The sequence below is a fragment of the Podarcis muralis genome, chromosome 14 (assembly GCF_964188315.1).
Source record: "Podarcis muralis chromosome 14, rPodMur119.hap1.1, whole genome shotgun sequence".
Taxonomy (NCBI): domain Eukaryota; kingdom Metazoa; phylum Chordata; class Lepidosauria; order Squamata; family Lacertidae; genus Podarcis; species Podarcis muralis.
This window is the reverse complement of record NC_135668.1, coordinates 8,495,742-8,639,920: the sequence shown is the minus strand read 5'-3', so window position 1 is coordinate 8,639,920 and position 144,179 is coordinate 8,495,742. Positions and strand designations below refer to the sequence as shown.

Below are 144,179 nucleotides of genomic sequence, written 5' to 3'. Positions count from 1 at the left end.
CGGCTAACAACACTAAAACAATGCAACATTATAAAAACATTATAAAAATTAATTAAAATACAAATTGATGGCAACCATAAACTAAAGTTTTGTAAAGATTGCCAAAGGAGGGAGTCAGGCTGCGCCCTGACCAAAGGCCTGGTGGAACAGCTCTGTCTTGCAGGCCCTGTGGAAAGATGTCAAGTCCTGCAGGGCCCTTGTCTCTTGCGACAGAGCATTCCACCAGGTTGGAGCCGCAACCGAAAAAGCTCTGGCTCTAGTTGAGGCCAGCCTAACCTCTCTGTGGCCTGGGACCTTCAAGATGTTTTTATTTGAATTTTATTTGATACTTGGCAAGATGGACAAATAACCTGACCTTATGTAAGTCAGCTATTTATGTTCAATTCTGTGAATGACTAATGGGGGGAACCATGGCTAAATGGGAGCTTCTGGAGTTAACAATGCATTATTAACACAACCAAAAGACCAGTTGTTGTGATGCATAAATAGAAAAGGGTATGTCTATGCCTAGGAGTACTCAATATTTCTGCAGTTTTTCTCCCTCTCACTCCAGGTAGAACTTTGTGAGTATTCACCCACCTTCTAGGATCCTTCGCAGCCATTTCCATGGAAACTGAATATTGCAGAAAAGGTACCTATTGTTGGAAAAAACCTTTCAAAACTTCTTCCTTCCCCTCGGACTGAGTCAATACATTTGGGTATTACCTGCGCTTGCAGGATCTGAAAGTTTAAGCATATTGGACAACGGATAGTAGCTTGGCTGGTGCAGAGGAAGGAAGAGATTTATGCTACTCAGTGTTCAGGACTATGCCTAGTTGATATGCTGGGGCACAACTTTAAAACATATAAGGTAATATTGGTATTATAGTTGCTCTAAGCATCTGCGATGATAAATGCCTAGTGTCATTTGTTTTGATGTGCCAGGGCATGTCAAAATATGGAGCTTGATAACAGCAGCAGTGCCTCTGAGCATGTGCTAAGTGTTCAGACTTACAGGAATGTAAGGAGAATTCTGCAGGGTTGTACCAATATTAAGAGGGGAATTTAGTTAAGTCCTCATGTTTAAACAAACTGACTAATGTGCATTTCCTGTACAAGGAATGGAGCATAATTATCCTTCACATTTCACTGAATTTTGAAGTGCATATTTTGGCTTTAAATGGTACAAAATGCACATTTTGGGTGATATACCTCTGATTCAGGACTCCACACAATCCTGTTGCTGCAACTTAGGCTTCAACACAAGGCAAACCACCCAGTTAAGTAAGGGAATCCATCCAACAAGCATTTTTTGGAGTTCTGGACCAGGAAAAGAAAATTAAGTGGGAAAAGCAAGGCAGGAATCAGCACCCTCAGAATGGGTGAATATGTCAATAAGTTTGCAGCTTGTGTTTATAAAAAGTCCTCTGAAAAATTAATCAGAATTTTAGTGCAGATTTTTCCAGAGGTACATATTTTTGTCTTCCACCTGAGACCCTGGAGAATTTTTGCTAGTCAGTACCAACCATACTCCCCTTCATGGATCACTGCCTTGTTGTGGCGAAAGGGCTTGAAGAAGCTATGAGCTGTGCCATGCAGGGCCACCCAAGACGGACAGGTCATAGCCAAGAGTGTAGACTCAATGTGATCCACCTGGAGAAGGAACTGGCAAACCACTCCAGTATTTTGCCAAGAAAACGCCATGGACATAAAAAAAGGAGAAGCTTTGAGAAGAAAATGAGAGTTTCCAAGGCATGTTCTGGTTCATGGGGTCACAGAGAGTTGAACACGACTAAGACGACTAAACAACAAACAACCATACTGGTACACAGGGATATTTCGCTGCTTTATTGCACCAGGAACCTGTAGACACAAATTTGCATATGATCAATTAAAATTTGTAATTTAATTGTCACCAAAAGGCCAGCTAGTTTCAACTGATATGCATCCCACTCCTGGTCACTCTTTCTCCACTGACAGATGCTGCCATCCCTGTCCTGTTGTGCATGGTGCTTTGAGTCTCCTACGAATCCTACCCCAAATCCTAGACTGGGTGTTTATTTGACAAGCATCCAGTTTGGAGAAATTATATAGACACATCCTCCCTTGTTTATTTATTACTTGTTGTATTAAACGTAGTGCTAAGTTAAAGCCCCTTTGTGGTTCTGCTGGCAAAACATTTTGTTCCAGCGGCGCATTGTTGTGCAAGAGAATGCATAAGCAAGTTGCTAGTAACTTTATTGCCCAATAGACTGCAAATCTACTGCGCAGCTAAATTCCACTGGTGCAACTGCTGTGTTGCATTCCTCAGTTGCACATTAAAACTCACCCATCTGCTAGCGCAAGAGCCCTTGCACTAGCAGACAGGCAACAACAGTCATTTGTTCTAGGTGACGCACATGCTTCTCCCTTTCTATATCTTATCCTCACAACAACCCTGTGAGGTAGTTTGGCTGAGAGAGAGTGACTGACCTGGTGTCACCCGGTGCAATTCATGATGGATTTGACCCTAGGTTTCCCCGGTCCCAGTCAGACCATTCCAACACTCTAACCACTAAGCCACCCTGGTTCCAGCTAGCCATCATGCAGCGTCCTTGAAAAAAAGTGTGCAGAGGAAGAATGCAAGGAGCTACAAAGCAAGGGCGATCCCCAGGTAGAGAACAGATGAAGGCTATTGCAAGGTTTGAACAAAATGTAAATGAAACAGGGAAAGCTGAGCTGATGATTCCCCCACCAGCTCTGTTTCACAAGGCAGCTTGCCACTTTGCAGAACTTAAAAAAAAAAAAAAATCTAATTAGCACACAGTCTCCTTGAGCTGGGTCAGCGGGATGGGTTTCTCAATCTGATTGATATTCTCTCCACAAAGGTCATGGCAAGGATGAGGTCAGAGCAGCCTCTGTCAAAGGCACCTTATTCCTCAGCTGCTGCTGCTGCTGCTTTCCTTCTGCACTTCGCAACGCTGCTCAGCTGAGAAACACAAGCAGGGCATGCCAAACTTCTGAAAACCCAGGAGGGAGAGAGGGAATCGAAGCTTGCCTTCTTGATGGGTAAATCGTTGTGTTTTGGTTACTCTCCATTTCTCCTTTCCCCCAATCTTAATTTCAAGCTCTGCACAGTTCCACAACAGCTTGCAAATCCTTTTTTTTCTTCTTCTAAAAAGTCCTCTCAGTATTTTGGTGCTTTTTTCTCCCAATACAGTGGTACCTCGGGTTACATACACTTCAGGTTACATACGCTTCAGGTTACAGACTCTGCTAATCCAGAAATAGTACCTCGGGTTAAGAACTTTGCTTCAGGATGAGAACAGAAATCGTGTGATGGCGGCAGCTGGAGGCCCCATTAGCTAAAGTGGTGCTTCAGGTTAAGAACGGACCTCCGGAATGAATTAAGTACTTAACCCGAGGTACCACTGTATGCACATTTTTGTATGGAATTTTGACCAACGTATGCATTGCTGCAAGCGTTTTCCCCTTATCATATGTTATTTTGACTAATATGCACATTTTACCTGAATTTTTGCAGGCGTTATTGGGTAGGGAAACTGCACTGAAAATTCAGAGAACTGTGGATTTTCAAAGAATGCCTGCGTCTCAAGTTGTCGAACATTTCAGGAAGCCTGAATTTGGTAGAGTCACCTTTGAGTGCAAACTGAGTTGAGTTTCTCCCCTCATTCCTAGTTCAGAGCAGCCAAAAACATTTTGTTCCCAAGATGAAGGACAATATGGAACCTCCTCCATCCACCTACCGAATCCATGCAGAAAAGCTGACCAAACCAGCAGCTGAATTTTGGGGCAGTTCAACACCTTTTGTTCTCTTTTTGAATGGGATTCAACCACAAGCCCCCAAATTCAGGTAGTTGATTGGGAGCTCTAAGTCTGCTTCTCCAAAAGATCGGACATTTTTCGCATTAAGGAAAGTGACTGAAAATTGCATTGGGAAGTGTGTGTGTTGGCACATAACCTTTGTAAACTCCCTCTCATTGCATAAGCAGACAGGCGCTATTCCTGCTGCCTTTCCGGTCCCTGATGTTCCTCTTACAACAAGTCCTCTAAAATCTTTATCCCAGTTGAGGCCTGTCTTGGATTTCCAGTGATTTCATATATTTGCTGCTGTTGTTTCAAACTGTTTATTTATATTTGTAGGGTTTAAAAAATGATTTTATATATGCAATGGTGTTCCGCCAGGCCTTTGGTCAGGGTTCAGCCTGACTCATTTTCTCTTTCTATAAGAACAAGCATGAAGGAGGTTCCCAGCCCGCTCATAGGTCCTTATAATATCAGTGGAAACAGTTGATCTTGGTCAGCATTAACCACTTCCATTTTTAACCTGAAGATTGCCACTTCTCCAGTTTTAATTTTAATTTTAATTGTTGGAATTAATTGTGGGATGTATCCTAATTGATCGCTTGTATTATGCATATTGTCTTATTTATATGATGTTAGCCCTGTGGGTTAAACCACAGAGCCTAGGACTTGCCGATCAGAAGGTCGGCGGTTTGAATCCCTGCGACGGGGTGAGCTCCCATTGCTTGGTCCCTGCTCCTGCCAACATAGCAGTTTGAAAGCACGTCAAGTGTAAGTAAATAAATAGGTTCCGCTCCGGCGGGAAGGTAAACGCCGTTTCCTTGTGCTGCTCTGGTTCACCAGAAGTGCCTTAGTCATGCTGGCCACATGACCCGGAAGCTGTACGCCGGCTCCCTCGGCTAGTAAAGCGAGATGAGCGCCGCAACCCCAGAGTCGGTCACGACTGGACCTAATGGTCAGGGGTCCCTTTACCTTGCATATCCACTCTGAGCCTGGCTTTGGCCGGGGAGGGCGGGATACAAATAAAATTTATTTTTATTTTTATTTTTATTTTTATTATTTAATATTGTAAATGGCTTTGGGATGCTTTGTGAGAAGCATTTCACAAATGGATTAAAGAAAAAAGAGGAAGAAGAATTAAGCAGTGAGCACATCACCTACCTGGCCTCCACTGGTGCAAAAGGGGTATTGGACAGGATGCCAGGAACCCACCTGACTAATTTGTGTTTATTTCTCCCTCCCTGGTTACCAGCCTGGGTACTGGGCTGAGCAGCTCTTGCTAAGCCCACCTACCCTCTCTTTCAAGCACATCCGCTGTTTGCCCAGCTAAAACACACTGTGCTCCCTGCTCGGCGCCTGCTCTTCTCACACAGGGGTGATTAATAGAGTTTCTCTGGTAAAACAAAAGGCCATTAAGACCTTTTAATATTTGCTTTCCTTACTCCCTGCCTACTTCATTTCATAGCTCATCGCAAGTTCTGTGTGTTTTCTTCCCTCCGTGAGGAATTAATAAGTGAGGAAAAGCTATATTGATTTTGGAGGCAGGCGCTGTTTCCCAGAGTTTGGATGAGAGTCGCGAAGCAGTGGGGGCAGCAGCCCCCTTGCCCACCCCATTTATTCATCTCACATGAGCTTGTCTTGTGGCAATGTCAGCTCTTGGCTGACGGCATCGCACTGCAAGGAGGAAAGATCCTTGCCGGCCTCCAATGAATGACAAGGGGAAGCAGCAGATCAGTGCTTCTTAGTGCTGCCCCCAACTGGGGATAGTTTGTCGTGACATCATCCATGCTAGGAAGGCATATTCTGCGACTCCTCCTACTTCCATTTGCTTCCGGGGTAGGGTTGCCATACATCCAGAATTTCCCAGCCATAGCTGGAATACTGCAGTCGGAAGCAGTGCCCGGGAGGAAATCCCCCCCCCCCCAATGTCCTGGAAAATCCAGAATGATAATAATAATAATTTTTTATTTATATCCCACCCTCCCCAGCCGAAGCCGGGCTCAGAGCGGCTAACAATAAAAGTAACACAGCATTCTAAAATCAATTTATTCTAAAATCAATTCAAAATCAAATTAATGGAACCATTGGACTAGAGTTCTATGAAGATTACCAAAGGAGAGAGTCAGACTGTGCCCTGGCCAAAGGCCTGGTGGAACAGCTCTGTCTTGCAGGCCCTGCGGAAAGATGTCAAGTCCCACAGGGCCCTAGTCTTTTGTGACAGAGCATTCCACCAGATCGGGGCCACAGCCGAAAAAGCCCTGGCTCTGATTGAGGCCAACCTAACTTCCCTGTGGCCCGGGACCTCCAAGATGTTTTTGTTTGAAGACTATAAGGTCCTCCATGGGACATACCAGGAGATGTGGTCCCATAGGTATGAGGGTCCTAGGCCGTATAGGGATTTAAAGGTTAAAACCAGCACCTTAAACCAGATCCTGTACTCCACCGGGAGCCAGTACAGCTGGTATAGCACCGGGTGAATGTGATCCCGCAGCGAGGACCCCGTAAGGAGCCTCGCCGCGGCATTCTACACCTGCTGGAGTTTCTGGGTCAGTCTCAAGGGCAGCCCCACGTAGAGTGAGTTACAATAATCAAGTCAGGAGGTGACTGTCATGTGGATCACAGCGGCTAGGTCAGGTCCATGGCAACCCATGTCAGCAGTGTCATTTTTTATTATTTCCCTTTAAAATAGCTCTTCTTCTTTTTTTGCTCAACTTTGCCAAAGAAAGCTCAACAACTTTTGTGAGCAGGTTTTCACGTTTTGAAATATGGCAACCCTCTTCCTGGGCCACATCCACACTATATCTTTAAAACACATGGATTTCTCCCAAAGAATCCCAGGAACTGTATTTTATTAAGGGTGCTGGGAATTGCAGCTCTTTGATGGGTAAGCTACAGTTCTCAGCATGCTTTTTGGTAAGGGGGAAGTCTTGTGCTTCAAAGGTATGTTGTGGACCAACAACGGAAGGGAAGGATATGTTTGCTGATTGGTGAGCAGACTCTCTTTAAAAGCAGAATAAAACATCTACTGAATAAATATAAAATCCGCACATTAGTCCAGAAGTTGTAGATCAGGTCTGTTCATACTGGAATTTGCAAAGAATGAATTAATATATTCTCAGCAGGTCTCAGAACAGCTGCTGGAATTCACTGCAACCCCAAGCTAGAAGCTGATAGCAGCTTACTGCATTCCTCTGTCCCCGCATCTTTCATAGATAATCTTCAGGGAGAGGGAACTTGACAAACTCTTGAAAAAGTGACTGGCACAGAAATCAAAGTACCAAAAGGAAACAAATTTGTTCAGCAAATAATTGTGCTTAATTAGAAATTATATCTTTTCCCGCTGACAGGTGGCAAGAGAATGCCTTGAAGATTACACAGGGATGCGTTGAAGACCATGGAAGAAAAAATGTGAGCAGTGAAACAGGTAGCACACCAGCGGCGCCCATAGATGCTGCTAAGTTCATGCATTCATACACTTGCTTTCTGCTTTTGGGAATCAAGAGGACTGCTTCTGTGTGCTTTCGTATACTGCCCTCTAGTGACTGGAGGTCTAGTAGTGCAGACCCAGCTCTTCAAACTGATGGATCAAGAGTACTCAAAACTCAGTTGTGTTCCATCCTAAGCTGATGAAATAATGTCATCACTCACACTGGGACTTCCTCCCTGTGGAACTGATCTTGTGTCCTCCCCCCACCCCAGCATCCTTCCAGTTAAAAACAAACTTTTTTTAAAACAAATGTTTCTGATGTTATATTAGGTAAAGGTAAAGTCCAGTCGTGAACGACTCTGGGGTTGCGGCACTCATCTCTCTTTACAGGCCAAGTGAGCTGGTGTTTGTGTGCTCTGCAGACAGTTTTTTGGGGTCATAGGGCCAGCATGACTAAGCTGCTTCTGGCAAACCAGAGCAGCGTACGGAAATGCTGTTTACCTTCCTGCTGGAGTGGTACCTATTTATCGACTTGCACTTTGACATGCTTTTGAACTGCTAGGTTGGCAGGAGCTGGGACTGAGCGACGGGAACTCACCCCATCGCAGGGATTCGAACCACCGACCTTTCGATCAACAAGGCCAAGGCTCAGTGGTTTAGACCACAGCGCCACCCGCGTCCCAGAGAAAGTTAGTTGCACACAAATTAGTTGCACTCAGGCTATCAACAGCTACTAGTTGGTATGGCTTTTATGCATCCTCTGTCAAACCACAGTGCCACCCATGTCCCGATGTTATATTAGGTATTGGGTATTTAGACTAGAAGGACACGGGGTGGCGCTGTGGGTAAAAGCCTTAGTTTCTAGGGCTTGCCGATCGAAAGGTCGGCGGTTCGAATCCCTGCGGCGGGGTGCGCTCCCATTGTTCGGTCCCAGCGCCTGCCAACCTAGCAGTTCGAAAGCACTCCCGGGTGCAAGTAGATAAATAGGGACCGCTTACTAGAGGGAAGGTAAACGGTGTTTCCGTGTGTGGCTCTGGCTCGCCAGAGCAGCGATGTCACGCTGGCCACGTGACCCGGAAGTGTCTCCGGACAGCGCTGGCCCCCGGCCTCTTGAGTGAGATGGGCGCACAACCCTAGAGTCTGTCAAGACTGGCCCGTATGGGCAGGGGTACCCTTACCCTTATTTAGACTAGAAAGGCCATAGCTCATTGACAGAGCATCTGCTTTGCATGCTGAGGGTCCCAGGTTCAGAGGGTCCCCTGACATCCTTAGATAGGACTGGGACAGATCCCAGACTGAAATCCTTGAGAGCCAGGCTGTGTACACAACTCTGAGCTATTTGGACCAGTGGCCTGGCTCAGGATGAGGCATTTGGCTGGCTATTGTGCAAACAAGAGAGTGAAGGAGATGGGTCTTTCATTCTTAAGGCAGCTTCCTATGTTCTTAGATAAACCAATCCATTGAAGCACCATTTTTCTTTTCAATAACAATGTTGCATTTTATGAACTTGCAAACCATCCTGGGATCACTTGAGAGGAAGGGCAAGGGAAAACTGGAATTAATTAATTTATAACATTTCATTCTTTTAAAAATCCAGATTTTGGTGTAGAAAACCCAAAAAGGAGACAGAGAAACACACAGAGAGAGAGAATAGGAAGAAACAAAGGAGAGGGGCATATATCTGGGCAGCAAAGGATTCCCAAGTACTGGAATAATTCTGGCTACCTAGTCATTCCTGGTTCATGGCTTTCTCCGACTCTGAGTTCTGACTTCTCCTTTGGATGCAGAAGATCCCAATTCATTCATTCTCCAGGCAGGGTGGGGAATGTCCCCTGGAGAGTCGCTGCCGGTTAGTGTAGACCAGTATTTCCCAAATTTGGGTGTCCAGTTGTTTTTGGACTACAAATCACATCATCCCTAGCTAGCAAGTCAGGAGTGATGGGAATTGTAGTCCAGAAACAGCTGGACACCAAGTTTGGGAGACCCTGGTGTAGACAATACTGAGCTACAGGGATCAATGATCTGACCTGGCATAAGGCAGATCTCTCCGTTCCTATGTCCAGGTTCCTATGATCCTTGCCTAGGGAACTCAAGCCTTCCCTGCTTCCATGGGAGGAGAGAAGATGAGAAGGCTGAGCCAGGATCTTGTTTGAGGACACACAACAAACTTGTCTGTGATTATATTTTGTGCATCTCTCCACTGCTTTGTACCTGTTACTGCAGCTTTTCAGACAAACTGTGCTAATTTGGCTGGCAAAACACTGTCTGTCTTGCTTGGGAACTGAATGTCACAACTTTGCCAGCCTGTTCTGAATTTTGAAATCCCACAGAGATTAGTGTTGCAAGAGCGAGACGTCAGATGAGTCTACAAACGTACAAAATATATGACAACTAAATGTGGAAAAACCTGCTTTTTCCCTCCCTCCCTCCCTCTCTCTTTGAGGGGGGTGGGGAAGCTACAGGGAAAACACATGTTTTGACATTGCTCTTTTAAATGGTTTATTCCAAAGTGCTGTCAATCCTTTCCCCCCAAATAGTGCATGTAGTAACCAGGCTCCTTTTGGCACACAATCCTTATTTAATAATTAAAATATGTCCACACTACCTTTCCTATACAAGAACACAGCAATGCATATGGGAGCGGGAAGCAAAAGTACAATGCAATTACAGTTCAGAATAAAAATGGCAGCTGCCAGGCCAACAGAGAATAAGCTAAAAGGAAACCAGATAATATTAGTGGCCAGCAATGACTTCCACAAATTGATGGCTTTTCAGCAAGCACTGAAATAGCACCAATGAAGACCCTTGCCATAATCAGGGGCAGAGATGGTTCCACAGAAAAGGTACCACTCCTGTAAAAGCCCTCCCTTTTGTTGCCTCTAAACAAAACTCTGTAGGTTGTAGTGTAACAATCTTGGTGACCACCAAGCAGGTGTTCCTTAGGGTTAGACCCAAGTTGTTTAGGGCAGGATGGGGAACCTGTGGCCCTCCAGGTATTGTTGAATTAGAGCTCCCATCAGCCCCAGCCAGCCAGGCCAATGCTTATGGGCGGTGGAAGTTGTAGTCCATCAATAATAATACATTGGTACCGCCATGGTTTTCCCAGTAGTGATGTATGGAAGTGAGAGCTGGACCATAAAGAAGGCTGATCGCTGAAGAATTGATGCTTTTGAATTATGGTGCTGGAGGAGACTCTTGAGAGTCCCATGGACTGCAAGAAGATCAAACGCATCCATTCTTAAGGAAATCAGCCCTGAGTGCTCACTGGAAGGACAGATCGTGAAGCTGAGGCTCCAGTACTTTGGCCACCTCATGAGAAGAGAAGACTCCCTGGAGAAGACCCTGATGCTGGGAAAGATGGAGGGCACAAGGAGAAGGGGGCGACAGAGGACGAGATGGTTGGATAGTGTTTTCGAGGTTACCAGCATGAGTTTGACCAAACTGCGGGAGGTAGTGGAGGACAGAGGTGCCTGGTGTGCTCTGGTCCATGGGGTCACGAAGAGTCGGACACGACTAAACGACTAAACAACAACAACAACCGCGGGTTACATATGTTTCAGGTTACATACGCTTCAGGTTACAGACTCCGCTAACCCAGAAATAGTACCTTGGGTGGGTTAAGAACTTTTCAGGATGAGAACAGAAATCGTGCTCTGGTGGCGCGGCAGCAGCAGGAGATCCCATCAGATAAAGTGGTGCTTCAGGTTAAGAATGGACCTCCGGAACGAATTAAGTACTTAACCCGAGGTACCACTGTAATATTATAATAATTTATTATTTATACCCTGCCCATCTGGCTGGGTTTCCCCATTGGCTAGGTCACAGTTTCTGCACCCCTGGTTTTGGGCTTTGGAGATCAACACTGAAACCTTGCAGTAAAAGGTAAAAGGTAAAGGACTCCTGGATGGTTAAGTCTAATCAAAGGTGACTATGAGGTTGTGGCTCTCATCTCACTTTCAGGCCAAGGGAGCTGGCGTATGTCCACAGTCAGCTTTCCAGATCACGTGGACAGAATGACTAAACCGCTTCTGGCGCAATGGAACACTGTGACAGAAACCAGAGTGCACGAAAACACCATTTACCTTCCCGCCACGGCGGTTCCTATTTGTCTACTTGCACTGGCATGCTTTTGAACTGCTAGGTTGGCAGGAGTTGGGACAGAGCAATGGGAGTTCACCCCGTTGTGGGGATTTGAACCGCTGACCTTCTGATCAGCAAGCCCAAGAGGCTCAGTAGTTTAGACCCGCATCTGAAACCTTGCACCTTGCACTCTAGCATATTGGCAGCCAGTGCAGCTCCTTGAAGAGCAGTGCTACATGTGCACTGCTCTGGCTACATTGTCAGCTGGATCCTATGCACAGCTGGATCCCATGCACACATCACCACCAGGGAGCTTAGTTGTGTCATACTCCACACAGGGCAGGGTTGAGCAGGCAGCAGAACAATGACTTAGTGCATGTGGCTATTTGCAACTGATCTCATTCTACCTACGGGTGACCTGAGGGTCTCAAATTTCAGTGGCGCCCTGTGTGACACCAAAATCCCCCCACCTTTCACCTTCCAGTCTACATCATAGTTGTGGCGCCCCCTGCAGTGCCCCCAAGGCTCCGCGACTGGACCAGTCACAGTCTCCTAAATGTGCCTCTGGTTTTGCAGTTTCCTAGTTCTAAGTCCTCCAGAATCATCATATATTAATGTATCACTACAGAATAAGGACAGTAGCATAGGGTTTGGAAAGTGCCATTTGCTACTGTGTGTGTGTGTGTGTGTGTGTGTGTGTGTATCCCTGATGAAACACAGAGTTGCAGGGGGGAGGTCAAGCTCAGGACATTTAGTAAAGCATTGTCTTAAACTACAGCCAAGCTATATCTTGTTCAATTTGTCATTGCCACCACCTAGCTATGGCTGGATCAGACTATTTCCATTCCATGCCAGTTTCACATGCAATCAATCACAAGTCCGTTTCATCCCCTTTTCACATAGATTTTGAAGAGAGAGGAAAACACACACACACACACACATCACATTTAATTGTATGCACTTTTCTCTTTAAAGTTTTCCTATATCAGGGGTGGGAAACCTTTGGCCCTAGAGTTGTTGCTAAACTACAACTTCCATAAGTCCCAGGAAGCATGGTCAATGGCCAAAGATGATGGGAGTTGTAGTCCAGGAACATTTATTTTGCTACCTTTACCTAAATGTTGCATTTTGGTATGCTTTTCAGTGCATTTTTCTCCCGAATATGAATTTTTGTAACAGCTGTTTTCTTTAAAATATGCCTACCTGTGCTCATATTCTGACAGAAACTGCATTACAAAATCCAAATAGATGCACCATCCAATTTATAGCTGTATTGCAACCTGCATTTAAGCCCAGGGCTGGCAAATTTGCTTTTACATCACTATCACCATCGTCTTTCAGTATCTAACATCCCACGCCCTAGAACGTTGATCAGCAGTAAGAAGAGGTGATCCAAATTAGCATTTGAGAGCTTTGCCCAAAGCTTTTTCCATGTTAATTAAGTCAAAGGCATCCTTCAAATAACAAAGGTCATAAGTAAGTAGCCCTTTCTTGCTTGAGCATGTTTGTTAATTAGGGGAGCCAAAATTGCTGTCCTTAGTTTAGTAAGTTTTCAACTTTATATTAACAAGCATAGCATGACCATCAACTGGCTGAGTCTCATCAGCTAATGGCAGATTGGGCTCAAAATTTATATCCAGTTATATACTATATTTCTCTGTGTGTATGTGAACAATCCAAGTCTCCTGGAAACTCTGTCACATTTGACAAGCAACCATGCAAATGACCACTTAAAACTACGGTGCCCAGTCTTGAATCCTGCAAAATAAAATTAAGAAACCATCACTCTGTGCTCTCTCTGCTTCATGCTCTGAACCGCTGTGCAACAAATGTGTTTTCCCTTTCATTATAATGCAGGTCTAAAAATACCTATAACATTTTCACCTTTTGGCCAAAGTGGATGAAACTGACAAGCACAGGAGCTCCACCGGAGTGGATTAAGCCTGTCAAATTTCAGGTGAGTAGATCCAGCATCCTATGGCTAGCCAGAAGCTTCTGGAAAAAAACACAAGCAGAACAAAAACTTGCTCCCTAGCAACAGGCATTCTGTGGCATATCGCCTCTGAGCATGGCAGTTTTGTAGCCACTCAGGCTAATAACCTTATTGTCATTATGTATTCATTACTGGTGGGTACACTGTTACCTGCATGGTTTCTAAGATACCAGGGTATGCAGCCTGGTTCTAGGAGTATTTATGAAGGCGAAGCTAGAGGAAAACTGGAGCTGAACCACACCTTCTGGGGCTGCATCCAGCAAGATACAACAATGGGCTATGGAGCACCATGATCTCTTTTCCCAGCTTCCTGCTTCAGCAGATGACATCATAGGGTAGAACCCCAACACCACAGGATCCAGGAGAGTAGGAAGTCTCAACTTGAGGAGAATAACAAGAATGAAGATAACACTGAAAAAGTCTGCAGGGAAATGAAAATCCTGGCAGTTCTTTCATTCCTCTGAGGCTAGTGCGCCATCACCACAATCTGAAGTGCATTTATTGATTTCATAATGCTTTTAAGAAGCTCATTATTATAGAGCACTGGAGCCATTGATTCTAGTCCAGGGCAGCTCAGGAGGGATGGAAAAGTCAAAGTTCCTGACTGCTTAGCAAATTCCATTTGGGATGCCCTCTCGTTGCTCAAAGAAGATCTGAGTGGTGACCGTATCTATAAAACGTAGCTCTGGCTACCACTCAGGAAGGCTACAAGGATTCGTGGCATGCCTCTTAACAGCAGCTGCAGGAAAAGGGCAACAATGAGAGAAGACTATTAACTGCAAGCCCAGCTTGTGGCCTCTCTGGAGGCATCAGGCTGGGCACCGTGGGAAATGCCATGCTAGACCAGACGGACTTCCCATCTGATCCAGCAGGGCTTCTATTACAGTGGTACCTCGGGTTAAGTACTTAATTCGTTCTGGAGGTCCGTTCTAAACCTGAAACTGTTCTTAACCTGAAGCACCACTTTAGCTAATGGGGACTCCTGCTGCTGCCGCGCCACCGGAGCACGATTTCTGTTCTCATCCTGAAGCAAAGTTCTTAACCTGAAGCACTATTTCTGGGTTAGCGGAGGCTGTAACCTGAAGCGTATGTAACCTGAAGCGTATGTAACCCGAGGTACCACTGTATTAGCATTCAATGTAACTTTTCAGCAATACTGGAATATTTGGAGGGGGAGAGAGAAGGTTTTCTACACCCCCAGTTTTTAAGACAAACCACCACCTTCCCTTAGAGCCACAAAATATAGTACAAGACACCATGTAGTGATTCGCTGGTGGCTATTGTTTATTTTGACCCCATTCTTCAAGAAAAGTTGGGGAGGAACCATATTTCCCCCTCCTTTGATTTGTTCTATATAATCACTCTGAGGTCATCCGGTTTGTTTTGCAGCTGAGCAGAGATTTGAAGTTGAGTAGCCCTTCAGTGTGACACCACACTAGTGTAACACCACACTAGTCAGTGCACCACATGGGCTCTTGAGTGCATTTGTGATGCTATAGTGCAGCTGTGGCCCTTTATATTTTCCAGACTCCCATAAACTCCCAACTCCAGATGCCATAGAGGAGGACTAGTGAGGGATGTGGTTTGAGAAGAAGAAGCATGAACTATGGAGAACCCTACAAGCCAGATAGAGAGCCCAGGAGGACCATATTCAGCTCGCTAGTCTTCAACATGCATGGTCTTAAAGGATGATCTCAGCAATTCCCTCTGGATACGCCATCTTCCCCTGGTCATGGTTCACTGGAGGAGTCCTCCTCTGATAAGGAAGTCTCATCCATTTGCAGCTGCAAGAGCTGCCAGATCCTGATACACTGATGCAACCCCTGTTTCCTTAGGTTGCAATCCAGTTGTGGGTCCACATAGAGACCTTGAAGACCAGTAATGTTTGCTACATTTTCATTCCCTTCCTGTTCCTGAAGACCAAAAGTACTGAGTCCATGACAGGCATACGTAGCTACTTTATTTCATGCCAGAACAATGGTCCATCTAGCCCAATTAGAGCAGATAGAACAGCAAAAGCAAGCCCATATTCTCTCCATCACAAATCATTAGAATATCAAAGGCTGCTCAAGTACTAACACAATCCCTGCCTATATATCATCATTAGTTGAGTTTAACGGCTTCCATGACTAGTGGAACAAAAAAAAAAAAGTTCAAAAAGATATTTAAACATCTGGGTCAAGACAGTGCTAAAACAATATACAATTGACTGGGAAGAACAAAGTTGGCACCAATTGCTACAAATGCAAGTACAGAAATACTTGCTAGTGATCTGCAAGGCGACATAACCTCCAATATGTCACTGATGAAAAGAGAGACACATTGTGGATGCTTGAAACGCCCCATCTTCTCACATCTTCCAGCAGTAAGAATGACAAAGGCTCTTTGACTGCTGTATCCATTTAACTAAAAGCCCTTCCTGACTTGGGTTCTGAAACAAGAGGTGCTAGTAAACTGACTCTAAGAGTTGTTGCAATATTACTTAAAACTAACGTTTTTTTCTGAGCTGGGCTCAGAAAAACCAGCCTATATAGCATGTCTTTCCCTAGCGTTTTAGCTGTCCCTCAGTTCACTAGAGCTCACCGGCAGCAAAACATAGCTGCCCTTGCAAAGTGGCGGGGGGCTGGCTTGCACCCTTGGAATCATTCCAAATCAATCAGCAGTCCTCCATCCTGCTTGCAAAAGGAAGAAAAACGAAAAGCCCCCCGCCCTCTGTGGTTTTCTATTCTTCGAGCGAGACATGCGTGGCCTTTGTTAAATTTTGCAAACTTGGCCCCCCCCCCAAAAATGTGGGGGAGGCACCGCCCTGCCTGCCCCCCCCCCCCACTATGCCACTGGGCAGACACATTCCAGCTACCGAAGAAGGTTGCCACCTGCAGTTCAGTGACTCACCACATGGGGCAGCCACACAGAGAGCTTTTGACAGCTGCTCGCATTTACTTCTACAGTGGTACCTCGGGTTACAGATGCTTCAGGTTGCATGCGCTTCAGTTTACAGACTCCGCTAACCCAAAAATAGTACCTTGGATTAAGAACTTTGCTTCAGGATGAGAACAGAAATCGCATGATGGAGGTGTGGTGGCAGCAGGAGGCCCCATTAGCTAAAGTGGTACCTCAGGTTAAGAACAGTTTCAGGTTAAGAACGGACCTCCAGAATGAATTAAGTACTTAACCCAAGGTACCGCTATACAACGTTTGAGAACCATTTCTTACATTTATGTGACAAGAACAGAGTGCTCTCAATAGCTGCTGGCCAACTCTTCTTATGTTGAGCTGACTTGTGCCTTAAAGCCCATAATTAGAAAATCTCTTTCTAAAATGTGGGCGAAATATAAGAAACTGTTGGAACCTAAAAACCCCTGGTGGACCTCTCCGATAGAAGCCACGGCTGTAAAAGGGGGAAATGCAAAAGGTGAATGGGCAACGTATAGAGTGGTAATAGAAGAGGAAAACAATAAATTAAACCTGAAGAAATTTGATGAAATTACAGTGTACATGACAGGTTGGCTACAATAAATAAATGAGAGATTGAGTATTGACAAACGAAAAGGATTTGAAAAATAAATATCAAGATTAGAAAAAGAATTAATTCAAACTAAAAGAATTAACATCTCCAAGATGTACAACCTCCTCCTCGATTGGGAGGTTAAAGAGGAGGAGGTGAGGAGTGCAATGATACGTTGGGCCCAAGACCTTGGTCACAATAGCCATATGAATCAGTGGGAGAAATTATGGAGGGAGGATATTGCACTGTAACTCTCATCAGCACCAGTCAGCATGGCCAATAGACATGGATGATGGGAGATGAAGTCCAATGATATCTGGAGGGCAGCAGGGTCTCCATCCCTAGTTAGTGAGAGAAGATTTAATTTATTAAATTCATTTTTAATTTTTGATTGTAGGGGGGGGAAACAACCCTCAAAAAATAACATGATAACACTGAGAAAAATGCACAACGCTAATTTATAACATACAATGGTTAAAACCGGTTTAAATCACCTTAACTTTCTAAGCAACTGGGTAAAAAAAAAGGTAAAGGACCCCTGGCAGTTAAGTCCAGTCGCGAACGACTCTGGGGTTACGGTGCTCATCTTACTTTATAGGTCGAGGGAGCCGACGTTTGTCTGCAGACAGTTTTTCCGGGTCATGTGGCCAGCATGACTAAGCCGCTTCTGGTGAAACCAGAGCAGCACACGGAAACGCCGTTTACCTTCCCGCCAGAGTGGTACCTATTTATCTACTTGCACTTTGACGTGCTTTGAAACGTCTAGGTTGGCAGGAGCAGGGACTGAACAACAGGAGCTCACCCCGTCGCGGGGATTCGAACCTCCGACCTTCTGATCGGCAAGTCCTAGGCTCTGTGGTTTAGACCACAGCACCACCTGCGTCCCTTATATTTAAAGTAAGAACAGCTAAAAACATGCGGGGAATGCAACCATTAAAAAACCAATTAAAAATCTATTAATGGTTCCTGCTATAAAAAGTTCTCCATCTTTTGATGTGTTGCAAGATTCCCTTGGTTTTGCTGCAATAGGCAAACATAGCTGCCACTCTGGAACGGAACATGAACGACCCCCTTCTTGCTCTAGTCCCAGGTTGAGAGAACATGAATGAATTGAGGAGAGCGTTCAGACTGTATTAGTCAGTGCTTTCCCCCCCCTAGAAAAATAGGTGCCGGCAGTTCTCCAACCTTTCTTCGGTCATGGTCTCCTGGTAGCTGAGGCCCTCTCTGTGGTTGTGGAAGTGAAATTCATCAGAGCTTGGACAACTGAAAACCCTCCAGCTGAAAGGACAGAGATGGGTGTGTGTGTGAGAGAGAGAAATAAAGATACAGTCATGCCTCAGGTTGAAGAAGCTTCGAGTTGAACGCATTCGAGTTGCGCTCCTCAGCAACCCGGAAGTAACGGAGCGCTCAAAGTGACGTCATGTGCATGCGCAGAAGTGGCAAAAAGCGATGCACACATGCGCAGACGCACTATCACTAGTTACGTTTACTTCTAGATATGAACGGGGCTCTGGAACAGATCCCGTTCGTATCTAGAGGTACCACTGTAGAGTCATTTGACAATTTAGAAGTGGCAGAGAGAGGGAGGCATGCGCAGCACATTGCATTAGGACGTACACACAGGGATTTTCTTTTTTTAGGTGAACATTTATTGACTTCTCAGTCATAAAGGACATTGTTTTTTATTCCTCAAACAAACTAAAGAAACGAAAACTTAACTTTAAAAAACCTACACAACTAAATGTTACTTAAAAAAACAAAAAACCTCACTGATGTATACTCAGAGTCCTGCAGTGATTTCATGCTCTTTATTGCAGCTTGTAAAACAGTGAATGGATTTCCCTCCAAACCTCAGGCTTTTATATACATTATTTACACAATGAGTCCCGTCTGATTGGCTGATTCTGCTTCCCTCCTGGAGCCTGATTGGGCTGCTACTGCAGGCCAATCAGTTGTTGCATTCTAGGATCCTACTTGCCTATTGTTCTAGGATCCAAGCTTAGCGCACAACACTCACCCTCTTACTCTCAGAGATCTCTGTCCACAAAAGGTGGCAAGGATGGAGCCATGAGACAGAGACAGATGCAGGCAGAATAAACAGGCTGGAAAGGATCTGGAATCGACCTGAAGCTTCATCCTGCATTTACAGTGGTACCTCTGGTTGCGAACGGGATCATTTCCAGTGGCCCGTTCGCAACATGAAAAGCCCGCAACCTGAAGCGCCATATCTGCGCAGGTGCGTGGCGTGATTTGGCGCTTGTGTGCATGCGCAAAGCACGATTTAGCGCTTGTGTGCATGCACGAGCGGCAAAACCTGGAAGTAACCCTTTCCAATACTTCCGGGTCGCCGCGAATGCAACCTGAAAGTACGTAACATGAAGCAACCATAACATGAGGTATGACTGTATCTCTCTTTGCTTCCCTTTGTCGCTCCCCCACCATTGCTTCCCTGTGGGGTTGTGGCAACTGAGGGAGCTGGGCTGCCCCTCTACTCTCTCCCCCTTGCCACAATGCCTGTGTTGTTGTTGTTGTTGTTGTTGTTGTTAAAAAGAAACCACTGGGGTGTGCCTGGGCACACCCAGCGCACCCTGTATGTGCATAATAGTAAAGACTGGAAGCACTAAACAGAAAGGAGCAAAAATAACATATCATTGGAAACTCTTTGTTCCTGAGAGAGCAAAATATCCAATGAATCATATTCTAAGAAAAATCATAAATAAACAGAGAGGGAAGATGGGGGGGGGGGGCGAGAGAGAGAGGAGAGAGTATTTGATGAAAAGCCATAAAATGCACCTCTCATAACAATTCAGGGTGATTAATCCATCAGTGGTTCCTAGTCACCAGTTCTGAAGCTGCAGCCTACACTACGGAATAATCAAGCCTACCCTTCAACACGAAGCATCTCAGCGGCTTCTCTGTTAGGAGTTGCAAATGGAATGAGCAGCAATATCAGATTGCCTGCCTGGTTTTCACACAACTCTTTGGGTCCGTACCTGGCTGTCATGATACCCTCTTACACAGGTGTAAATCGGGGGGGGGGGTCACACAGCACCCTCTTAGCACTCACAGCTGTAGGCTGCAATGTTCTATCTGCTTTATTTACCAGTTCTATGCTAGTCTATCCTGCTCTCTCTCTCTCTCTCTCTCTCTCTCTCTCTCTCTCTTTCTCTCTCTCTCTTCCAAGAAGATGTTCATTCCTTAATTTAAAGATATGCAGGCAGACCATAATTATCTTATAATAAAGCAAAGCCTCACTGGTGAACTGTGTTCGGCAAATACCGTATGTGTTACCCTGTGCACTGAGTAGTGCCTTAGCGTTCATGCGCACATGTTTATGGAGTTTTGTGCTAGACTCAAATCTCCTTCATGTGTTCCTTTCATGAAGGGGCAAAGGACCTAGAAAGGGGCGTCAAGGCCACACCTCTGGGCCTGAACCTGACAGTGTGGAGGGCAGGCTTTTTAACAGCATGACACTCATTCTCTGCTTAAATACAGTCAAACCTCAGTTGTCGAACGTACAGTGGTACCTTGGGTTAAGAACTTAATTCGTTCTGGTGATCCGTTCTTAACCTGAAACTGTTCTTAACCTGAGGTACCACTTTAGCTAATGGGGCTTCCCGCTGCCGCCCTATGATTTCTGTTCTTATCCTGAAGCAAAGTTCTTAACCTGAGGTACTATTTCCGGGTTAGTGGAGTCTGTAACCTGAAGCATCTGTAACCTGAAGTGTCTTTAACCTGAGGTACCACTGTAATCCATTCTGGAAGCCCGTTTGGCTTCTAAAATGCTCGACAACCAAGCTTCCTGCACCCAAGCGGAAGCCGCGTCGGATGTTCAGCTTCCGAAAAACATTAGAAAATCGGAACACTTACTACCGGATTTTTGGCATTTGGGAGCCGAAACATTCCAAAATGGAGGTGTTTCGGAACCGAGGTTTGACTGTACAAGAGGCCTATCAATATTGGCATTCCATGAGCTTTTGAGGATGCACTTGTTTACAAAGGCCTTCTCTTGATCTCGCCACCTAAATCCACAGTTTGAATTGCTGTGTTGTTTTAACAGGACTGTTTTATTTTGCGTTTTAGTTATGGGTCTTTATATTTAAATGTTTGAATTTTCAACACTTTGCCAACTTCTCGGAGGACCATTTTGCCATGAAGTGGCGTATAAAATTAAATGATGCTGAGTGCTCCTCACAGTCTCACCCCTGCTGGCTAGGTATGTTGGAGAATTCCGATGAAAAGAGGAATGGGAATGGGAATAGCAGGGGTTTCCTTATTCGTCCCATGTCTGGAATGGAAATCAATCCACTGAATATCATTGGTATTTTCTGTTGTTACTGCTTTCAGTCCACAAACGATAGGCAATTGATTACACAAACACACATACCTCATTTGCATTGTGTTTCCTTTACATTGGGATGTATGGGGTGGAATAATGTGATTTATGGAACCTACATTATGTAAATTGTATAGGTTACATTATGTAATTATGCAATTATGCTAATTGCACAAGTTATGTAATTTTGCCACAGTGGGCCACAAGTTGAACGTTTTTTTGGGCAGGAAACATCTTTCAGCAGAATGGTAACAGTGTTGCATGGGACAAATACAGGGTAGAATGCAAAAACACGGCCTTCTTATTACGTACATCTCTACTGCCGGCATGGATGTCTGTGTGCATTTTTGAGGGAGTCTCAGATTGTGTGAATGTAACATTATGCCTAGAGGATATTAAAGGCTAAAGACTCCAAATGGGATCCCTTTGATGTTCAAATGCGCCAGGTAGATGCTTTGTGAATGATGATGGGGTAGGATGAGTGGAGAAGAACATAACAGATCAACTCAATCAGCAAAGCTCATGAGTGGAATTAAAAATTGCAGCATTTCTACCCTGAAGTGGTTGGCTTGTTTCTGAGCCGGTACAGATCACAGGTGGTAGTATCATTAAGTGTTGGTCAGAAAAGGGCATTAGTTGTGTCTGAAGCTGAAGCCTGGATAGCATACAAATAAGTGCTTAATCCCATCTTCCATGCCTGGAATTATATAAAAGGAAGAGAGGGCGAGGAGCAGGGAGCAAGGAGCTAGGGGCTTGTCATGGACTTGGCTTCAAGCTCAGAGTCAGAGGAGGCTGAGCTGGCCTTCTGAGTACCAGCCATGGGGGGATCTGGACAGAACGTAGGGTCTATACCAAATATATTTTACCATGATTGAATGAGAAAAATATTCCAAAGTGAGTCTCCTTCCCAAAATCATATTCACTGGAAAAGCTCACTTTCCTTTTCGAAACTGTCTTATGATGAGGACACCCCAGGTACTTCTTGCAGGATTCTGTCTGGTCCAAGTTTTCATGATTCCAAGAGTGAATAAAAGGATGGCTGCATGTGGTATCATTTCATGGGAGCCCTAGAACCTCTAGAACCTGCCCCCTTACCTCTGTCCAGTCTGGAGTCCCTTCCTTCCTGCTTGTTTCCTCCTTGTGACAGATTTTTATAATGTTTCTCCGCCTTGCCCCATGTTTCAAAACAATAGGAAGGAGTATTCCATTAGATGAAAATAACATGGGGTGTGTTTACTTTTTTCTTGTTGTATGGACTTTGGGGAAATAATTTTTTCTCCATTTGTCTGAGAACAAATTGGTAGCCTTCTGCACTGTGTGTTGGGGGGTAGGGGCACGACAAAATCATAAAGGAGTTGCTTTCATTTGCTTTCCCCTAAACATCCAAAAGGAGGCAAATACTGTCTCCTCCATCTCGGGAACCTTTGTGCAGAGTTGATTGACGATATCTTCGGAGGCATTTGTGGGCATGTTGCTGACCCCTGATCTAGTCCACCCCCTGCAATGCAGGAATATGCAGCTGTCCCATGAAGGGATCGAACCTGCAACCTTGGTCTTATCAGTACCATGCTTGAAGCAACTAAGTTATATATTCAGCACCCCCCCCTCGATTCGCTTGCACAGAGCTTGCATGGTGATTAGACTATGTCCACAAAGACTATGTCCATTCGTTACTGAGCACTTTTTTTGATCTGTTTGGAGGACAGTTATATGACAACTGAGAATTCATCCTGAATTTGTTCTGATTTTCATATGGGGTGTTTTGATATCTTCTGATTGTTCATTTTTATTTTTTCTTTATTGAATTTATATACCTCCCTATACCTGCAGGTCCCCAGGTCGGTTCACAGAATAAAATCAGAATATAAAACCACAAAACACACAATCAAAACAAAAACAACCCAACCCATCTCACACTTTTCAATGAATTTCCCCATCACTCTCCAAGCTGCAAAAAAATGATATATATATTTTTAAAGTGGATTTCTTTCACTGGGGAAAGAGAGCATTTTAATCCACTTTAATTGTGCAAGTCTGCTCTTTTGACGTGTGTTTCCATCCCTCCTGGAAAATAGCGACAGTCTGGAGACACCCGCAAACCCCCCCCCACTCACCCCCCCACACACAGTTGATCACTTTTGAAGATGGCCCTAGAAATAGTTAAAAGCCAAACAGACGGAAATGTTCTGCTTGCAGCCTGGATTTTTCCAATGCTCTGGCCCTTTAAATCCCCCTGTTCTGCCAAGGCTCCACCCCGTTTTCTGACACAGCACAAGCCAAGCATCTTTAAGCTGAGCAATAGCCGTCAAGCTGGCAGGCTGTAAGGATGCTGGGGAGACCAGGACAGTTCTCCACAGATTACTAGGGACATGGACATGGACCAGGCAGCTACGCACGCACATCCTTGCCGAGCAGCCAGCACAAGACGCTCAAGCACTCTCCAGGAGATCTGACTTGCAAGAGGAAAGAAGAAGCCAACCTCTCTCTCTCTCTCTCTCTCTCTCTCTCTCTCTCTCTCTGCCCACTTGCATGGCTCTCCCTTCAGATGAAGCACTGGGCATCATAAGTCGGACACTAGCATCCCACTGCTGTCAGTCAAGGCAGAACTGGAGAGCTCTGAAGCTTTAAGGAAGAAGAGTGTGCTTCTCTTCTCCTCCCCCCCCCATCCCTTTCTGCCACCGTCTTCCTAGCTTCAGGAAAGGACTCCTTCGCCAGGATGTGAGCAGCATCTGATCTCAGCTACTTATGGGTCCAAAGGCAGCACAGAAGTGGTCTCCTGGATTGCACTGCCCTGCTGAATAGCTCCAAGGGTGGCCGGCCGGCCGGCTGCTGGCAAGAAGCTGACCTAGCAACACCCTATGCCCTAAAAACAGGGGATGAGGTAGGGGAAAGGACACTGACTTCCTCTTCCTCCTCTTCTTCTTCTTCCTCCTCCTGCACCTCTTCCCCAAGACATCTTCAACTGGAGGAGCCATGTCACCTGTGGACTGGAGACCAGGGCCCTTGGACCGGTGGAGACATTCCCTTCTGCTATGCAGATGGAAAGCCTGCACAGACAGAGCTTCTGAACTGAACTGATTAATCTCCCCAGCTGGTTGGCTAGCTGGCCACGGGGAGGGAGCGGGGGCTTTTTCTCTCTATTCATGCGGGGAGTGGGTACAGTTTCCTATTCTTCCTCCCCCCCTCCTTCTCTCTCTCTCTCTCTCCTCCATACTTGAAGGAAACCAGAAGGGCAATAACCACAACGCATCCATGTGCAACTGAAGGGTTAATCTGAGAGACGTGGAAGTGTGTGTGCATGTGTGTCGATACCCTGGATTTGATTTTCTTTTTTTAAAAAAACTGGATATACCTCACCACTCATGTCCAGGCTTAGCCAGCTTTGGGGAAAGGGAAGAGGACCCAAGAATCTGCTTGTGACATCCAAAGCCATGGAAGGAAGAGAGAGGAGGGGTCCGTTTGGAGCAAGAGGGTTCGACAGGCTTTGGAAGCAGCCGCCTTGCTAGTAAGTTGGCTTTTTAAGTCATCATAGTGGGTTAAAAAGCAGCTGTCCTTTTCCTTTCGCAGAGGATTTTTGAAAATATTATTTTTATGACCCAGTCGAGCCCATGCAGGCACTGCTGTCTGAGGGCCTAGAAGGAGATAACCTTTAGGGGAGAAAATATTTTGGGGGGTGGGAGGAATGCTAAAGTTTATATCTGATGGCCAGCAGAAAGGGATGTGCAAGGAATGTGTGAAAATCAGTGTGCGTGCACACACACATACACGAACTATTTATGTTTGAAGTCTTCTCTTGGTGTGGGGGGAGGAGGAATGTGATACCAACATTTTGTGGTCTTGGGGTGCTCCTTGCCCATATGACTAATCTGTCAGGACAAAGCTTGACCTGCTTGGAAGGTGCTGGAGTTTGTGGGGCAAGACAAAGGAGTGGTCCCAGAGCATGGGTGATCCTTCTCAAGGGATCTCTGCTAATTAGATCGCTACCTGGTGCTTCTCCATGATGAAAAGAGGGTGATGGTCTTCAGGGCTCCCATGGATTCTGGTGTTAGCACAGCAAAGCCCTGGTCCAAGCTGGTTATTAAGTGATTTAGAAGATTCCTGGCATTTTCCAGATAAGCATCCTGACTACGCTGATTTTTCCCCTCTCTCTGTCTCTCTCTTTTATCCCTCCATGCAGGAAGTGGTGTGGAATTCTTTGTGCTTCCAGCGTCTCACGGGTGCCCACTTTCTATGCTTAAAACCACGTTTGTCATTTTAAGGAGCTTCCTGAGATTCGTAGCAAAGAGACCTCCCAAGCTTGGCTGAGGCTGGAAGTCCTGCATAGCCCCTCTAAGCCCACCAGCAATAGAGATGGCAGCGGTGCCAAAGATCTCCCGTCCCATGGGGGACCCCTCTGCGGAAGAAGTGTGGGGAAACCCTGAGGCCAAGCAGTGAGGTCCTGCCTCCAGGATCTCCAGAGGATTCTCCAAAGGGACAGTGGTGAACTAACTGGAAGTGATGCTTTCCTTGATGGGACAGCAAACGTGGCACAGACTGGCGTGGTATATTGGCTTCTTTCTGCACTTTATCTAGACCCAGGCACTTCAGAGCTTGCAGAGTGGAGTGCAAATAATAAAGCCTTAACCCCTTGGGTTGGCTGTCCATGGCAATCCCATACGACCAGCCTTGAAGTCAGATGGTCATACCAGATCTTCTATACTCAACTGGGACAGATGGGGGCTTGTCCGATTCATTCTTTGTTTGATCGCCCCGCAACTGCCCTAGCTTTATTGCCCCGATCCTGCTAGGGTGGGGAGATCGCAAAGGTGGCAGGAGGTGAGCGTGTGGCTGGGGCTTTCTGGGGCAGGGTGGGTGGGCGTTAAGATGTGGAGATCTCCCCAGCCAAGAGGGGCTCCGTGGAGGCACAGTCTGGCTGGGCAAAAGCAGGATGCACCACGCAGCTCTGCCCCAGCTTCCCGGCACCCTGTGAAGGATGAACTCCCGGGGCTTGCAGGATAGGCAGCCCACTGACAACGCTACCGACAGCAGTAACACCAGCGAGAGGGAGCGCATCAGGGGGCGCATGAAAATGGTGATCGGGCAGCTTGAAGGCATCCTGCAAGAACTCAAGGAGGTGGCCAAGGAGCTCCGTGAAGTAAGTGTGGTTGCCAAATGCAAATGGGAGTGTGTGGAGTATATCTGGAATCGTGGGGAGGAGAGGAAGGAAATGAACTGCAAGGGCCTGGTCAGGCTGCTGTAAACTAGTTGAACACAGACTAGGTGCGGAGCTAGAGAGAGAAAACGTACGTGAATTTTCAGAAGGAGCAGAGAGTTAGTGTATAGGTGAGCCTGCGGGAGAATTCCATGCCTAGCTCTGTTTTTCATCCCTGTTTTCCAAGCCCAGCTCAAGTTCTCTGACATTATATTGGTGTGTCTCACTTTAAAGGTCCCGGTTGTTTCTGTGCATGTCTTTATGCTAGTGGAAACAGTGCACCATAGATGGTGGTGGCAATTTCAATGTTGTGTAAAGATTCCGTGGGTGCCTATTTTGCTCTCAGTCATGCTGCAGCATGGGTTATGTAGTCTTTAAATGGTTGCAAAAAGGTAGGCTGCTGCTGTGTGTTTGTCCCCACGCCCCCGAACAAGCTGAGGCTGGTGCATTTCTCTCTGGGTTGAATTTGATGCCATGGGACATTGTGAGCTTACGGGAGATGCTGGAGCTTAAAAGTGCTAAAGTAAGCGCAAGAATGCAACTGCTTTGTCAGCAGGCAGGCATTGTAAGAATGCATAATACTAATTGATTAAGTGAGTAAACAATACCTAGTAGAGCCTTTGGAAGTAGGACAAGTTGGGCCATAATAATTTTCAGAGTGGGGTTTTCAGAGTTAGGGCAAAATTGCCGTAACAGCTGCAATTTATGACGTGTATGTGCCTTTGGTGATGATCCTCTTATGGAATGAAACAGAGTAATAAGGTCATGCCACATTCTTAGAAATTGTTTTCTGCGCTGCCCAATGCACCCTCGGGCATTATGTACCCTGTTGTGTAACATAACGGTATCTCAATGGGCCTTTGTTATAGTTAACAGCTTGAGCCCAAATTGTAAGGAACAGCTGCGGTTATGTCTGAAAAAAGCACCTTCTGGAGACCCACTTCAGACAGGAGATGGGGCAGCGTAGCTACCCAGACAAAAGTGGCATTTAATGCAGGGTAGGGTACCCGCAGCCCTCCAGATGTGACTGGACTCTTGCTTCTATCTGCCTCAGCCAGCATGGCCAAACAATGGGGACGATGCTAGATCCCTCCAGGGATGGTGCTATATAGCTCAGAAACATCTGGAGGGCCCTAGTTCCCTGCCCCTGATTTGGCGGAAAGGCAGGATATAAAGGACTCCTCCTTATGACCTGTTTACGGGGCATTCATCCTGCTTTGCTTGCAGAAAGCTTACGTGGAGGTTAGACTACGCCTGGTCTTGATGGAACATTTGTTCTGATTTGTTTGCGGGGGAGTTATAGCACAATGAGCATTCATCCTGATTTTGGAAGCATTTTAGGGTTTTATTCGGAGGGAGGGTTATACATCTTCTCATTAATCCCACCCCACACTTTTCCAAACTGCAGCATGCTTACTTAAAAGGGAAAAGAAGAAGCTTCGCTGCCGTAGGGTAAGAAAGTACTTTAATTGTACATTTCTGGTATGCTGTGGAATCCCTCCCACAAATTTAGCGGATAAATAAAAATTGCCAGCAGGGCCAGTTTCAGGTTTGGGGGAACCCTCAAACCATACTTGCTTGTTTTGGGGGGTGTTTTTGTTTTTAATAAAGTGCTTTTAGATCATTGATAAAAGGTACAATGGAGATGTTTTTAATGTGGGCTAACCTTGTCACCATTACGTTCTTTCCTCTCCCTCTGGGCCCAATTCACGTCAGTGCCAGTGGTGGCTGGTGCCCGTTGGAACTGATAAGGCGGGAGGGAGGGAGCCCAACAGTAGGTGGAGCCAGAGAGCCAATGACGGGCAGAAAAGACTCGTTCTCGTTTTGCCTCCACCCCAGTTCCTTCCTGCTGAGTTCCATAAGAGCAGCACTGAGACTAAGGAGGAACAAGCAGCACCCCTTGGACTGGCTGTAAGAAATCAGGCAAGGAGGGCTGGCTAGACACAGACTGCCACTGATGGGGCAGCACTCCCTTCGCCCTAACAGGTTAGCCTCCACTAGGGACTGGACTAGGATGTTACTATTCCTTCTTCTTGCATCTCTCCAATGGGGCAGGTGAGAGGATGGTGACAGCAAAGGGGAATAGGAGCCAGAAGGCTCTACGAATGGGCAGTGGAGCTCCTATCAAGATGTGGGGCTTAGAAGGTTCCCATACATGCTGACCCCTAATGCCTGCCCCCTGGAAATCATTCAGCTGAATAAGAAATAGCGTTTGCTCCCACAAATGGTTTGCTTGCTGACTGTCCATTGCAACAGGAAGGGCTTAAGAGTTTAATTTGGGTTTCAATTTGGGCTGTGGTCAGGTTTGTAGAACTCAGACCCATTTACAGAACCAGGGCACAAGCTTGGAAGTCACATTGTAGAGGGTCTCTGAGGTTGTACAGAGTACCTTTCCCCTTCATCACTTTTGTAACCACATCCAATATCCACACAGCAAGAATGAAAGAAAAAAGTATGGTTCACAGTCAGTTCTGATCGTTTTGTTTGAGAACATAACTTGAGATGGAGTTTTGCAAGGTGTTCATTGCCGAAGAGCTGGCCGCTTGGTGGCCTTTGGGACTGTATTTTGCCAATTGTGCTGGATCTTTTGGTTCTCTTGGTTTCTCAATTTTTCCAAACTTCAGTTCTCTAGATTTGCAGCAGTCTACCTTTTGGTTTTAATCCTTGTGAAACTTCATCAGCATTTTAGTGTGAATTTCTGCTAATCGACACATTTTAATATGCAGTTTTGACTAAAGTAATTTGGCAACAATTTCCCCTCATTGCCAGCATTTTTGTATGATCTATTCATTTTCACACACACTTTCCCCCAAAATATGCATCTTTGTAAGCATTATTTGGTTGGAGGAACGCATTGCAAAATTCTGATAAGTGCAAAATTCAAATGAGAGCTGTGTTTCAGTTCACAGATTGCTTTGGGAACTGCAAATTTGATAAATTCAAATCTACATGCACAGTGAATCAAATTTTTCCTCCATCCCTACTTGAGAATATTATCTCCTCTATAGGTATCTAAAGGTTAGATCCATCATTCATCCTCTGCATTTTGTTATCTAAAAATCACTTTCTTCCTTGTAGGAGAAGCCATAAAAATGGTGTAATCACAGATGAGTCCAATACATACATATGTGATTTCCATGCATGATAAACTTCTTAAAGCTTTCCCCCCTTTTTCTTCCTGCATGGAAACTGCCTTCTACTAGATCAGATTATTTGTCCATTCAGCCTAGTATTATCTTCTCCAGGTTTCTGAGATCTCAGTAAGAAATTCCTCTCATTGCCTGCTACCTGACCCTTTTAACCCAAGGGCCTGTGGACCTCCAGGTGTTGTAGGACTGCAACTTCCATCATACCTGATGATGGGTCGTACCGGCAGGGGCAGGTGAAGGTTCAGAAACAGCAACATCTAGAGGGACCCACAGGCTTCCTGTTTTAACCAGCTGATCTGGGACTAGGTGCATGGAAAAGATATGCTTCCCTGATGAACTACAGTCCCCACACTCACGTGCTTCCTCTGCAGGGAAGATGTTGAAAGGAAAACGACACACAGTTTGGAGAGGATGGCTTTGAAAAATGTATTGAATCAAACGCTTTGCAACGATTGCATCAAGTGGTATGACTCCAAGCACATTATGGTCTTTCATATTCCCTCTCCGCTCCCAACTCCTTCCTTTCCCCATCGTTTCACTGCATAGCTCTCCTTTACTGAATTGTGACCCAAGTTCAACAGCATCCAGTTCTAGCATCTGCCTCCAGATCTGGCTATACTGTGTGATGCATTTCTTCCTTGGAAACATGATCTATACATACAATGCCCAATCACTGGAACCTGGATCCATTCATCATTCATTCATTCATTCATTCATTAAATTTATATACCACCCTATACAGAGAGATCTCAGGGTGGTTCTCAGAACAAGATCAACATAAAAACACCACAATATCTATAATCAAAATAAAAACAACAGCCCAATAACAACCCCCTAAAGGTGTTGGGGATTCTTCACTACCAACCTCCCCCACCCCCAAAACACAAAGTTGAGACCTTGAAGTTCCTTCTTGTAAATCTCTGTGTAGCGTCATATCAATCCGATTTTGGATTACTTCCTTCCAAAACAAAGTAATTACTCAGCATGGTGACATAATATTAGACAAATTAGCCTCTGCCCTCCTACGTCTTCCAGAACTATTCCGCCAAGTTAACCATTTTTCCTCGAATCCGTTAGGAGCCTGATTTACTCATAAGGCCAGCTTCTGTTGGACAGCATTGACACATGACACAACAGTCCTAAACCAAGACCAGTGACTGCTCAGGACCTTCAGCCCAATACAAGAGTTGGCTGCTGGGACAATCAATATTCTCCCCACCACCACCACTCTTCGCACATCTGTCTTTTCTTTTGCAATGCCTACACACACACACACACACACACGCAAGTTGCAAAGTGTTATCATTCATCAAGATTCATCTGCCTTCTTAGGATCTCTAGAAATTATGGTTCCAAGTGGGAACACGAACACTGAGGCCGCAGGCTGTGCGCAAGGGGGTCATTTCAGACATTGCAGCTGCTGTTTCAATAACAGTATCTCCTAGGACCATTATGCTTGGTGCTAGTATAAAGGTAAAGGGACCCCTGAACATTAGATCCAGTCGCGGACGACTCTGGGGTTGCGGCTCTCATCTCACTTTACTGGCCGAGGGAGCCGGCGTGCAGCTTCCGGGTCATGTGGCCAGCATGACTAAGCCGCTTCTGGCATACTAGAGCAGCGCAGGGAAACGCCGTTTACCTTCCCACCCGTACCTATTTATCTACTTGCACTTGGATGTGCTTTCGAACTGCTAGGTTGGCAGGAGCAGGGACCGAGCAGCGGGAGCTCACCCCGTCTCAGGGATTCGAACCACCGACCTTCTGATCGGCAAGCCCTAGGCTCTGTGGTTTAACCCACAGCACCACCCACATCCCTTATAGTCCTAGTATACCTTCAGCTGAAAGAATCCTTGCCCTCTTGGCATTTAAGGCTGCAAGGCTGACCCCACCTGCCTGGAAGTAAGCCACCCTGATTTCAGTATAGCCTCTGAGTTGCCATGATTAGGATTGGGCACTTAACCAGGGGAGGAGAGGTCTTTTGTGAATGCACCTTTTGTGAAGGCACCTTATCTCCTTGCCCTTATTGTTATATTGCTTGCATGTTTAGCAAGGGCAGGTGAACAGGCAGTGACAGCAAGGAGGAGCAGGAAGCTCCAGGGAGAGGCTAGTGAGCCCCCTGCAAGGGTTAGAGCCTTCATAGGTGCTGCCTTCATAGGTGCTGCCTTTATATTAGCACTAAGGCTAAAACACTGAGCCTTGGGCTTGCCGATCGGAAGGTCGGAGGTTTGAATCCCCCCTACCCTTTACCTAGATAACTCATACCATTCAACTTTTTCATTTCAAAAACTGGGACTCATGTTTTCTGGGATGCACTCCTGGGCAAGTCACATGACCCGTGCCAGGATCTCACCCTGAAAAAGTTCTTTTCTGGGGCATGATCTCGCACAGCACCCCAAAGCTCTGGGGGGGGGGGGCAAGAGCTTGTGAGATTGTAGTATCCAAAATGGCCACTGTTCTTCTGTGAAAACAATAGGATGTCCTATTTTCCCGGGACACTTTGTGAGTAAGGCTAACTATGTTGATTGGCAAGGACTCTCCAGGGTTTCAAAGAGAAGTATTTTCCAGCTGTATCTTGGAGATACAAGGGGTTGGCGTGGGACTTTCTGCATGCAAAGTTTATGCCATCGAGCTATCAACCTCCCCACAAACCCTATTTTTCACCAAGGCTCAGAGCATCACAGGGCTTGCTCACTAATCACAGAAGCCTTAAAATAAAAAAAATTAAAACCCTATTGCAGGTGTTTCCTTTGTGATGTGATTAGCATCCAGGTCTTGGATGAAGCAAAAGGTAAGGTCTGAAAGTGATTTGATGCAGTGCAACCAACATTTGGAGTCCAAGAACTCCGAGAAAAACTCTAAAAATACTCATAATTGGCATGCCATTTCCCAATCGAACTGAAGGAAGCTTTGCTTGTCGCTTCGGGAAAGACACTGTCCATGTGTGTGTCAAAACTCAAGAGAAGAGATGCAGCCCTCTATATTTACCACTCATATCTCTGTCAGCAAAATGAAGTGTGCCTACTTCCCTCGTTGCTCCCAGAAGCCAGATTTGTGGCAGGTTTGCCTGATGTGAAATAAGCTCAGTTCAGCAGCCTGGATTTATCCCAGGCGATGGTGCCTGAATTGCCAGGTTGTTTGAAGTGTAATAAACTCCAGATGGACTTTCTGCAGCAATAGGTAAGAGCAAGGGAAGGAGCTGTCTGTCCTAAGGGATTAGCTGGCTGCCGACAAACCCTTCAGCTCTGAGATCAGGAGGGCCTGGGAGGGATCGGGGGCTGCTGCGGACCACTGCGCCTGATGAGGCAAGCAGGCAGCTAAGCGATGGCAGGCCCAAGGCGGGCACTGGAGACAAGGCCAAGGGGCCTTTCACCTTGCATAGTGGGCTTTTAAAAACAAAAATGAAGCAAAACCCAAATACAGTGTTGTTGTTGTTGTTTAGTCGTTTAGTCATGTCCGACTCTTCGTGACCCCATGGACCAGAGCACGCCAGGCACCGCTGTCCTCCACTACTTCCCGCAGTTTGGTCAAACTCATGCTGGTAACCTCGAAAACACTATCCAACCATCTCATCCTCTGTCACCCCCTTCTCCTTGTGCCCTCCATCTTTCCCAGCATCAGTGTCTTCTCCAGGGAGTCTTCTCTTCTCATGAGGTGGCCAAAGTATTGGAGCCTCAACTTCGGGATCTGTCCTTCCAGTGAGCACTCAGGGCTGATTTCCTTAAGAATGGATAGGTTTGATCTTCTTGCAGTCCATGGGACTCTCAAGAGTCTTCTCCAGCACCATAATTCAAAAGCATCAATTCTTCAGCGGTCAGCCTTCTTTATGGTCCAGCAATACAGTGGTACCTTGGGTTAATTCGTTCCGGAGGTCTGTTCTTAACCTGAAGTGCCACTTTAGCTAATGAGGCCTCCTGCTGCCACTGCACCGCCGGAGCACAATTTCTGTTCTCATCCTGAAGCAAAGTTCTTAACCCGAGGTAATATTTCTGGGTTAGCAGAGTCTGTAACCTGAAGCATATGTAACCTGAAGTGTATGTAACACGAAGTACCACTGTACAGCGCTGGTACCGTGCATCCAAGTGCATTGTCACAAGTGGATAGCTCAGGTGGTGAGAGCAGGGGTCAGCAACCTTTTTAAGCTGTGGGCCTGTCCACTGTCCCTCAGACCTTGTGGGGGGCTGGACTATATTTTGAAGGAAAAAAATGAACAAATTCCTATGCTCCAGAAATAACCCAGAGATGCATTTTAAATAAAAGGACACATTCTACTCATGCTGATTCCCAGACCATCCACGGGCCAGATTGAGAAGGCGATTGGGCCGGATCCGGCCCACGGGCCTTAGGTTGCCTACCCCTGGGTTAGAGAGTGGTGCCAATTATGCCAAGGCTGCAGGTTCGATCCCCGTATTGGACATTACAGGGGGTTGGACTAGATAAGGGTCGGCAACCTAAGGCCCATGGGCCGGTAGCAGCCCATGAGGCTTGTCCAACTGGCCCATGGTGACCCCTGCCATCTCTGCCCCGCCACCTGCTCTTACCGGCATGGTGCGGGGGCTGACTTTCGGGTTGATGGCGCCTGTGCGCATGTGCTCCATGCGGTGCACTGATTCTGAGGGGCAGGCAGAGGTCAGGACCACCCTGGGCAGGAAGAAAGGGGGAGTGGAGCACAAGGAGTCTTGATTTTTTATTTTTTTATTTGAAAAAATGCTTTGTGTGTCTGCATCTAATAGTAAGGTAAAGGTAAAGGTACCCCTGCCCGTACGGGCCAGTCTTGACAGACTCTAGGGTTGTGCGCCCATCTCACTTAAGAGGCCGGGGGCCAGCGCTGTCCGGAGACACTTCCGGGTCACGTGGCCAGCGTGACAAAGCTGCATCTGACGAGCCAGCGCAGCACACGGAAACGCCGTTTACCTTCCCGCCGGTAAGCGGTCCCTATTTATCTACTTGCACTTTGACGTGCTTTCGAACTGCTAGGTTGGCAGGCGCTGGGACCGAGCAACGGGAGCACACCCCGCCGCGGGGATTCGAACCGCCGACCTGACGATCAGCAAGTCCTAGGCACTGAGGTTTTACCCACAGCACCACCCGCGTCCCTGCATCTAATAGTACCCCCTTTAAAAAAAAAAAGTTGTGTTTTTTCTTTTCTTTTTGTAAATCTACCAAAGAATGACATACAATGAAATCAGGATTAAGGGCTTTTCTCAGGACGGCGGAGCATGTTTGTGCGCTGTGTCCTGTTGGTGACACTCATCCTTCTTGTGATAGAAAATGCTCTATGGGAGGCACACCCAAAGATGGGGGTGCAAGGAGTGGGGAGAAATGTCACTATGTTAGTATGAGTCACTATGTCACTATGAGAAATGTCACTATGTTAGTCTGAGAAATGTTGGGGGGCATGTGTTACTGAAATCCTTTCTCTGCCAACTGTATGTTAAAATGATATTTAAGGTTTAGGGTTGTTGTTGTGGGGGGGATAAACATTTTAATTGAGATTTCGATCACAATAATGCATCCAGTTATAGAGTGGCTGGGAGTCCTAGTACAGTCGTACTTTGGTTTTTGAACAGCTTAGTTCTCGAACGTTTTGGCTCCTGAACGCTACAAACCCTGACTGTTCCAGTTTGCGAACTATTTTTGGAAGCCGAATATCTGATGGGGCTTTTGCTGCTTCCTGCAGCCAATCAAAAGCGGCACTTTGGTTTCTGAATGTTGTTGTTGTTGCTATCATTATTATTATCATTATTAATTCTTTCTACCCTACCCATCTGGCTGGGTTTCCCCAGCCACTCTGGGCGGCTTTCAACAGAACATTAAAAACAGAATAAAACTTCAAACATTAAAAACTTCCCTAAACAGGGCTGCCTTCAGATATCTTCTAAAAGTCAGAAAGTTGCTTATTGCCTTGACATCTGCTGGGAGGGCGTTCCACAGGGTGGGCGCCACTACCGAGAAGGCCCTCTGCCTGGTTCCCTGTAACCTCACTTCTCACAGTGAGGGAACTGCCAGAAGGCCCTCGGTGCTGGACCTCAGCATCCGGGCTGAACGATGGGGGTGAGGATGCTCCTTCAGGTATACTGGGCCAAGGCTGTTTAGGGCTTTAAAGGTTAGCACCAACACTTTGAATTGTGCTCGGAACCGTACTGGTAGCCAATGTACGTCATTTGGGACCGGTGTAATATGGTCTCAGCGGCCACTCCCAGTCACCACTCTGGCAGCTGCATTCTGGATTAGTTGCAGACATTTTGAAAGCCCAACGGACTTCCGGAATGGATTCTGTTTGACTTCCAAGGTATGACTGTATATCAAGCAATGTTTCCTTTCGCAGCCTGGCATGCATCTTCTAAGACGAGCAATAGCACCTCCTCTTCCCTGCAGGAGGAAAGAGAATGTCTTTTATGGTGCCTGATGGTGCTTTCAGAGATCCAGGCATGCATTTTCTAAAAGAGACATCTCTCCTCCTCTCTCCAACAGGAGGAGGGAAGAGAATGCCTCTTGCAGTGTGTTATGTAGTGTAGTTTCACCCTGGGCCAACAGGGGGATACTGTATATAGTTTTCACTCAGGTCTGTAGATAGTTTTCACTCAGGTCCGCGGCAGTTATTTTAGGCGGGAACTCTGGGCTGTTGTGGTTACAATGTGACAGCCGGCTGCCTATAAATACAGGCCGGCTGAGCTGTTCACTGTCAGTTCTATTCCAGCTTACCATAATAAAGAGCTACTTGAAGAGATCGCTGTGCCGGCTGCTATGTCAACCCACGACTTAACTCAGTGTCTACTATTATTTAGGCATGAATCTTCTAAAAACAAAGTATGTTAAAACACACAGAGACACACACAATAATTTTATCCCATGAGTAAGTGTAAATTTTATGAATTAGTTAAAATTCTTATGATTAACTGTTTAATAACTGACAACCCTCAAATGTATCAAGGATATTCTCTGCTGGCAGTTCTACATGTAGCTTTTTCTAGTTGGGACTGAAAATACACTTAAAGAGTTGGGATTTGTCCTTTATTGCCATTTGTCTCACAGGCACTTAGCTGGATTATCCCGAAAGGCTGATGGGATCAACCAGAGGCCATTTAAGGCTTCGTCTCTTAAGGCCTGCTTCTTGGCAAGATCAGAGACATCCAAAGTTGTTTCAGAAGTTGCTAATTCTGGGTGTAAAAAGAGGTGCCTTTAAAACAGGACTTGACACACTCTTTCTTCCAGCAGAGCAAGTCCAACTTCTCCTCTGCCTTCACAATTTTTTCTGTGGATGGTAGCAGAAAATTAAGTGCCAATTTCATTCATTTGCCTTGAGCCTCTTGGGCTTGCCAATCAGAAGGTCAGCGGTTTGAATTCCCACAGCAGGGTGAGCTCCTGTTGTTCAGTCCAAGCTCCTGCCCACCTAGCAGTTTGAAAGCACATCAAAGTGCAAGTAGATAAATAGGTACTACTCCGGCGGGAAGGTAAACGGCGTTTCCATGCGCTGCTCTGGTTCATCAGAAGCGGCTTAGTCATGCTGGCCACATGACCCAGAAGCTGTCTGCAGACAAACACTGGCTCCCTCGGCCAGTAAAGCAAGATGAGAGCCGCAACCCCAGAGTCGTCCGTGACTAGACCTAATGGTCAGGGGTACCTTTACCTTTACTAGCCTTCATGTTGTCTGACTTTTTTATTTTTGAAAGCACAATATGAATGCCTATTCATTTAAACCGTATCTGTCACATTATTTTTACTGTTGCCATTTTATTTTATTATTAAAAGGAGCACTCATTTTTAAAAGCTACAAAACCATTTTCAGGGTGGAGGGGAAATGGTGCACTTATATTCTGCTGAGAAGTCGCAAACCAGTTTCCCTTGAACTTGATCACATATGGGGAATTGCATAACTGTATACAACATAGTAAGTGCAGGTCTACAGTGGTTCAGAGGAGAATCACATGGGACTATGAGTTGCACTGTGTTCATTAGGACTCACCAATTAATATGAGTGAGCCTCAGAGACTCAAACAAGGTACATCTGTATTTGATCTGGTTGCTATACTGAACTAGTCACATTTGTGTACCAGAGCAATAAATCTCGTGGTTGTGCATGTATATTTTTGCATAGTCCTTGATTGCTTAGCAGTTGGAGCACCCCAACTATACTGAATTGTGTTGTGATGGTGAACACTGATTGGCTTAGCTAATGTGATATCATGGAATGTTGCTCCAGAGCATTCCAATCAGCGAGGGAACAAATTTAGACAGAATGTTTGCATACCAGCTTTTGCAAAGGAAGGGCAAGTTGTCAGTTTGGGTGGGATTAAAACCACACAAAGTTCTTAAGGATGGGAGTAACTGTGTGTGCCAACTTGAGAAGAGGAAAGAGGATAAAGGAAGTAGTGAAATGAAGGGTCAGAGAGCTCAGAAACAAACAAAAAGTTAGGTGTACAGCTAGCCTGTGGCCTTTGAGATATTGCTGAACTTCAATTCTGATCAGCCCCAGACAGAGCCCCCCCAGCACTTGCCCCCTGAGCCTGTTACCACACTTTGCCCAGCCTGACTTCCAGGTGAGTCAGTATTGGATCACAGTATGAGAAACTGGCCAGTTAGGCTTTCCCTTTCAAAGAGGGAGTCAAGTGTCTATTGTGAACATTCTTTACTTTAGCATTTGATTAGCTTCTTGGCTATATATCAGAGACTGAAGCCCTTGAAAGCTTGTTATTATATCAGGATGACTAATTATATTCAATGAACTTTGCATCTGATAGACTGGGCAGAATGAAAATTCACAAGCAAAGATAATAGAACCTATGCTGTGTATGTTTACGTATCTTATCACGCAAGGATTTCTGCAGTGCCTGATCTGTTGATGGGACCATTTATTGGATGGGACCAAGGCTTGAGGCCTTTTTCAGAGCTGATATTTAAATCAGCCTTTGCAATGTACATGGAATGAAAAGATGGTCCTTGTCTAGGATTGAAAATATTTGCCTGCCCGGCTTTCACAATACTCCTAGGTCATGTGTCTCAGAGTGAAGGGCAGGTGGACCACTGAGAATCCCTGTGAAAAGTTTCAGAGATTTCCCAGACTGGGAAGAGCAATTCCTTAAAACTCTTTGTGGAATGACTGGCCACGTTCCAGGATTACTAATTATCCCGTTCTGCTGAGGCTCGAGGTTAACTGGGGCATTGGAATAAAAAACCAGAGCCTCTTCAGTCAGGTCAAAACTGGTCAAGAAACCTGGACAACTCCCAGCGGGTCCTGTTAGGTAAGCAATGTGAGATGATGTCTCAGCTGAGGTCCAGAATTATCTCAAGTCCTCACCCTTACGCACAGTGGCAGTTGTCACACTCAGTCCAAAGAGTCATATGTGATCCTTAAAGTAGCCAATTATGCATGGCTGTGGAGCTGGAGAGTCTGCATGGCTGTCCCATCATCTGAGGATGATGGGACAGTCACATCCTTGGGCCATTATTGTGTAGAAAGGGATGTCGGGAGCTCGCATTGAGCAGGGTGACTCTCATCTGAATCAAAGTCACCCAAGTCCTTCTTGGTACAATGCTAGGACTCAGCTGCAGAGCCTGCAGGCCCAGTTGGCTCTGCCCCTTGAGGAGCGCCTACAGCCGAGGCCACCTGTCATTGGCTGAGTTAACTCTTCACAGACTTGGTGGAGTGTCAGGCCTGATGAGCACAGCAACTCATATCCAGTAGGTCTGGCGCCATGAATCAGTTGCTGAATCTGGAAGCCCCTGTCTCCCCACATCTGCCTAAGTCCCCTGGTCTGCAAGGTCCCGTCCCCCCCAGCAATCAGAGACTGTGCCTGCATGCAGCCTGCCACTGCTCCACCCTTTTCAGCTCTCTTCTAGTTCTGGGAAAGAAGTGGGGAATTGGAGCTTGTTACAGTACAAGGGGGAGACACTTGTAACTCTTCACCAGCCTGATTTAGCTCTGCCTCTAGACCTCCCTCTTCCCACTCATCTGCTTCAGGATCTGCCTCTGATTCTAGACTTCTCTCTGCCATCGACTCTCCCAGCTCACTAAGTCCTGTTGCCTCTTCTCAGTCTTCTTCTTTTGACCACTCATTGTTGTCCCACCACCACACCCCGGGCTCTGAGCCTTCTTCCCTTGGGGGTTCCCTAGCTGGTTCCTCTCACCGTTCCTCTGTGTCCAACCAGTCCATGACACATAGCACTACTTTAGATGCAACCCTGAGGATTTCCCCCCTTGGATACAAATGGGAGACATTCCCCCCTTTTCTTCTTCTGCACTTCTTGTTGTCTCTTTTCCTTGTTGCTGCCTTTACTTTGTTAAACAGTTCTCAGGGTACTGGTTCACAAGGGAGTGGAAGGTGTGTGTCAGTGACGGAGAAATTATTGCGGTCTCTGTGCTGCCTACAAATCTCCTTGGGAGAAGGCTGAAGTCTGTGAGTGAAACGTGTAGTCAGAGACCTGGAAATCAGCAGTGATATTTATGACCTGAGAAGCTGCTCTCTGCTCGTTGTTCCTGTGAGACTTGACCAATGTCCATAAATTACCTCTGGGGCCTGCTGATAGGTTAGTGGTTGGCTTCCCAAGTGCAAATCAACGCCTGGGAGATAGATTTCTTTCTGGCTAAAGCAGGTGGTAGACTCAATATTAGGGATGTTGGAGAATTCATATGAAAACAGAATAGGACGCAAAGATTGCTGAAGCTTGTCTGTTCATCTGTGGTCAGGAATCAGTCAAGTGAATATACAGTACTTTAATTGTGCAAACCTATTTTTCCGGTATTGATTTATTTATTCCAAGCTCAAGGTGGTGTACATGGTTCTCCCCAACTCATTTAATCCTCACAGTAACCTATTTTTCTGGTGCTTCTTTGTATGTTTGTTTATTGCAAGGTCAAGGTTGTGTACGTGGTTCTCTCACTACTCATTTAATTCCCACAAAAACCCTGAAAGGTAGGTTAGGCTGAGAGGCAGTGACTTGCTCAGGTGAGCTTCATGGCTGAGTGGGGATTTGAATCCTGGTCTCTCAAGTCCTAGTCCACAACTAGCCCAAATGGTTGGGTCCAGTAGCCCATAACACCGGTCTTGAAAGACCTACACTGGCTCTCAGTACGTTTCCGAGCACAATTCAAAGTGTTTGTGCTGACCTTTAAAGCCCTAAACAGCCTCGGCCCTGTATACATGAAAGAGCATCTCCACCCCCATCGTTCAGCCCAGACACTGAGGTCCAGCTCTGACAGCCTTCTGGTGGTTCCCTCACTACAAGAAGCCATGTTACAGGGAACCAGGCAGAAGGCCTTCTCAGTAGTGGCACCTGCCCTGTGGAACACCCTCCCACCAGATGTCCCTACCAGACTTTTAGAAGACATCTGAAGGCAGCCCTGTTTAAGGAATCTTTTAATGTTTAATAGACTATTGTATTTTAATATTGTGTTGGAAGCCATCCAGAGTGGCTGGGGAAACCCAACCAGATGGGTGGGGTATAAATAATAAATTATTATTATTATTATTATTATTATTATTATTATTATTATTATTATTATTGGTGCAGGAAGCCACGGAGGCTGTCTGCCATGCTCCTGGCAGCTGTTCATTGTTCATGGTGCAGTGTTTTGGTTTGAAAGATTAAAAGGACAGGCTTCTTTTTAAAAAACAACAACACACACACCTCAAATGAGTGCACCGATCTCAGACATTTGGTAACCAGTTCCCCCAGCTTCCCTTGCTTCAACTGAAGCCCGGGAAACGAAGTCATGAGGCTAACTTCTCCCACGGGGATCTCTCAGATCAGGAAGTGTAGGCAGTCAGGGAAACTGCAGATTGCCACAAAATGATTAATGGATTTGGGATGGGTTGGGACACCATCATTTTGCCATCCTGCAGCAGTAAGGTATACTCAACTCTGCACCCACCAAAAAGTGTTAATTCTGCCATGGAAGCCTCTCTTTCCAATAGTTGGGAGACAGACTCTCTGCAGTCAAAGGCCTCTCAAGGAGGAGATTCAGGAATAGAGGGACTATCGCACTCTCCCAAACTCACATGGTTAGCTCAGTCTTTTCTCATGCATGCTGGGACTTCGTTGGTCCCTTATCTCTGTTCCTCTCCTTCAAATCCCCTCCAGTTTGTGGCTCACTTTGAACTATGCCATTCTGCTTCAGGCTGAAACTCCGGGACTCCTCATTAATATTATTAGTACTTTACTACGATTGATTAGTTGCTCATCTCGCTTGCCACTTGTACCGGTTCCTTGCCATCCCATATACCTGGACACAACCTTTCTGAGATTTATTTTTTTTTACAAGGGCTTTTGTTACTAGGATAGAGGTCTGTCTCTAAAGCGTAACAGCTTCCAAACAACTTTTATAACATGCTCATATAACTTTATGGCAATTTAGATCATGTATATTGTGTTGCATAAAAACCTGCACAACAACACAGCTGGTGGGTGCAACATATTGGCACCGAGGCAGGTCTAAATATCACATCGCACTGGTCTGATGTACTGCTATGCTCGTAAGGGTGGAATTACATCAGGGGTGGGGAGCCTCAGGCCTGGGGATCAAATGTGGCCCTCTGGACCTCTGTATCTGGCCCTCAGAAAAATCCTCAGGCCACGTCCTTCACTGGTCTTGCTCTGTACCAGGCAACCCCAACCTTTGGCCCTCCAGATGTTTTGGACTACAATTCCCATCATCCCTGACCACTGATTCTGTTAGCTAGGGATCATGGGAGTTGTAGGCCAAAACATCTGGAGGGCCGCAGGTTAGGGATGCCTGCTCTGTACCCACCTCAAGGGCTTTGGTCTGATGCAGAAGGGCTCTTCGAATCTTTTGAGGACATCTTTATTAATACCACCTCACTCTAATACTTGGTTACCCCTCAAAAAAGTACATCATACATACAATGACATCCCAGCTAGGGATGGACAAGCTGGTCTGTTTTATACATGCACTAAAAATTTTTTTTGAAGTGCTTTATCTAAAAAATGCACACTTTAAAATTAATTTTGATCTTATTCATTCTTTTGAGCTGTGAAACTGAGTTGCAAATTTTAGAGAAATGCTCACGCTGAAGCTTAATCGCTTTTGCACATCTGGATGAATCTGCACATTTATCTAGCGAGGTACAAATTGTGTCAGCTTCATGTTGGAATTTGCAATTCCTCAACCATCCGTATTCCTGGCACACAGTTTAATATATGTGGCGTATAATTTGATTTGCTGCAACTAAGGAATGTCTTTCTCTTTTGACAAACATATTCCTCCATGGTATTCAAACACTTAAGGCAGTCACTGATAACAGTTTGTGATGAGTGGATCACAACAGAATTCACTGAAAATGGGGAGCAATTTTTCCCCCACTTCCCAATATTATTCAGCAGCTATTTGTCATCGTTGTCATCATCATTTTTCTCTCACAGTCACCCATCAAAGATTTTTGACTTTTAAAAAAAGGATTGCATTATCCCCTGTATAAACGCAGGATGTGCAGGTGTGCTTCAAGCTGGGATGAGAAACTTAAGGCTCTCCCAGATGTTATTTGGCCAGTCAGCTTGACCAGTCATCAGGGATGGGAACAGTTGCCTCGTTCAATAACACTGTGCATATATAAACTACGGAATTTGCAATAATAATAATAATAATAATAATAATAATAATAATAATAATATATTACTTATACCCCGACCATCTGGCCGGGTCTCCCCAACCACTTTGGGTGGCTTCCAACAGGATATTAAAAACACAATAAAACATTAAACATTAAAAACTTCCCTAAACAGGGCTGCCTTCAGATGTCTTCTGAAAGTCACATAGTTGTTTCTTTCCTTGACATCTGATGGGAGGGCGTTCCACAGGGAGGGTGCCACTTCCAAGAAGGCTCTCTGCCTAGTTCCCTGTAGATTCACTTCTTACAATAAGGGAACCACCAGAAGGCCCTCGGAGCTGGACCTCAGTGTCCTGGCTGAACGATGGGTTTGGAGATGCTCCTTCAGGTATACTGGGCTGAGGCCATTTAGGGCTTTAAAGGTCAGCACCAACACTTTGAATTGTGCTCAGAAATGTACTGGGAGCCAATGTAGGTCTTTCAAGACCGGTGTTATATGGTCTCGGCGGCCACTCCCAGTCACCAGTCTAGCTGCCGCATTCTGGATTAATTGCAGTTTTCAGGTCACCTTCAAAGGTAGCCCCATGTAGAGTGCATTGCAGTAGTCCAAGCAGGAGATAACTAGAGCATGCACCACTCTGGCAAGACAGACTGTGGGCAGGTAGGGTCTCAGCCTGTGTAGCAGATGGAGCTGGTAGACAGCTGCCCTGGACACAGAACTGACCAGCGCCTCCATGGACAGCTGTGAGTCCAAAATGACTCCCAGGCTGCGCACCTACAAAATACAGTGTTGTCTGTGAACTTAAATGGCTTTAGAACCCAGGAAGCTGCCTTAAACTGAGTCAGGTTCACTGATCCATCTAACTCAGTACTATCTACACTGACTGGCAGGGCATATCAGGCTTTAAGACAGAGTTCCCTCCAAGCCCTACCTTGAGATGCCAGGGAATGAACCTGGGAAGTTCTGCATGTGATCAATGGACCACAGAGAATGAGATGCTTCGTGGGGTATAAGGCTATCCGTGGCTATGGAAGTATGGCTCAGAGTACCAGAGAGTGTAATTACTCTCATGTCCTCCTTGCAGGCTTTCCGCAGGTACCAAGTTGGCCACTGTGAGGGCAGAATGTTGGATTAGATGAGACTTTGGTCTGATCCAGCAGGGCTCTTTTTATGTTGACGTTCTTCACATCTGGAAGGGTGCAGGTTCTCCAGCCGTGGTTTTGAGATTCTCACATTATGTTGAGAATATGAAGGGAAGCAATGAGGCGCAGAAAATAGCCAGGGCATGGGGAAGAACAGAGGGGGAGGAATGGAGCAGAACCGGTAAGAGATTAAGTCAAATGAGAGGTCATGTGGAAAAGGTCACGGGAAAGCGATCTCTCCTGATTCCGTTTAACCTTCTCTGCTTCTGTAATCCTCTTGTGTTTCACTTCTTGAAACTGCTGCCTCAAAAGCGTTTTCGATGAATACTGAGATGAAAAACCAAGCACTTCCCAGGGCACAAAGGGAATTTCATATCCAGGGTCTCCAAGCATGTCAAGGAAGAACACAAGCACTTTCTTGGGATGGTCACATGGTGCTTGGTCACATGCTCAGCATACAAAGGTTCGGTCCCTAACATTTCCATGTAGAGCTGGGGGAAAACTGCTGTCTGAAATTCTAGAAAGTGATGGCCGTAGAGACAATACTGAGATAGACAGACCAACCAGAATAAGGCAATTCCATGTGGTCCAGCTCCAGGACCTTCTGGCAGTTCCCTTATTGTGAGAAGTGAGGTTACAGGGAACCAGGCAGAGGGCCTTCTCAGTAGTGGCACCCACCCTGTGGAACGCCCCCCCCCCATCAGATGTCAAGGAAATAAACAACTACAGTGGTACCTCAGGTTAAGAACTTAATTTGTCCTGGAGGTCCGTTCTTAACCTGAAACTGTTCTTAACCTGAGGTACCACTTTAGCTAATGGGGCCTCCCACTGCCACCGCGCTGCCGCCGCACGATTTCTGTTCTCATCCTGAAAGTTCTTAACCCGAGGTACTATTTCTGGGTTAGCAGAGTCTGTAACCTGAAGCATCTGTAAGCTGAGGTACCACTGTGCCTGACTTTTAGAAAACATTTGAAGGCAGCCCTGTTTAGGGAAGTTTTTAATGTCTGAGGTATTTATCATGTTTTTAATATTCTATTGGGAACTGCCCAGAGTGGCTGGGGAAACCCAGCCAGATGGGCGAGGTATAAATAAATTATTATTATTATTATTATTATTATTATTATTATTATTATTATTATTATTGTTATTATATCTCATTAGGAGCACCTACAGCTCAGTGGTAAAACAAGGTTCCATGTTCAATCCCTGTCACCTCTAGAACAGGAATAGAGAAACCTTTTCAGCCATAGGCCACATTCTTTCTTAGGTGACCGTCTTGGCAAGCAGGTGTCTTCAGAAGCAACAGGGGACACAGGACCAAATGTTTATTTTTACCTTTGAACCATAAGCTAGGTGTGGGGAAACCTTTGGCCCTCCAGATGTCACTGAACCACCTTTCCCATCAGCCCCGGTGTGGACAGCCAATGGCAAGGGATGGTCAGCGTTGTTTGGCAACATCTGGAAGGCCAAAGGTTTCCCCACACCTGCTCTGAACAAACACACACACTTCTGCATCTGCCATCTAGGCAAGCAAGAGGCGTTGTGACCATTCAAGAACATAGTCCAGTCAGGCAAAGCACTTAAGGAGGGTGTAGAGCAGGTCTAGTGAGAGGTGTGGGCTGGAGAGAGCTCCTGGCCTGATCAGAGTCCAACATGCTCTGACTTCTGTTGATCCACCCTTGAGTAGTCTGTTCCACACTGGCTTCCATAGCAGCAAACCTATCTGTCCAGGTAGACAGGGGTGAAGAGAAAGCAGCAAACTGAAGCAGGAGACACAAAATAATAATAATTGTTATGTACTGGAGTTCTCACCCTGGGCCAGCAGGGAGATACTGTAGATAGTTCAGGTCCACATATGCAAATAAGGGATCGAAACTGACGTTCAGTGATTGGATAGTTACAGAAAGTTGTTACAATTACGTTGTTCTGGGGCTCTATATAAGCAGGCTGACTGAAGCCTTCAGTTCAGTTCTGTTCTGGCCTGTGAATAAACAAGAGCTGTTGAAGAATCACTGTGTCGTCTGATATGTTCACCCACAACTTAACACTAATAATAATAAAATACATTTTATTTATACTCCGCCCTCCCCAGCCAAGACCAGGCTCAGGGCGGCTAACAACCAATAATAAAAACAAGTTGATTAAAATACAAATTAAAAAACAAGATTGAAATACATTAAAACATTAGGATGCAGCCTCTTCACAGGAGGAGAAAGGGGGGGAAAAGAGGGGGAGGGAATCAAATTGATTCCAAGCCAAAGGCCAGGCGGAATAACTCTGTCTTACAGGCCCGGCAGAAAGAAATCAAATCCCGCAGGGCCCTGGTCTCATGAGACAGAGCGTTCCACCAGGCCGGAGCCAGTGCTGAAAAGGCCCTGGCTCTGGTTGAGGCTAATCTAACTTCCTTAGGGCCCGGGACCTCTAGGGTGTTGCTGTTTATGGACCTTAAGGTCCTCCGTGGGGCATATCGGGAGAGGCAGTCCCGTAGGTACAAGGGTCCTAGGCCGTGATGCTGGGTGCTCGCCCCCTGCCCTCCACCCCCGCTGTCTCCCCCTAAGCAATGAATTCCTGGTAAGCCAGGAATGGGATTTCTGTCTGCATCCTTCCTTTCCCTGGATTCGATGCTTTCATTCTCTTGATCCAAGGACTGTTTCCCGCTGATGCATTCCCCCCCCCCCCCCGAGTCCCGTTGCCCTAGGGACTTGGGGATTGTCTACTGACACAGCGAGCCGGGCTCTGTTCCAAATGGCACATTTCCCTCGCTAAATCCATAGAGGCTGCTCTCTGGAAACCCTGGCCAAGCTGCTCATGCGATCCTGGGGGCTTGCTTAGATTAAAAGGAAATCTTCATTGAAATGGAATTGTGTATGTGTGTGTACACACACACACACACACACACTGAAACTGAAGGCCTGGAGGTTTCCAGCAAATGGCAGTGACATAAGAAAAGAGCTTGGGAAGCTGAGCAAATTGACTAAAATGCATGCTAGAGCTTAGCAATTATTATTATTATTTTGTACAGCATTTGCCCCGTTTCTCCATCAGCACGGTTTGGGTCCTCTGATGAGAAACTGGAGCCTTCTGGCTTGCTGCCCTCTGCTGATGGCCATCAGAACTACTCAGCTGTGCTCCCAAACCCCTCACGGTACAGGCGTACATTCACTTCATCTCCCTTCTTTATTCCTTCTGTGACACACACTGAGGATGCCTATCTCTTTAAAACGAGGAGGTCCTGGTCGCCTCTTCCAGCTGTTGCCATGGTGATCAGAGTGACCATGGCATGCAGCCTAAAGCAAATATCAAATCTTTTGAACTGTATGATTTATATTCCCTGGATTCCTCAAATGTGTTAAATACAGCGTCTTAATTGACTCTCTCCTCAGAAGTCAAGTCAAATTAATTAAAAATACGCAAAGTTTCCCGATCCGGCAATGTTTCTTTGGGTTGTTTTTTTAAGAAGAGGAAAGGAAAGGAAAGAAATGAAAAGAAAAAAGAAAAGAAAAGAACTCAGTTTATCTTTAGATGTCCGACTATCATAAATAATTGTACTTCTTGACTAAATCTTCCCCATTCCTCAGCACACAGGCCTATTTTGAGCAGTGCTCTGCCAGAGATCTTGTTTTTGTTTTGCTGGGTGTCCTAATTTACAATGGACAGATCTCTATTGAAGGAGTTACCGGCACTGAAGGGCTGTCCAGGCCAAGTCCATTTTGAAGAAGAAATTTGGCCTTGGGTCATTCACCCACTCTCCGCCTAACCTACCTCACATGGCTGTTGTGAAGATACAGGAGGAGGTATAAAATGGCTGCTGAATGGACTTTATCTCCACTATGCTGCTTGCATCATAATGCTTGTATCTTTGTAACTTGGTGCTTGCACCCTTTAACTAGAATGAAGCAACTTTGTTCTGGGGAACCGGGTTCGCGTCTCTGCTCCTCCACATGCAGCTGCTGGGTGACCTTGGGCCAGTCACACTTCTCTGAAGTCTCTCAGCCCCACTCACCTCACAGAGTGTTTGTTGTGGGGGAGGAAGGGAAAGGAGAATGTTAGCCGCTTTGAGACTCCTTAAAGGGAGTGAAAGGCGGGATATCAAATCCAAACTCTTCTTCTTCTTCTCTAAAGGGTTGTGTTTCTCTGCAAACCAGCAACCCCTGTGCCAGCAAATTAGTACAGTCCCACGGCTTCAGCCACTCTTAATCTGGCTCGATGGTTGCATGCGTTAGATCTCTAAATTCCAGTAAAAATAAAAATAAAATAAAATCTGCTCCCACTTTCCAATGTTCTGCTCTGGAAATAAACACGCCTAGTCAAATAAATATGCCTAAACATGCCAGTCAAAGAAAATATAAAACCCACATTTAGCAATGAGTTTGATTGGGCATTCTGGCACAGTAATTCTCTCAGACATGAACGCACAGAAACGTTATTGACAAATATAGCAGATTCCCACCCACCACCCACCCCGCTTTCCACAGCAAATAAGAAAATGTGTCCAGTGCATTGCACAACAGCAAGAGACAGGGCATGTGGGCAAGTAGCACATGTTTTATTCTTCATTGCTCCAGCAGCTCCACCTTCAGCAACTCAAAGCTGAATACTTGCTAGCTGCAGACTCCAAACACAAAATAAAAACAACCCATGAGAGCAAGTCTGAGAGCTAAACACAGATGAGATGGGGGGAAATTTGTACAGTGCAAACTACTCAGATTCTTAAATATTTAGGCTGCCCTCCTAACTGAGGTAACCTTCCCAGTCAACGGGACTTCCTTCTGAGCAGACATGGGCTGGATCCAGACACATCAAAGAAGCGATTCAGTTAAAGCATTGCAAACTCATATTGGGAAATCCGGTAGGGAAAGATGGGGCTCCACAGCGCCATCTGGTGTCACGGTGTTATATCGCATATACAACGCGTATAAAACACGTTTTCCTTTACCAATCTAACGGAGTCAGATTGCCCTGCAAATTGCTGTGAAAATGGCATTTTTATAAATGGGGGTGATGAGAAAGAGACTTTTTGTGTGTGCGTTAACCATAGAGATAGGTGTTCAAACACATGGAGAGATTGAACTATCAGAACCTGATTACATAGAACAATCAATCTCTTTATTATGGCCAATGATCAATATTCGGGAAACTAGCCCACACAGGTGGAACAGGAGCAAAGCAACAGATAATAATAATAATAATAATAATAATAATAATAATAATAATTTATTTCTACCCCAGCCTCTCCAGCCAGAGCCGGGCTCTGGGCAGCCAACATCATAAAACTAACACAGTATACATAAGAACATAAAAACAGGCAATCAATTAATTAAAATACATCTTAAAATTTGTTCAGAGCAAATTAAATCTGGACAGATGGCAGTCCATGGGTAAAATTGAGAGTGGTTAATATTCTCCAGGGCCAGCTGTTACCACTGGTCTGATAAAGGACCTGTGACTGGGCTAGGAGGCCTCTTTAATGCTTGTTCTTATATAGAAAGAATAGAATCAGACTGAACCCCGACCAAAGGCCAGGCGGAACAGCTCCATCTTGCAGGCCCTGCAGAAAGATGTCAAATCCCACAGGGCCCTGGTCTCTTGTAAGAGAGCGTTCCACCAGGTCGGGGCCACGTCCGAAAAGGCCCTGGCTCTGGTCAAGGCCAGTCTAATCTCCCTGGGGCCTGGGATCTTCAGGGTGTTATTATTTGCAGACCTTAAGGTCCTCCACGGGGCATACCAGGAGAGGCAGTCCTGTAGGTACAATAATGCAAGGAGAGACATCATCACCCCATGTCTTCCCCCCCCTTCCCCTTCTTGGCAAAGCAGGAGACACCACCAACACACAGGCAGCTGGGAAGAAGGAGATGAGGTGTGCAGGAACTCACCACCCCATTGCTTTTCAGTCTCCTCCTTTGGAAACCCCTTCTGTCCATAGCAAAGATGCAAGCTGCCACCAACAAACAGGCAAGTTGCTGTGGAAGAGTTTAAGCCAGGGAGGAAGCCAACTTTGTCCTTGTTTTTCTTCTCCCTCTCCGTTCAAAAGCCTTTCTGAGCAGCAATATATACCTGCAGCCACCACCCCATTGCCACCTTTGGCCCCCAAACACCCTCAACCCCTCTCTCAACGCAAGGTAGGCAGGCCTTCCCTTCATGCAACCACCTTCTGCACAAATCCTCAAAGTTCCCTTTAAAGAAGATTGTTTCACAGCCAATCAGAGTAGCCAGGAGGGGGCCTTCTGACTTCTGGAAATGCCTGTGGAATCTGCATATATCATGTGGACTTGGATGGACTTCAGATTTTGATGCAGACTTCTTTTTCTAGGGGAGGGTGCGGGTGAGCGGGTGCAAATTTTTCATTTTCATTTTCAACTTCTGTATTTCTGTTGCTTTGTAATATACTAATCAAGTGAAATATAAACAATAATAAAAAAGAATATCCCCAAAGGCAGTTCTGCAGCCTTGGCTTGAAGACCTCCAGCCAGAAAGAGCCCACCATCCCCTTTTATCAAAGCCACTTCTTATAACGTTCAGCCAAAATATATCTTCCTATTAAGCAAGCCCTTTATTAGATTTTGTCCTGCCCTCTCAGGCAACAGCAGGGAACAAGTCCTTGCCTTTAACAAGTTCTTGATAAAGTGGCACCTTAAAGACCAACTAAGTTAGTTCTTGGTATGAGCTTTCGTGTGCATGCACACTTCTTCAGATACCTGAAGAAGTGTGCATGCACACGAAAGCTCATACCAAGAACTAACTTAGTTGGTCTTTAAGGTGCTACTGGAAGGAATTTTTTTTGTTTTGACTATGGCAGACCAACACGGCTACCCATCTGTAACTTGATAAAGTGGGTTGCCAGCTTTGGGGGGAATGTCACAGAGGCTGTGTAGACACCATACATTTAAAGCAGTCCTACAAAGAATCCTGCGCACCCTAGTTTATTAAGCATGTTTGGAACTGTGATGGGTAAATTACAGAGCTTTGGATTCTAGGTGTGTGTGCTTTAAATATACAGTGTACCATATGTGGACTTTAGCCTCCTCCTTAAGGTCTCTGGTGGAAGAACTCTAAACATAAAGAGGAGCAGCTGGAAGGAAGCAGGGGGTTATTGTCTGCTTGGCTTAATGAGAGCCTTTAAATAATAACAATAACAATAACAATAACAATATTTTATTTATACCCGGCCCTCCCCGGCCAGAACCGGGCTCAGGGCGGCTAACACCAGTAAAATTACAATTTTTAAAAAAACAAAACCAATTTAAAATACAGGTTAAAATATAATTTAAAATTTAAAATGCAGCCTCATTTTAATAGTAGCCCATAGATCAAAACCATAAGGGGAGGGAAACATAGGGGTCAGACTGAGTCCAAACCAAAGGCCAGGCGGAACAGCTCTGTCTTGCAGGCCCTGCGTAAAGATGTCAAGTCCCGCAGGGCCCTGGTCTCTTGTGACAGAGCGTTCCACCAAGATGGGGCCAGTACTGAAAAGGCCCTGGCCCTAGTTGAGACCAATCTAACCTCCTTGCGGCTCAGGACCTCCAAGGTGCTGTCATTTGTGGACCTTAAGGTCCTCCACAGGGCATACCAGGAGAGGCGGTCCCGTAGGCATGAGGGTCCTTGGCCATATAGGGCTTTAAAGGTCAAAACCAGCACCTTAAATCTGACCCTGTACTCCACCACGAGCCAGTGCAGTTGGTAAAGCACTGGATGAATGTGATTCCGTGGCAAGGACTGCGGCAAGCTCTTTGCTCCCCCAATCAGGCTTCACCTCTGGCTTTCTCCTGATAGGCCAGGTACCATGATGGATTCCCAATGGGTTCCACCCTGATTACGGCAGGCTCCGCCCCAGTCACCACCTTTGACCTCCCCAATCTCACGGCCTAAGGCACCCCCAACCTCAGCCCTCCAGATGTTTTGGGACTACAATTCCCATCATCCCTGACCACTGGTCCTGTTAGCTAGGGATGATGGGAGTTATAGTCCCAAAACATCTGGAGGGCCGAGGTTGGGGATGCCTGGCCTAAGGCTTAGGTGACTCTGCACCCCTAAATTGCCATAATGTTGCTTAAGCCATCTCCACCTTTTATTTTGGATTCGCTGACCTTGAAGGATTTGCATTTCCTCCTTGATTAGAAATGTTTGGTTGATTAGAACTGAATGCAGGATTTTGCTTATTCACCTTGAAAATGCCTCCCCTTTTTTGGTCACAGCTCCTTTGTCAGCTTGTCTTTTTCCTCTCCGCAGAGCTTTTGCTTGTTATTCCTGACTCGACTGTAACCATCTCTCTCCTCTCCTGCCTTTGCGTCTGTGTATATAATTATGCTCCAGAGAACTCCTGGAGCAAGCTTTATTACAAGAACTGTGGATCTGTATATAGGGCTTAGTAATCTCGAACAATGAAATCCCACCACCCTCTCTAAATTACTATCCCCGGAGCCTGGGGAGTGGGGGGGGGGGGACAGAGACTAGAGAATTAACCCATTTCCCAACCTGTTTAAATGTCTTGTGTCCTAATCTGCGGATGTCCCTGTTTCCACCAGCTGTTGTTCCTGTAGGCCAGTGAGAGGGAACACCAGGTGCAGGGACCTCTAGGCCTCCCTTTCCAACCCACAGATCTCTCCCCAGGTATCAGGGGAGCATTAAAGTACCAGGCAGAGATTTCTGCCTTTTAAAACTCCACCCCCTTTGCTTCTTGCTTAAACAGTTTCACTCGGCAGCACTAATCCTGCTCTGGGGCCATCACTCCCCACTATGCTTCAATAGTGGATGGAATACCAATACAGTGGTACGCATTGTTGTTGTTGTTTAGTCGTTTAGTTGTGTCCGACTCTTCGTGACCCCCATGGACCAGAGCACGCCAGGCACTCCTGTCTTCCACTGCCTCCTGCAGTTTGGTCAAACTCATGTTAGCAGCTTTGAGAACACTGTCCTACCATCTCGTCCTCTGTTGTCCCCTTCTACTTGTGCCCTCCATCTTTCCCAACATCAGGGTCTTTTCCAGGGAGTCTTCTCTTCTCATGAGGTGGCCAAAATATTAGCGTCTCAACTTCAGGATCTGTCCTTCCAGTGACCACTCAGGACTGATTTCCTTCAGAATGAATAGGTTTGATCTTCTCGCAGTCCATGGGACTCTCAAGAGCCTCCTCCAGCGCCATAATTCAAAAGCATCAATTCTCTGGCGATCAGCCTTCTTTATGGTCCAGCTCTCACTTCCACACATCACTACTGGGAAAACCATAGCTTTGCTTCCCCCCAAAGAATTTTGGGAACTGCTGTTTGTTAAGGGTGCTAGGAATTGTATCTCTGCAAGTGGTAAAATACAGTTGCCAGAATTCTTTGGGGTAGGGGAGCCCATGCCATTCAAATGTATGGTGTGGACGCAGCCATAGACATCAGGTTTTTTTTATTAAAAAAATAGTAACTCTTAGGGAGCAGCAGGTTGAGAAAAGATTTGCCCCAAATGTAATGGGATGGAGACTTCTTGCTGTAAGGGCTGTCAACCAGAATTTCCCTATTTCCACTTGTGAAAATGTTGAAGGGCTGAATCTATTTACGAGGGACCGTCCCTGCGTTCTATTTCCTGCCCCTGATAAATTGCTGTCCTTATTCTGTCCCCTATTTTTTGCTTCTTGGAAATACCGTGTGACAATTCTTTTAGCATGCCGCTACATTTGCCTGTTCTTCAGGTTTCTGCCCCCAACCCCAGGTCTATATAAATATAGGCTCAGTGCCATGCATTCTGCCTGGGTGAGACATTAATGTAATGAATGGCATAGCAGCCTCCATCCAAAGGCCAGAGGGTATTTTGCATCACAGTAACTACCAACACCGCAATGTAAATATATAACTTAATATCCATAAAATGCAAAAATAAAAAACGTTCAGCTATATAAATACAATTCATAGTAATAAGCAATACATAATAGTACGCAATAGTAGATAAAACATAAAAGCAATACATTATAAGCAGCAGTGTCAAATTATCAACCCAGCAATAAACTCCACGACTCAACCCCTGAAAAGGAGCACAAGTTTCATCCTGTGGAGAATCTTTGGCTTGCCTGTAATTTCTATAAAGATGACTGAAAAAGATTGGTAACTCTCATTCTCTCAGAATTTCCAGGCAGGACTTCTGAATCATATCTGGCCTCTCTTTTGCTGGATTAACAAGAAAGGACCCCTCTCCCCATTTAAAACTATGCTTGTCCAGTTGCTATTCTCACGCATTGCCATTTTTATTCTGATTTTGTTATTTATTTGTATTTTCGGCTCACTCTTAACTTCCATATTTTAAGGCATCGTGTTATATGTATTATTTTAGACTTCTTCTTTTAGATACTCCTGATATTTTTGATTATGTATGTGCTATGACCCAATTTAATGCATGGGGGGTAAAGTTAGATCCAGAGGAGGAGCAGGAGGAATTCAGAAAGTTGGAGCTGAATGGTTCTGGGTAAGAGAGAGTGAGACCCCAAGAAGCGTCTGAGCCCAGATAGGAGGTCAGTGGTTAAGAGAGCAGGGAGTTGGCTCCAGAGGAGGGACCAAGCAGGTTGTCAGAGAAGTGTCCTTCTCCTGTGACCCTAGACACCCCTAGACAGAAACCTCTGTTAACTCACCCTTGGCACCTCTTGTTGCCATTGAGAAGCCTCCTCCATTGAAAGAGGCAACCAAGAGTAAATCTGATGTCAAGCTGGTTCTGTCTCCATCTGCAAGGACATGGAGGTATCAACACCAGCATGAACAAACCTTGAAGGTCCAACCACTCAAAGGAGTGCCCAAATGCCCATTCACTTGCTTGGCCTGGGCACTCTCGCAATTTGCTGTGCTGACTTCTGTGCCCACCCTATTCTTCAAAAAGAAGGGGTGGGGGCAGTATCACTTCTTGGATCACTTATTATTATTATTATTATTTTCAGTTGTTCAAATTTTATTTATAGTCATACCTCTGGTTAAATGTGCTTCAGGTTGAGCATTTTCAGGTTACGTTCCGCGGCAACCCAGAAGTAACGGAATGCGTTACTTCCAGGTTTTGCCACTCATGCAAGCACAGACACTCAAAATGACGTCATATGCATGCGAAGACGCGGTGAATCGCGGCACGCCAGACGTGAGTTGTGTTCGCTTCAGGATGCGAACAGGGCTCCGGAACGGATCCCGTTCGCATCCAGAGGTACCACTGTACTTGTTTCTACATTTCACTAGTTTTATACATTTCACTAATTTTACAGTCATTTTAACATTTCAAAATTTGACTTCCTTCCCCCTCTTTCTGTGGTTCCTTAAATTCATTTTTAATATCAACTGCATATCCAAATTAACTTAATTTGCTCATTTATTCATCTACTTTAAATATACACTCTTATAAAACTGCAGGTTATTACAATAATCCTGTCAATGATCTTAGCTGTTTACAATTTATCTGTAAATATTCAATAAGTCATTTCCATTCTTTTATTATTATTTTTTATCTTGATTTCTTCTTCTTCCGGTAAATTTTGCCATTTCTGCATATTCCACAAGTTTTCGTATCCATTCTTCCTTTGCTGGGACTTCTGCTTCTTTCCATTTGGGGGGCGAATAACATTCTTGCCGCTGTAGTAGCATACATGAATAAGCTCTGTCCCTATAATTCCCAAAAGAAAAGCTTCTGGGGTTTTTTCCACAAAGGTTATTTTAAACATCCTTTTCATTTCATTATATATCATTTCCCAGTAAGCTTTAACCTTACTACAAGACCACCACATATTGTTGGATCACTTAACCATGAATCTGTGCCTGTTTTGCACCCGTTGCTCCGCGTAAACTAAGCCTTCCCTATGCAACATTTTTAAATTTATGTATTAAAACCTTCCGCAGAAACCAAGTCTACAGTTCCAGCTCTTCATGCAGCAATGAAGACCAGGGCATATTGTGAAGTGTGTTTTTAAAATAAACAAATAAATATTATCAATATACAGTCATACCTCGGGTTACAAACGTTTTCGGGCTGCAGTTGGAAGTACCGGAACGGGTTACTTCTGGGTTTTGGCACTTGTGCATGCGCAGAAACACAAAATGACATCATGTGCATGCGCAGAAGTGCCAAATCGCATCACGCGCATGCGCAGACACGCCGCTTCAGGCTGTGAATGCCTCCCTCACGGATCACATTCGCAACTCGAGGTATGACTGTACAATACATTATATCAATAACAGTGATGATAATAAGGACAGCCCATAAGGAGAAAAGCAGAGTGAGAAAGCAAGAAAACAGTCCAATTGGTTAAGAACCAAGGTGTAAACAATAATTCACAATTAAAAAGCGAACAAATGTAACATAATATGCCATGCAATTAGACAATGCTTATCATGGTTTAATGTCCCACTGAACTGCACTTAATGAGAGATAATAAAAAAGTCTTCAATTAATTAAATACTTTATTTAAATCTGCCAACGTGGTGCTCTCCTGATGGTTCTAGATTCCATCTCCCATCAGCACCAGCCAGCATTCCTAGTGATCAGAGATGATGGGAGTCGTGGTACCCTGTGGAAGTTGTTGGACTATAGCAGCATGGACAACCTGTGGAAAGCATCACAGGGTCTGTTGCTGCCTTAATTGAATAAGTAAATTTAAACAGTTCAAATACTGGACACCCTTACTAGAAAGCATTGCCTCAAATGAAAACAGTTGAATTTACTCCCCCTAAAGCAGAGACATCACCTTGCCAACAAAGGTCCGTATAGTTAAAGCTATGGTTTTCCCAGTAGTGATGTATAGAAGTGAGAGCTGGACCATAAAGAAGGCTGATCGCCGAAGAATTGGTGCTTTTGAATTCTGGTGCTGGAGGAGACTCTAGAGAGTCCCATGGACTGCAAGAAGATCAAACCTATCCATTCTGAAGGAAATCAGCCCTGAGTGCTCACTGGAAGGACAGATCGTGAAGCTGAGGCTCCAATACTTTGGCCACCTCATGAGAAGAGAAGACTCCCTGGAAAAGACCCTTGATGTTGGGAAAGGTTGAGGGCACAAGGAGAAGGGGACGACAGAGGACGAGATGGTTGGACAGTGTTCTCAAAGCTACCAGCATGAGTTTGACCAAACTGCGGGAGGCAGTGGAAGACAGGAGTGCCTGACGTGCTCTGGTCCATGGGGTCACGAAGAGTCGGACACGACTAAATGACTAAACAACAGATTGACTATATCAGCCTCTTCCAACCTGGTGCCATCCAGGTGTTTAAACCCCAACATCCCAGCTTGGCGAGGGATGGTAAGAGCTGTACTTCAAAACATCTGAAGGTCACCAGTTTGGGGAAGGCTGGGCTAACTAATGCCTGAGATCCAGGCTGAAATGTTTTGCCAAAGACTCCATGGGGAGTACAATGCGGAGAGTGAGCTGTTGATCTCCAGTCATCCAAACTTATCTGCCAAAATGGCTCTTCACTTTCCCATTCCTGCCTTGGATCCGAGGGTTGCACAACATCAGGGAATGTGACAAAGAAATCACTTAATATTCTTGTAATCAATAGATGATGAATAGAAATTGCTTTGGAAGGCGAACAGTTAGAGCGAAGGGTTATTATTCTAATGGCAGTTTATTGAGATCTGTGTAAATGATTTGAAACGGTTTAACAGATGATTATGCCGCAAATGATCTAAAGCATGCGCCAGCATAGACAATGGAGGGCTTGCGGTTTTTTTATACCTGCCTCCCATGCAAGGCAGCTAAGGCCATCATCCAGCCTCACCAACACATATCCAGTTTATCAGACTGTGCCTGTTCAATTATTTCCACACGTTGCTTTCTGCCAGAAAGGTTTTTGAGGAAGGGGTTAGCGAAGCGTCTTTCCAAAGGGGTGGGGAATGTGAATATGTGTGTGGTGGAGGGAGAGTTGAGATCAGCTCGTTCTGTCAGGCTTCTGTCAATTAGGCTGCATCAGCTGAAGGATTCCATGCGCAATGTACAAGGGAACATTGGCTGGGTCGTTGTTCTTGAGCATGGCTCTGAAACTGCCGTTAATTCAGAATGCACACTGCTAGCTGAGACCAGGTGCTGCAATCATATTTCGCTGGTTCTTCACCAACACTCTGCTTCTGCGTCCAATTCTAGATAGCGAACTGGAGCTTGGCCATTTCATGTAGGTGTGGGAGCCTTTAGCTCGCCAGATGCCGCTGAACTACAACTCCCATCATCCCATGCTGGCTGGGGCTGATTGACAGCTTCAGTTCAACCATATTTGGAGGTGTGTTCCCCCCTTCCAGTCACCTGACTTCACAGTTTGGGGCCAGGGGACCTGACTTTCTGTTCTCACGTGGTTTAGGGAAGCATTTTTCTACTGCCAAGCTAGATTCCAGTGCATCTCGGATTATTAAAATTTCTCAAAACAAGCCTGCATGTGTTCAGTGAGAGGCGCGCTTAACTCTGCTTCCTTGAACCAGTTTCAAGGGAAATAACTATCGGACATCTTTCTTTTTGTAGTACTAATAGGATAACCCTGACTGATACAAAGAAACAGCAGCAAAAAAGCGCCCCAGCGGCAAATATCAATAGATTTCTTGTGATATTATTTTGCCCCAGGATCTTTTTTCTTTTAAGAAAGAAAATTCTGCTTGGCCACTTAGGTGGAATCTGAATGCATATAAAAAAACATTCTGAAAATGCCTTTTTAAAAAGAGATTTTAGAAATACATTGAATTTTCCATAAGGCTCGCGATCGCCATCTAGTGTCACATTGTGTATTGCACTTAAAACAAACGATACATTTCATTTGCAGCTGGATAGCTGAGTCCTTAAACCGGTATCAATGGGTCACTTTTTGTTGGAAAATGTTTAGCCAGGCACATCACATTGGTTGGAAGGGGGGGAAAGCACCTTCACATGTAGAACTCAGTTGGCTTACTTGGGTTTGTGCTAGACACTTATTGATTACAGCAAGAAAAAAGAAAATGGCTTTTGCCTGAAATGTGGGCGTGTTGTTTTCCACTTTGCATGGTGACCGCACAATTAGACTGTAGGTCCACATCTGTGTCAACTTTGCACCAGGCACATCATGTGGCCTCCAGATATTAAACAGAGACTGGACATTCATCTGTCAGGGATATTGTAGTTCATAGATAGAGGAACCTTGGCCCTTCCGGTGTTGCTGGACTCCCATTACCCCTAGCTACATGCCCAGTGGTCAGGCATGATGGGCATTGTAGTCCAGCAACACCTGGAGGGTAGCAGATTCCTCATCCTGGGTGCAGCTGCTGAAATCCTGCAATTACAGTACAGTGGTACCTCGGGTTAAGAACATCAGTTAAGAACATCAGAGATTTCTGTTCTCATCCTGAAGCAAAGTTCTTAACCTGAAGCACTATTTCTGGGTTAGCGGAGTCTGTAACCTGAAGCGTATCTAACCTGAGGTACCACTGTGTAGGATGGACTAGATCACTGGTCTTCACCTGGTGGGGTTGGGACTCACTAGTGGGTCATGGCCTGATCCAGCCTTTCTCAACCTGTGGGTCCCCAGATGTTGTTGAACTACAAGTCTCATCACCCCTAGCTAGCAAGGCCAGAGCTCAGGGATGATGGGAGTTGTAGTCCAACAACATCTGGGGACCCACAGGTTGCGAACGGCTGGCCTGATCCAATGGAGGTTGCAGCAGGAGCACTACAGCCATGCAAATATATGATAAAGCGTTAAGAAATCCTTTGAAGGAGAATTACCTGAAAATGATTTACAGATGGTATTTAACTCCGAGCAGACATGCTAAGATGCCTAAGACTGAATCAGATAAGTGTTGGAGATGCAATGAGGTCGAGGGTACATTTTTTCATATGCGGTGGACCCGTAAAAGGGTAAAAGAGTATTGGGAAATAATTTATAATGAATTGAAAAAAATGTTTTAAAGTACTTTTCCAAAAAGAAACCAGAGTCCTTTTCGTTGGGGATAACTCAGATGGAAATTTCCAGGTGTCAAAAAAGGTTATTTATGTGTGCTACCACTGCGGCTCGTGTTTTGTTAGCCCCAAAATGGAAAATGAGTGTGGTCCCAACTAAAGAAGAATGGCAACTTAAACTGATGGAATATTTGCGGCTTGTGGACCTAACATATAGAATAAGACAACAAGAAGAGCATACATTTGAAGAAGATTGGGAAATGTTTATTGAATATATGGGGGGCAACTGTGTACACTTGCAAACGTTGGCAGCATTAAGATAAATTCAACAGTATAAACAAGTTTTGATGGATGTGTTGATGGAATACTGAATGGTTTAGTTTATGTAAAATATGCAGGGATTTATGATATGCAATCTGAACCATGGAAAGAGAAGAAGGGAAGTCAATGATATTTAAGGTTGTTTAATGAATATTTTAAATTGTAAAATAGAAAACTTAATAAAAATTATATACAAAAAGAAAAGAAATAAATCGGTCCCCAAATTCACATGTGGGTTAAAAGTGGGTCCTAAGTCTGAAAAGATACCTGGGCTCGTTGATCTCCAAGGTCACTTCCATCCTTAAAATTCTGTGATTCTATGGCAGCAGGCCTTGGTGTGAGAATAAGCAAGAGTGTGAGAAGCATGCCCATTTGATCATCTGTGGGCAGATCCACACCATACATTTAAAGCTCATTCAATGCACATTTAATGCACATCACTTGCCCCAAAGAATCCTTGGAAGTGTGGTTCTCAAAGAATACCGGGAATTGTAGCTGCCAGAGGAAACTACAACTCCCATGATTTGGGGAGAGGAGTTATGCGCTATAGGTGTTTGTTGGGTATGCTTTGAATTTATTGTGTGGTTCTGCCTTGTGAAACCTTGTTGGGCATATTCATCGCTGGCCTTGCTATTCCTTTAAGCGAAAACAGCCTTCACTCAGCTCAGGGCTGGTGTTAAATAGCTGCAATTATAGCAGCAGAGGTGAATAAATTCACCTCTGAACAGCGGGGGTGCGAATAATCACGCAGTGCACTTGGACAAACTCCATTTTCGTTCAACAAACTCTAATGCACTTTGTGCAAAACTTCCAAACCGTGGGCTGCATGTTACTGAAGGGTAAATGGCAGTTTAAAGGCATTGCAGTGCAAAGTACCAGCTAGAGAAGCAAGCCAAGCGACCCCATACTCAGGAATTGTTCTCCGGCTCCGTCCCTTTTGTCGGGCTTTCGCTGGTGGGTTGGTATCTGACCTTGCTATGGACAAAGTCGGTCTCCGTATCTGCGGCCAGGGAGGAATTCTCCCGCCAGAGCTATTGACCACCCTGGGGGCATTTCGCTTACCTTGTAGCAATCATCACAACTTTGGTGGAAAAGGCATTGGGTAAAATTTAGTCGTGGTTAGAAGGGGAGGTTGTAAGCCTCTGCCTGGCCCTCCAGGGGAATGGAATATCCTGTGAAAGGGATCCTGGAGGAGGTGCTTCTATCCAGATGCCCAGGCAGAAACTATGTCAGGAGTGGTCTTTTGGAGCGGTCCCCTGCAGGGCAATGGGCTCATGGTAGCTGGGCACACAAGGGCCCCCTTCTCTCTCCTCCTCCTCCTCCCAAATATAAGCATCAATGAGATCACTTAATTCAGACTGTTTTCAGTCTCCTCTGTGGTTTAAACCACTGAGCCTAGGGCTTGCTGATCAGAAGGTCAGCAGTTCAAATCCCCATGATGGGGTGAGCTCCCGTTGCTCGGTCCCTGCTCCTAGCAGTTCGAAAGCATGTCAAGTGCAAGTAGATAAATAGGTACCACTCCAGCGGGAAGGTAAACAGTGTTTCCGTGCACTGCTCTAGTTTGCCAGAAGCGGCTTAGTCATGCTGGCCACATGACCCGGAAAAACTGTTTGCAGACAAACGCCAGCTCCCTCGGCCAGTAAAGCAAGGTGAGCGCCTCAACCCCAGAGTTGTCCGCGACTGGACTTAACGGTCAGGGGTCCCTTTACCTTTACTGGCCAAAAAGCAGCAAATCTGCATCTCATCAGAAATCACTGTGAGTTGTTGGACTAAATAAATTAAAACAATTCTTTAAGAACAGAGTTAAAAAGACTCTTCTTAAAAACCTAAAAACTCCCTTAAAAGAATCAAGTCTTCAAAAAAGTTGTATGATCTAAGAAAGTCTTTAAAAGAATCCTTCCAAAAGAATTCAAAAATTATAATGTGTAGCACCTTAGAGACCAGCTGAGTAGTTTTAGGTATAAGCTTTTGTGTGCATGCACACTTCTTCAGATACACTGAAACAGAAGTCATCAGACCCTTATATATAATGTTGTTGGACTGCAACTCATCTCAGCCCCAGCCAGCATGCCCAGTGGTCAGGGGTGAGGGGAGTGGTGGTCCATCAACCTTTGAAGGGCCACAGGTCCCCTACCCCTAATGTGAATTTTTAAAGAAGTTTTCGTCCTTGTTTTTTCTGGCAACTCAGCCCTGCAGTGGGGTGGAGGGGGGGATAGAGGGTGGCCGCTGTTTTTTTGTTCCACCAGTGGTTTGCATGTAGCCTGCTGTTCAGCTCTGACTTTGCTTCCCTTTTCCTTCTGCACTGCAGCAGCACATACAATGCAGAGCAGCGCTTGCCACAGAGCAATGTCGGACACTGGTGGTTTCTCCCTCCGTCAGGGGACCTTGAAACTAACAGGGGTCAATGGGAGCTGATTGGCAATCTGGCGGCCTTCTGAGCACCTTCCAAGGCTGCTGGCCCTTCAATCACTCAAACACCTTCCATTGGGCTTGATTTGTTTTGCTGCTAATACTGTGAGCTTCGCAAGTCTCTGGGACTTCCGTGTGTTTCTGGGGGCTGGGAATGAGCAGATAATGGACCAGCTTCCCCCACTAGGAGAGATAACTCCCTTCCTTTGGTCTTGGCAGTAATTGAAACATAATGAATACGAGGCACTAATTAGTGAGGACTGATAGTGTGGCCCTCGTTTTTTTTTCTTTCCCTTTGACTTTTTTTTTGTTTTGTTTGAGTAACATAGGAAGCTGCCTTAGCTTTCATTTCAGTAACTAACTCGGAAGTTGTGAGTCAGACTATTTGTCCATCTGACTTGATATTTCTGAAAGCTGGCAGTTGCTCTCCAGGATTGCGGACGGGAATATTTTTCAGCCCCCTGGAGATGTCGGGCGACCTTCTGCTTTGAAAGCAGATGCTTCACCACCGAGATGAGACCCTTTTTGCATCATCAATTTATCAAATACTGCAAGCACGCTGACTTCTCTGTTATTGCCTACCTTCCAGACGTCTTTTTCTTTTTTTACGGCTTTTCTTATTAGCACTTCTCATTAGCGGGATTCCACATTTCCCAACCTTTCCTGGAAAGTAACCATACTTAAAGCTGGGGAAATGTGATGCTGCTCACAGATAAGACCTCTGTTGGTGTGGCAATTGCCATATAGAGTGTTGTTGTGCAGATGCAAAACATCTGGAAGCAACATGATCCCCACTGCTGCTGCAAATGAACCCTGAGCTATGGTTCTTCCACTATAGCTCAGATATGTGGATTTCAAATCCCTTAATCACGGGTGTGGTTCCAGAACTGAGGGATCCCTAAAGAAAGATTATTCCTCTGAGCCCACAACCTGAAAGCTGGAACAAAAGAGCAGGCCTTCCCCCTCCCCCCGAAAAAGCCCCCCCAAATGTGGACATCTTATACAGCAGCCCCTTGCACGGAGAATGAGTGCTGTGTCTCCCCCTGTTAAGGGTTAAAAGACAGAGGTACACATTGGGCAGAGCAGCCAGCTGGTCGACTACTTGCCTGCAGGGTAGCCACGCTACACCTGAAGAACTCCAGCCTGCCTTTGGAGAGCACGGTCTTGCTTCTTGTCTCCTAATTGTTCCCACTTCCCTGGCATTTCAAGGCCTTGTTCATGGGATCATTATAATGGGGCTTAATTTGGGGAGATTAACAGGAGGAGAATTGATAAGGCTTCTGGCAGAAAAGCCAGCTGCCTCTGTTCTCAGGAGTTGCTCTGGGCGGGGCTCCATTCTTGGGGGGAGGCTGCAAGCAAACTGCCATGGTTTCTGGCTTACTGTTGCTGCCGGAGGGGGAGCAGTTGCAGGAAGGAGCCAGGAAAATACAGCGGTACCTCGGGTTACATACGCTTCAGGTTACAGACTCCACTAACCCAGAAATAGTACCTCGGGTTAAGAACTTTGCTTCAGGATGAGAACAGAAATCGTGCTCCGGCGGTGCGGTGGCAGCGGGAGGCCCCATTAGCTAAAGTGGTGCTTCAGGTTAAGAACAGTTTCAGGTTAAGAACGGACACCTGGAACCAATTAAGTACTTAAACTGAGGTACCACTGTGTAGCAGAACCCTACATGGATGTGGGAGGGCGGGATGTTCCACTATTTTCCTTGTGAACATCTTGCCATGGTTATCCGTGGTAAAGCAGCATCACACCACTCTGAACAGTTATGGCTCCTGGGGACTGTAGTGTGTTAAGAGTTGTCCAGAAAGATGCTGTTCCTCTCACAGAACTACATTTCCCAAAGTTCACTGGGAAGAGGGAATGACTGTTCAACCACTCTGGGAATTGCAGGGGCAAACTGAGAGGGGAAGATTTCAGAAGAGTAAGAAAGGGTGGAAGAAAGTGGACTTCCGCAAGACCCAAACAGCACTTCAGGATTCTGGTTTTAGCCTGGCTGGTGCCTTGAGCCAGCCTAGGGTATTTTGCTGCCTGGGACTCCTCCTCCAACCCGCTCCCTTCCATAGTTGAACCTTAATTGAACACAAGTGACAGAACAGTATCTTCCATAGCCTCTGAGGATAACACCTAGTCCTAGTTTACAAGACTCAGCGCAGCACAGTTGGGACTCCCCTTTGTGTCCACCAACAGAGAGGAGGGCAGTTGGTTTCAGAAGGAATAGTTGTGTAGCTGTTGCCACTACCTACCCCCCAGTATCTGCCACCTAAGGCAGCTGCCTCCCTAAGCCTAATGGTAGGGCTGCCTCTTCTGAACAGGAACGCTCCTCTTAGGATGAGGATATGTAACAGCATGTCCTCCACTTATGAAATTATAATTATAAAATTAAATGAAATTAATTAATTAAATGAAATTAAAATTGAAACCTAAGATGATGCAATCATCGCCATCACTGATAGAGAACCCACTTTGCAATCAGAATATTCCAGGTTCAAATCCTGGTATTTCCAAATAGAGCTGGGGAAGAGTCTTGTCTGAAATCCTGGAGTACCACTGCCAGTCAGAGGAGACTAATGGCCCAATGGTCTGACTTGTTCCAATGCAGCTTCCTCTGTTGCTAAACAATGCCACACCATTGACTAGTTTAAGAGAGAGGGACAGGTCCCAGGTCACCCAGTGAGTTTCACGGCTGCATGTGGGGCTTGAATCTTGGCCATCCCACGCTTAGTTTGACCAGGCCTTTGAGCTGAAATTATGCCACTATCTAGAGTACATTTATAGTTTAGTAAAAGGTTCCTTTGAAAACCAGACTCTCCACCTATGCATTTAATTGAAGGACTGAAACCCTTTGGCCGATTGCTGCATAGTTTATGTTTGTCACTCTTAATTACATACAAATAGGTGATAGAAACTGCAAAGGAAAAAAGAATTCAGTCACCTTGGCTGTTGAGTCCTGGAAGACCTGTTCCCTGCCTTGCAGGCCTATTTGTGCCAGGGCTGGGAGTGGCCCTGACTGACTCCAGCTACAATGGCCCTGACTGACTCCAGCTACAATGGCTGAGGCTGCTGAACAGTCTTGGGCTGGGGTGTGGGGTTTTTTTTGGGGGGGGGGGTTGTTGCTGGATTTTTGTTTTTGTTTTTTTGTTATCTTTATTTTAGATCTTGTGATAAATGTGGAAATTGTTCCGTTTGGTTGCGCATTTTTAATGTTTTATTTATTATTTACGACTACTTTTGTTATGATGTAGTTATGTATTTGTTTCATGCTGTAAGCCAGGCTTCCTCAACCTCGGCCCTCCAGATGTTTTTGGCCTACAACTCCCATGATCCCTAGCTAGCAGGACCAGTGGTCAGGGATGATGGGAATTGTAGTCTCAGAACATCTGGAGGGCCGAGGTTGAGGAAGCCTGCTGTAAGCCACCTTGAGCATGGTTTGAACTGTAGAAAGGCGGCATACAAATAAAATTATGTGTTTATGAATGTATGCACCAACCTGCAATATGCTGATTGTCAAGCCTTTGTATGTGAAGTGCTCTCCTTCTCTTTCTCTCAACACACACACACACACACACACAGAGAGAGAGAGAGAGAGAGAGAGAGAGAGAGAGAGAGAGGAGTACAATTTCTTCCTTTCATTTTGCAAAATTCTGCAGGTGTCTCATTCATTTCTGCAGGCAGTTTTAAAAGTGTTGATTATGCAAAGTTACCTTATATTGCAGTGACCCACTGCTTGGAAATAGGAAACCTGGTGAATATCTTATTCTGTAGAAACCCTCTCTGTGAGAAGATGGAGGGAACTGGAGGCAATGGTCAAATGTTAGTGCATTAGGAAATGAGGCTTGCCAACTGCCTATCCAGAGGGGAAAAAAGGACACTCTGTTTCATCTTCATCCAAAGGACTCTTGAGAACAGGATGTCACCAAGATGGGGACAGTATTCAAATGCCAGCATCTTAGAAAGGATGGGAAGATGGGGGATGATCCAGGCACGCTTAAATCTCTCTCAATAAAACTGAAAAGTGCTTAACCTCCACTGCAGCTGAGCCAAATTGGCAGACATCAGATATCTAGAGGGGGAAACAAGATTTCTCTGTATTTTCTCCTTCCAAATGATTCTATGTAGCTTCAGCTGTGCTGTGCCTCGTCTTCTCAACACTTCCAAAAGAAATTGCATTCCTATTCCCAGGGACACTAACAAAATCAACCAAAATGCTCCACCACATTGTATCTCCTGGTGGATTTTAACTGTAAGCTACTTGGGGGCGGGGGGGGGGGGCAATCCAGGATAGGGTTAGGTGAACCTGTATATCTGTCCCCCACCCTCATTCTTTCAGTCCTGAGTTCAGTCTTCCAAGATTTCCATATCAGTTTCAAATTAACAAAAGGAAGAAGCCCTCATGAAAATTCATCAGCATTCTATGCAAACATCTCACAATCGGCACACTTTTGTATGCAATTTTGCCTCATCTACATTATCCCTAATATAGTGCTTTCTTGTATGTTATTTTCAGTGCCATATGCATTTATATGCATGCTTTGTTGTGGCATATGCATTTTTGTACACACTTAAAAGTTATCATTTTAAAGTTGCTTTGTGTATGTAATATAGATACATACATGCATACATACATACATGGATATAATATTATAGTGAGGCTACTTTGGCTCTTTTCATATCCATATAGTATTCGTCAGGCAACATATGCTCTTGTTTGTTCTTCTGTAATCATATATTTCATTCACCTCAGCTGCAAATGTTAACCTCTGAGCGATTCAGTGTTGGGATTGAAAAACAGGGATTGAAGAAAGAAAAATCATGCCACCATCCCGAAAAGCATGAGTAGATTATGTTAATAATAATAATAATAATAATAATAATAATAATAATAATAATAATTTTTTATTTATACCCCGCCCTCCCCAGCCAAGGCTGGGCTCAGAGCGGCTTACAAGCAATAATAAAAACAAGTTGAATGATTACAACTTAAAAACAAAATTAAAATACAACATTAAAATATTGAAACATTAAAATATTAAAATGTAGCCTCATCGCAGGAGGAGAAGGAAAAGAAAAAAGAAAGAGAGGGAGGGAATCAAATTGGCTCCAAACCAAAGGCCAGGCGGAACAACTCTGTCTTACAGGCCCTGCAGAAAGAAATCAGATCCTGCAGGGCCCTGGTCTCATGAGGCAGAGCGTTCCACCAGGCTAAGGCCAGTGTTGAAAAGGCCCTGGCTCTGGTTGAAGCTAATCTAACTTCCTTAGGGCCCGGGACCACTAGGGTGTTGCTATTTATGGACCTTGAGGCTCTCTGTGGGACATACCAGGAGAGGCAGTCCCGTAGGTACGAGGGTCCTAGGCCGTGAAGGGCTTTAAAGGTCAAAAGCAGCACCTTAAATCTGATCCTGTACTCCACCGGGAGCCAGTGCAGCTTGAAAAGCACTGGGTGACTATGCTCCCATGGCAGAGAGTAGTCAAGCCTGGATCACTCGTCGCATGGATCACTGTTTAATTAATTAATTAATTAATTAAATTTATTAATGAGGAACATACATCCATACAGATGCATATAGAGTCAATCAGAAATTATTATTATTATTATTATTAATAATAATAATAATAATACCCCGCCCATCTGGCTGGGTTTCCCCAGCCACTCTGGGCGGCTTCCAACCGGGGGCAGAGTTATATTCTGGGTGCACTCATGGGTCCAATGCCAACTTCTGTGACACTGCATGTAGAGAATAGAGCATGTGGGGAAAATCAGGCCCAGGGGACAAATGTGGTCCTCCGGGCCTCTCATTCTGGTCCTCAGGATTCTCCACTGGTGTCAGGGACTGGCAGGATGCTAGTGAGTGTGCACTGGGGGAAGAGGGGCTGGAGTCTGACTCAAAAGAGAGGGGCAGTGATTTGTGGGGAACTGTACCGGCTAGAAGACAAGAGTCAGGGGATGGGGAAGTTTCAGAGCTGGAGGGTTGGAAGAAGAGGCAGGTCAGGCAAGTGAAGGGTCAGGTGCTTCCCCATCCTCTCAGAACCAGGAGGGGATTGACAAGGGGTGAGCAGAGGAAGTTGCCACGCAGGCACAGTCTCTGGCTGCTGTGGGAATGTTCAGGGAGGCAGGAGGAGATGTATTGTTTATTAATATCCTTCCTAACTTGTGCTAGCAAGTTCTATAAAGCCTATCCTCCTCCAGGAGGGGAGGGGTTGTGAACAGGAGACGATTCCCGCATCATGCAGGGGGCGCTCCACCCCCTGCTTCAACTCCAGGGCTGGTGCATCACGCCTCTCCCCAGTTGGGCACCCAATAGGGAAGCTCGGCGGAGGCGTGGCTTGCCGCTCAAACGCGGCCGCGCCAGCCATCCCAGCCAGTGCACACACATTTTCTTCATATGTACCTCGGGTTACATATGCTTCAGGTTACATACGATTCACGTTACACACTCCGCTAACCCAGAAATAGTGTTTCAGGTTAAGAACCTTGCTTCAGGATGAGAACAGAAATCGTGCTCCGGCGGCATGGCAGCAGCAGAAGGCCCCATTAGCTAAAGTGGTGCTTCAGGTTAAGAACAGTTTCAGGTTAGGTATGGACCTCTGGAACAAATTAAATACTTAACCTGAGGTACCACTGTATGTCCAGCTGTCCTTTTGTCAACAACAAATTGTCGCTGTTTTTTCTGTTGAATATATCCTATATGGTAATAGTAATTTATGGACCTAATAGGTATCTAAAGCCATTTGCGCACTGTTGCTGTATGATGTACATCCAGGTTTTTTCCCCTTTGAATTTTTTGGGGTCCCCCAAGAGAGTAGGGCCCTAAGCTATAGCTTGTTTAGCTTATAAGTAAATCCAGCACTGATCATCCCACTCACTTGCCTGGATAGAGAGGGGTGCGTGAGTATGTGCATGTACTAGCTTACTGTTAAGGTAAAGGGACCCCTGACCTTTAAGTCCAGTCGCGGATGACTCTGGGGTTGCGGCGCTCATCTCACTGAGGGAGCCAGTGTACAGCTTCAGGGTTATGTGACCAGCATGACTAAGCCACTTCTGGCAAACCAGAGCAGCGCACGGAAACGCCGTTTACCTTCCGGAGTGGTACCTATTTATCTACTTGCACTTTGACGTGCTTTCAAACTGCTAGGTTGGCAGGAACAGGGACCGAACAACGGGAGCTCACCCTGTCGCACGGATTCGAACCGCTGACCTTCTGATCGGCAAGCCCTAGGCTCTGTGGTTTAGACCACAGCGCCACCTGCATCCCTATAGCCTACTGTACAAAGGTGCAATTTTCAATCATTGCTCTGCCTCCTTTTGCCTCTGACCTTATACACCACTGGCATGTGGACCCTGGAAGGTTACCCAGAAAAGAATTCGGCCTTCAGTCTGAAAGATGCCTCCATGCTAGAGGAGCTGTTTGAAGGAGCTTATCATCCCATCAATTTGGATTGTGCTTACTTCAGAATTCCAGTTTATTCATCTTAGGGGTTTCCTAAGAGATTCCCTGGGATTTATCCTAATGGAAATGATAGAAAAGCCAGATTCAGTTCTATCTATGCTACACGTATTCTGGAACACCAATTCTTGTTGGTTAACAAAATGTGTTGTTGTTTCCCCCAGTTTTGTTTCATCCCAACTTCTAAATCCTCCTTTCCCTTGTTGAACATTTCTTTCTCTCTCTCTTGCCCAAGGCATCATTTATCTCCACGACCGCATGCTGCAGAATGAGATAGTAGCCAATAGCCACCAGACCACAGTTTTTAAAAGGAAAAGGAAATGAAGAAAGAGACTAGCAAATTTCATAAAAGGAGGAAATATCAGTGGCTGTTAACTAATGCGGCTAAGATACATCCCCAAACACCAGTTGCTGATGTAATTATTTTTAAGCAGTCATTATAGGAACATAAAAAGTTGCCTTAATGAGGAGACCAGTAAATGACATTGTTTTAAAAGATTAACAAGGACTAGAACACTCTGTTGCCAAAATCACACATGTGCTCTCTAATGTGTTATTGATCACTTGGGAGACTTCTCCCATTTCAATTAATGCACATCGCCCCACAATTATAGCTTCTGCATGCCTCTTCAGTTAGGGCAGGAGACAACGCCCCCTTTGGCCATTCCATTTCTTGCCCCATACTGACTTGCAGCTAGATTAGAGTGTAGTCTTGATATTAACATGATTGATGACAACTATTGATCAAATGGGCAAATCGACAGGCAAATCTGCCAGTTTCAGTTTTTCTTTTTAAAGTCATGAAAATTCGTCTGCTTTTAAAATACAAATTTCTCCTAATAAATGCCTTTCTGCATGCAGTTTTGCCTAATATACATATTTTTTTGCAAAACAATTTCTCATAATATTACACATTTTGGTAACATATGCATCTTTATGCATGCCGTACCATAGCATATGCCTTTCTATATGCATACCTTGGCTGGAGAACTACATTACAAAATTCAGAGAAGTGTGAATTTCAGAGGACAACTGTGTTTCACTTTGCATATTGTTCACCTTTAAATGCAAGTGGAACCAAATTTCTCCTCCATTCCTATTATTCATAACCCATCCTTATTTGCTTGCACAGCACTTATGCAGAGGTTATGCAATGCCTGGTCTTTACTGAACATTTGTTCTGCTTTGTTTGTAGAGAGGTTATACGACAATGAGCTTTCCTCCTGATTCCATCCTGATTTGCTCGCACAAAGGTTATATATCTCCCCAGTCATCAGTGTTTTATCCCACACTTCTAAGTATATTTCCCCATCATGTTCCTACCAGCAAAAAGTAAAGTGTTTTTTTTAAGCCACTCAATTTATTGCTGCAGTGAAAGACCATTTTAATCCACTAATTGCACAAACCTACACTAGAATGCAATTGAGTCCCTCCAGCAAAATACTGACAGTCTGGAGGTGACCCTTGACAGCATGTAACACACACATACACACTCCCTTTCTGTACTATATACTGTATCTGCCTCCGTGACTGCTAAAGATGGGGAGAAAATCAACTCTGTTCAAATTTAAAGGTGAGCTCACTTAATTCACATTTTCTGAAACAAGATGCAGCCATCCTTCGAAATTTGCACGCCTCCAAATTCTGCACTGCCTTTCTCCAGCCAGGTAATGTGTTACGTAAGTGCATATACTAGTGTAAAGTGTGCACGTGCATGCATATGGTAGGGAAAATAATGTAAGAAAGTGCATTGAATTGGGGAAAGCTGTTTTGTTAAAAATGTGGATGTTAGGAGGAATCCGCATTAAAATGCTGATGAAATTTCAGGAGGACTTAAAAAAAACGAACTTGCAAACTGGTGTGGAAAAGTGGAGAGCTGTACTTATGATTGGGGGAGGGAGAATGGGAAACTGAGAGAAAGTGAAATTGACGGATTTATTTACCACCACATTCCTCACTGTTCCAATCTCTGTCCTCTGGGACAACTAGGGTTAGGGTAGACCTGGTGCCTTGGCAGTTCAACTGATGCCGATTACACACACACACACATGACTTTGGCCAGCTTCGTCCTATTTGATTGAGTTGCATCACAGCTTTCTCCAGTGACATCAGAGCTTATGCATATTGTGCGATGGAATATTACCCTAAGATAAAGTCTTGCTTAGCAATTCTCTTCCCCCTCCCCCAGCTGTTTGGTTTTCTATCAGGATCCAATAATGCCTGAGTTCCTTTGCACTCAGCTTTGTTCTCCGAAACACAAGGATGGAAGCCTTTTGATAAGGAAGGTCACTGAAAGCCAGAACTTTAATACTTGCTTCAGAACAAATGTTCCCAAAGCAAGAACATGATGAGGTCTGGATTGCAATGAGAGCAGGGAGCTGATTTCGGTAAGGATGGAGAAACCCAATCACTGTTTGATTTCTATTTGCACCTGGACTACTGTTGAATGCCAGCTTGGCATACACAAGCCTGACTACCTAAGGATATCAATCCTGCGGCAACTGGGCCCCTTCTTGCTGCAGCATATCTGCCAAATACTTAGGAAGGATGCTGTTCCTGTTGGGTTAGCAGGCTTGGGGAGGCATTTCTAGCCTATGCAATAAACCGGGCTTGTAGCTGCTCTCTGTCAGGAACCTGGTAGCCAACAGTCAGTGGCCCATCTGGGTGTGCAGAGCCAAGCCAACTGATTCCACTTAGTCAAGTTCATAATAGCATCCCTTTTCAAAGGAAGGAAATTGAGGAAATGGACTGTAGCTCAGCAGTAGAGTAAATTAAAGGTAAAGGTAAAGGACCCCTGACAGTTAAGCCCAGTCGCAAATGACTCTGGGGTTGCGGTGCTCATCTCACTTTACTGGCCGAGGAAGCCAGCTTTTGTCCGCAGACAATTTTTCTGGGTCATGTGGCCAGCATCATACACCATACGGCCTCTTTCTTTCTTTCTTTCTTTCTTTCTTTCTTTCTTTCTTTCTTTCTGAGGATGTGTAAGATGAGCTTTTCATTCCAATGGCCCAGTTCCTTATTGCTTGAGAACATCTGCCCTCTGATCTCTGTTTTCAACTTCTATCCTTGGAGGCATTTAGTTTCCCTCCACCAAAATTGACAAGGGTCATACAACTTTACGCAGTTGTGACTAATCCTCTCAAAGGATCCTGGGAACTGTAGTATGTCAAGGGTGTCGAGAGCTGTTAGGAGACCCCTATTCCCCTCTCAGTTTGCCCCTGCAATTCCCAGAGTGGTTTAACAGTCATTCCCTCTTCCCAGTGAACTCTGGGAAATGTAGTTCTGTGGGAAGAACAGGGTCCTTCCGGACAACTCTTAACATACTACAGTCCCCGGGAGCCATGACTGTTCAAAGTGGTGTGATGCAGCTTTACCATTGATGGAGCTGTGGCAAGGTGTTCACAAGGGCAATAGTATGAAGCTTGAGTGAAGGGGAAAGGAAGAGGAGGGTGATCAGTTCTTCAAGGCCAGAATGAAACTGTGTGCTATAAGCATTTATATCCAGTTGGGGCCAGGCTGGTCTTCTCTTGCTAGCGCTCCTGTTTGAACAGAAGCTGGTGACTCTGGCACCTTTGGCCAAATCTGTCTCTAGTTGGGAATCTCATGAGAACAACTCCCAGTGATTTTAAAATGAGTTTGGGTTTCTAGTATTTATGGGCCAGGGTGCCTGATTCCTGGTGCTTAAGATCAGTGATACCACCCAACTGCTGTATAGCTGAAAATATGTGAATTGTTTTTTTCCATCACTACCTCCTGCTATAACCTGTGAGTCTACCAGTTCTCTTGTGTGCATTAGCAGTTTGTTTGGATGACTATGGCGTTGTAGTTGAACAACACCTGGATGGGCAAAGGTTCCCCAAACCTGGTCTGCACCAACACTCACAGGTTATTTGGTGCTTTTAGACAGGGTTTCCCCCCCCCCTAGCAATCCCCTGGTATGCAAAAAAATGAACCTGGGAGTCTCGGCATACAAACTATGGTTTGTGTGCTTGCTGCTGAACTACAGCCTTGGGTAGATGTCATTTAGAAGTCACCTTCATTTGCTGCAATACTTCCATCATGCTCAATTACTCTTCATGCACCTTGACGCCATTAGTGCTCTGAAAATTTTCTGGCAGGCTTCCTGTTCCTAATACACTGAAATTCCCATTGTTGTGTTTTATGCCGCTTTTGAGCTGCTCTACAAAATCTTCCTTTTCCCTTCCTTATTAGGTTCTTATAATTAACATGCCGGAATCCACAGTTTCTTTTGGTTCTGCTCATTGGGATTACAATTCCTTCTTTATAAAATAAGCCCCTTTTTGCCTTTAATATCTTCTTTAACATTGCTTCAGCAAATGCTGAGATTCCATCTTCCCCCACCCCAAATTCTCTTGAGTTTTAATTGAGATTTATAGTTATGCAGAGCTCCTGATGCTGCGTTTTAAAAACAGTTTTAGCATTTTTATTTTGCTCGCAACCCTTCTGATATCCCACCCCCCACCCCAGTAATATTCTCATTTGTGAATTGTTGCCCTTTATGGGATTGAGCATTGCAGAGTAGAGATTTCTAGCCCGTGGCTCCCTCGATGTTGCTAGACTACATCTTCTATAATTCCTGAGTCTCTTGGCCATGCTGACTGGGACTAATGAGAGGCTAATAACATATGGAGGGCCAAAGGTTCCCAGCCTCTGACCCAGAGGAATAATCTAAAGTGGGACACCAGCAACTCTTATTCCAACATACCCTCCAACATCCCACTGATCAAAATAAGGATGCTTGGTTTTTTGGCCCCAAGCTCTCATGGGAACCAGCTGATTTGCATGAGACCAAAAAAAGAAGCATCTTTTGGTCTGGTCCTGTGGCATGAGCCATCTGATTCACATGAGAATTCTGGGATGTCCCACTCACATTAGGACAGTTGAGGGGTATGCAACAATGGAGGAAGAATATAGCCATCATGCTTAGTAACCATTGCTAGCCTTAACCTCCACAGATTTGTCTAATTCTCTTTTAAAGCCATCCAATTGGTGGCCATCATTTGCCTCTTGCAGGAGTAAACCCCATAGTTAAATGATGTGCTGCATAAAGAAGTGCTTTCTTTTATCTTTAGCTGAGATCCCCGCATTGCAGGGGGTTGGACTAGATGACCCTTGGGTCCCTTCCAACTCTATGATCTGTCCACACATTTGGGTGATATAAGAGGGGGAGAAAAAAAATTCCTTGTTCACTTTCTCTGTTATATGCATAGGGTTTTTTTTACACCTCTTATCATAGTCACCTCTTGCTTATCTGTAAAATGGTAAAGGTAAAGGACCCCTGACAGTTAAGTCCAGTTGCAGACGACTCTGGGGTTGGGGCGCTCATCTCACTTTACAGGCCAAGGGAGCTGGCATTTGTCCGCAGACAGTTTTTCCAAGTCATGAGGCCAGCATGACTAAGCCGCTTCTGGCGCAACGGAACACCGAAACCAGAGCAGCACACAGAAAAGCTGTTTACCTTCCCGCCAGAGTGGTACCTATTTATCTACTTGCACTGGTGTGCTTTTGAACTGCTAGGTTGGCAGGAGCTGGAACAGAGCAACGGGAACTCACCCCGTCGCGGGGATTCAAACCGCCAACCTTCTGATCGGCAAGCCCAAGAGGCTCTGTGGTTTAGACCACAGCGCCACTCACGTCCCATTGCTTATCTGTACTCTCAACTGAAAAAGCCTCCAAATGCTGTAACATTTCCTCATAGGGTGATATAAGACCACAGGGAGGCAAACGCAATTGATTGACTATATGGAGTTGGCCGAGATGACTGCCAGGATCCGAGATCTGGGAGAAGAAGCGATGGAGGAGGATTGGAAGAAATTTAAGGACTATTTGCAAAAATTTTATAAGTTATATGAACTATAAGGTGCCGCATGATTTGGAATGTTAGCCCCAGCAAGGAAAGTGGAATTTATATGAAACTGGATAATATTATTGAAAGAATCAAAGTTTAAATGGTCAAAAATGATAATATGTTTTGTTTTTAGAGTAAATGGATAATAAGGGATTTAAACTTAAACTGCAATTGAAAGTACAAAAGAAACACATGAAACAAGGTTATAATTTGCTGATAAATTTATTGTTGGGAATGCACTGTGAGGGAGACGTGGGGAAGTTCGATGGAAAATTGAAGTAAGTTGTTGAAATGTTATGGTTTTTTCCTTTTTCTTCTTTTTTCTCCTTTTTTTGTTATTTTTTTATTTCTTTTGCTCCGTTTGTAATTGGAAAAGATGCAATAAAAAATTATTAAAAAAAAAAAAAGATATAAGACCACAGGGAGCTGCCTTGTACCAAATCAGGCCAATGCTTCATCTAACTCAGTATTGTCTACCCTGACTGGTAGTGGCACCCCAGGGTTTCAGGTTCTACATGAAGATGCCTGGGTCTGAACCAGGGGACTTATGCATGCAAAGCCAATGTTCTGAGCTGCACCACTGAGCTGCAGTTCATAATATTCCAGACGGAAAACCAGCAGAAACAGATGATGGAGCATAAGGAGAGCACTGCTGAATCAACCCAAAAGGTCCACCCTGTTTCCTACAGTAGCCAGTTAGCCACTTTTGGAAAGCCCATCAGCAGTGCATGAAGTCAGTTCTGTGGATTCAGAGGTTTACTCCATGAAGGCTGGTGCCCATTGGTGCTGGTAGAGTGGAAGATGGGGAAATGAAAATTAGGTGGAGCCAGAGCTTATGATAGGCATAACCAACTAATTCTTCCTTTGTCCCTATCCTCCTCCCTGCTGAGTTCTGCAAGGGAAGCACGAAGGCAGATGAGGAAGCTGTCAGGCAGTCCTGTCACCCCTTGCACTGGTTGTCAGTAAAAAGGAGGCAGGTATGAGCTGGCTGAGGCAAAACTGAGGTTGGTAGGGCAGTGCCTGATTCTCCCTAACAGATCAACCTCCCTAGGGTATAAAAGGTAAAGGGACCCATGACCATTAGGTCCAGTCGTGACCGACTCTGGGGTTGCAGCACTCATCTCGCTTTATTGGCCAAGGGAGCCAGCGTGCAGCTTCCGGGTCATGTGGCCAGCATGACTAAGCTGCTTCTGGTAAACCAGAGCAGCGCACGAAAACACCATTTACCTTCCCACCGGAGCGGTACCTATTTATCTACTTGCAGTTTGACGTGCTTTTGAACTGCTAGGTTGGCAGGAGCTGGGACCGAGCAACGGGAGCTCACCCCGTCGCGGGGATTCGAACCGCTGACCTTCTGATCGGCAAATCCTAGGCTCTGTGGTTTAACCAACACCCGCATCCCACCCTAGGGTATACTGCAACATCACCATCACTAATGGATTTACCCTCTATGAATTTATCTGATCCCCCTTAAAAGCCATCTCAGCTTGCAGCCATTGTTGCAACATTCCACAGTTTACTTGATTTGTTTAGTGGGAGGAAGTAAAAGAAATACATATGCACGTGTGTGCCCTCCTGAATACTTTTATTAGTTTCGATTTAGAGCAGACGGCTGGCATCTCATGAGAAAGTTCTCTCTGGATTTCTCTGCAGCGCTGATGTCTTCACAGAGCACTCCGGGTGAAAGTGCACAGGACTGGAGCTGCGGCATCCTTTGCACTATATTCCCTCCCAGCCCCATGGGTGAATAACAGTGACTTGGCTCCAGTCCCCTATGTTGGCACCGAACCATAATAATGCCATGTTAGATTACAGACACAGGCCACTTAACTGTGATCAAAACACAACACAGGAGACCTGTCCTTTGATACAATAGTCATTAAAAATAACATTTTTGAGCCAAACTCTTTGTTTCCATGAGATCAGCACCCGATCTCTCTAGGTGATGGACTTTGCTTTGTTCTAAAGCTCTGTCCCGCTCTGACTCAGACAATTTGTTGCCTTATGTTAATTCTCCTAAGCCCCCTGACTGAAGGCTTCTGGGATTCTTCTAATCCTTCCTAATAACTTCCAAACTTGCTGGTCTTTAGCTGTCTTTAGCGCCTGACTTGCTCTGAACCCTGCAGGGTGTGTCTTTCTTTCTTTTGAACCAGCCAACAATTTAAGGCTGTGTTATTGACTTTCAGCTTCTTCTCAGTTTAGGTGCTTGCCTACATAGCCAGCTACTTCCTCCTAGCATGAGAGTTAACTGGATTTGAGAGACAGGCAGAAAGAGATCTTGCATGAAGAGACCAGAATAAACAGGCAAGACACATGGCCTGGGTTTAAATTAAGCATGTAGGAAGGCATTGTTTTCTGTTCACCCCCACGTTCATGACATGTGACACTATTCCTGCAGTTTGTCTTCTGCCAAAGACTACATTATTTGTCTCACAGCCCACTGAAGCAAACTTACATAAGTTGTGCAATTTAAATAATTATATGAATTACATTGTCGTTACTGTCATTGCCATATGTCTTCTGTTTCCAAGACACCATTCACCTGAAAAGTGCCTCAGTGTTTTCACTGTCTGTGCCAGCCTTTCCTCATAAAACCCGCCAAGTAATCAAGTCAGCAAACCGATTTATTCAGATTCCACCTCTAACTCCTCTACCTAGATCGACAACATATAGGCGAAAACATCCCCTCTACAGGCCAATTGCAGATGAGGTTAAGAAAAAGATCCTACTTAGCTCTGTGATAGGAATTTTGAGGTCTTAGATATATGTTAAATGTTCATAAGTGTACCAACCAAGCACATACATAGATCAGCACAGGAAGACCAACCTGGAACCATTTTGATTCCTAAACTGAGTAAATGTTTTCTCTGCAAGGTCAAAGTGGAAAAGCCTCCCCATTGTCTTTTCCTTCACAAATCCTGTCTTAAGGGTATGTCTGTGTTTGAATAGGGTGTGAGCCTGTGACATGGCCCAGGTACTAAGTATTTATCATTACAAAAGACTGGCCAGGCTCCCCAGGCAATCCAATCAAGTAACCTGCCAGACAGGAGATAAACAAGGACAGGAGAAAAACAACATTCAAATTTCTGTTTAGACCGCCTTTTCTGTGATGTAGGTATGATGTTTCTGGGGGTGGTCTTGATCTACAGGGTGGCAATTTCAAAAGTCTTTATAAGGCCTTGCACGCCATTTTTCTGGGTCCTCCTCCTCTCCTGCGGGTGAGGGGAGCACCCTGTTGCAACACTTCAATAAAGATCAAGCTCACTAGCTGCTTTGCTTCTCAATATTCTCTGGTTGGCCTCTGTTATCTTCTCCTACCAATAGGGAACCTATGTAAGGACTCTATATGGGCTCTTGGATACCCCATAAGGGAAAAGGGCAAATTTTTGTTTACAACAGCTCTGTCATGGTGAGCAGCTAATCCCACTGTCAGAGGCGGGTGCCAGCGTCAGGTAAATAATAACTCACAAGGCGTCAGCGAAATTAATTCTTTATTCAAAGAAACAAAACAGCTCAGGCCTAATGAGCCCAGTAACTCTCCCCAGTAGATCTTGTCCTAGTGAGGCAGTTGCAAGGACTGAAGGTCCCCACCTTTTCACAGCACCCTAAGACTCCTCCTCCCCCCTCCCAAACAACCTGAGGCGTCTCCGCCTTGTCTGTCTTTGCTCCACCCTCTTCATACCTCTGTGGATTCTGGGAGACCAAGTGGGGAGGGGAGCTGGTCACAGCAGGAGAGGGAGACTCCCTGGCTTCTTCACCAGCCTACCTCCACTCTGCCTCCTGACTCCTCTCAGCTTCTGCCTCTGATTCTGGACTGCTCTCTGCCATAGCCTCTTCCTGCTCACTAAACCCTGTTTCCTCTTCAGCTCCCAACACCGCCTTCTCCCAGTCTGCTCCCTTTTCTCCCTCCCATCATGGTTCCACCACCAATCCCCTTGCTCTGAGCCTTCTTCCCTTGTGTGTCCCCACCACCACCATCACCACTCCTCTTCATCCAGCCAGTCCATGACACCCACATGCAATATAGGGATGAAGGATTGGCCAGAAGCTGCATAGAGGATGATATGGGCCAAGCTGCCTTATGAACCCTGCCAGCTCCTCCCCAGTACTGGCTCCCAAAGTAGTGTTGCATCAGAGAGCCAGTGTGGTGTAGTGGTTAAGAGCAGTGGACTCGTAATCTGGGGAACCGGGTTCGCTTCCCCGCTCCTCCACATGCAGCTGCTGGGTGACCTTGGGCTAGTCACACTTCTCTGAAGTCTCTCAGCCTCACTCACCTCACAGAGTGTTTGTAGTGGGGGAGGAAGGGAAAAGGAGATTGTTAGCTGCTTTGAGACTCATAAAGTGAGGTATCAAATCCAAACTCTTCTTCTACTTCTTCCCTTCTTCCAGCCCCACCACAAAGGAGCGCCCATCGCAACCTTCAAGGCTGGACGGTGGAGCAATGTGTTTATTTTTATTTACATAGCCATGGCCAAATAATATATATAGCCTCATTTTCCACAAATACATCTGTGCTCAAAACAATTCACATGTTGTTGTTTAAAAAAAATCTAAATATAGTACTCCCGTAGCAATGCCTAATACAAATTATGATGTCACCTCAATATAACACTTTTTCAAAAGATCCATTAATTGTTTATTTAAAATACAACAGCATTCAAGAGAGCATGAAACGTGCCAATCGCTCAAGTAAAAATATCCTAGAATTTCATATTCAAAAGGAGCCGCAAAGAACACAAAACCCCACACATACCCTAAGTAGAAGAACAGAAACATTGCCACCTGACCCCACTCACCATTCCCCCCTCCCCCTCTTTTCTTCCTAAGCTAACACTGTATGTAACACTAATGTCTCACAACGAATGAAACTGATCTGTGAGAAATGCAACTTGAAAAAAGAGACAATGCACGTATTTTTGTAAACTAACGAATCTTTAGAAAAAATAAATTTTTAAAAAGGAGCCCCAAAGTTTATGACCTTAGTAACCAGCCAGCATCCCCATACACATAACCCCAAATCTGTTTTTGCTAAAAACAACTCAAAATTAAACATTTAAATTAAAGCAAAATAGGGAAGGCACATGTCAAAATGCATTCAGATCCCTATAACTCAGGCTCTCAACCATGATCATCTAAAATTGATTGCAAATGGAAGGCGGCTGAAACCTAGAGCTGAGCTGATAGCTCTCTCTTGACAGAGCCTTTGTCTTAGATTTTGACCTTTGGAGGAGGGACAAACGATCCCCTAATACTGCCATTGCCTCTTCCAGCCCCACTACCTGAGCTCAGCTTTTTCCATTGCAGTTTTAAGCATCTTGCACAGCAAGCTGGTAGAGATATATCCATATTTATATCACAGCGTGTCTCAAAATGGAGGTGTGAGCAGTCCTCGCATTAGTGCAAATGGCACTATGCTGATTGGTGCAAGAGGCCAACTGCTTGCAAATGAGGATGGGACTAGGGGTGGAGGGGAACATATGGAGTGTGTTCAAAAAAGTGCCTGGACCCAGAGGCATTTTCATTCCTTCCTCTCCTTTGACCTCTCTTCTCTCTGCTTCTGCTGTGCCTTGGGCAAAGTACAGCAGATGGCACTAACCAGCTCACCAGCTATGCCCCAGATGGTGAGACAGGTTCCTTGTCCCAAAAGCATCCCTTCTAGAATGCTAGGGGAGAAATGAGAGGGGAGGAAGAGAGAGAAGTTGCTAGCTCTGTTCTTCGCAGTTCAATTTACCATTTGGTGCCATGTGTGAATAATAATAATAATAATAATGGGCTACCCTTGAGACTGACCCAGAAACTCCAGTGGGTGCAGAATGCCGCGGCGAGACTCCTTATGGGGTCCTCGCCACAGGATCACATTCACCCGGTGCTATACCAGCTGCACTGGCTCCCGGTGGAATACAGGATCAGGTTTAAGGTACTGGTTTTAACCTTTAAAGCCCTTCACGGCCTAGGACCCTTGTACCTATGGGACCGCCTCTCCTGGTATGTCCCACGGAGGACCTTACGGTCTTCAAATAAAAACATCTTGGAGATCCCGGACCACAGGGAGGTTAGGCTGGCCTCAACCAGAGCCAGGGCTTCTTCGACTGTGGCCCCGATCTGGTTGAATGCTCTGTCACAAGAGACTAGGACCCTGTGGGACTTGACATCTTTCCACAGGGCCTGCAAGACAGAGCTGTTCCGCCAGGCCTTTGGCCAAGGCACAGTCTGACCCCCTCCTTCTGTAATCTTCATAGAACTCTAGCCCAATGGTTGCCATTAATTTGACTCTGAACTGATTTTAGAATGAATTGATTTTAGAATGTATTTCAATTAAGTGGTTGTGAATTTATGTAAACTGTGTTATTTTTACTGTTCTTAGCCACTCTGAGCCCGGCTTCGGCTGGATAGGGTGGGATATAAATTTATTATTATTATTATTATTATTATTATTATTATTATTATTATTATTATTATTATTATTTTATTTGTACCCCGTGCATCTGACTGGATTGCCCCAGCCACTGTGGGTGGCTTCCAGCATATACAAAAACATAATAAAACATTAAATATTGGATACTTCCCTATGTAGGGCTGCCATCAGATGTCTTCTAAAGGTTGTATAGTTACTTACTGAATTTCTTGACATCTGGTGGGAGGGCGTTCCACAGGGCCGAGCAAATAGGAACACAGAGAAGTCGTCTGCTGACAAAATGAAATTGGTTGCTAACAATAGGGATGGAGACCAGGAAATTCATGTGGGGCGAATTGAATATACTGTGGCAAATGCTGGATGAATTGTAACCTTGTGAATGATCTCTGTCGGGAGTTCCCCAGAAGGATACAACAGAGAAGCAATGAGCATAACTGAAGATTTTGGGTTTGCTATTTCTGGAGATAGGACTGTGGGGCTAGTTGGAAAATTAGGCATGGGGACCTGATTTATATGGCAGATTAAAGCACCCGTCAACATTCCGTATGTCTGGTTAGGCAAAAATGTGTAACCTAGACTTGAAGAGGGCCCATAGTTTGTCAAAGGAGTGGCAAAGGATGTTTGTCAAAGGAGTGTCAAAGGATGCTTTGTGTGCAGTAGGCTCCAGGATCAATCCCAGGCCAAAAGGATCTCAAGTTCCAAGATGGAGAAAGACTCTGCTTGAGACTCTAGAGCTGCCATTCCCAAACTTGGGTCCCCAGATGTTGTTGGACTACAATTCCCATCATCCATAACCAGCAGGGGCAGCAGTCAGGGATGATGGGAGTGAAAGTCCAACAACATCTTGGAACCCAAGTTTGAGAAAGGCTTCTCTAGAGAGCTAGTGTTGGTAGAATAGACAATATTGGGTTAAATGGGCCAATGATCTGAATTAGCATAGGGCAGATTCCCACGTCTGATTTTGTTGTTATTGGCACCCATCTGTCGAGAGACAATTGAGTGCATCTTCGGGCGAGGGGGAGTGAAGTCAAACTGTTGTGTTAGCAGCAGCCAAGAGACCTCTCCAGGGCACAAGTCTGAGCAGTGTGTATAGAGGTTCTGCGCTGCCCAGACAACAAGTCCCCCTCTCAGTCTCACTGATATGGTCCAAAGGTAAGCAGAGCGATGTGTTTGGCACCAGCTTAACTGCTTGAGTTGCCAGAAGGAGGCATAGAAGGTGCCATCTAATTGCCTTAGCGACTCCACTCAGCATTTGTTTACTCTTGAGCCTTTTCTTCCCCTGAAGATGTCCTGCAAGGCATCAGAGTTTTCCTTCTCCCAGGTGGGCTACCTTCTTTGACTGATGAGTGCCATCTTCCTCTCAATTCCCTCTGCATCACATGCAGAAACCATCTTCATGGCTATTGGACCCACTATCTAATCAGCTCAATCCGCCAGAGCGTGTTTTCCCACACTGGTTGAGGTCCTTAACTCATGGAGGATTTGAGACCCATCAACTCCTTTCACCTGATTTAATTGGCCAGTCAAAGGCATCTCCCAGGGTGTGGCCACCATTGCATGCTAACAGCTTCTTGGAGCCACAGGTGAGAGCTGAGTGCAGGGTGGTGACCAAAGGTGGACAAACTACTCCAGAAGGAGCACCATGTCTTCCCCACCAGAGGTACTACCCCTCCCCTAACATCCCATACACCCATGTCTGATTATAGACCAGGCATAAGCAAACTCAGCCCTCCAGATATTTTGGGACTAAAACTTCCACCATCCCTAGCTAACAGGACCAGTGGTCAGGGATGATGGGAGTTGTAGCCCCAAAACATCTGGAGGGCCGAGTTTGGCTATGCCTGTTATAGACTCAACAATTAGAAAAGGTTTTTTGGGGAGAAGGTTTTTCAGAGAAAATGGGTTAAATGGTGTCCGTTACAGTTAGGTCCACTATGTGTCCTACCCTACAGAGGAGATACAGTGGTACCTTGTATTGAGTCCAGGATCCATTCTGGAGCCCCGGACACTCAACGAAAGGGATGCTCGACAAAGCACCGCTCTGCGCATGCGTGAAGTGCGATTTAGCGCTTCTGCACATGCGCGAGCAGCAAACCCTGAAGTAACCCATTCCGGTACTTGCAGGTTTGTGGCGAACATTCGCCGAAATGGACGGTTGAGGGGGTGGATGTTCACGGAGGTATTACTGTATTATTATTTGAAGGTTGCAGAGGAGAGTCCTCTATCTGAAAGCCTGTCTGGAGGGAGGCCATTTAAAAACAGAGTCATGAAGATGGGGACGGGGGGCCTCAGATTTGACCATCACATGTGAGCACCAGACTGAGCAGTCTCACGGGCAGCACATTTTCTGGAGGTACTCAAGGTTGCACACTGCCGGCAGCTCCCCCCCCCCCCCCCTAGAAGAAAAGAACTTAAAAGTATGGCACTTACTATAACAACTTCATGCTGAGTACTGCCACCTCTTTTTCCAGAAGAAAAGCACTGCTCATGGGTTACCTGGCCCCAGTCTCCCCTAGTGTGGTGAGACGTACGTTTTAAAATTTAAATCAGAGTCATTATTTCTACATTTGCATGCATTCATTAACTAAATGCACGTAAATTAGCATGTGGAATTTTTATGCAAATCTGTGTTCTCTGTCGTCCTCTTTTTGATGCAGAAATGGCCACCCTGGTCACAGTCAATGGTCCTCGGTGGGCCATAATTCTTACGGTTGAAGCCTGCTGAGACTCCGGATTTAGATAGACTGTTCAAAAGCCCGTTCAGCTTCCCCCCTGCTGATGCATCAGCACTATAGTCTTCCCTTTCAGCTCCCTTTCTGGGATGCTGCCTCTGGCTTCCTCCCAGGAAGAGTTTGAAGCAGAGATGTGCAACCTGTGACAGTCCAGACTACAATTCCCATCACTACTGGCCTTTGGCTGTTTTGGCTGGGGCTGACAGGCATTGGAAGTCCCACATCTAAAGGGCTGCATGGCGGGTCAGACCCAAAATCTGTCTAGACCAGCTTCCCACTGTGGCTGACAAGATACCTGTGGGAAGCCTCCCACAGACCAGAGTAATTGTTGTTCCCCAGCTTGCAACAGAACATTGCATTAGATCATGTGCACCCCCCTGTTGCTCTGTCCCAGCTCCTGCCAACCTAGCAGTTTGAAAGCACACCAGTGCAAGTAGATAAATAGGTACCACTGTGGCAGGAAGGTAAACGGCGTTTCCATGCGCTCTGGTTTCTGTCACGGTGTCCCGTTGTGCCAGAAGCGGTTTAGTCCTGATGGCCACATGACCTGGAAAGCTGTCTGTGCACAAACACCAGCTCTCTTGGCCTGAAAAGCGAGACGAGTGCCACAACCCCATAGTCGCCTTTGACTGGACTTAACCATCCAGGGATCCTTTACTTTTATCTTTTTACCTAGTCATTCTTATGGGGTGTGCGTGTGCAGGACAACACCCCAAAGAATTGTGCATACACAGGAATCCCCAAATTTCGGGTTGCATTGATGGCAATCCATTATCTGTTGCTTTAATTCAGGGGATGCTTATGTGCTGTGGTTCGGATGTCGTTGGACTCCTGACTCCCACCATCTGTTACATTACCTGTGATTCCTGAGTTCCAAGGGGTTGGACTGAATGACGCTTTGGGCTCTTTCCAATTATACGATTCTACGACCCTATGATTCTGCTCCCAGGGAAGAGGGTTTAGGATTGCAGCCTGTGTCTCTTTTAGCCCAACGATTCCCTGGTGCTCTCCCACCATTCAGTCTCCTCTCTTCTCTTCTCATTACATGTGCCGAACAAGGTCAGGGAAAGCTGAAACACAGAATGTATTTTCTCCCTGTCTGTGGCCAGCGGCTGAGGAGCTGCCTGCATAATTGTGTCCGGGGGACAAGCAGCAGCTCAGAGACAGAGTGAGGGAACTTGACTGTTACTGGAAATCAGGGCAGCATCTGTGTGTGCCTTGCTAAATTCTATTTTTTTATATAAGAATACAAATGCCAAGGTAAGCTAAAATCTGCATGCGGAATGTATTCCACATATTAAGCAAAATGGCATATGGTGACTTCCTTTGCATAATTTATTTTGCTTTTGTATTTAGTTATATTATATATATATAAAGATTTGGGGACTCTTGAACAAGGGCCTAGCTTGTTCAAGGGCATCAGAGGACACTGTAGGAATGGAGAAGGTTTAGAAAAGGGTGTCCAAACGATCAGGGGGATGGGGCAATTCCAGTATGAGGAAAGGCCTGGAGTTTTTTGGTTTAGAAAAAAAAGGTGAGTTGGGGAGAGACAAGATTGAGGTGGTCAACCTGGTCTATAACCACTGGGAAAAGGTTGCTGTGAGAGTAGGATGGTGGACCAGATGGGCCATTGGTCTGATCTAGCAGGCTCTTCTTAGAATAATAGAATTCTAGAGTTGGAAGGGACCCTGTGGATCATCTAGTCCAACCCCCTGCAATGCCAAAATATGCAGCTGTCCCGTATGGGGATCAAACCTGCGACCTTGGCATTATCAGCACCATGCTCTAACCAACTGAACTACCTATTACAAAAAAAGTTTCTCTATTACGCTTATTTCTTCTTACATTCATAAGATGCTGGACTTCAGATTCGGTTACATCTGAAGTTTACAGCATGTTACTCCTTGAAGGATAACTACTTGAAAATGATTTACAGATGTTAGTTAAATTGGAGTAGGCTTACTAAAATGAATAAGACTGAAGCAGATAAGTGCTGGAGATGCAATGAGGTTGAGGGTACGTTCTTTCATATGTGGTGGACCTGTAAAAGGGTAAAAGAGTATTGGGAAATAATTCATAATGAATTGAAAAAAATGTTTAAAAACACTTTTCCAAAAAACAACAACCCAGAGTCCTTTTTCTTGGGGATAATTCAGATGGAAATTCCCAGCTGTTTAAAATATGCTACTACTGCAGCCCGTGTTTTCTTAGCCCCAAAACTGGAAATGAGCAAAGTCCCAACTAAAGAAGAATGGCAACTTAAACTGATGGAGTATGCGCAGCTTGCGGACTTAACATATAGAATAAGAGAACAAGAAGAACATACGTTTCAAGGAGATTGGAAAATATTTATTGAATATATGGGGGGGAACTGTGTACACTTGAAAACATTGGCAGCATTAAGATAAATTCAACATGTAAACAAGCTTTGATGGATGTAATAATGGAATACCGAATGGTTTAGTTTATGTAAAATATGCAGGGATTTGTGTTATGCAAAATGAACCATGGAAAGAAAAGAAGGGAAGTCATTGATATTTTAAGGTTGTTTAAATGAATATTCTAAATTGTAAAACAGAAAATTTAATAAAAAAATTATATAAAAATTATATTTAAAAAATTATAAAGAGATGATAGATAGATGCTGGACTAAATGAACCTTTCAATGGTCCCTGCAAGACCCTTAAGAACCTGTATGTAGCCCTGTGCTCTGAGCGTACTGAGGACGCGTCACATCTCAATACTAGAGCAATCTGCTTTTTGTGCAAGAGGTCCCAGGTGTAATCCCCAGCACCTGTAGGGAGAACATGCTCCCTGCTTTGGGTGCAGTGGTTGCAGGGGCGGAGCAAGTGGGGGCAGTGGGAGTGGACTGCCTCGGGTGTCATCACTGAGGGGGGTGACATTCAGCACGCCGCCTGCCCGTGACTCCCGCCTACCCCAATCTGTCTAGGGAAGGGGGGAACTGTGACGTCCCCCCCTTCATTTTGACAGTCCTGCTTTGACAGTCCTGCTGGAGGAGGCAGGCGAGCAAACAAGCAGAGGTTGCAGGGAACTGTGGACCCAAACCCTGGAATCCCCCCAAAAAGCTCGACAACTTTGGCCAACCCTCCCCTAAAGAAAGATCAACAATTCCTGGCAAGGACAATGAGTAGATCACAGGCAGTCTTTTATACTGAGAGTAGATCGCAGTCTCTTGAGAGTCAATGGGGGCGGGCGTGACAAGAATTTTTTTGCACCAGGTACCACCTGACCTTGCTACGCCAGTGAGTGGTCGTGGGAGAGAACCGAAGGGCCACAGTCAGCTCAGTGTAAGGAATACTGCTCCCCTCTCTCTCTCTCTGTGTGTGTGTGTGTGTGTTTGTGTGAATACTACATAAGCAAAACATCTTAAGTGGTGCGGTAGGAGTGAACTTCAGCTGTTTGAACACACCCAACTTCAAACACATTCCGGCACCCTTGATAGTGCCAGTGACTTCGGGCAAGTCACTGATCATAACGTACTGCAGTTTTAGAATGCAGCGGTGACACATAATGAGGATTGAAAGTTCCATGGTGACCTAGAATGCTTGGATAATTGTAGAGCACTGAAGCCAAAAGGCTTACACCTGCAGTTCTGCAAGCGCATGCAGAAGTCCCACAGACATCATCAGAAAAACAAACCAATTTGCTATTTATCATCCCCAAATGTACTTTTTAGAATAGCTTGCAGCACATGGAGACTTTTTAAATACTACTACTAATAATAATAACCTAATGGAAAGCTGTGAACAACAACAGTAGCAACCCTACCCTTCATCCAAGGAGTGTACATGATTTTCTAGACTTTTTGTGGATAGGAAAGTGACCGCAAAATGCACCAAAAAAATGTGGGGTGAATGACTGATTTGGGAAGATGTATACCCAGCAAATCGAGATGAATGCTACCCACAAACAAATCAGAACAGATGCTCAATAAAGACTGGACATTGTCTATGCTTTGCATAAGAAGCTTTGCACAAGCGAATCAGGATAAATGCTGAAAAAGTCCTTACAGTGGCTCATGAGCTTCATTCGGGTGATTTACACTGGGTCTGTGGATTTGTGGTTGAATGTGGGAAATGGAACATCCGTTGCATTAAATACTAAATGTATTTATGCAATTGAAATGGTAATATGATAAAAGATAGGATGAAAGAAATAAAAGAAAAGGAGTTTTTAAAATGTTTTTAAAACCATACATCTAGCATAGTGCATTACAATTGCTACAACAGGCAGAAAAATTGTTAAGTGGTTCAGTAATTTTCAAGTGGTTGGGGATTAAAAAAAAGTTGGGGAACCACTAATGTGGAAGCAAATTAAGAGCACAGGGTATTGTAAGGGGCACCAAGTTTGGAGGTCACAACTTCCTACCCTGTATTATTTTGCATTACAATAGTTTGAATTAATGCATTTACCCACAGTAATAGCAGAACGTGCAAATCTGTACATATCTTGTCATTTGGTGTGATCTGCTCTGCTGTGTTCAGTCAATGAATCAGTTAAAACCATTTTTGTTACATTTATTTGTTAAAAGGACAAATTATGATTATAATTCTGTCTCACAATACAAAAAAGTTATAGTCATTATTAACTGTAAGCATATTTCACATTGGAATGGAGAAACTCAATGCCAAACCTTTGGGGAAACAGAACTGAAAGTAGTATAAGGAGCAATCTAAGTGAAAATGGATTTATCTACAAGGATGTCTAAAACAGTAAGAAGAGAACTGGATTATAAAGAACTGTGGCTTTATAATGCATAATACATAGGAGTTATTTATCAGGATATATTCCAGTGTGATATGGATATTATTGATAACAAATCACTTTTTAATGGACTGAAAGGGAGACCCAAATTAATCGGTCAAAATGCAAAAAAAGAAAGTTTATAATTTGTTTAATTTTTATATATATAGTTTCATTGATTTCCAATATATAACAATTACCAAAAAAAGAGAGGAAACGATACAAAAAACAAAATCCCAACTCGCCTGCCTCCCCAGTCCAGGACAGATTGATCTAGTTAAGTTTGCCAAAGTCCAGTGTGTGATTTTGGTAGTTGCCATTCTACAGGATTGCCAGTAAAGTATTTTATAAAATGAATATTAAAACTTTACAATTATTTCTCCACTTAGAAGCTGCGTTTCTTCAAGTGTATATAACAAGACAGGGATGGCCTCTTCTGAAATGATGTTTGCTGCAACATACAAAAGAATAAGAATGCTCATTTATTATTTGGGGAAACTTTGGCCCTTGAAATGTTGCTGGATTGCAACTCCCATCATCCCTGACTACTACTACTACTACTACTACTACTACTACTACTACTACTACTATTTGTACCCTGCTAATCTGACTGGGTTGCCCCAGCCACTCTGGGCAGCTTCCAGCAAATATAAAAGCACAAGAAAACATCAAACATTTCAACCTTCCTTATACAAGGTTGCCTTCAGATGTCTTCTAAAAGTTGTATAGTTATTTAGCTCCTTGATATCTGATGGAAGGACTTTCCACAGAGTGGATGCCACCACCGAGAAGGCCCTCTGCCTGGTTCCCTGTAGCCTCACTTCTCGCAGTGAGGGAACCGCCAGAAGACCCTTGGAGCTGGACCTCAGTGTCTGGGCTGGACGATGGGGTGGAGATGCTCCTTCAGATATACTATAATGGGCCGCGAACTAGAGCTCATGGGAGTTGGAGTCCAGCAACATCTGAAGAACCATGGGTTCCCCACTACTGAACTAGAGACTACAAGCTGAGGTTCTCCAGATATCAAATTCTGAGACAGAATTCCTGCATTCCTGCACATTAAAGCCACACATCCCCTGCTTGGGATACGAGTTAATGTTCTGCTTTGGGACTAGGCTTCCAGAATAATATCCTGCAGAATACATGTAAGCAGTGAGCACGCCCACTGCTTGTTGTTGTTGTTTAGTCGTTTAGTCGTGTCCGCCTCTTCGTGACCCCATGGACCAGAGCACCCCAGGCACTCCTGTCTTCCACTGCCTCCCGCAGTTTGGTCAAACTCATGCTGGTAGCTTCGAGAACACTGTCCAACCATCTCATCCTCTGTTGTCCCCTTCTCTTTGTGCCCTCCATCTTTCCCAACATCAGGGTCTTTTCCAGGGAGTCTTCTCTTCTCATGAGGTGGCCAAAGTATTGGAGCCTCAGCTTCACGATCTGTGCTTCCAGTGAGCACTCAGGGCTGATTTCCTTCAGAATGGATAGGTTTGATCTTCTTGCAGTCCATGGGACTCTCAAGAGTCTCCTCCAGCACCAGAATTCAAAAGCATCAATTCTTCGGCGATCAGCCTTCTTTATGGTCCAGCTTTCACCTCCATACATCACTACTACGCCCACTGCTTACATGTGTTTAAAATAAATGTCCCAGTGCCTTCATTCCAAGCACAGGACATCCAGTGGAAGGGCAAAGCCCACAGATCTCCCACAGGAGCTGATGTTCCAAGCTGTCATCCTTCTGCATGTCAACGATGTGCATGAAAAGGACTTACACGAGTTAAATGCACTGATCATACATAATACAAGCAGGTGGGGATGTAGGATGCAGAACACAGAGAGAGCAGAAGCTAGTGACATTTAGTGGGTTTTGGCTGTGCTTCTGCATGGAGGGCAGGCTTCCAGGGATCAAACTGGGGAAGAAGAACATTTGCCAAGAGGAAGGTGAAGGAGGTGGAAGAGGTAAATAGGGCAGAATGATGCCTTGTGTTTACACCCAGCTCCTGTTAGCAAAGAGTGCTCAGCGCAACTTGTAAATTGGTGAGCAGATCTGGATTAACCAGGATGCATTAACCTATTACGGGTTTATTAGTTGTTGATAACTAAATAGCACCTCCAGGCTCAGAAGTGTTGTAGCAAGAGTGGGAGAGGGCTGTTGCCTTCATGCCTTGCTTGTGAGCTTGCTGGGGGTACCTGATGCGCTACAACCAGAAGCAAGATCCTGGACAAGATGAACCATTGGTCTTCTCTCCTAGGACTCTCCTTGTGTTCTCATACAGACCCTAGATAAACACTAAGGTATGGATTTAGAAACCTGGGACCCTCCAGATTTTGCTGGACTAGAAGTCCCATCATCCTTGTGCATTGGTCACCCCAGCCTTTGGCTGATGGGAGCTGGAGTCCAATAGCATGGGGGAGGTCCATAGGCACCCCCCACCTATGGCATTCCAAGGAACTGCCTGGAGTCCCAGCCATACCAAGAAGCCACAGAGCCCCATCCTGGCACACACACTAGAAGATGATGCATCGCATACCACAAAAAGAACCGATGCTCAAGAATTGTTTTGAGATTACCTAATAACCATTTGCACATTTCCTTGCCATTTCCAGAAGGACTGTGGGCTACAGCAGAAGGGAGGGATACTGATAAAATGTCCTTGTACGATGCCCAGGGAGCTCTTAATGTCCTGGCAACAAGCCTAGCAGAGTGATGTGATGTTGGCCCTGCCAGGACTGGGGGGAAATTAAATCCTGTAGCTGATCGGTGGCTACAGTGCCAGCTGCTGCCATGATGAGTTGTCCAGGGCTTTGGGAATGCTGGAAGCAGTGTTATACCAAGTCAGACTATTTATCCATTTAGCCCACTAGGATCCATAGTGGCTGGCAATGACCTGGGACTGAGTGCAGCCCTCCAGGACTCTTCAGAGGCCATGCCTCTCTCAGGTCTTCCTTTGCACCTTCTTGAGTGTTTTTGCCTGGCTGGAATCTGTCATTGTACTGTGTGAATGCCTCTTCCTTGTCTGGATGAAGGCTGCAGAGAGATGTGTGAGTGTGTGCAGAAATCAGCCTACTGTACAAAGGTCAGAATTATATAAAACATGAACAAGCCTACTGGGTCAGGCCAAAGGCCCATCTAGTCCAACGTCCTGTTCTCACAGTGGCCAGCCTTGTGCTCAAGCAGGACCTGAGCACAAGAGCTCTCTCCTCTCCTGTGGTTTTCAACAACCAGTATTCAGAAGTGTTGCTGCCTCTGTCCATGGAGGCCAAACATGCCCATCCTGCCTAGTGGGCATTGATAGCTGTCAGGATGCCGTCAGCGGCTCCTGGCTGGTTGCCCAGTAAAGTATAAAGGAAAAGTTTCTTACTGTCCTTTTTTATTTCAATCTTTATAGAACCCAGCCTCTTGGGTAATGGCATTGTCCCGAGTGAATCTCTGCCCCTGTCTTTTCCACTTCCTCATTCATCTCTTCTACGGGTGCTGCTACATGCCTCTGTCTTTGAGCTCTTTGCTCTCCTACTTTTAAGGCTCGCCGGGTTCTGGGAGATGGAGGGTCTGGGATGCTTTCTAATGACAACTTGTGAGCTGGGTATTGTTCCGGCTCTTCCATGATTTCCCAGCTTTTCTCCTCATCTACCTCTGAGCTGCAACCTCCCTCAACCCCCTGTTGTAAATCTATCCTGCCTTCCTCTTCCTCCTCCCTGGAAGGGTCAGGATGAGGAGGCGGTCTCCACCATTCCTCCTCTGCCCAGTCCCTGACAACAGCCTTCTCATCTATGAATTTGTCCAGTCCTTTTTAAAAGCCATCCAAGTTGGTGCCTATCACTGCCTCCATGGGAGCGAGTTTCATAATTTAATCCAGCAATGTGTGAAGTTGTTCTTTTGTCTGTCATTGAATCTTCCAACATTCAACTTTATTAGAAATTGCTCTACCTACTTTTGACTCTGGACTCAGCTATAGATACAGTGTACATAATCTACTCCTTCCCCATTTTATCCTCACAACAGCCCTGTGAGGTTGGTTAGAGTGAGAGGCAGTTGCTGGGCCAAGGTCACCCAACAAACTCGTTCCTGAGTGGGGGATCTGAACTGTGGTTCCCCATATCTGAGTCCAGCACTCTAATCTCTATACCACTTCAAAGAAAGAAAGAAAGAAAGAAAGAAAGAAAGAAAGAAAGAAAGAAAGAAAGAGAAAGAAAGCTTTGAGGATGCTTTTTTTTTTTTAGCGTTCAGCAGGAATGCTCAGAAAAGCCCAAGTTGTTTCCAAGGGAAGCCGGGGGGTTCACACCTCACTAATCCTAATATCTGTTTCAGTAAACACAATCTAATAACCGTGACAGTCCCAAAAGATTCTGCTCAGTCACCTTCGGCAGAGCGAAGACTGGGGGGCATTTTCTGTGTACAATCTGCGCTGAATCGATGAAAGGGAGAGAGAAAATGATTTGATGATATCAAATCACCGGCTCTCACCAAAGGGTGGCTGGGAAGGATGCGGAGAGCAAGGCTGTCTTTATGGAAGATGGAGAAGGCAGCTAACTGGCCAAGAGCTCTGGTCCCAGGGATGCCAACTGGAGAGTGATAATAATCAGAACAACAGATCACTGGCAGACGCCCACAGATGTAGCATGCAAGACTTATATGCGAGCTGAAAGGGCAGAAGGAGACCTGGGGTGGTGCCAAGCGATGCCGTGAGTGTCGTCACCTTCAAATGTGTTTATTTTTAGTTGTATCCTGCCTTGCCTCACATTGCATAGGACATCAGGGACTGGGTCTCCCATTTTCTTTCTTCCCTTTTTCTCTGAAAGACAGCCATGGGGAGAAAATGTTCCGCTCCCCTTCCATGCCGTTTTCCTGAATCAACCCCCCACAACAGCTGCAAGTGATCCAATGGGGGAGGGGGGGAATGCAGCTCCTGTAATTTCATTCACACAAACCAGGCAAAATGTGGAGGTGGGAATTGCTTGGGGGCCTGGTTTGATCCCGACCCGGCCTCTGCTGCTCAGTCTGCTCTGGAATCTGGCAACCACCCCATGGCTACCTTTCAATTCTGAAAAGTCATGAGGTCTAATCCTGGATGCCCTGTATGACACAGAGCTTGGCACTGTGCCGAACTGGGAAAGAAGAAGGCAGCTCTCTCTGTTCGATCTAGTGATCCTTGGCTGAGATTAAGGGAGGTGAGTTCTGAGGCTCCGTGGTGTAGCGTGGGTTGCCAGAGCCCAGGGCCACATGGAGCTGGGCTGGGAGGGAAGGAAACAGACAGAGTTAGCATGTGCATTCAACTGCCTAACGGCATCTGCATCACCCAGGAGATTGCAACTGCAGAGATAAGAAAAGAAGAGTCATTCCGTTGTCTGGAGACGTCACTTCCTGGTTTGCATGGAGAAGCCATTTTCAATGGAACTTAGCCATGGAAGCACACAGCTGTATTGAGGCAGCACCAGTTGTTGAAAATTTTCACCCCTGAAATTTTTGCACCAGGCACAACTGCTCTTGTGTCCCCACCCCAATGCTACACCACTGCTGAGACTGGAACAGCAGGAGGAGAGGGACGTCAGGGGGTTAGAAATAGGATCGTAACCTGATTAAAGAAATTGTAATTTATCAATCTTGTGAGTTTTTGTCGATCAGTTGAATTGAGGCTGCAATGTGCAGTTAGCTGGGAGCAGATGATACTGAACTCATTGTGGCTTACGTCTAAGTAGGCATATATAGGATTGCACTTTAGATCTGAATAAATTTGCATATGAGGGGGGAAAGTTAGAAAGAAAGGAGCTTCATTTTTAGAATTTCACCAACCTTGTTGTTGTTGTTGCTGATGATGATGATGTTTGAACTATAATTCCCATCAGTCCTTGCCAGCCTTGCTGATGGTAACAAATGCTGGGAGTTGTAGTCCAAAGCATTTGGAGAGCACCAAGTTGACGAAGATTACCTTAGGGGATGCACTACAATGTGTCACATGCAGCAGCCATTATTTTTGCAAGAGGCAGCTTCCTCGCACAACAGCACAGCGCCGCCAGCTGCAGCTCCACTCCTGTCAGGCTTCAGATAATCCAGTCCCTCCCACAGTGGTAGCCAAGAAGTAGATAAACAAGAAGAGTTCTTACCAGTCTTTTATTCAATATTCACAGAGAGAGATGTAGAAATGCTATCTCTCTTAGATAATGGTGTTGCTCCGAGTAAAGTTCCACCCCCTTCGTCTCTCTTATTGTACATCATCCCTGCATCGGCTGACCTGTGCTTTCTGTCTCTGAGCTTTATGTTCTTCCACTCTCAGTGCCTGCCAGGTCCGGGGGGAGGGGGTCAGGAAAGCTTTCTAAAGACACTGAGTCTGTTGGCTGTCTCTCCTCTGGAGTGTCTTCTTCCTGCTCCTGCTCACCCACCAATATTTCCGAGCTTCTCCCCTCTGCAGCCTCTGAACTATGACCTTCTGAAAACCACTGTTCTAAATCTATACTCTCTCCCTCTTCTCTGGGAAGTGCAGGGGGGGGGCGAACTCTAGCATTCCTCCTCAGACCAGTCCCTGACAACTCCGGGGTCTTCCCATTTTGCCTCTGATGGTGAAACAGGCTGAGCCTTCCCTGTGCAGGGCATTGGACTAGATGACCATTGGAGTACCTTAAAGTAAAGGTAAAGGGACCCCTGGTCCAGTCATGGCCAACTCTGGGGTTGTGGCACTCATCTCGCTTTATTGGCTGAGGGAGCTGGCATACAGCTTCCGGGTCATGTGGCCAGCATGACTAAGCTGCTTCTGGCGAACCAGAGCAGCGCACGGAAACACCGTTTACCTTCCCACCGGAGTGGTACCTATTTATCTACTTCCACTTGGACGTGCTTTCGAACTGCTAGGTTGGCAGGAGCAGGGACCGAGCAATGGGAGCTCACCCCGCCGCGGGGATTCGAACCGCCGACCTTCTGATCGGCAAGTCCTAGGCTCTGTGGTTTAACCCACAGCACCACCCTTTTACCTTACAACTCTACTATTCTATGATTCTCTGACTCTGGCAACACACCCATTGTAGGTCTGGCTAGAAATATAAAGGTCTAAAACAGCTGGTAGACTATCAAGACTCAGACCTCTTCTGAGTCCTAAAGCTCTGGTCATATTGACCTTCGGAATGCAATTCCATCTCGCCTGTTCCCCAGCAATGACTAAAGTGAGTGAAACATGTGTAATTGCCCTGCTGATGGCTTTACATAATAGACCACCTGAATGTTACTTTGACAGCCCCAGGCAAGAGTGCATGTTCAATTTCCCATAGGAAATAATCCTGCTAGTTCCAAGTCCATCCTCCTCATTTTCATATCCCTAATGATTCCCCTCATTTCTTTGAGCTGAAATGAATATGCAGAGCAACATTCAAATGGGATGAATTTCACAGCTTTTTTGCATGGAGATAATTCAAATATAAGCCATGTTTGGGGAATTCGGGAATGCAAAGTTTTGTAAGAGAGTTGGAAAATACCACGTGCAGCTTTGTGTGGGGGTGGCTTTGTGGTAAGTGCTTTGATGTGATGCCAGTGTTTAGGTTGCTGTGGCTCTTGCCATTGGACCTATGAATGGCAAGGAACTCAATATTGATTGCTAAGCTAAGCTAATGCATTAAGAGCAGCTGGTGGTGGTTATTGTTCAAATTCAAACTCTAACATTCCCAAAGGAATTGAGCGCTCTTTCCTGAAAGGCATGCGGGGTGGTGGTGGTTGGAAAACCATAAATCGAGGACTGTAAAAGCTGTGGTCCTCCAGATGTTATTGAACTGCAACCCTTATCTGCCACAAGTCTTTGCTATGCTGACTGGTGCTGATGCAATTTAAGATTTAGCAGCATCTGGAGGGCTACAGACTCCCTCATTCCGGTATAAATGCACAGATAGTGATTAATAATTCTCTGCAGCTCAACTTCATGGCCCCCAAAAGTCATTTTTATTCCGCACTCATGACAATTTGTGCTCTCAATGGCATTCGGCTGGTTAAGCGCGATTCCCCTTTCAATACTTGTTGCACCTGCAAAAGTTTTAGGGTGGACATGTGACTTCGTTTGCAAGCTGTGCATGTCCTATAGCATGCGACAGCCCCTAAGTTGTGGAATTCCTTTCCTGCAGAGGTGAGTGTGGCTTCTTGTCATAGACTGGTAAGAAGAGGAGGAATGGTGGAGTCTGCCCTCCCTTCCACCTGCACTTTCAGAGAAGAGGGAGACGGTATTGATTTAGAACGGTGGTTTGCAGAAGGTCACAGATCAGAGGCTGCAGAGGGGAGAAGCTGGGAAATATTGAGGGGTGAGCAGGAGCAGGAAGAAGACACACCAGAAGAGAGACAGCCGACAGACTCAGTGTCTTTAGACCAGGCTTTCTCAAACTCGGCCCTCTAGATGTTTTTTGCCTACAACTCCCATGATCCCTAGCTAGCAGGACCAGTGGTCAGGGATGGTGGGAACTGTAGTCTCAAAACATCTGGAGGGCTGAGTTTGAGGAAGCCTGCTTTTGACAGCATTGCTGACCCGCCCCAGGACACGGCATGCATTGAGAGTAGTAGAACAGAAAGCTCAGATGCAGAAAGCACAGATTAGCCGGCATAGGTGTGACATAGAATAGAAGTGGGTGGGATTTGGAGCAACGCCGTTATCTAGGAGAGATGGCATTTCTATATCTCTCTGTGAATATTGAATAAAAAACTGATAAGAACTCTTCTTGTTTTTCTGCTTCTTGGCTGCCACCGTGGAAGGGATTGGATTCCCTGAAGCCTTGACAGCTTTCGGCAAATGCTGAAGACACGCTTCTGTTCCCCAACCTTTGGCACCTGAGATGTGTGTTTTCAGGGCCCACCCTATTCCTCTGAATGTACTCTGCACATTTTCAGTTTTGAATTTTATATTGTTGTAAGCCACCCTGGGACTTGCTGGTGAAGAGAAGATAATAAATAGCGATGATGACGATGATTTGCAAGGAGTGTCACCTTAATTGAAATATGAGGTGGTTCCAGGGGGTGATTTGTTTCCTTTTTCATCAATAACGGGGGGGGGGGTGCTGAATTTTGTGTCATCCCCCCCAAACTTGGTTACTCCACTCTTGGCAAGGGGTGGGGGTGGGGATAGAGAGGCAATATTTAATTCACTATGACTCAGTAATGGTTATATTAATTTTATTTCTTCATTGCATTTTAATTTCTTCCAAGATGGAACACTTAGTTCTCTCTCCTTCCACATTCTGTATCATATTCTGCCATTTTCCTTTGAGTGCTTATACCCCATTCTTCAAAGCAAAAAGCTTCCGCGAGGCAGCTCACAATATTAAACCATTATAAATACAATTGAAAGCAATGAAAAAGATCAATATAGCAAATGAGACAATTAAAAAACAAAGCAGCCATCTAAAATAGGAGTCCAATAAAACAAAGCAGCTAAAAGGCCTTCAAAAATGTTAAGGTGAGGTTTTCAGTGCATGCCAAAAATCACAAGGAAGGGCACTTGGCAAATTGTTGTTGTTGCTGCTGATTTCCCACTATTTCCCCTGATGGGACTCAAAGCGACTTACAGATAAAAACAAGACTTACTAAACACATAGGGAAAAAGCAATCATTTAAAAACAGTTAAACATTAATAGAATTAAATATATATATACATATACAAAAGTATTCTAGCTGGCTTCAGGCAAACATCTACCTCCAAGTCTAACTTTGGTCGTGAAATATTTATGTGGGCCTCCCCGTCACTCCCAGTATGCCAGTTGATAGCCCTGGGTTGGCTTCTATGGCACACAAGTTAAACCTGGGTGTCTTCACTTACAATATCCATGTTTTTTATTCTTTTTAATGACTATTTGCTACAAAACAGCCTCACAGTGACTTACAAATTCACAAAATGTAAGCAGCTTAAGAAGCTTTAAAAACCAGGTACTGTGGTACCTCAGGTTAAGTACTTAATTCGTTCCAGAGGTACGTTCTTAACCTGAAACTGTTCTTAACCTGAAGCACCACTTTAGTTAATGGGGCCTCCTGCTGCCGCCGCACCGCCGGAGCCCGATTTCTGTTCTCATCCTGAAGCAAAGTTCTTAACCTGAGGTAATATTTCTGGGTTAGCAGAGTCTGTAACCTGAAGTGTATGTAACCTGAAGCGTATGTAACCTGAGGTACCACTGTATTTAGAAGAACAATAGAGCAGAATACCTTTAAAGTTCTCATCCATCCCTGAAACATTTCTCTAATGAAAATAGGGACATCCTGTTCAACAACAACAACAACATTTATACCCCATTAATCTGACTGGGTTGCCCCAGGCACTCTGGGTGACTTCCAACATATATAGGTAAGGTAAAGGTACCCCTGCCCGTACAGGCCAGTCTTGACAGACTCTAGGGTTGTGCGCCCATCTCACTCAAGAGGCCGGGGGCCAGCGCTGTCCGGAGACACTTCCGGGTCACGTGGCCAGCGTGACATCGCTGCTCTGGCGAGCCAGAGCCGCACACGGAACGCCGTTTACCTTCCCGCTAGTAAGCAGTCCCTATTTATCTACTTGCACCCAGGAGTGCTTTCGAACTGCTAGGTTGGCAGGTGCTGGGACCGAACAACGGGAGCGCACCCCGCCGCGGGGATTCGAAACGCTGACCTTTCGATCAGCAAGCCCTAGGCGCTGAGGCTTTTACCCACAGCGCCACCTGTGTCCCATTCCAACATATATAAAAACATAATTAAACATTAAACATTATTTTAAAAAAAACTTCCCTGTACAGGACTGCCTTCAGATGTCTTCTAGAGCTTTTACAGTTACTTATCTCCTTGGCTCAGCGTCACATAACTCCACCACCCCCACCCCCAATTCCTCTGATGAAAATAGAGGTGTCCTAAGGAAAAGTGGGACATTCGAGCATCAAATCAGAAACTGGGACGGCTTCTGTAAATCCGGGACTGTCCCTGGAAAATAGGGACACTTGGAGTGTCTGCCATCAATAACTGTAAATAGGATAATAAATAACAAGATGAAAGATATTTTTAAAATTATTAAAAGATGATGCAAAAAGAATTCCTTTAAGAGAGTTCTTTTTGGATCATCTTTTAATTAAAAAAATAATAATCTTTCACCTTGTTATTTATTATGACTATGACAGACCAACACGGCTACCTACCTGAATCTGTGAAAAGGATAATTCTTACCCACTGCAGTGATGGACATCATGAAAGGGTGGAGAACTGGATTTAAGACTGGAATAATGAGAAACTGTCTGAGGGCCTATTCATACTTACTCCTCCCCTCCCCCCCTTTTTTTTTTACCCTGGAGCTTTCGCCGCGAACGCCTGCTCTTCAGATCAAATGGCAATTTGGGATTGCTGTTTGCTCCAATTCAGCTTTAGAGAGTGGGTTTTCATGGAGACTTGAAAATGAAATGGATGGGTTCCCTCCTGCCTGCTTTCAGCTGGGTGTCTCACTTTAGTCTTGCCACCCTCTGGTTGCAAAAGACAATCTTCTCAAGCATCTGTGCTGAAGCGCGTCTGAGATTGCAATATGTATACCAAGGGAGCATGAGTCATTGCAAATGTTAATGCTTCCAGTCTCATCAGACAGTGCCTGTACACACAGATCTCTGTTTAACCCACTGCCCTTCCTTGGCAACAAGTTTCCAAATTATCATTTCCAGCCATGCCTCTCAAACAGGCAACAGACACTATGGTGGGAATGGCCAGTTGGAAAAGATGCCTGGGAACTAAGAGGAGCCTGCTGGATAAAGCCAATGGTCCATCTAGTCTCAGAGTGGCAAACAGATGACTCGGGGAAAGCTGCAGTCAGGATCCAAGAACCAAAGCACTCATATATTTAGCCCTCTTATCTGATACCCTTTTAAAGCGAGCACTCAGGCAATTGCATCTTTGACTTTTTGGCCATGGGTGCCCTACCTGCCCTTCCCAAAAGGGTGCATGTGTTTATATGAACATGCCTTACCTTCTGTTGCTTTTATCGTTGTTGTTACAAAGTCCTCCTGCAAATTCTTCGGCATTTTAGGGTGATTTTCTGCTAATATACACATTTTGGTATGCAATGTTGCCTAATATGCATAATTTTGCGAGGCATTTTCTCCAGATACAATGAGTGCTTGTATGCAATTTTCACTAACGCATTCTGAGGCTCAGCTGACCCCACTGTGTGCCTTTCTGTGGAGCTGACTTCCATTGCATCATTAGAGAACTGTGGCTTTCAAAGGATAGCTGTATTTTCCGTCAGTGTATATTTTTGGAAGGTGCAGATTAGGTTGGTTTATCTTTTAACGTGCAAAGAATCCAATCTCAGATCAGGAAAGGGGCTTTCTCGGTGCTGGCTCCCCAATGAATTCACGTCCCAGTGTGTCTCCCCAATGACCTTGAAGTCATTTCGGTGACAAACAAAAGACCTCTGCATCCAAGACCTTTTTCATCTGACCTGTTTATTTATCCCTGATTGTTTTTATGCTGTTTCACATTAGTTTTATGTCTGCTGACTTCTGTTATGTTTTATTTATTCCCTCCACCCAAAAAACAATCAATTGCTTTTATTGTCATCTTGATTCCTTGTCATCCGCCCTGGGAACTCGTTGAAGGCTGAGCGTAATTCCTTTAAATACATAAATAAATGACAGTTTATTGGCCCGGCTGATGGAGTGGGCTGTGCTGTTTCATCTCTCCCTCTGTTGCAGCCAGGTGGATTGGCTGCTAATAGATGGAAAACTCATCCCCACGCTTGCCATTTGCTCTGGAATTGCCACCCTCTCATTCACTCAGCTGTTCTGGAGGATCTGCGTGATGTCCTTGTCAGATCATTCCTCCCCACTCTCATAATTGGGGACCATCCAAGGAAGTGGAATGTCGGAATATTCGGGACACATAAAAGTGCCTCCTCCTTCACACGAGTGGCTTATTAAACTACAGAATCTGTTCCCACAAGAGGCAATGATGGCCACCAGCTCGGATGGCTTCAAAAGAAGATCAGACAAGCTCATGGAAGAGAGAGCTATCAAAAGCTACTGTCCACAATGGTTATGTTCCACCTCCACTGGCAGGAATCAGCATGCCTCTGGACGCCAGTCGCTGTGAATCATAAGAAGGCACACCGTTCCTCTTGCAGGCTTTGCATAGGAATCTAGTTGGCCACCAGGATGCTAGGCAAGGTGGGCCTTAGGCCTGATCCAGCAGAACTGCGTTTTTTTAGAAAAGGGGGGTTTTCTCATGAATTTCATTGCTCTCTGTGCTTTCATCCTGGTTCCCCCTCCACCCCCCAAAAAACCTGATTTGTGTCTCTTGCAAAAATAAAAATGCCATCCTATCCAGTATGGAGAAGCAAAGTGTTGTTGGTGCTCTTTGAGGGTAATGGTAAAGGTAAAGGTAAAGGGACCCCTGACCATTAGGCCCAGTCGTGGCCGACTCTGGGGTTGTGGCACTCATCTCGCTTTACTGGCCGAGGGAGCCGGCGTACAGCTTCCGGGTCATGTGGCCAGCATGACTAAGCCGCTTCTGGCGAACCAGAGCAGCGCACGGAAACGCCGTTTACCTTCCCACCGGAGCAGTACCTATTTATCTACTTGCACTTTGATGTGCTTTCGAACTGCTAGGTTGGCAGGAGTAGGGACCGAACAACGGAAGCTCACCCCGTCACGGGGATTCGAACCGCCGACCTTCTGATCGGCAAGTCCTAGGCTCTGTGGTTTAACCCACAGTGCCACCCGCGTCCTCTTTGAGGGTATGTGTTCCTTAAAACTGAAAGTTTCCTGGTTTCAGATTCAGCCCAATTTCTTTCTCAGCACAGCCTCAATTGCTCCTTATTTGGTCAGTTTCTATCCGTAGGGAGCGGGATCTACTGCGCTGCTTGTTTCTTTCCATTATTTCCCCCCTTCTTTTCATTCCGCTACAGCATGAACAACACTATAAAATGGGCCGAACCTACAAACAGGAAATGTTCAATTAACATTCCAAAGAACTTTTGCTGAATGGAACTTTGTTGTGAATCGACATTACAGATAGATGTTGGCCATGGCACTGCTGAATAATAGAGCACCAGAATTTCAATTTTAACCCCACTTCCAGACAGTTGTGTGTGTGTTCTATCATGGAGGCAATCATAAAATTGTTGCAAATACGTATGACATCTGCACTTCTTGAATTCTGGTGCCACATCAAATAACACATGCCACCAGCCAGAAAGGAAGCAGAATTTTACAAAGGGACACTCAAATGATTGAAATCTTCATGACACTTTGAGGATTATTATTATTGCAATAGAAAGCAGCTAGTTTGGACCAGTTATTGCTTTTAGCGACTATGGGCCCTGGGGGGATGCCTCCCTCTGCAAAAGCAAAGAGAGAGGTCTGCTGTGTCAGGCTGCAGAAAGATCTACAACCAGTGACCCTCTGACATGAGAGAGGAGGCAGACAAAGATAATGTCAAGGGGGGATGCAGACCTGCAGGATCCAAGGACCTCCCATTCCAACACTTCACCAGAGTGTGGCATTAACTAGGGCTGTGCAGAGGTGTAGCATGCCGGGGGGGGGGTGTTGGAGGGGCTGAGCCCCGGGTGCATAGAACACTGGTACTGAAAGACCTACTTTGGCTCCCAGTACATTTCCGAGCACAATTCAAAGTGTTGGTGCTGACCTTTAAAGCCCTCAATGGCCTCAGCCCAGAAGGAGCGTCTCCACCCCCATCGTCCTACCTGGACACTGAGGTCCGGCGGCGAGGGCATTCTGGCGGTTCCCTCACTTCGAGAAGTGAGGTTACAGGGAACCAGGCAGAGGGCTTTCTCGGTGGTGGCGCCCGCCCTGTGGAACGCCCTCCCATCAGAGGTCAAGTAAATAAACAACTATCTGACTTTTAGAAGGCATCTGAAGACAGACATGTTTAGGGAAGTTTTTAATGTTTGACGTTTTATTGTGCTTTTAATTTTCTGCTGGCCAGATGGGCAGGGTATAAATAATAAATTGTTGTTGTTGTTATTGTTATTGTTGTTGTTGTTGTTGTTGTTGGAGGGTGCACAACCAGGTGCCCCCACAACAAGCTCTCTCATCGATGTTGGAGTTGTGGAGAGAGAAGCCTCTGGGGCTGGGGCTGGGGCATCTCCTTCTCATGGCCGGTGAAGGAATGCCTGTATGCTGGGCTGACCAAGAGGGAGAGGGAGGGCAGTACCATTGCGCCCCCCCGCCTCTCCTTTGCTGGGCTCTGGTGCATGAAGGAGCTGTGGAGGCAGCTTCCTAGCACGATGGCCCAGCACTGCCAGGTTGCCCGGTCCACCAGTGGGAGCAATACTTGCCCCTCCCTGAGCACCAGCAACCTACGCTATGTCACTGGAGCTGTGCACTGGGTCTGGTCAAAAGATCCCATTCTGGATCAGGATTATTTGAGTCGATCCTGAGATTTGGCCAGATTGGGTCCAACAACCCTGGATCACCATGGATTTGATCTGGCCCACCTGGAGCATCAGAAGGGAAGGTGGTCCGGTGGCAAGGAGAGGAGGAGGGAATTTTCGGGCAGCCTTGTGTACATCTCCTCCTCCTCCCCAGCCCCATGTTTAATTAGAGTTTAAAACCCAGACGAAACATGTGGTTGGAAAATGGGATAAGGAGAGGCACGTATCTACATGACTGTACAGGACCCCTGAGTCAGTTTGGCGCCTGGATCTGGGTTGGGCTGGCTCCAGATAATCCCCAGTTAGACTGAGGCGCCTCTGAAGCACTGGATTGCTCCCTGAATCAGACTGGAGTGCTCGTGCACAGCCCTAGAATAGCCACATGGTGAGGAGTTCTGTGTAACCCAAAAGCTTGCCCGTTGCTGCACTACCAGAACTTGAGCCAATTAACAATATCACCTGAACTACTTCGGTATTGTTTATCCTCTGGGGTGGGGGAGCACGGGAGGAGATACGCATCCATCCATCCATCCCTAGGCGTAATTCTAAGGCAGGTACCAAACAATGGAAGAGGCTGGGTTGCCATGCTGTTCTTCCCTCTCCGAACAGAGAAAGCGCCTGCATAAATATGCAGCCTGCTTGCAGATTCTCCTCCGCTTCTTCTTGGTGTGCTCAGAGCTCTCCCAACCGGATGAAAGCTTCTTGCCTTCAGCCTGTTTGCAATGCTGATCCTGGAACTCTTCCTACAGCACCAAGGAGATTTTCAGTGCCATTAATAGCTCTGTCGGCAAGCGCCCAGCAAGAATCGAGAGGCAGCTCTGAGAAAGGGACTTCCTCCCAGTTCTTCCCACCCCATTCAAATCTTCCCTCTTCCTACGGGCAAATGCAATTTCCCTACTTACCTCCCCGCATGTGAGCCAGTGTAATGTACTAATCTACTCAGCAATTTACACAGAGCTTTGTTACTGTTCTATGATTAGGAATAATCATAGCTCCAGCACACTGTTTAAGTATGTGAGTGGGTAATGCCTCTTAGAATCATAGAATCATGGAACTGTAGAGTTGGAAGGGACCCTGAGGGTCATCTAGTCCAACCCCTGCAATTCAGGAACCTTTTGTCCAAAAGGGGGCTCAAACTGACGACTCAGAGATCAAGAGTCTCATGCTCTGTTGACTTAATGTGTAACATTTTAGTGTATTTTAGTGTATTTTTTTGTCTTTGTTGGAAGCCGCCCAGAGTGGCTGGGGAGACCCAGCCAGATGAGTGGGGTACAAATAATAAATTATTATTATTATTATTACTGAGGTATCCATCACTTGATCCTGACTGAAGTTCAAGCTTCAAAACATTCCTGAAGGCCTATGTTGTTCTTTGTGTAGAATGAATAAGTTTGCAAGTGGATATAAATACCTGTCACAGGAGGCGTAAGCAGGATAAGAGTTAGAAACTACATGAAGAGGCTGTTCCTCCTGCTGCAGTCCTGATGAACAGCCCACCACCCTTTCCATTGTGATTAATTCCAGGGGAGGAACTCTTACCGGAAACAACTGGAAATTTCTTTCCATGCCAAAAGAACTTGGGAGGGGGGCAATTTTCATCAGGGCTGTGGCACAGAGAGGGGAGAACCTGGCCATTGCTGCTATGATGTGTGCTGAAGTGGATAAAATTGTGCACGGTATGTAGAAAATGGATAGAGAAACTCTCTCATAATATTAGAAGCTGGGGACATCCAATGAATAGTGTAAGATTTGTTGTTGTATAGTCATTTAGTTGTGTCCAACTCTTTGTGACCCCCTAGACCAGAGCACACCAGGCACTCCTGTCTTCCACTGCCTCCCGCAGTTTGGTCAAACTCATGCTGGTAGCTTTGAGAACACTGTCCAACCATCTCGTCCTCTGTCATCCCCTTCTCCTTGTGCCCTCCATCTTTCCCAACATCAGGGGCTTTTCCAGGGAGTCTTCTCTTCTCATGAGGTGGCCAAAGTATTGGAGCCTCAGCTTCAGGATCTGTCCTTCCAGTGAGCACTCAGGGCTGATTTCCTTCAGAATGGATAGGTTTGTTCTTCTTGCAGTCCATGGGACTCTCAAGAGTCTCCTCCAGCACCATAATTCAAAAGATTACGGAAAGATTACGGAAAGACAAAAGAGGAAGACTCCTTCACACAGCACATGCTTAAACTATGGCATTTGCTCCCACAAGATATAGTGATGGCCAGGGGCATAGCGTGGGTTGTCAGTGCCCGGGGCCACACAGATGGGTAAAAAGAAAATATAAGAGCGCATGGAAACACTGTTTACCTTCCCACCGCAGCAGTACCTATTTATCTACTTGCACTGGCATGCTTTCAAACTCCTAGGTTGGCAGGAGCTGGGACAGAGTAACAGGAGCTCACCTCATCACATGGAGGGAAACAGATGGATGATGCATGCACATTCAACTGCCTAATGACATCAGCATCGCCCAGGAGATTGCAGCCACAGAGATAAGAAAAGAAAAATCATTCTGTTGTGTGGAGATATCGCTTCCTGGTTCACATGGAGAAGCTGTTTTCTACGGAGCCCAGCGACGGAAGCACAGAGCTGTATTGAGGCAGCACTGGGTGTTGAAATTTTGCACGGGGGCAACTGCACCTGTGTCCCCACCCCCACATTATGCCACTGGTGATGGCCACCAATTTGGATTGCTTTAAAAGAGGAGCAAGCAAGCTCCTGGGGGGATAAGCCCCTCAAATTCCTCAAAGAAGAAGAAGAAGAAGACGAGCCAGTGTGGTGTAGTGGTTAAGAGCGGTAGTCTCATAATCTGGGGAACCGGGTTCGCATCTCCGCTCCTCCACATGCAGCTGCTGGGTGACCTTGGGCTAGTCACACTTCTTTGAAGTCTCTCAGCCCTACTCACCTCACAGAGTGTTTGTTATGGGGGAGGAAGGGAAAGGAGAATGTTAGCCGCTTTGAGACTCCTTAAAGGGAGTGAAAGGCGGGATATCAAATCCAAACTCTTCTTCTTCTTCTTCTTCAATGTTGGAGGCAGCAAACTTCTGGGAATCACAGGTGGAGAACAGGATGTTGGACCAGGTGAGTCTTTGGAAGAAGAAGAAGAAGAAGAAGAAGAAGAAGAAGAAGAAGAAGAAGAAGAAGAAGAAGAAGAAGAAGAAGAAATTATTTATTTATACCCTGCCCTCCCTTGCCAAGACCAGGCTCAGGGCGGCTAACACCCAATATAAAACAATTGATAGAAATACAACTTAAAAAACAAGATTAAAATACAACATTAAAATGCAGCCTCCTTTCAGTGGAAACTCAAATCAAAAACTTTTTGGGGGATAAGAACGTCAAGTCTTCACCAAGGCTAAAGGATAAAGTAAAAAAGAAAGAGGGGGAGGGAATCAAATTGGCTCCAAGCCAAAGGCCAGGCGGAACAACTCTGTCTTACAGGCCCTGTGGAAATAAATCAGATCCCGCAGGGCCCTGGTCTCATGAGACAGAGCGTTCCACCAGGTTGGAGCCAGTGTTGAAAAGGCACTGGCTCTGGTTGAGGCTAATCTGACTTTCTTAGGGCCTGGGACCTCTAGGGTGTTGCTATTTATGGACCTTGAGGCTCTCCGCGGGGCATTCCGGGAGAGCAGAGTTATTCTTTGTACCTCTGCATACCTTAGGATCCATCTGAGCATACCTATACCTGGAGGTGGAAGTATAAATATATTTTCTCAGTAGCCCAGTTTTTTGCTCCAGTTCTGATGGCACTCTATCCCCTATTAGAAGGAAGGATGTTTTAATTCAGGGGTGAGGAGGCCACATTCCTCTCTGAACAACCTTCCAGGGGCCACATGCTGGAAGCAAAAGTGTGGCATGTAATCAATGTGCATTTTACATTTGTGCTATATAGACCTAGTTTCTGCGCATGCCCGCCAGCATGCAAGCCAGCCAGGAAGCCAGCAGGCAAGCCAGAAGCATCATCTGAGTTCAAGGACACATTTTAGACAGGCAAAAACAGCCAGGTAGGGTGCTAAGCAGAGCTGGTGAGAGGTGTGGTCTGTGTAGAGGAGCTGGTGTCTGGAGAAAGCACCAAAAGCCAGATACAGTGGTACCTCTGGTTAAGAACTTAATTCGTTCTGGAGGTCCGTTCTTAACCTGAAACTGTTCTTAACCTGAGGTACAACTTTAGCTAATGGGGCCTCCCGCTGCTGCCGCGCCGCCAGCGCACAATTTCTGTTCTCATCCTGGGGCAAAGTTCTTAACCCAAGGTACTATTTCTGGGTTAGCAGAGTCTGTAACCTGAAGTGTTTGTAACCCGAGGTGTTTGTAACCCAAGGTACCACTGTATTGATGCTCTGTACATGTACATGTTCCTTCTGTACATGTTCCTACTTCCTTCTGCCTCTCTCTCACTCTCACTCACCCTATCGTGTCCCTATTTCTGTCTTTGGGGAGACCTTGTTTAAAAAAGAAGGGGATTGTTCGCCTTGTCATTCCCTGGGGTTCGGCTCCCTCCCCACAGCCGCTAGAAGTTCAGTCGCAGAGCGGGGAGTGGATGCATCTTCTCTAGTGTCAACGCATGCTGTGCCCAGACTGCCATTTCACACATTGCAGCTGCTGAGGTATATTTTGAGCTGTTGATCGTCTATTGTAGGCAATTATCTTTCCCCCCCCCCCCTAGTCTATCTTTAACCAAGGGAATAAACACCCTCGTGGCTTCTGAATTGGTGAAAGACAAGCAACTGCAGAGCAAATGAATTCATCATGTAAGAAGTGGTGCAGAGCAGAACTGGGGGATCCAGCGGCCCTCCAGCTGTTGTTGGACTACAACTCCCATCACCCCTGATCATTGGCCATGGTGGCTGGGGCTGATGGGAGTTGGAGTCCAGCAACATCTGGAGGGCCAGAGCATCCCCATCCCCTATTGCAACATGTAACCATAGTGGGAGTCATGAAGAAAGCCCCTGGGATCCATCTAGATCAAGGGTCAGCAAACTTTATCAGCAGGGGGTCCACTGTCCCTCAGACCTTGTGGGGGGATGGACTATATTTTGGAGAGAAAAAAATATGAATGAATTCCTATGCCCCACAAATAACCCAGAGATGCATTTTAAGGACACATTCTACTCATGTAAAAACATGCTGATTCCTGGACCGTCCGCAGGCCAGATTGAGAAAGCGACTGGGCCGCATCCAGCCCCCGGACCTTAGTTTGCCTACCCATGATCTAGATGCAATTATTGCAATGGGCTCTGTATGGGATAATCTTAGTAAATGTCATTTGGTTGAGAGTGAGGCAGCAAGGATGTTAGTGGCTCTCACTCATGGGACCACATAGTATTACACACCTGTGCTGCAATGCCTGCACTGGTTGCCAATCTGTTCCTGGGTGCAATTCAAAGAGTTAATCTTTGTCGATCCTGATATGTGGGCAGAATGCTGTCACACTTAGGGTTTGCTTGTGGACTTCCCATAGTCATGTGGCTAGGATGCGCTGTGGTCTAAACCACTGAGCCTCTTGGGCTTGCCAATTGGAAGGTCGGCGGTTCGAATCCCCGCGATGGGGGGAGCGTCCGTTGCTCTTTCCCAGCTTCTGCCAACCTAGCAATTCGAAAGCATGCCAGTACAAGTAGATAAATAGGTACCACTGCGGTGGGAAGGTAAACGGCGTTTCTGTACACTCTGGTTTCCATCACAGGGTTCCATTGTCCCAGAAGCAGTTTAGTCCTGCTGGCCACATGACCCGGAAAGCTGTGTGGACAAACGCTGGCTCCTTCAGCCTGAAAGTGAGATGAGCACCACAACCCCATAGTTGACTTTGACTGGACTTAACCATCCAGGGGACCTTTACCTTTACCTTTTACCTTAGTCATGTGGCTGGCTAATTTTGAGAACAATATGCTGGACTTAGATGGACCTTTTTGCCTAATGCAGCAAGGGACCTCCTTACATTGATTGACCTGATCTGCATCTCTTGGGTGAATGTGCTGATTGGAACACAATTGTGCAAAGGCACCATCTTGGGCCCAACATGGGGGGGGGGGGGTACTCAGTGTCATGTCGCACCTGTGATGTCACGTGTGCAACGTGCGGCATGCGACATCAGGAGGAGGCTGAGTGCCTAGACCAGCACACTGAGCCTGGCAGCAGACCGAACAAGTCTCCTTCCAGCCTGGCGCCTATGCTGTTGTCCATCAGATAACACACTAGTCTGAATATTGTGGCACAGGTCTTGGCTCGAACAAAAATGTAACAAAATACATTTACAAATGTGTATTCAAGTTAACACTGGGACGCGGGTGGCGCTGTGGGTAAAAGCCTCAGCGCCTAGGGCTTGCCGATCGAAAGGTCGGCGGTTTGAATCCCCGCAGCGGGGTGCGCTCCCGTTGCTCGGTCCCAGCGCCTGCCAACCTAGCAGTTCGAAAGCACCCCCGGGTGCAAGTAGATAAATAGGGACCGCTTACCAGCAGGAAGGTAAACGGCGTTTCCGTGTGCGGCTCTGGCTCGCCAGAGCAGCGATGTCACGCTGGCCACGTGAGCCGGAAGTGTCTCCGGACAGCGCTGGCCCCCGGCCTCTTGAGTGAGATGGGCACAGAACCCTAGAGTCTGTCAAGACTGGCCCTTACGGGCAGGGGTACCTTTACCTTTACCTTTATTCAAGTTAACAGAATGGTGTGCTTTGAGATAAAATGCATTTTCCAATGCCTGTTTTGTAGATGGAAGTGCATTCAAAATACATATTTAAATATTACGTTTTATGCAGAGCTGTGGGAAAGGAGTTGCAACTCACTGGCAGAGAATTTAGCAAAAGAGTCCAGGTTCAAGTAGGCAAAGACTCCTGGTCTGCCAGAACTAGATGGAGCAATAGTCTAACTTGGTGTGAGGCAGCTTCCTCTGGTCCTAAAGAAAAATTCACAGATTAATAATATTGTGGTACCAGCAGAAGATCCCAGCCCTAAACTCTTATTTCATGGAATTCTTTCTATTATTGTTGTTGTTGTTGTTGTTGTTAATTTATTAGTTTCATGAAATTCTTGCAGGATCAGACAAAAGATCCAATCCTGATTCCCAAAGTAGCCAAACAGAGGCCTCCTGAAAGCACCTATATCTTCTGCAACCCGGTCCACCTTCCACAGCTACATCTCTGGGTGCATGTTGCACAGTGCAGAGAAACCATGAATATTTATTAACCAAACAAAATGTGTAAGGACATAAGTAGGCATCCATTATTCAATATGACAAGGGCGGCTAAATGTGTTTGTGCTTGGAGACCTGACTGGTGAGCTGCCAAGCCCAGAAGTTTGTAGATTTCTCAATAGCTTTTGCCACCAAAGTGTTGCCATGCCCAGCAGTTGAACCTGTCAAGGTGAGCCATTTTGGGCTTTTTCTGGTGAAGGCAAAAGTTGGAAGAGGCCCCAAATATTTCCTGACCACACTGCTGCTGCTTCCCCCCCCCCACACCCATACCAGTTCATTGCCATTGCTCCCCATGTTCTTGTTAGAATTCCTGCTCCATGATTGCAGTCATAGGATTGTTGTCTTTCACATGACTGTATATGTTTTGACTCCACAGAGTGGGAAGTGAAGAAGACAGGATGTTTGTGTTACTGTGTTCCGTGAAGTGGGACTATTGTCCTCTGTTCTTTTCTCTTTTCTGTCTGATGCTAGAGAGAGAGGGAGCCATGTCGCAGTGCTCCATGTGTGTTTATATGTAAATAAAGTAGATTAGCCAAAATGCTGAGTTGCTGAGGTCTGTCATGCTCATGATTTGCAAACTCTGCTTATCCCTAAGTGTGCCGGTGTCGGTTGGCATAGGTCGCTGTGATGTTCAGGCTGAAGAAAGCTTCTGAAGCTCCCGAACGATCGACCAGGAGGGAGGGAACATACCAGTCAGGCATGTGTCTCTACCAGGGTCCTACTCAAGTGTAGGCTGAACTCCTGACAGTTCTGTGCCATCAGGGCCCCCTTGGTTAGCACTGCTTCCTCCTTCACAGGATGATCCCGGGGAGATCACATCAGGAATGTAAACTGCAGTCAGGTTTGGCTTCATGCTGATATCACTAAGGACCAAGGGTGTTGATTTGAGGGGTGTTCATGTATCCCCAAATGCATACCCTCCAACTCCGGATGGCTTCCAACATACAGAAACATCATAAAACATTAACAATAAAATAAAAACTTCCCTATAACGGGCTGCCTTCAGATGTCTTCTAAAGGTTGCAGAACTACTTATCTCCTTGGCTCAGGGGTCAAATAACTCCATCCACTCCATGATTTCTTCTATGAAAATAGACACATCCTAAGGAAAAGTGGGACATTCCAGGGTCAAATCAGTAACTGGGAGGCCTTCTGTAAATCCAAGATTGTCCCTGGAAAATAGGGATACTTGGAGGGTCTGCAAATGTGTTCACTGAATGTGTGGAGTGGAGCAGGCTCATGACCATTAGGCATGGCCCCTAGGAATGACATGCCCACCTGCCACACCTCCTCGTAGTTGTACACTGGTGTCAATATGACAGGTCCCCACATTCATTCATCAGTAAGTGTGTGAGGACCCTGACAGTATGACAGGTAAGCACATACCTGTTAGGGGAAGAATAGGGAAGGTTCATTTTGAAAAGAGACTAGATCTAGTTTTGGTGCATCGTATCCAAAAAGGAACTATGGGAGGATCTACACACAGGGGGAAAACATACTATAAATAAGTCATAAATTAAATCCTTACAACAAAAGAAAAAAACCTTTAGGGAAAATCACATAGAAAAAAGTTGCACTCTCCAGCACCATCTGGTGTTGCATGTTTATAACTCATTTAAAACACTGGTGGTTGTTTGTTTGTTTGTTTGTTTTTTACTAATGTAGCTGAGTCCTAGGTCTGGCTCAGGTGTGTTCCTTTACAAAGCAAGCTGGTTTACGTTCAGGTTACTGTTCAGACCAAGTTCATCCTAAAGATTCAAGGCAAAAATAAATAAATTTAAAATCAGCATTCAGAATGCTGCAAGCTGCTGTGCTGAGGTGAAAAATGTACTCTAAAAGATGAAGAAAACATCAAAGCAAAGACAGTGCAATGTGAATTGTTTCATGTATTTTTCACTCAGAGTGAGCAAGTGGTTACCAATCTTCTTTGGACCCAGGCGTCATTCAAAATGGCTGCCTCATAGTCAGATGAACCAGAAATCGCTCAGCGTTCAATCCCCCAATGAATTCAATGCATCTTCAGTTTATCAGGCAGTTAGGAGACCTACTTTCAGGTGCAGTTCAGAGATTTTTGAATTAATTCAGTGAGTGTCATTCAACTGAACTAGTTCATTCTGAGCACTGGACCGCTGAGGACATAGCCAGCAGCAAAATCCCACCGCCTTCCCCATCCGCAAGGCCTTTGGTGAACATGGGCAAGAGTCAAGGCCCCTTGAGACAGGACAATGCTTTCAGGACCTATCATGAGAGTCAATATTCAAGAAATATTCAAAGCAATATTTCTCACACATGGGGGAATCTCTCATCCCTAATCCCACTACCAGCACTGCTGCTGCCCACAGAAGAGGAACTCCTTTCAGTGCTTGTGAAAAAATTCCTTCAAAAACTCTCTTTGTCTCAGCCCTGATCTTAAACCCCAAGACCTCTCCCCTCACGTAAAACAAAACAAACCCTCCCAAAACCCTGTAAATTTTAAATCCTGGCTGCAACTCTACAGTAAACCAAATGCTTAGTTATATAGCCAATTTGCTAAATAGGACTGCGCCTTTGGTTTCATTAAAAGCAGAATGCAGCCAAAAATATATCAGTCTTGGATTTTAGAACTTGGGTGTGAATAACACCCTGAGCAGCCTGAATGAAGCCAGAGGAGCAGGAAGGAGCGTTCGGGCTTCAAAGCTTATTAAAATGGAAAGTAAAATACTACAGGCTGTTAATGCATTCTGGCTGGCCAGTGAGAGCTTGAGGGCAGGAGAGGGGGGAGATAAAAGTCTTATTGGCTGCCTAAGGGTTTCAGGGAGGATTTAAAGCCCCATTATTGGACTTCTTTTTATTTCCAGCGGGGGAGGACTGAATGAATGTCCCTTTTTGCTGTATTGGCTATTTTGATCTTGGAAATGTGGAGCATGGGCTGGGCTGGGAGGTGCTTCCTAGTCTAAATAGGGGGTGTAGGTTTTGTCTGCTTGTTGCTTTCCCCACTGTTCTATCCACCCCCCAGCCGGCCAGCTGCAATGCTCTCACATTGAACCTATGTCTGTGATCACTTTTCCAGGGCCAGCAAGCATCCTGGTCACTTCATCCTCTAAAGTGAATGGCTGGTTTGGCGTGTGGGTTCATGAATCGACAGGTGCAGTGGCAGACTTGGGGCTTTAAGATTTCAGCAGTGCCCTGTATGACACAAAACACCCTTGGCAAAAGTTTTTGGCTTTTTTTTAAAAAAAAAAATATTATTTACTTACTTACTTACTTACTTACTTACTTACTTATTTATTTATTTATTTATTTACACCCCGCCCATCTGGCTGGATTTCCCCAGCCACTCTTATAATAACAAGATGAATCGTTATATTAGACATTTGGCTGTCCTTATACAGCGGAGGATGTTTCCAAAAATTCTCTTAAGCAGGATGGAAAACTTTAGACCTGGGGGCCTGATATGTCCCCCCAGCATCTATCTGACCCTTGGGACTCTCCCCAGACTGCACCCCACTCCCCAAGTCACATCCATCATTGGCCCTGCTCCATGGTGTTGTTGTTTAGTTGTTTAGTCGTGTCCGACTCTTCGCGACCCCATGGACCAGAGCACACCAGGCACTCCTTTTGGAATTGTTTTTAACTATTTTTATTTTGTTTTTTTCTTTTTTCTTTTTGTAATATTTTGAAAATCTTAATAAATATCTTTTTTTAAAAAACCAAAGTATTACAAAAAGAAAAAAGAAAAAGAAAAAATACAAAATAAAAACAGTTAAAAACAGTTCAGTCTTTTCATGTCTTATTTTTCATTTGCCTGTTCCCCGGACCTCCTCACACCTCCCTTTTTTGTATCCAGTTCAATTAGTTGGTTCAGCAAATCCTTTCCCTCTTTGTTTTTATCCTAATCTTTAATCTTAATATATTATAACTTTAGATTATCCCCTGTTAACAATCCATTTTTACACATCTTTATAACATTACTGCTGAAAACCACTTTACTTCAATCCAACATCATTCTAACATCCATTAATTTTGCAGTATTTCTGTAAATAGTCTTTAAATTTCTTCCAATCTTCTTCCACCGACTCTTCTCCCTGGTCTCAGATTCTGCCGGTCATTTCCGTGTTTTGTGTCATACAGGGCACTGCTGAAATCTTAAAGCCCCAAGTCTGCCACTGCACCTGTCGATTCATGAACCCACACGCCCAACCAGCCATTCACTTTAGAGGATGAAGTGACCAGGATGCTTGCTGGCCCTGGAAAAGTTATCGCAGACATAGTCCATCACCTTCATCTGCCATTCTTCCAGGGTGGGTAGATCTTGTGTCTTCCAATACTTTGCGATAAGTATTCTTGCTGCTGTTGTGGCATACATAAAGAAAGTTCTATCCTTCTTTGGCACCAATTGGCTGACCATGCCCAGGAGAAAGGCCTCTGGTTTCTTCAGGAAGGTATATTTAAATACCTTTTTCATTTCATTATATATAATCTCCCAGAAAGCCTTAATCCTTGGGCACGTCCACCAAAGGTGAAAGAATGTACCTTCAGTTTCTTTACATTTCCAACATTTATTATCGGGCAAATGATAGATTTTTGCAAGCTTGACTGGTGTCATGTACCACCTGTATATCATTTTCATAATATTCTCTCTTAAGGCATTACATGCCGTAAACTTCATACCTGTGGTCCATAACTGTTCCCAGTTAGCCATCATAATGTTATGTCCAACATCTTGTGCCCATTTATTCATAGCAGATTTCACCGTTTCATCCTGAGTATTCCGTTTCAACAGCAAGTTATACATCCTTGACAAAGTCTTAGTTTTGGGATCTAACAGTTCTGTTTCCCATTTTGATTTTTCCACCTGGAATCCAATTTTCTTGTCCAAATTGTATGCCTCCATTATTTGATAATAATGAAGCCAATCTCGCACTTTGTTTTTTAGTTTTTCAAAACTCTGCAATTTCAATTTATCTCCCTCTTGTTCCAATATTTTCCAATATTTCGGCCCACACCAGGCACTCCTGTCTTCCACCGCCTCCTGCAGTTTGGTCAGGCTCATGTTTGTAGCTTCAAGAACACTGTCCAACCATCTCATCCGCTGTCATCCCCTTCTCCTTGTGCCCTCCACCTTTCTCAACATCAGGGTCTTTTCCAGGGAGTCTTCTCTTCTCATGAGGTGGCCAAAGTCTTGGAGCCTCAGCTTCAGGATCTGGCCCTGCTCCATATCCTCCTATTTTTTTACATCAAAATATATTTATGTATCTTGGTGATTTCCCATCCTTACATCTGTGATGGTCTAATTCTCTCTCCTCCCTGCTGCCTTTCCAACTTCTTAACCTTATTTATTTACCTAAATCCTATATTAAAATCTCTCCTGTTTTCTTTCCATTGCTCATAAGTCAAAACCTGCTTGAGATTTTATTAGGCTGTATTGCCTTCTTATATGGACTGAAAAGGGCCCCCATTCTTCCACGTAGTGTAGCCTTATTAGGCTTTACCGATTGGTTTCAAACTGACTGCATAGAAACCCATTCCTTCAGTAGATTTCATCTTTCTGATTCCTTATTTTAGCAGCGGCCGTATCATAGCCAATGAGGTTAATGCAAGGTGTGATTATTGCTCATTGGAAACTGCTCCACACCCTCCTTCAGTGTTTCTTCCCGGCTGGAATGTGTCCTCGAATTCTGATCATGCCTTTTGCTTGCCTGGATGGAGACTAGAGAGGAGGGTTTAGAAATTGTCCTACTGTACAAAAGTTAACGTTATTGCTCCACCCACTTTGGCTTCTTGCCCCGCCCACCTCATGCATATGGCCCCTGGAAGGTAGCCCAGAAGCGAATGTGGCCCTCGGGCTGGAAAATGTTCTGCAAGAGAAGCAAGTGTTCTCAGCCACATTCCTACTCTGTGCCGCTGTAGAATCCCCTGTCTTCCGTTTCTGTAATAAAACAGTCGCAGAGCACTACGTTCCGTGGTAGCTGCTAAAGTGAAACCGCAATGAAAAATTAATGGAGAATGTACCTATAATATATAAGCAGTGTACATTATGATTTTACCAAGCTGTTGGCTGCTTTATTAACAGCTTCCAATATTTCACAGATGGAAATAGGGAGGTGTCTGGGACTCTTTCAGGGACCAGATCCAGCAGCTTGAGGCGGGGGTAAGAACAACACAGTCATCTTTATTATATCCTGGGGCACATATATCAGAACTCTGCACAGACTCAGGGGCTCTTCTCTACAGTGGTGGCCTGTGTACACTTAGAACTGTGAGGGAGGTAAACTGTTGATGGAGCCAGAGTCAGGGAGCAGAGACAACTAATTCCGGTTTTGGCTCCCTGTTTTCCCCTGTTCAGTTCTCTATGGGGAGGAAGCAGGAGAAGAAGAAGAAGAAGAAGAAGAAGAAGAAGAAGAAGAAGAAGAGGAGGAGGAGGAGGAGGAGGAGGAGGAGGAGTAGTAGTAGTAGTAGTTTGGATTTGATATCCCGCCTTTCACTCCCTTTAAGGAGTCTCAAAGCGGCTAACATTCTCCTTTTCCTTCCTCCCCGACAACAAACACTCTGTGAGGTGAGTGGGGCTGAGAGACTTCAGAGAAGTGTGACTGGCCCAAGGTCACCCAGCAGCTGCATGTGGAGGAGCAGGGAAGCGAACCCGGTTCACCAGATTACGAGACTACCGCTCTTAACCACTACACTACACTGGCTCTCCAGGAGGACATTGACAGCCACTGCCACTGCCCTGGTCTGGATGAGATCAGGCTGAGGTTGGTGGGGCAGTGCCAACCTGCTTTACTGTATTGTTTCACAGGTGCCAGGGCTGTATTGAAAACTAGAGCTGAGTGAAAAAGGCCCTCCCAGTTTTGCAAATCCATTTGTAGCAGGCTGCAAAAGCTGTGTGTGTAAGAGAGAGAAAGAGAGAAGTGTTTTGGCTGTTTTGAGTGTGTGCATATCGAGGATTCTGGAGGGCAGAACTCTCTAGCGTTCCTCTAGTCTAGAGCTTGTGGCTACCATGTTTATTTTCCCAGAATGTCTGGAATGATGCCCAGTGCAGCCTTCCTCAGACTGTCCCCATTCAGATGGTGTTAGACTCCAACTCCCATCAGCCCTAGGTAGGCTGATGAATGGTCGGTGATAATGGGAGTCAACGTCAAACCGATATCTGGAGGGCATTCGGTTGGGGAAGGTCTTCAGCAGTTGCCAAAAAGACAACAGAGATGGTGCCTGCCTAATATTCAAGGGGAAGGAATTCCAAAGGGAAGGTCCCACGACACAAAAGGCCTGATTCCTACACAGACTTCCTGATAAGATAGTATTCGCAGGAGGCCCTCACCTGCAGAGCAAAGTGATCAGTTGGGTATATAAGGGGGTACCTCTCAGATATCCTGGTCCCAGAGGTTCTCAAACTGTAGCCCACAAACTTCATGCAGGTGGTCTACAGCCTATCTGTAGATTTGAGGTTGAAAATGGGGGATGGCACATCCATTACACGGAATATTCGTATTGATTTTTAATTATATTTTTGTTGTTTCTTTTATTTCTTAGCTTGAAAGAAAGGAAGCTCCACTCTGCATTTAGTTTATAGATAGAAACACTTTATGAAAGCATACAGGCAATTGCACGGAGAGAAAACAGACTGATGCAGATCCCTCTGGCAGTTAAAGAGTTCTTTGTGAAGCCTTCTAATACAGCCAAAATTTATAGGCACCACAAGGCTCAGAACTATGTGCAACTTGCTGATTAGTAAAAGGGAGCTGAACAATACTAAGAGAAGACCACTTATCAGTTTAAAGGCTGTTTGTGGTTTCTACGGCTTCACGGGCATTTTCCAACATCACTTTCACTTTTCGCCACGTCAGTACCTACACAAATCCATTATGGGGGCCGTCAGGTCAATTTTGGTCTTACATTCCCCACTTTTGTGCTTTTAAGTCATAAGAAAGTCTTAAATTCTTTTCCCCGCACTTTCTCCTTTTTCTTCCTTCCTTTTTGTTGTTGGTGGTGGTAGTCAATTACAGTTCTGTGTAATCATGTAATCATGAATAGATGGCTTTGGTCAGCAACCTCGGTAAAGGCGGAATAATCATGTAAGCAAGCAAAATAATCCTATCACACCAATAGACCGCATCATGTGTTGTGGCTGGGAGATTACCTTTGTTGCATGGCAGGTGAGATCATAATTTGTGCATTAAGCTGCAATACAGTGAGCAGCTACAAAAGCATATATTTTTTAATATAGTCATTGCAGGACATGGGTCTTTGTTATAAAATCATCAATTTTGTGAGTTTGGGAAGCAGAGCAGTTAATTCTAAAAATGTATCACATGGCCAACCAGTTGAAGAATATAACATATTTTGATGTGGTCTGTCTTTGTTGATCAACTGGCCAATATATAGTATGGTTCTGAATACTGGTCTGCACAATTATATAAATATCCCTTTTAATGGTTCCATTTGCCCAAGCATAACTAATCTTTGCTACAAGTAATGTTTCTCCATATATAGTGGTACCTCTTCCCAGCAAATCTTATAATGAACAGTTATGATTTCCCCTTCTTTTCGTATTCTTACACACTGAAGTTGCAACTTGGTGGTTCCCTACTCCCAACCCAATTCTTGGTCATCTCCCAGGTGCACTTACTACAAAACAGTTCAGTTTATCAGGTTTCACAAAGAACTTGATGGACTACCCAATCCCACCGGCACCCTACCCATGGACCTGGGAGAATTTGGTATGTTGGTGCCCAAACTCCTTCTAATGGTCAATAGGTCTAGAAGCATCAACACTGCAAGCATCTGCACTGCCATCCATAGAATCTCCATGAATGGTGCCATGGTCACTGATCCTCAGGGATTCTTGAGGTGTTCTTTAGAATCATAGGCTAATTCTGGTGGAATATATCATCCCTGATGGATTTAAGTTGGTCATTGAGAAAATCCAGAACATCTGAGCAGGCCTGGTTTAGCCATGACATTATGAGAAACTAGGTTGGCTAGGAGATCTCTGGTCATGGCACTGAGGGTAGATACAATATGTAGTTCCCCGAGGCCCACCTAGAGATGTGAGAGTTGCACACTGAGGCCCATAGCTTTTTCCAAGTGGCCTAGCCTTTTGTTCCTCAACTGGCTTTCATAACCTTTGTAAGCTGCCAATGTGGTGTTTTCCCCATCCCATAAATGACCAGCCATGTCCTGTTTCTTTACAGGTTTATCTCAACCAGCAGCCTATGCTCGTTGTTCTGTTAGTCCAATGGCTGCACCCTTCATACAGCTAGGAAACTGGAAGGTGACTTAAGAAGCAAGTGACATTCTTACTTGCTGTAGTTGTTTAGGAATGCATATCAACCCAGGAGCCTTGGACCTGGGCTGGTTGGACTGCAGCCTTCCATCATTCCTTACCACTGGCCGTAGTGACTGGGGCTGATGGGATTTGCAGTCCAAAATATATGGAGGGCACCAGGTTGGGGGAGGCTGGTTTGGGTTCTCATTTGAGCTGAGGCCTTTATCCAAGCAACTTCTGTTGCTCCTGGGAATCTGCACTGGGACCTGACCCAGGTCCTGGCCTGTGTGGCCCTTCCTTGGTGACTTGGAAGCTTGCATAGCTTGTGCTGGACTCTCATGGCAGCGCAGTCTCTGCTAGACGTTATTCAGAACCTTGAGGGCTCTCCCAGATTTGCCAGAACAGGGCAAAACCGATCTTCCCCATCTGTCTCTAGGAAACTATCTGGGCTCCTTCTAATCACATTGCTTATTAAAGTACAGGAAATTAAATCCTCACCAGCCTTTTTTACACATAGCGATTTGTCTTGCAGCAGCACAGGCAGGTCAGAGCGGGTCTTCCTGTGCAGAATGCAGTATAAATTGGGAATGAAATAGCACTGCCTCTTCCAGAGATTTAACAACCTAAACAGGCAGAGTATGTATCTAGCAAGGCGAAAGGAGGAACAGAGAATATGTCTTGCACTTATCTGTGCTCCGGCCCGTTGCAAAAGTGATGAAATAGACTTGATTACTCGTATTCCTACCATGACATTGAACTCACCTGCCTTCTGAGGGGGGGGGGATCTAATTCCTTAAATTAGTAATGGGGAACTTGTGCACACTCCATGACAAGCAGTCATTGGCTTCCAATTCCAACTTGGAATCTCAATCTGAAACCACACTAGTGCAAGGCTGGGGAAACTGTGGCCCTCCAGATGTTGTTGGACTACAAGTGCCATCATCTTTGATCATTGGCCACATTGGCTGGGGCTTATGGGAGCTGGAGTCCAACAATACCTAGTGGGTCACAGGTTCCCCAGCCCTGCACTCATTCTTGAATCACACCATAGAACCAGGCTGCATTCACAAAGCCGTTCGTTCCATTTTCCCAGTGTTAATTCCCTCCCACCCCCTATTATATTTAAGTTTTCACATGGTGTAAAAGCTGCTTCCAGAAATATAGCAGACTCTAGAACAAGTTTAGCACTCGTTTCTGTTTTATTTGCTTCCAGCAAAAAGCCTGTTCGCAAATCCACGTTGCTACGTACTAAGTTGCTGATATAGGTGCTCTTGCACAAAATGTTATCATGAATTAGAAGGTATGTCATGGATCATGGACCATGATGACTGGGACTGATGGGACATGCAATTCAAAACATCAGGAGGGCACAAGGTTAAAGATAGCTGCATCATAACAATATATAGTATAGTAGCCAATGGGGTGTCCTCTAGATGTTATTGGACTCCATCTCCCATCAGCCCCAACCAGCATCCTCCAAATGCTTTCAGACTACAAGACCCATCATTCCTGTCCATTGCCCGTGCTGCTTGGGGCTGATGAGGGTTGGATGCCATCTAGAGGGCAACAAGTTGGCTACCCCGATACAGAACTTTGATCCAATCCAGCAGCACCATTGTGGCCTCCAGCACCATGGACAGTTCTCCAGCCTTTTCCCAATCTAAACAAAGATTCAGCTTCCCTCTTTTCGCTTGAGTAGAAGCCAAGCACACTCATGCCTTATTATAGCATGTGTGCCTGAGAAGGGGGATGCCTGAATCAGTAAGAGGCACTGAGTGCTCCAAAAGGGGGGATGTGTGCCAACAAAATAGGGCCTGCATGAAAGAGCTCATCATCCGCAGCCATCCTGGATGAGCTTTTCTTTTGCACCTCCCACCACACACCCCTTCAGGATTACTCATCTCTCGTGCCTAACCCTGCCAAGCCCACACCGTGGTAGAAAAGCAAGGAAGCTGACTAAGGTAAAAGCCGAGTTGCAGCCAGGGCTTAAATATGGGAGGGAAGCATGGAATTATAGGAGGGCAGAACTAACAGAACTATACTAGGTCCATCTGAAAGTCCATCTAGCCCAGCATCCTATTTCCAACAAGACTCAGCCATTGTGATGGCCTAGGACTCGGGCTCGGACTCAGAACCAGAGGAGTCTCAGTCTGCACCGGATCCTTTGCCTCAGGCATCATTTGAACCAAGTCTGGGGCCTGATCCTGAAGAGTCCCAATCTTCACAGGTTCCCCTGCAACAAGCACCAGCTGGGCCGAGTCAGGGGCCTGAGCCTGCCCTGGCTCCAGGTGCAGGGATGACCTCTTGCCCTCTGCTGGGCAATCATGTGCAGCTGCTCCACTGCCAGTTGGGTTAGGAGAGGCTGAGGCGGCCTCTGGGTCTAGTAACCCACCGACATCTCCCAAGCTGCAGAGACTCAGGTCTGAGAGAAGGAGAGACCTGAGTACTCGCAGGAGGAGTGCTCGCCTTCGGGCGAAACAGGGAGGTGAGTCGCTGGGGGATCAGGACCGGCCATATCCCTCCAGTAAGTTGCCAAGCAAGGCATAGTGACTACATACAGAGGAAGGGCTATGGCTCAGGTGTAAAACACAGGTTTAGCAGGTCCCAGCTTCAATCCCCAACATCACCTGCCTAAATCCCTGTAGAGCTGCTGCTATAATCTAGATGGGTCAATGATCTGGCTCAGTGTAAGGCAGCTTCTTGTATTCATTCCTCCTCTGTTTGCCTTCTCTCCAAAGCAGTTGATGATGAGAGATACACTGCAAATATCCATTGATACAGTATTTATTTGTTTGTTTTACATTTATTTATTTGGTTTCTCAAATTACAGTTTTACAATCACATATCCAACATACAACATAAAGACGAGATTCCCTAGAATCTTCTGGACTTCCCTCCTCCCCTTTGTGGGTCCTATTATTAATCATTTCCCCCTGCATCTTTTATAATAATCCCAGTCTTTTACATCTCCATTATATCCAAAATTCACCATTAAACTACAAGTGTTATTCCAATCCTACAATGTTAACTGTTTACAATGGTTTTTAAGATAAATTATAATCTCCCCCCATTCTTTATCAAAATTTTGGTCTTTCTGATTTCGGATTCTTCTGGTCATTTTTGCCATTTCGGCAAAATGATACAGTCTTTAAACCAGGGATGAGGGACCATTGGCCCTCCAGATGTTGCTGGACTCCACCTCCCTTCAGCTGAGCCTGCATAGTCAATAGTCAGGGATGATGGGGGTTGGAATTCAGTAATATCTGGAGGACCACAAGTTTCCCATCCCTGATCAAAACAAACAAGCTGGCAATGAAACAGATGCTTCGGTTTAATACTCAAGAAATGAATTCAACCTTAACTACTTGTGCTTGTTTCCCCATTTCATGGAAGGGTGGGGGGTCTGTGGCCATCCAGATGTTGCTAGGTGACAACTCCCACCATCCCTGATCATTGGTCATAGTGTCTGGGGCTGATGGGAGTTGGAGTCCAGATACATCTAGAGAGCCACAGATCCAGAACTTAGATCCATAGTTCAAGCATAGTCCCAAAAAGCCTATAGTATAACCAGTGCTAAGGGACGCGGGTGGCACTGTGGGTTAAACCACAGAGCCTAGGACTTGCCGATCAGAAGGTTGGCGGTTTGAATCCCCGCAGCGGGGTGAGCTCCCATTGCTCGGTCCCTGCTCCTGCCAACCTAGCAGTTCAAAAGGACGTCAAAGTGCAAGTAGATAAATAGGTACCGCTCCAGCGGGAAGGTAAACGGCATTTCCGTGTGCTGCTCTGGTTCACCAGAAGTGGCTTAGTCATGTGGGCCACATGACCCGGAAGCTGTACGCCGGCTCCCTCAGCCAGTAAAGCGAGATGAGCGCCGCAGCCCCAGAGTCGGCCACGACTGGACCTAATGGTCAGGGGTCCCTTTACCTTACTTTAACTACTTGTGCTTGTTTCCCCATTTCATGGAAGGGTGGGGGGTCTGTGGCCATCCAGATGTTGCTAGGTGACAACTCCCTTCATCCCTTATCATTGGTCATAGTCCAGATACATCTAGAGAGCCACAGATCCAGAACTTAGATCCATAAGTCAAGCAGTTCTCAAAAGGCCTATAGTATAACCAGTGCTACTTTTCTAGAAAAAAAGAGGTGCTGGAACTCACCGTGAACACCTGCCTCCTTCTCTTAGAACGGCAATGGCGCTGACCTGAGAGGTGTTTACAGAGTTTCCAGCTGTAAAAAAGCCCTGAGTACAACCACTAGAATAGTACAGTATTGTAGAGCAGCCTAACTGGCATAAAAGATGGGCAGCACAAAGCAATGGGGGAACTAGAATGCTTTGTCTATGGAGGAAAATTAGATAGAAGAATAAATTGAGTTGGTTTTTTTCCTTTGAAAGGTCACGGTAAGATTGAGAAAGATGACATTATGGCAAAAGGTTTGTTAGCAAGCAGTTACAAAGAACCTAGGAAATGAGAGGCATATAATTAAATGATAATGGAAAAGAGACCTGGGTGCTAATTGATCAGAACAAAAAAAAAGGAATATGATGTGATATTCAGTAAAGAGGTCAACTCTAAATTTTTCAATAAAGGCTGTATACATTGTTACTACGATGGTATTTATTAACACCTGCTCAGCTGGATAAGATCTATTCAGATATGAGGTTCAGGTGCTGGACGTTTCTAGCTATGAATGGGCATCTGGTTCATATATGGTTGGATTGCCAAAAAACTATTTATTTATGTATTTATTTATTTACTGACTGCTCTATACCCAGAGGTCTCAGGGCAGTTCACAGAACAAAATCAAAATATATAAATATAATTATAATATATAAATATTATTCCTGGGGACAAAGCATAGATATAATGGTGCAAATCACAGGGTGCAAATTAAGGGTGTGCTCACTTTAACTGTAGACCACAGTGAAGTTCTCCCCTGGTGCATTTCACAGCTCTTCCCACTCAACACACAAATACACCCCAAGCTGCCCACATCAGCATGGCTTCATTAGTCTCAGATTCACTGCTGTCTGTGTACACACCAAGCAGCATTGATAGGGCAGGGATGTCTTCACACCTTGGCTGGAGATGAATTAGGAACACCTTAAGGACTCTGATCGGCATGAAGCTGGCTTGAGAAAGAACACATCCAACAGTAGCATTTCATGGCAAAGTTATTTGTAGGGTGCATATGCATTTTAGAGAACATCATGTAAACACAGATTAAAAGTCCAGCCTTGGGAAAGCAGTGGAGTGCACAGTAGATGGAAGTTTGAACACAGCTGAAATCCCATGTTAATTCTGTTTAATTGGATTGGGGTGGAGATTTCAAATGGACTAAAATCCCAAATATGAAACATATTAATGACAGAAGGACAGATAGGCAGACATATAAATGGAGCGGGAAGCCACTAGTCCTCACTGTATGGGAATAGCCAGCTGGAACTGGCAGAAATGGGCAAACTTAATGTAACTCGTAGGGTGGCACTGTGGGTAAAAGCCTCAATGCCTAGGGCTTGCCGATCGAAAGGTCGGCGGTTTGAATCCCCGCGGCGGGGTGCGCTCCCATTGTTCGGTCCCAGCGCCTGCCAACCTAGCAGTTTCGAAAGCACCCCCGGGTGCAAGTAGATAAATAGGGACCACTTACTAGCGGGAAGGTAAACGGCGTTTCCGTGTGCGGCTCTGGCTCGCCAGAGCAGCGATGTCACGCTGGCCACGTGACCCGAAAGTGTCTCCGGACAGCACTGGCCCTCGGCCTCTTGAGTGAGATGGGCGCACAACCCCAGAGTCTGTCAAGACTGGCCCGTACGGGCAGGGGTACCTTTACCTTTTAATGTAACTCGTACATAGGAGAAAGGGCAGCTTTCAAAAGAATATGTACATTGAGAGAAGCACGTGTGCTTTATAAATGGCTAGAATGAACATTATGGACATGTAAGACCTGAAAAGAGAGTATTCTTCTAAAATGAAGAACTAAGAGAGCTTACAAGTCAAAGAAGTACACTGACTGAAGATACAATAAGATAATTAATGGTGCTGTTACCAGGAACGGGGAGCTAGTATATTTGCTTTCTGCCATAAAAGTAGATCTAAAAAGGACTCAGTGAAATGTACCGGCAGTTGATTTAACAAGACAGTTTTAAGTTACTGTCACTGCATTTCATATTGCGCAAGCACAGAGACACACATGCACACACACCTCTCTACCTGTGACGCTCAGTGGCATCTTATGAAGGCCAATAGGATAATTGACTTTTCAAACAGGATTAGTCAGATCCATGGAGGACAAGCAATCACCCTTGGATGGTTATTAGCGTGCCGGGGTGTTCAGAAGATTCAGCCTCATGCCAAACAAGTCCCTAAATCTCCCACGATTGCAAACTAGAAGTGATGGCTGAGGGATAGCTAATTGCCTTGTAGTTTCCTAGTCACTTTCTCCTTGAGCGTCTGAACTGCCCGGTGCAGGAGAGCAATGCTACAACTACACGGATGAACTTCAGACTCGCTCTCCTTGAGTGCAGTGTCAGCACTGACCAGTGATGGATGTGTATAATGAAAACATAATGCATAATGATTACAAGAGGGAGCAAATAGACGGGGCTGGAATACTTGTGTGACCTTTCATGGGACATACATAGGAAGTTGCCTCATGCTGAGTCATATCCTTGGGCCTTTTAGTTCAGTATTGTCTACAACAGGCATAGGCAAACTCAGCCCTCCAGATGTTTTGGGACTACAACTCCCATCATCCCTAGCTAACAGGACCAGTGGTCAGGGATGATGGGAGTTGTAGTCCCAAAACATCTGGAGGGCCGAGTTTGCCTATGCCTGGTCTACAATGACAGCCAGCAGCTCTCCAGCGTTTCGGACGGGGTCTCTCTCATGTGTACCTGGGCTTTGAACCTGAGACTTTCTACATGCAAAGCAGATGCTCTACCACTAAGCTGTGGATCTTCAAGATAGCTATCACACTGACTATATCCAATGGTACCCATGCATTTACTGGTGGCACAGTCTGTCATGTGCAGTCCGGTGTCCTGTTGGGTCAGAAGAAAGGTCCATCTGGTTGATAGCCTCATCATCCATGAATGTCTCTAAACCTCTTTCAAGTCATCTAAGTCAGTGTTTCCCAACCGGTGTTCCGCGGCACACTAGTGTGCCGCGAGACGTTGCCTGGTGTGCCGCGAGATGTTGCCTGGAGGGAGGCGGGCGAGTCGGACGGCGAGAGGCGGGGCAGCGGCGGCGAGGAGAGGCCGCCCAGCGCGGGGCTCTCGCCGTCTGCCTGCCTGGCTGCCTGCGTGGCGCTGACGTCACGGGGCTGTAACGTGCCCCACATAGGCACACGCGGGGCGGCGAGCGAGCTCCCTCCCACATCCCATCGCCGCTCGCTTCGGCCGGCCTACTGGGCTGTCGCAGGCGGAAGGCCTGCGCATGCGCGAGGTTTTCGCGCCTTCGGGATTCCCTTCATGCCTTCCTCCTCCCGGGTCCTTGAGAGCGCGGGAAGCGGCAGCGCGAGACCGGCGTTGAGCCTGGTAGGTATTGCGCTTGCCAAGGCAGTCATTTGGGAAATGAAAACTTGCAAAGCAAGCAACCAGTTCAATCTGAAGTACGTGTATTCTTAATATCCTGTATCTGAAACCTGTTCTGCCCCCTCCCCCACACTTGGTGCCATTTTCATCTACACATGCAGCAGAGTAAGTTGACCCAGAATAGTACCAATTCAGATGGCAGATGGGAGAATGACAGTGCTGAATGCTTTCCCATGTAGAACAGTCCCTGCAAATAAAAACCTAGCATATTTGGAAGAGGGATGCTAGCCTAACCATTACCTTCTATGCTGTTACTATTTTTTTTTTTTTTTTACATAAGTAAAAAGTGACCTTTCCCCATCTGGCATGGTGGTGTGCCTCGAGATTTTTTTCATGAAACAAGTGTGCCTTTGCCCAAAAAAGGTTGGGAAACACTGATCTAAGTAACTGATTACTCCCCCAACCCACCCACAATTTGCATTGTGTTTCATTTGCATTGCGCTTCATGATGATGATGATGATTCTCAAATGTCCAATATTTCCTAGGCATACCTGAAGATGGTGGGGATTGACCTGGGACCTTGTGCATGCAAGGAAGTTGGTCTGCTGCTGAGCTATGACTCTTCCCCTAGAGCTGGTGCCCTGGAGTTGGCATAGTTAATGCCATCCCATAGGGAAGAGAGGGGGAAAGGGCAAACAAAACTTGCCACAGGAAGGTTGGTGTTCATGGCGAGCGACACAAAACCGCCATTCAGTGAATTTATTTACATATCAGTGTACACTGTGCTGCACATAATCAAATTAAGAATTCTTCCGCAAAGGGTGTACAATCTACAATAATGAATGTGAGCAAGACAATAACGCTCCACAGTTTAAAATGCACATCTCCCATGCCATTACGCCAGGTATACTAAAACTGCCACACCCAACCAGAACCAGAGTGCATCGCAGCATAGGGTCAACAGGGGTTGCTCAGCTGAGTTGTGATCAAGACTTCTTGCACCTCTGAGCGGTGGCTCCCATAAATACCTGAGGGGGAACAAGCTCAAGCTCAGAACATAGGCTGAAGTCTCTCAGGTGTTTCCCTTCTCTCTCACGCCAGCCCTCTCCTCCAGGAAGCTTTCGACCTCCATCTTGACAGAGCTTTGCGTGCTAACTCTTCATATGAGGCCTATAATGTGCTCTGACTGGGAACGTTATTTGATTTAAATTCCCCCTGATTGCCTGTTGAATTAATTGCATAACCATACCCTCTGCATAAGAGCAAGCGGGGGGGGGGAACCCTGCATAAATTTCATCTACTGCGTTCCTCTTTTTCATCTTGTAAGCAATACACACTTTTTAAAAGCAAAAAATCAAAGAAATGAACTATTGGGATCCAGTCACTGTCTGTTGAAAGCTATTAATGTCCTGATGCATTTCTTATCCCGTTGTCTCAAAATGTATCAAGTGCTTTCATGAATAGCTAAGTTTAGTCTTTGCCAGCCTGGTGCCCTCTGCTACCACAGCACCCCAATCTCCAAGCAGCGCAAGATTCTTGGGGTTCCATACACTTCCTCAGGGTTTGGTTTCCTTGGAATGAGGGACAGTGGAGACTTGGTGTCTTTAGGATACAGTGGTACCTCAGGTTACAGACGCTTCAGGTTACAGACTCCGCTAACCCAGAAATAGTACCTCGGGGTAAGAACTTTGCTTCAGGATGAGAACAGAAATCAAGCGTCAGCAACGCGGCGTCAGCAGGAGGCCCCATTAGCTAAAGTGGTACCTCAGGTTAAGAACAGTTTCAGGTTAAGAACAGACCTCCAGAACCAATTAAGTTCTTAACCCGAGGTACCACTGTATATGGTTTATTTACACATATATACAACCCGAGCCTAGGGACGTGGGTGGTGCTGTGGGTTAAACCACAGAGCCTAGGACTTGCTGATCACAAGGTCAGCACTTCAAATCCCCGCGATGGGGTGAGCTCCCATTGCTCAGTCCCTGCTCCTGCCAACCTAGCAGTTCGAAAGCACATCAAAGTGCAAGTAGATAAATAGGTACCACTCCGGCAGGAAGGTAAATGGTGTTTCCGTGCGCTGCTCTGGTTTGCCAGAAGCAGCTTAGTCATGCTGGCCACATGACCTGGAAGCTGTATGCTGGCTCCCTCAGCCACTAAAGCGAGAAGAGCGAGATGAACCCCAGAGTCGGTCATGACTGGACCTAATGGTCAGGGGTCCCTTTACCTTTACCTTTACAACCTGAGCCTAAGATGGAGGGGCTCAGAGCATTAACACTCCAGATGATCTTTTCTTCTCCCACAGTCACAGCCTTGGATCTGAGCAGAAATCAAGCATGACTCTGTCTCTCTAGCTTATGCCTGCAGCCTCCCCTCTCACATACACAACTGTTTGGCTCTTGTCTCCTGACTACCAGCCAGGTGAGGGAGAGGACCTACCCTTTTGTCTTTCATTACTGTCTTTAGGGCCATTAACTCACAAATAAACTTGCCCAACTAGTTCAACAAAGGGATCCTCCATTAGAGTTTTAACCCTTGCTGGATCCGGGATCCCAGGGATTAAAAGGGACTCAGGCATCATACTGACTGACACCATCCCCCCAAAAACCTCACAACCCCTCCATAGGTTTGGACTACAATTCCCATCAGCCCCCATTGGCTGTGATGGCGGGAGCAGATGAGAGCCGTTGTCCAAAACACATTTTTATTATTGTTATTGATTTATTTACTGTGCAGTATTTATAGCCTGTTCTTCGTTGAATGTTTTCAGTCGCAGAGCAGGTTACAGAGTAATGCAAATAAACAGAGAAAAACAAGAGACAAAAATTACAAAATAACATAAATAGCAATTCTGCCGTAAGGGAAAGAAGCAAAACCACAATAGCAAAAATTAATATTTCAAGTTTAACCGAATGCCTGGGGGGAACCAAACGAGACATTCAAACAGGTCTTTCCCCGCATATGGCAGCCCACTACCTCCCTCTATGTCTCTAACCCAAATAGGGCCTTTCTCCATGCCAGCAGATTCTCACGCCTTGGCTTTTGGGTAACTTAACTCCTTTCCCCTTACTCTCCAACCAATCCAGGCTCTCAACCCAAGTAGAGTGGCAGGATCGTTGCCCACAAACATAGTCCAACCCCCTGCAATGCAGGAATCTCTCTCCGCTCGTCCACAGCAGCAACAGAGCAAAAAGCATACTGGAAAGATAAATAGACTGCCAATGAGACACAACCGGTGTTTCTTTCCCATTTCCAGTCCTGAGGAAGCTCACGGGCCCAAGACCCATTAAGCTGTTAGGCAGAGACCTGCAGATAGATTTGCTGGGCTCTCCCTTCCCTCTTCTCCTTTGCCAACTGGCACAAACAGCTTTCTGGGTCCTCCAGGTCCATATGGGGTTGTATTCAGCTAACTTGTACTCAGAGCAGACCCACTGAATTGGATAGACCCAAGTTACTCATGTGCATTAATCTCAATGGCTCTACAATCCAGATAAGACACCAGGTTGACAAAAGCTGACCAAGTGCTTAACCATTGCATTCATCCGTTGCATTTTTCGGAGGATGTCAGACTTGCCCCTCTGCTATTTCATGGCAATCCCCATTGGGGCAGTTGCCGGCCTGTGGCTTTGCTGCAGTGTGAAAAGCATTGAACATGACTCTTGGACTGCATGCATGCTCATGATCTTCCTTTGGGGGGGGGGGATATGAGGATGCTCAAAAAGGAATTACTCACAGACAAATGGCATTTGCTCAGGGTATACTTGAGGCAATTGTTAAAAGCCTTATTCCTCTCCCAGAAGCGATTAGCTCTGCTTGGCTTGGCAGATAAGCATCCCCATCTACTGGGCATTTGAAGGAATGCAACCAGAAGCCACCCCAAGGGCTACTGACTTGTGGTGGCCATGGTGGTGGTTTGCATAAGTCTAATGTTTATGGTGGGGTGAGGAAGGGAAGGGAAACGGCAGTTGCTTTACTGATGCTCCAAGAGTCGCTTGCATGCTTGGTTGGAAATCCAGTTGATGTTCTCCGTGATATACGCCTGCATTTCCCAGCCTGGCATTGGCCAGATGTTTTGGATTACAACTGCCTTAGGGCTAGCGGAAGTTGTAGTCCAAAATATCTGGAGGGCACCAAGTTGGGGAAGGCTGCCATATACCATGGAGAATATTGATCGCGTTGACCAGCACTGAGGAATGCTGGTATATGGAACTTTGCAGCCTAAGCAGTATTTTAATTGTGTGGCCTTCGTTAGGTTGCGAGTTTTTTCTTTCAACTGGTTATTATCAATGTCTGGTTCTATGGTAATTAAATGGCAGTAATAGCAGTATTTTATGTGCTCCAACAAGGAGCGCAGTGGTGTGCTTAGTTTCTGTTCTGAAAGTCTCTAGGAGAAATTGATAACAAACAAACAAAGGTAAAAGACCCCTGACAGTTAAGTCCAGTCTCGAATGACTGGGGTTGCGGCGCTCATCTCACTTTACAGGCCGAGGGAGCCAGCGTTTGTCCGCAGACAGTTTTTCCAGGTCATGTGGCCAGCATTACTAAGCCGCTTCTGATGAAACCAGAGCAGCACACGGAAACGCCGTTTACCTTCCCACCGGAGTGGTATCTATTTCTCTACTTCCACTTTGACGTGCTTTCGAACTGCTAAGTTGGTAGGAGCTGGGACCGAGCAACAGGAGCTCACTCCATCGCTGGGATTCGAACCACCGACCTTCTGATTGGCAAGCCGAAGGCGCTCAGTGGTTTAGACCACAGTGCTACCCGCGTCCCGTGTAACTTGATAACAAGCAACTGATAAATCATCATCATCTTCTTCTTCACACCAACCCTGTGAGATAGGTTAAGCTGAAGAGTTGTTGACTATCCCAAGAGCTTCGTGGCGCAATAAGGACATTACCCAGATTCCACTGGGCCTCCGTCAGCAATCTAAGCCAGTGTTTCCCAAACGGTGTTCTGTGGCACATTAGTGTTCCGCGAGATGTTGCCTGGTGTGCCGCGGCGGCGGCGGCTACTACTGCAAAGCAGGGAGAGAAGGAGGCGGCGGCGGCGGCGGGGAGCCGGGCAGGGAAGTTGCTGCTGGGGATGAAGAGGCGGCGGCAGCGGGAGGCGGACTTCTCTCCCTCTCTGGTGCTGCTGCTGTGAGGCGCTTGCCAGCCCACCGGCCCCTCCTGAGCGGGATATGGGTGGGCGGACGGGGTGGGTGGGGGAGAGGCGCCGGGCCCGCCTCGTGCCCTGACAGGAGCTGCCGCTGCGCCCGCCGGCGCCCTTGACGCGGCGCCCCTCACAGTGGCATAGCGTGGGGGGTGCCAGGGGTGCCGGCCGCACCGGGCACAACATGGGGGGGGCGTGAGTCCAGAGGGAAGGGACAACTTCCTTCCTCCGCCGGGCTCCCCGCCGCCACCGCCAGCCTTGCGCCCTAGGGCGTGCGCGCGCCCCGCCGCCGCTGCGGCTGCGCTCCACTCACTGCTCGCAGGAGGAGCAGCCGCTGCAGCAGCGCCGACGCTGCCACCGACGCCTGGCCGGGCACGGGCAGCCTCCGCACCCCGACGCCGACGCCATCCCCTCGGCCCAGCCACAGGCGGCGGCTGCTTCTGCCGACTGGGAGGGAGGAGAGCTCTGAGGGGCCTCGCCGCGCCCTGCGCTCCCCAAAACCCTCCGAGAGGAAGCCGGTGGGCGGGCGAGGGTCTCCCGGCGGAAGGGGGCGCCGCTGGCTCCGGCTCTCAGCGCAAGTCTCAGCCACGGGGGGGGGCGGGCGAGGACGGAGCGCGGCTGGAAGCCCCCGGACCCGGCCGGGAGGAGGAGAGGTGCTCGCCAAGCCCGGATCTGGAGCGCCTCGGAGCGTGGGCTCCACCTACAGCCCAAGGAGAGGAGGGAGCGGGGAGGCGCGCAAGGGGAGGGGGCTTCGGCTGCCTCGGCCCGCGGGGGCTCCGCAAATAATAAATTTAATAAATTCCTGCTGAGCCTTTGGGGGGGTCCTTGGCTCCTTCGCTCGCCCCCAGCCCCAGTGGCGTAGCATGGGGGGGTGCAGGGGGGCCGGCCGCAACATCTGGGGGGGCGCGCTCGCACTCGAGTGCTAAAATCCACGTGTTAGGGGGCGCAAATTACTTGCCTTGCCCCGGGTGCTGACAACCCACGCTACGCCACTGGTCATCGGCTCCGGTTGTTGCCTTTCTCCGCCGAGGTCGGTGGACCTTGCGCCCGGTGGACATGAGCCAACAGTGTGACGCGGCAGCTAAAAAAGCCAATGCAATTCTGGGCTGCATCAATAGGAGTATAGCATCTAGATCAAGGGAAGTAATAGTGCCACTGTATTCTGCTCTGGTCAGACCTCACCTGGAGTACTGTGTCCAGTTCTGGGCACCATAGTTCAAGAAGGACACTGACAAACTGGAACGTGTCCAGAGGAGGGCAACCAAAATGATCAAAGGCCTGGAAACGATGCCTTATGAGGAACGGCTAAGGGAGCTGGGCATGTTTAGCCTGGAGAAGAGGAGGTTAAGGGGTGATATGATAGCCATGTTCAAATATATAAAAGGATGTCACATAGAGGAGGGAGAAAGGTTGTTTTCTGCTGCTCCAGAGAAGCGGACACGGAGCAATGGATCCAAACTACGAGAAAGAAGATTCCACCTAAACATTAGGAAGAACTTCCTGACAGTAAGAGCTGTTCGACAGTGGAATTTGCTGCCAAGGAGTGTGGTGGAGTCTCCTTCTTTGGAGGTCTTTAAGCAGAGGCTTGACAACCATATGTCAGGAGTGCTCTGATGGTGTTTCCTGCTTGGCAGGGGGTTGGACTCGATGGCCCTTGTGGTCTCTTCCAACTCTATGATTCTATGATTCTATGACCCCGAGCCTAGGCTTCCTTCCCGCACCCCGCTTTCCGAAGACCGCACACCAGTTGGGCCAGTACATATTCCCCTCCCGTGACTGGAGCGGAATAGCCCTTTCTCTTCTTCCCCAACCCTTGTCGTTGGAGGAGTCCCTCAGTCCCTCGCTTTGCTGCCTCCTCCCCCCCCCCACCCCCAAAGCTTGGAGGTTCCCCGGCAAGGGGGAGGGGAAAAAATTGAAAGTTACACTTTCGTGCGTCCCTCCCGGCGTGACGCTGCGCGCTGACGTCACGGGGCTGTAATGGTGGTGTGCCTCGAGATTTTTTTCATCAAACAAGTGTGCCTTTGCCCAAAAAAGGTTGGGAAACACTGATCTAAGCCCATAACAACAACAGATGGGAGAGTAAAGGAGGGGAATCATGTGATGCCTGAATCACGTGGAACTATTTCTTCAAACCTGTTTCATTCTGCACAGTCGGTAGAGCATGAGACTCATAATTTCAGGGTCTTGGGTTTGGGCCACACATTGGGCAAAAAAAGATTCCTGCATTGCATTGAGGGGATGGAGGACTCCCTATGAAGAAAAGTTGCAGCATTTGGGACTTTTTAGTGCCAACCTAGCAGTTCGAAAGCACATCAAAGTGCAAGTAGATAAATAGGTACCGCTCCAGCGGGAAAGTAAACGGCGTTTCTGGGCGCTGCTCTGGTTCGCCAGAAGCGACTTAGTCATGGTGGCCACATGACCCGGAAGCTGTATGCCGGCTCCCTTGGCCAGTAAAGCGAGATGAGCACCGCAACCCCAGAGTCAGCCGCGACTGGACCTAATGGCCAGGGGTCCCTTTACCTTTAGTGCAGGGAAAAAGCAAGTATGAGGCAACATGATAGACGTTTATACAATTATGCATGGCATGGAGAAAGTTGATGGAGAAAAGTTTTTTCTCCTGTTTTCATGACACTAGAATTCAGCAGTGGCGTAGCGTGGGTTGTCAGCACCCGGGGCAAGGCAAGTAATTTGCACCCCCTAACCCATGGATTTGCACCCCCTAACCCTAACCCCCAGATGTTGCGCCCCCTAACCCTAACCCCCAGATGTTGCGCCCGGTGCGGCCGGCCCCCCCTGCACCCCCCCACGCTACGCCACTGGAATTCAGGGACATCCAAGGAGCTGAATGTTGGAAGATTGAGGATGGATCAATGAAAGTACGTCACACAGTGCATAGATGAACTATGGAACTCGCTCCTGCAGGACTGGTGGCTTTAAAAGACAGGTGGCTTGAAGACTGGTCAAATTCAGGGAGGAAAGGGCTATTGATGGGCACTGACCCATGTTGCAGGCATTGTAATATTATGCTAGCTTGAAATACAGCACTGAGGGCCAGTCTATACCTCGGCTTAATGTGGATCGCTCATCCATGTAACATTCTCCTCCAAATACTGTCTCCTCCTCTCTAAATCTTGAGGTTCTCTATGCTTTGAAAAATCCTAATAAGACAGCTACCTCAATTGCATAGGGAATCTCCATATTTAGGGATTCCCTGGAGTCAGAAGATCCCTTCCTCTTGTGCGTGGGTGGTGCTGTTTTGGCTACATAAGTATCAACACTCACTGCCTGAACATTGTAAATAGCGGGAATGGTACAACACCCATGTTGGAGGCGTGATAATATCACACTGGTATAGAATACCAAAAAAAAAAAAAACCACCAAGTTACGCCTGCTTGTAACACTACAGATCTATGCAATTAGAAGCATCTCAAAGAATTGCATGTGGGATATTAATTCCCCAGAGTAGGCGGTGCCTGATAACACACACAGGGACCAAGCATGTAAAAAATAAATCGTTGGAATACACAAACCCACATTGAGGAAAGTAGGTACAAGCAATAAGATATTTCATCATTCTCAGAATGTGGATAGATGTACATAAAATCAAGAGCCAGCATGAGTTGTCTCACTGTATGTAGGAATATAGAAAGCTACCTTATACAGAGACAGACTGTGGATCCATCCATCTTGTAGGGATGCGGGTAGCGCTGTGGTCTAAACCACTGAGCCTCTTGTGCTTGCCGATCAGAAGGTTGACGGTTCAAATCCCTGCACTGGGGTGAGCTCCCATTGCTCTGTCCCAGCTCCTGCCAACCTAGCACGCCAGTGCAAGTAGATAAATAGGTACCGCTGAGGAGGGAAGGTAAACAGCATTCCTATGCTCTCTGGTTTCCATCACGGTGTTCCGTTGTGCCAGAAGTGGTGTAGTCATGTTGGCCACATGGCCTGGAAAGCTGTCTGTGGACAATTGAGACAGGTTAGAGATTCTGCTGGTTTACTGCCCACCTTACTGCAGTAGCATAGCATGGGGGGGCAGGCACAGGGCTCCAAAATTTCAACACTCGGTGCTACCTCAACAGAGCTGCACCCTTCCATTGCTGGACTCCATTGAAAATAGCTAATCCATACAAACCAGAAAGTGACCTCTCCAGGCAATGGAACGGTTCTTCTTTTCTTATTTCTGTGGCTGAGATCACCTGGGTGACATTAGGAGCTGAACGTGCATGTGTACTCCATCCATTTCCCTCCCCACCCCACTCTGCCTGGCCCCGGGCCCTGACAACCCACGCTACACCACTGCCTTGTTGCCCTGCCCACGGGGCTGTCCCAACATACCATCTGCCCAACTCCTGTTAGGAGTGAAGGCGACAAAGAAGGCATACTTTGCCACCTCCATTGCATCCTCATTGTGGTGTCCAGCAGAACTCTTCTGGTTAGTGTAGGGTTTTAAAGTCTGGCCCAAAGGAGATGACAGAATGGAATGCTCTTCCCAAAGAGGCTCACCTGGCACCGTCATTACAGATCTTCAGTTGCCTGGCAAAAAAAATAAATAATAATCCTCCTCTCCCAGGCCTTTGGCTAATTAATTTACGGCCTTTTATAGTGTGGTGGGTATTGTTTTTTTATTTGTTTTGATTTTTTTGTGTTTTTATATTGTAAACCATCCTGTGATCCTGGGATGGTGGGCAGTATAGAAATTTAAAAACTAAACCATGGGTAGGCAAACTAAGACCCAATCGCCTTCTCAACCTGGCCCGCGGACAGTCCAGGAATCAGCATGTTTTTGCATGAGTAGAATGTGTACTTTTATTTAAAATGCATCTCTGGGTTATTTGTGGGGCATAGGAATTGGTTCATTTTTCTCTCTCCAAAATATAATCCGGCCACCCACAAGGTCTGAGGGACAGTGGACCGGCCCCCTGCTGAAAAAGTTTGCTGACCCCTGAACTAAACCATAATAAGCTCAGCCTTTCCTCTTCAGTTGCCAGACATACCTTCCACCGCTAAAGGCTATCCCTTCCTGCTTTCAGCTCTCCCTCTCTCTCCCATGCTTCTGATGAGCTGTTTGTCTTTTCAGGTTGATTGAAAATGCTATTTGTACTATTATACCTTTTTTATTTTAAAAAGTCACAGCACCTTTTCTTTAAAAAGAAAAACAAAACAAAACAAACCTCCAGTTGTTTGTCTCTTGTCTGCCCCAGGGAGAGAAAAGAAAGGAGCAGAACTCAGCAGCAGAACTCATGCTTTGCAGGCGAAATCATCAAGATTCTATCCCTGGCTTCCCTAAGGGGGGGCTGGGAGAAAGAGCCATCTCAAACCCTGAAGATCTACCTCTGCTCCTTGCAAATAACGTTGAGTTAGATGGGCAAATGGTCTAACATGAGCAGGGCTCTTCCCGATGTCACAGAAACCCAGGCCCCACCTGCACTATGCATTTAAAGAAGTATCATCCCACTTAAAACAGTTGAGGCACACACACACCCAGGCAACTTGGGAAGTATAGCCTGTTAAGAGGATACTGGGAGTTGTTAGGAGATACACACACACACACACACACACACACACACACCGTTCCCATCCCAGAGCTACAATTCCCAGAATTCCCTGGGAAGAGGCATTGATTGTTAAACCACTCCGGGTATTGTAGACGTACAGTTCCCATGGGGCTATTTAAGGAAGCAGTGGCAGTTTAAAGTGGTATGAAACTGCTTTAAATATATAGTGCAGATGGGCTCCCAGTTAATCAGTGCTTTGCATGGCCTCTTCTGTCTCAGACTGTCCTGGTGAAAAAGGTGGGATTATAAATACAACTAACCAATCAATTTATGTTACGCTGCTATGTAAATACTTTTGGGAATCAATCAGTCAATGGAATTGTGAGAATGGATTCCAAACATCATTCTTACAAATACTGTAATAGGTTAAGAGAGTGCTTTTTTTTCTAAAAAGGTGTTTAGGGGTACTCTCATTTTCTGTCTCATATTGAAATGCTGCCCCTCAATGAGGCCAAATGTAGATTCACAAAATGTTTTGGAGTATTTGTACCCCTGCATCCCCTCCCCAAAAAGCACTGGGTTAAGATCTGGTGAAGTACAACAACCACCTTGTAAAGTATACAGTTTTGGGTTCCCCCCCCCTACCCCTTTTATTTTTCCTTCTACATGGGTTCTGTTTTTCTTTTTCTCTCTTTTAAATATGTCTCACCATGTTTAGTGCAGGGGTGGCGCTGTGAGTTAAACCATAGAGCCTAGAACTTGCCAATCAGAAGGTCGGCGGTTCGAATCCCCGCAACAGGGTGAGCTCCCGTTGCTCAGTCCCAGCTCCTGCCAACCTAGCAGTTCGAAAGCACCTCAAAGTGCAAGTAGATAAATAGGTACCACTCCGGCGGGAAGGTAAACGGCGTTTCCATGCGCTGCTCTGGTTCGCCAGAAGCAGCTTAGTCATGCTGGCCACATGACCCGGAAGCTGTACGCCAGCTCCCTCGGCCAATAAAGCGAGATGAGCACTGCAACCCCAGAGTCGTCCGCGACTGGACCTAATGGTCAGGGGTCCCTTTACCTTTAGCTATGTTTAGTGCACCTATAGCTGTGTACTTTTTGAACTTTCAATAAAGATGTTAACAAAAATAAAAATCAGTCAATGGAATTAGGGCCTTGCAATACTGAAGAAGCTGGCGGGTGTGACCCAATCTGCTGGCAGCCGCTCCCTAACCCCTCTCCCTCTCTTCCTCCCCAAGGTGGTGAGCCAGATTGACAAGCTGACTTCGGACTTTGAGTTTGAGCTGGAGCCGGACGACTGGACCACAGCCACCGTGAGCAGCACATCCAGCAGCGAGAAGGGAGGTGGGATGTTTGACCTCGGGCACCTCGATTTCATGACCTCCGATATCCTCTCTGACAGCTGGGAGTTCTGCTCCTTCCTGGAAGCCTCCACCCCGTCCGATTCGGGCGACGGCTCAGAGCAGCAACAAGGGCGCCAGCCTGACTACCGGCTGATGAATGGCGGGGTGCTGACCCCCAATGGACCCCGGGTGGAGACCCCAGACTCTTCCAGCGAGGAGGCCTTCAGCTCTGCCCTGAGCCACAAAGCCCAGCACCAGAGGACACCTGGGACACGGGAACGAGTGCGGTTCAGTGACAAAGTCCTCTACCACGCCCTGTGTTGCGATGATGATGAGGAAGCAGACAATGTCCCACCTCCCGAGGACCCTCCTGAGGAGCTGAGCGAGATGACACTCAAGGCGGCGCCCGCCGTCAAGGCAGCACTGCGGCGGTCGCCTCACCTGAGTAGCACTCAGCAGCGGAAGCTGACGCGGAACAGCAGCACCCAAACGGTGTCGGACAAAAGCACGCAAACGGTGCTGCCCTATGTCTCGGGGAAACAGAAAGCAAAAAGCAAGAACTGAGCGCCAGCTGGGCAGGGGTTTGGGGGAGAGGGGAAAGCTGCAGATATATATAAATCTCTCTATATATTTAAGTCAATAAATGATAATGATATGATTACAAAAAAAATATATGGTGGCAGGATATCATCGTGAACTACCTAACCATTCATGTTGAGACTCAGGGATTATTTTGAAAAAAAAGATCTGTTTTATTTCTTGAATGGCTTCCCTTTTTTTGCAGCTCAGTAAATGTGTGGTGCTTATTCACAAATATCAAACACAAACACACACACACACATAAACCTCTTTTTAGGATGCAGGTGCTTTTTGGCTTTCTTGAAAGAGCTCTGAAAATATGCCCCAGAAGATCAGCCAGGTTTCTCTGGACAGAGTGATTGGCAAGCACTCTCTCCCAAAAGATCTTGGGAAACAAGACTGATCTCAAGAGGCTGAAGAAAGCTGGTGATGGGCAGGTGATATGGAAGGAATTTAGGCTCCCTGTTTTTATACAATGTGAAGCCACAACAAGCTGATGACTCTGTTGCTCTGACCTGCCTTGTGAATCCTCCAGTATCTGTTGATATTAAGGCTGTATACAAACTGTACATTGAAGGTACATGGCTTTCTGCTAAGGATCTTGGGAACTGCAGTTTACCCCTCACATAGCTCAACAAACTACAGTTCCCAGGATGATTTGGGGGAAGCTATTGATATAGATATTCAACAAAGTTTTACTCAGAGTAGAAGCACTGAATCAGGTCTACTCTGAGCAAAGTGCAGTTGCATACCATCTGTGCTTTTAATGTATGGTATGTACACATCCCAAGACTCTCTCAACTTACAGGTTTGTGAGTTTCTTCCACCATAAATGGTAAAGGAATCCCTCTCAGACTCCACAGCCCACATTTGGGCTAGTTTGCTCCACTATCATCTTGGAAAACCAGGAAGATAATGAGAAGGTGCATGCTATTTGTTCTTCTTTTTCGTATTCCTCTCCCCATCCATTCCACCAAAGGGCTTGGCTTTCCTTTGCATTTTCAAATTTTTATTAACTTTTCAAATTTTACATTTCAAATTGAACATCTTCTGTTATACCATACATTCATTAACTTCCCTCGCTCCCCTTCCAAGGTTCATTTAACTTATCCACCATTCCTGCATATTTTGATATATCCATCCGATTCTATTTCCCTATCTTACGTCACTTCAATATATATCATTCTGTTGAATTTTACTTTAATGCTGCCAACATTTCCAATTGTATACAATTGTTTTCAAAATATTCGACAAAATTTTTCCACTCCTCTTTAAATAGCTTTCCTTTCCCCACCTCCATTGCACATTTTATCTTCACACCAAGCCTGTGAGGTAGTTTAAGCTGAGGGGCTGCAACTGGCCCAAGGTCGCCCTGTGACCTTCACACTATTTTGCTGCAACGTGCTCTCTGGGCAGGGCTGCCCTTGAAGACAACTCAGAAACTTCAGCTGGTCCCAAATGCAGCTGCCAGATTATTGGCTGTTGGCCAAGGTTTCATTTAAAGTTTGTACAGTGGTACCTCAGGATGCAAACAGGATCCATTCCGGAGCCCCATTCGCATCCTGAAGCGAACGCAACCCGCGACTGTGCGTCTGCGCATGCACGGGTCGCGATTCGCTGCTTCCACGCATGAGTGTGATGTCATTTTGACCATCTGTGCATGCACGAGTGGCGAAACCCAGAAGTAATGCGTTCCGTTACTTCCGGGTCACTGTGGAGTGCAACCCGAAAGCGCTCAACCAGAAGTGTATTCAACCCAAGGTATGACTGTATAACCCATTTGAAAACTGTTTGCCGATTCAATGTGCTCAAGTTAGTCTTTAAAGCCATAAACAACTTAAAGTCAGTGTGGTGCAGTGGTTAGAGTGTTGGACCAGGACCCAGGAGACTAAAACCCAGGATCCCCAGTCAGCCATGAAACTCACTGGGTGACTCTTGGACCAGTCCTTGCCTTGCAACCTAACCTACCTCACAGGGTTGTCGCAGGGAGAAAAATGAGGAGGGGGAGAACCCCGTACACCCAGTGCTTTTTTTCTGGGGGGACGCAAGAGTACGCACACCCCTAAACATTTTGTGAATCTTTGTAGTTTTGTCCATTTACTGTATTTATTTTTCCCGATCTGAACTATAAAATGGTGGTTTTCTTGAGTACCCCTAAACATTTTTTTTAAAGAAAAAAAGCACTGCGTAAATCACATTGAGCTCCTTGGAGAAAAAGCTGGGATATCAATGAAATAAATAAAGACTGCCTCGTTCCCTGCAGAGTTTCTCATGTGTAAAGATCAGTAGGTGGACCTCTGTTGGCGATTCCACTTCCCTCTGAAGTGCAGGGAATAGAGGCCTTTTTCTGAGGCATCC

General features: G+C 46.0%; 1 protein-coding gene across 1 annotated transcript; it reads left to right on the top strand.

The window, feature by feature from the left end:
* Positions 1-23,417: 23,417 nt before the first annotated feature.
* INSYN1 (inhibitory synaptic factor 1) lies at positions 23,418-141,912 on the top strand. Its single transcript, XM_028706582.2, has 3 exons — positions 23,418-24,629; positions 25,302-26,258; positions 141,138-141,912. Exons 2-3 carry the CDS (start codon positions 26,097-26,099, stop codon positions 141,804-141,806), a joined length of 831 nt encoding a protein of 276 aa, XP_028562415.2. The 5' UTR covers positions 23,418-24,629; positions 25,302-26,096; the 3' UTR covers positions 141,807-141,912.
* The last annotated feature ends 2,267 nt before the right edge of the window (positions 141,913-144,179 follow it).

Excerpts from the sequence above, each read along its gene's own strand:
- INSYN1 (XM_028706582.2), top strand. The coding sequence starts at position 26,097 with ATGAACTCCCGGGGCTTGCAGGATAGGCAGCCCACTGACAACGCTACC. Across the intron at positions 26,259-141,137 it reads TGGCCAAGGAGCTCCGTGAA|GTGGTGAGCCAGATTGACAA; the intron begins GTAAGTGTGGTT and ends TTCCTCCCCAAG.